This window comes from Brachypodium distachyon, chromosome 2 (genome assembly GCF_000005505.3).
Source record: "Brachypodium distachyon strain Bd21 chromosome 2, Brachypodium_distachyon_v3.0, whole genome shotgun sequence".
Classification (NCBI taxonomy): Eukaryota; Viridiplantae; Streptophyta; class Magnoliopsida; order Poales; family Poaceae; genus Brachypodium; species Brachypodium distachyon.
In genome coordinates, this window is record NC_016132.3 from 7,898,328 (window position 1) to 8,023,192 (window position 124,865).

A 124,865-nucleotide genomic window follows, 5' to 3' on the forward strand; every position below is an offset into this window, starting at 1 on the left:
GACCAAATATTTGGCTAGCCAATGTTCCATAGCTTAGTTTAGTTCAAGTTTTTGGTTAAAGTTGACTAACTTATGGGCTAGCATAACCATCATCAATTATTTGACTTGTCAAATTTTTGATAGGACAACTTTGGGATTAAACCAAACAGCCACTACGGTTGTTTGTGGCCGAGGGGCTGGAGGATAACCGATGTGTGGAGCTAATCAACCCCAATCTTTCCCCGGATGGAATTCAACAGTTTCTTGCGCTCCGGGAGCTTATCGATCAAACTATTCTCTCTGTGGGAGAAGACATGTTCACCTGGAACTGGCCGCGCTCCCTTCAGTACACTGCCAAATAGGTGAATTCTAGAAAAATAGGAAAGGATACTGAACCTGAACGACCTAAGCCTGGAAGATGGAAACTACTTTGAAGAGACTTGATTTTGTGCAGGTTATTTCACCATCTTCAGCACCAAGTTATTTTGCATTTTTGTTCCATTTTGTGCGTGTAATTGTCAGACACTAGATCCTGTCCTTTCCAGTTAGCAAGCCTGTCCTTTCTCATGGGTAATGGTAATGAAGAAGGCCGGCATGCGGCCGGGGAGGGAGGGGGGCAAATTATGCTGATCCTGTTCCTGGTTGTTCTGTTATGTTCGTTATCGTCTTTTTTGTTTCTACAGTCTTGACATGACATAGCATTGTCTACACGTCCATGCTTACTGTAAGTCGTTGTAACAAATGTACAATTTTACCCATCTTTTCAAGCCTGGCTGTTGTGTTCCTGTGAAATCATATGTGATGTGTAACATTGGCAAGTGTTTTAGATGAAACATTGATGTGGATACTTTGAATAATATGGATATTTAAGTGATGACATGTATCTTGTTTGGACTTAGTGCTTTGCTAGTGGTGTGCTGATCCATTAGTTTCTTATGTGAAAACATGGCGTGAGTTGTGTGAAACTTACCCTGAGTCAAGTCGTGGACTTGTGCTCGTACTGGTTATTTGTGTGTTCGCTTTCAGGTGTTGCCGGAGCTAGAAGAACGTGGTCGATGACGGGATCGAGAGACGAAGCTTGGGAAGCTGAGGTCGAGGATCAAGGTCATGCGGGACGTTCGTGCGAAGGAACAATGGAAGTGAAGGCTACGATGATCCGGGAGGGCACCGGTTTGTCGTATGTTGTTTATACCGGAGATGTACGGTATTGGAGATATTCGATACGTGATGGTCGAGTTTTGAAGACATCACAAGAAGAGTTGATGGCATGAAGTGACATCGAGGTGAAGATATGTAGGTCCAGCCGTGGCTGGATGAGAGCTGTTTAAAGATTAAACAGTAGCGTCATTAAGATGGCGTCGGATGGAAAAGTGATCAACATGAAAGTTGTGCGCGTCGTCGAGACGAACAACTTTGATTTTGGAGTCATCTCAATCCGAGGTCGTATGCGGGCCCCACGGGCAAAATACTGATCGGGACAGAGGAGTCCGTGTTGGATTCGGATTCGGTTTAGGGTTGCGAATTTTCCCTTATAAATAGAGGGCATCCTAGCTAGGGTTTTAGCAAGGACGTGAGGGAACTCAAAGCTTTGGATCTAGATCAATTCTTGGAGAGTTCTTGGATGCATGGTTGCATCTTTTGTAATCGATCGACATCGTTGCAATAAAGAGATTCGTTGGCGGTGTCATCTCTGTTCTTCTCGGATCTTCGTGAAATCTTCGTGCTAGATCTTTCTAATACTTTGGTGCAGGTTCATCACAAGTTTATAATACTTTGCTGCAGGTTTATCACGAGATCAAGAGAAGATTGCAATTAATTCATCTTTCTTGTTATTCCTCGAAATTGGTTTTAGATTAATCCTCGTAACTTTCTGTCAGCTGTTACTATTTTGATCATATCTTTTGATTGGTAAGTCCGATTGAGGTGATTCTTGTTGCGTTGGTTAGATAATTTTAATACCTTTCTTTTCCATACTCATAAGTATTTTTTGGTTCATCCAATCAAAAGTTACGGCTGTTTTACTATCACGGACAGAAAGGTGATTTAGGGTTTGAACTTTCGGGAAAAGTTTTAATTTGCTTCCGCGCAATCATTCACCCCCCCTCTGATTGCCTATCTCGATCTCACAGTTCCACATTTGAAAGGAAAATAAAAATCCCCGTTGTACCAGTTCCATTTGTTTGCGATTATGAATTTACCAATTACCATTGCTTTTTTTAGACAAGAGAAGCATCCAGAAGTACTTGCCTTGATCACTTTATTTCGACATAATCAACAGCCAGCAGTCCTTGCTACTCATATCTCACTCGATGATCCCACCAAGCCATGAAGCCACTACTAGCTAATAGCTATAGGATATGGCAAAGCAGAGCAGTCTAGCTCGAAAACTCTGTCAGTCAGACTCAGACGGTGCCGGGGTTGCGGACGGAGCAGTTCCTACGGACCTGCCCCCGCGAGCCCGTGAGCACATTGATCTGCCCCATCTTGGCCACAGACACCCCGTACTGCTCGAAGAACTCCCGCTGGCTCCGCGCGAAGCGGGTGACGATGGGCCTGGTGGCCGGGTTGGTGAAGAGGTCCTGGTCGGAGACGAAGAGCCCTTCCCGGTTCACCAGGTTGACGTAGTACCTGTTGTCGAAGGCGTTGGGCGTGGACACATCCAGCACGGTGCTCCGGTTCACCCCCTTGGCCGGGCAGATCTGCCTGAGCCGGGCCGCGAACGGCGGGTTCATGTTGGGGTCCTGCCGCGGGTAGAGCCGGTCCTCGAAGGAGCTGCAGGGGGACAGCCCCACGGTGTGCGCGCCGGAGATGGCGACGAGGTCGGTGGCGTCCAGGTTGATCTTGTTCAGCACGGCCAGGAGCGCCGGCACGGTGGAGGACGGCGCGGGCAGGCCCGCGATGACGTCCTGCATCGTGGCGAACCGCGGGCTGTCGCGCCGGCCCAGGGGGACTTCGTAGTCCGGCCCGCCTGAGACCACCACGGAGTCGCGGGCCGCCAGGGCCAGGATGTCGGAGCAGGAGACCACGGCGCCCCTGCACTCTCGCTCGAGACGGTCACGGATGTCGCTGATGGCCCTGATGGCGGAGGGCCGGAGCCTGAGGTTGGGCGGCGCCCTCTGCTCCCCCATCTGGTCCTGTGGGCCCGTCGCCGAGCCCACCAGCAGCACAGACGCGTCGCACCCCTGCATTGTGTGCATCAATTAATACCCCGTGCATGCATGCGCAAATCGACCACCGGTTATAATGTACCTGGACGAAGCAGTCGTGGAAGTGGAGGCGGAGGAGTCCGGCGGCGAGGCCGATGTCCTTGCGGACGGCGTCCTTGATGAAGTCCCGCACGATGGACTCGGCCCGCGGGCAGCTCTGCCTGTAGAAGTCCAGCGACAGGCCCCGCGCCAGTATCGGCGGCTGCCGCTTCTGCCGATGTGCAAGTGACACTGCAGGGCAGCTCGAAGCCACTAACGCCAAGATTGCCGCTAAGGCGAGCACAGCACGAGCCATCTCGGTCACAACTCTGTATCGATCTGCCCTGCTAGCTGCCTACCGCTGTCCCCGTATATATATGCGCTATGCACGCATGTTTGTATGCAAGTGCGTGCCGCGCGTGATTAATTGTGCGTGCCGTCACTCGACTGAGATCGGTTAGCTACGCACCGTCCGGGCCGGTAGAGCCAGGGTTTTATATATGGAAGCCTGCCTTTAACAACGGGCTGGCGTGCACGCATGTACGACGGTGGGTTTTGGACACGATCGATCGATGCATGGCATGCATGCACGGAATGGATCGCGACACGCGAGCTGGACAAGGAGAGATGGGTGTGAGAAACGAACAAAAGAGATTGATCCCTGTCACTTTTATTTCCTTTAGGCCCGTGAGTTTGGTCCGGCACGTATGTGCAGAACTGGAGTGTCGGTGCTTACTTGCAGGGGATAAGATAACATAGGGACGCGTAAAGTGCGTGCACCTATGCGTCAAAAGGTATGCTGATCGATGAGGCCACAGCGTGTTGATCAGTTACGTTCGACGTCCGGAATCGACGGGCGAGTTCAGGGTGCGCTCTAGCTGGGACAAACACGTGAGCACGTACATATATAAACCATGCGCATGCCCTGGCGGGTTTCGTGTAGAGTCCAAGCCTCGAAGTTGCTGGATGTATGTAGATCGACTGACCAGCTAGGCCAGAGCCACTTCTTCGGCTTCCATCCCAGCGACGTCATCAGCTTATCGTGGCGCTAATCAATGGGCCTCTTTTTCGGCAGATGTCGGTAGATCCGCGGCGGGATGCGCAGAACAATGAGGCCGAAATCTGTGTTAAAAAAAAAGCCAATTATCTTTGTCTAAGTTTCAGCCCCGGAGAAGAACGTCTGCACCTGGAAGCCCACCCGGGTCATGCAGGATTTTTTTTAGAGAAAAGGCTTTTCGTACAGGATTTCGACCCACCCAGCTGCCGCGCTTCGTGTTTCTCGCGGCCTACCAGGCCAGCCCGGCCCAGTAGTGTGTGGCCTGTCACTCCCTTCTTTGATGATGGATCGCCTCCCTCCCGTCCAGCCCAGAGACGTCGCGCGCCCTCGCAGGCCGCAGCCTCGCTCCTGGACGATGCCGTGCGCGTCCCATGTGCGCCGGACGAATCAGCAGCGCTCTTCTGGGTTCGATCTCTCCTGCTTCGCAAGCTAGTGCAGATATCGCCTGGTCAATGGTCACCGTCGCCCGACGGCAGCAGCCGGCAAGCAGCTCATCAGCAACAAAACAGAATGTAATGTGCTGGTATGTATATTTGTACTGAATCTGGTGGGATGCGGCCACCAAACGGAAATATTATAGGAGTACTAGCTCAATTAGTTCTTCGGTTCGTCACACTCGCCAACGACCTGAATCTACTCAATTAAATACTCTGATGATTTACAATGAACCCCCCACCCCACCACCATTGTACTCTTACATGTTGCTTCAATTAGCCAACCGTGTGAGGTTTAGCAGAGACACCATTCCATGGGCAGCAAAGTGACCGAAAGGCTTCGGTAATTATTGGGAGACGAAAACCGCAACTACCAGACACTGTTTCTTTACCAAGTTAAGGCAGGCAGGCCGGCTTCCCCCATCAATTCCCCAACAGCCCCCTCCGTCCTCTGAATCTCTCCGCAATGAAACCGCGCAGACCAATATTAATTCGGCATGCTGCAGCTCTGCGCACATGCCAGCCACGCACGCCCCAATTAACAGCTTGCATATACACACATACACTTCGCGTCGTGGACTACCAAACTCGATAAATCAGCCATTGTTTGTTCCTACTCTCTTCTTGCTACGGCCATCTCCGGCGGCCCGATCTTGATTGATATCTGGCCATCTGGGAGCCGGGGGATCGGAATGGATACGGCGACGATGGAGGAGTACTACGGCGTGGCGAGCTGGGTGGTGTCCGGGGTGGCGTTGTGGTCGACGGCGTTCCTGGCGCTGCGGGCGCTGCTGCCCAAGCGCTCCTACGACTTCTGCAACCGCGCCGTCTCCACCATGCACGCCGTCGCCGGCGTCGGACTCGGCTGCCTCTCCGTGCAGGACTGGGCTTCCCCCGTCTCCCCAGTAGCATCCCCCTCCTCACCGCGCCAGGTATGTGTACTCATATACGCATCCCATTTGCATCTCTTTCCTTGATTCCTTCCAAGTTCAGCGACGGCTAGCACGCACAAGCCGTTGACGCGCGGCAGAGGGATCAGGGACTTGCTTTCTATGCAATGGACTACTTCCATATGTAAAAACAAGGGCAAGGGGACTAGCTGTCAAAAAAAAAAAAGCAAGGGGACTAATTACTGTAATACTACTACATTGATCAGCTCTACTGTAGAGTAATTTGATCAAGTAATCTCGCATCTCTGAAACTTTCACGTCGGGGAATAGGAACATGCTAGTACGAGTAGGAGTAACAAGGCTTTTGGGCCCCCACGAATTGATGAAATAGGTGCAGAAAGTTATGGACGCACATTTCTGTTCGGATAAAGTCATCATCAAGCTTCCCGATCTACTGACGCCTTTCGAACCCTCTCATCCAAGAGAATGCAACATATATACTTGCACGAAAATGTAGGAGTAGCAGTATTTCGGTAGTCCCCTGGCTATTTCCCCGTCGATGGCCTGTTGCATCACTGCTAGAAATCGCGGTTTTTTCTAATGCCAAATACTCTAGGTGAAAGCATTAAAAACGTTAGGTAAAGGCTTCACCTAGGGACGCTCTCTAGGGAAATAATCCTAGGTATAGTATGGTATGATGGTTAAAGAGGACTTTACCTAGGGACATTTTGACAACTCTAGGAGAACATTTCTTTACCCAGGGTTAGAACTCTAGGAAAAGATATCACATGGGTGTTGCATATGCCACATCATCATCTTCCCCTAGAGGACATTACCCACTAGAATCTGAAATACACCCTAGGGAACCATATTGAAATTTGTATTGACCATACATGAATTCATATTGACCGTATTTGAATTCATAATGACAATAATTCAAACGGAGCCAGAAATAATAACCGGTAGACATTGCACAGAACACAAATTGTTTCGATCAATCTCACTCTTCATTCAAATAACACGTTTGTGATGTACAACCATAACAAATCAGTGAATGGCTAGAGTTTGCTATGCAAAAAAACATGACTCAACATGTCAACTGTTGTCACGATGAGAAAGCAAGTGCTCCTATTCTAGACTTGTTGAAGAAACCTTCAAGCAACCCATTCTTGATTTGCAACAAGCTAGTGGACAAACATTTGAGCTCACATTGTGTTCCTGAAAATAAGATCAAAATCATTTTAGTAGTTGGATGAATATATGTGGTAGCGTCAATATATATAAATTGATGGTAATAAACAATATCTCATCAGCAAACCAGTAAGTGTGTACTGTTAAGCTAAAAGAAAATCTACATGTACTCCCTCTGTTCATATATGAAATATGCACGGAATGATAATTACAGTTAGCTCTCCATGATTTAATTAGGCTGATAAGATAAACTCATCAAGACTTTGCATATGACAACCAGATTAAACTCCCAGTGGCTTTATTTCTAATTTTACAATGAACATACAGAGAAACACCATGGAATAAAAAATGAAGCTAGAGAGTTCAAACATGTGGCATGCTGCATGACTTCAGAAAGGAAGCTAGGCAGTTCAAAAATTTATAAAAAGAGAAACTAGCAGTCGGTTCATCTTAAAAGAATTGGCTGCATCCATGTACATTTACGAGTATGGATAGGGATGTACAGAGTTGGTGAGGTGGTCAACATACAATGGAATAGATTATCAGACTAAGACTGTCATTAATTATCACCACACACGCGCACGCACGCATACACCTTGCATACACCTCTCATTACAGTAGTAGAAATATTGCTACAATATATAGCTGTCCATGGATTCAACCACAACATTGTTTTCATAATGTAGAGTATTGCAGTGCATACTAAGACACAAATACAAATGAGTATAGACTAATGAGACTCACAGGGAATCGACAAATTTAAGCATGGGATGAAGCTCAATAGTCGTTTTGAATTCCTCCCCTGAAACCTGAGATGATTATCACCAAGGGTAAGGACAAGCATAGAGATAGAATTATGCTCTAATAGATCACGTCAGACTACAGATTCTAAGCGGGGCTGTCGAATGACCTACAGAATACTTGTTTTTTCTCCAAGAAAATAATCAGAGTACTTATTCATATACAATATACCGAACGTAATTGTGCTTGCGCAGGTAAAGCTCCAATCGCCTCAATTAAACATCTAGAAACCTGATCAAGCCAATATAAACCTCCTTCCCTGTTTCATTTTATGCCTCATTAGCGACCTCCATGGAGCGCATGCTTGGGCACCTTGTCATCGACTTCTGCAAGTGCAGACATGGATAAACACATTTTCAGAACTTACATCTATCTAGACAATGAAGCTACATGGGTTGCTATACAACTCACGTCTACCTTGAAATATATAAAAAGATAGAGATTTGATATTACAGAAATAGGTGTGGTAATACTTCAAAGAATTGATTCATGTTATGGAATGACAAAACTAACTACCTCTAATATAACAGGTATAGGTAATCCCATCAGTAAATGATGACATAATTAGAGACAACAAATAATGCTACCTGTAATATTAGTTATCTGAATATACCCAAAAAAAGAACCAAAAATTAGCGCAAACAGTAGCCAATAGTTTCACTTCAGAACTTGGAATAAAATATCTAATCAAAATGATGAAGGCAGTTGATGATAATATATCACTTACACTAGCTCAATTAGAGGCCTCACAACACATAACTCAGCTAAGCACTCATCCATTTCTCCCAATTAATTTCACCTAGAGCGCTAATTTCTCTTCCTGCTCCATGTTATATTTGAAGTTTGCTATAAACATGATTCTGCCTCAGCTCAATACACCCTCTCTATCATGATACTACCGAGACATCTTGATGAACATGCTAAGGATGGCAACCATGCAACAGAATCAAGTAATAAATCCGCTGCATGCAGAGAAGTGTTGTTTGATTACTAAGGGGGATTTCAGGTGCTGCAGCAGAGAAGGGGGGAAAGGGAGATGGGCTCACCACATTTGAATGCCGGGATGGGTGATGGCACGACGTACGCACTGCAGTGGCGGTGCCCGTGATTGTTGGTGTTGCTCTTGCTCTTGCGGAAGGAGGTGAATTGCGGGTGGCGGCCTTCGGAGTAGTGGATGTTGGACCGTGACCACAACCGCTTTGGAGCAGGAGAACGGCCAGATCCATCGGCGCCTTGCGTCCGGCCTCCTCGAGCAGCAGGGGAAGGCGGGGCCACGGCCCGCCTCCCTTGCCGCCCTGTCCGCTGAATCCGGACCCGGGATGGCCGGATCTGGAGGAGAGGAAGGGGGTTGGATCCCCCGTACCGCTGATCTAGGGATGACGGCAGCACGAGCAGGCCGGGGAGCGGTAGGAGGAAGAAGAGAAGGGGGAGAGAAGGGAGAGGTGCAGTGATACGGAGAAAAAACGAGGAGAGAAGGGAGCTCGGTAGGGTGGAGATCCTTGTGGGATAGGTAGCGGTGGCGGTGGGCACGGCGGGGTGGGGCGGCGTGGAGGCGACTAGAGGAGAAAGAAGACAAGATTTGTTTTTATTAAGATGGGAGGGGAGGATATTTTGTTCTCTCCCGTGAGCCGTGGTGCGTCGCTGCTTCTGTCACTGTCAACTAGGCCCGAGCAAGGAAGCACGCGGAATAAAAGAAAAATCGAGCGCCAGCGAGGCGTTCTTTACCTATGGCTCAAATTAACTCTAGGTATAGTTTACTTCACATTTATTTTTGGATGCAAACTTTCTTTGCCTAGAGTTACACTGTTTGCAACTTTACTTTACCTAGGAAAGAGAAATGAACTCTAGGTAAAGTTTTTTGCCCTAGGAAGAATTGTGATTTCTAATAGTGCATGCCAATTTTGTTGATACTTATACAATTCAACTGTTTGAAATGAATAAACCATACACCGCCAACCAAGCTCCTTAAAGAAATCGCCTGGTGCTCGGCCCGATCTCATCCCCTTGCCGCCGGCGAGGCCGGTCTGGAAGGGGATGGGAGAGGAGTCCAGAGCCCCATTGTAGCTAGGGTTCCCTTAGAGGGTTTCGGCCTAGTGCCGGGTCATGGCGTGATGCCGTTAGGGAGGTGGCCGTGGCCATGGTCGAGCAAAGTCCGGCGGCGACTGGCAGCGGGGATCCCCGTGGTGGCCGGAGGTTGGCTACTGCGAAGATGCTTGCCGGCGACTCCATTAATAAGCTCGAAGTCTCGGATTTCCAGGGGATTTGGTGGCTTTCTTCTTGTTGTTGACACCACCATGGAGGTGGCTCTTCGGCGAGGAGAAGGCAACGGGGTGGATCATCTGCTTCGCGGTCGAGCACATCACCGTCGACTACCTTGGAGGAGCTGCGGCGCCGGCAGACGGCAGCCAACTCCCACCATGTCGCGGCATCTTCAGGCCGAAGGGCGGCCACTTCTTTTCCTCCTGGCCATGGGGCAGTATAGGAGGCAGTGCTTCTTCCAACTGGTGACCATCACGACTCCAGAAAACCCATCCAGTGGCGGTCAAAAAATGGTGTTGGTGGCGGATAACATACCCGCCAACTCTACGCTACTGGAGGTTTTAGCAGCGGTGGCGGATAACATACCCGCCACTGCTACACCGAGATCACCAATGGCAGGTAAACTGCCCGCTACCGAAGACCTATAGACCGCCACTGTAAATCCCTCCGGCACCATCCGAAAAGTGCGTGGAGTACAGCAGTGGCGCGCTCTTGGGCAACTTGTTGCCAAGAGAAAGTACCGTATGTAGGTAACTCAGAATCTCCGTGAATCCCGAGTCCACGATGTTGTATTTTGCCATTATACACAAAAGCTCAAGCGTTACTTCTAGCACACTGTTATCCACACCTGCATTTTCATATAACGGTGTCTCGGCATCCTTCCTCAGCTTCTCAAACTTACGGGACACCCTCTCATCCTCGTGGTCATCCAACTGATTCTACAGATGCTGATAGTCCAGCATTTCAACCATCCTACCGGGTGGAACGTCCTGTGGATCCTCGCCACAGTATGATTCTTCACCAGGCTGGTCGTCAGACTCCATGTTTTCCATCCCAATGCCGTCATCGACTTCAATGCCATCCTCCCCGTGAGAAGTCCACCGTGAATAACCAGGCAAAAATTTCCCACATGAGCAAGTGCTTCTCGACATCCTCTAGCTCGTACAGCTTGCTGTTCCGACATCTCACACAGGGATAACACATCTTATCACCCCTTTTCCTATGCATATCTTCCACACCGGCATCGACAAAAGTCTTCAGCCGCTCTATCCACTCAACACATAACCTGTCCTCGTACATCCAAGCACGGCCCATCGAGCTAGAACACAATTAAAAAAAATAAACGAATCAACTTGATTGACGAAAATGGAAATTTTCGGCATGACCTACGCTAAAAAATAGCATTTTGCACTACGAAATTCGATGCCTGCATCAAAACAAATTACCCCCACCCACATCGGCATGACGGCCGGTATCACATCACATAAGAAATACACGGCACGAAGGCCGGTGTCAACACACATTTAATATGCTTGGAACATGCACGTACACCGGTCCCGAGGTTAAGCTTAACCCTATGGCTAACCCCCAGGGGCTAAGCTACCTCATAAGCAGCAGCAGCCATGGACTCCAGAGAGAGAGAGAGAGAGCTCATGTGAGAAAATTAAAGCCAAAGAGAGGGCAATCCGAGGGGGGGGGGGCAGAGCTATGCTGTGGGGGAGCCACAGATAGAGCGGGGGCAGACCGGGGGAGCCGCTATAGAGAGATCAGGGCCGAATTTCCTGCCGGCAGCCACGGCGCCATTAATGGCGATTTTGCCAAATTGAAGAAGATTAGGAAGCGGGGGAGAGCTACCTGTCGGCCGCCGCCATCAATTTTGACAGGGCTTCGCCAGCGCCAGTGAGGAGAGAGCCGCAGCTGGTCCAGACAGACGCGCGAGCTCGACCAGCTGGGGCTCGCACAGCAGTTATATATAGGAAGGTCATCAGTGGCGGGTGTAAAGATAAACCGCCACTGGTGACTTTCAGCGGCGGGCAGAAAAATAAACCGCCACTAGAGACCTCAGCAGTGGCGGGTAACGTGAGACCCGCCACTGGAGCTCTCCCACCAGTTTCCCCGCTTTAGTCCCACCTCGCTAGTTTACATGAGTTCCGACCAGCATAAAAAGGATTCCGCCACCCCACTTACCGGTGGTTACTATTCAGTCTCAGTGCGTTCCCCGTTCCGGTTGAGTACTAAACTAATGATCGGGCAGTGCTCAATGGGTTCAGGGAAGGTCACTGAGACTGAGTAGTACCATCATGATATCGGGTGGTCTAGCAGTGGCGGTTCTTTTTTACGGCCGCCACTGGTGGTTGTTAGGATTTCCATGGGCATTTCTAGTGGCGGTGACTTGTTTCGGGACAATATTCACCGCCACTGGTGGTGTGACAACAATGGCCACTGGTAAAGCTCGTGGATGCGTCGAGAGGCCTTCAGTTGCGGTGTGTTTTTTGGTCCGTTTTAATTGCCACTGGAGGGGGATCATGGATAGAGTTTTTTGTAGTAGTGCATGGAAGCTTTCCGTGATAGCTTCGTCCTCCCAAGTGGCGTTGTCCCCGGTGATGGCGAGGTGATCGTTGGTTGGGAAAGAAGGACCTGATTGCGTTCTTCCATCCATGTTTCGGATCTTTTCTGCAAAGTTTAGGGACCTGTCTGTAACTTTAGATCTTTAGTGGGTCTGGTTGTAAGCTGTGCTACTGCTATTAAATAAACTCTGGATCTTCCGGATCCCACTTTAAAAAAAAAAGTACAATAGATGAACTTTAAACAACTTCCCACCAGTGGCGGAGCTAACGTTGTAGAACTGGTGTAACTTGACACCAGTGATTTGATGCAAATCCCTTGTAAATTAGTGAAGGCTACTATTTATTTGTAAAAATGATACCGATGCAATGTAGATGACACCGTTGGTTCTCCAGCTAGCTTCGCCCCTGCTTCCAACTCTGAAAACACCGTCTTGGTCCGAGAGAAGGGGGAGGGGCGAGCGTTACCAAAGGCTGACTGGCGGATTCTTTTTCCTGCCACGCAATGTAAGACAGGCGCTGAGCGAATCGAACATACATTTTCGCAAATTAAGTTCAGTCCATTTTCTGCCACAGATGAGGGCGTTGGCGGTGACGCTGTCGTACATGATCTACGACGCGGCGTGCTGCCACCTCAGCGGCGACGCCCGGCTGGACAACGCCCTGCACCACCTCATCAGCATCGTCGGCCTCGCCGCCGGCCTCCTCTACCGGAGGGTACGTCACATAAGCACGGGCACAGCTTAAATTCACTCCGATCGGAACTTATTAACCTGATGGCATGGTGCATTACATGTATACATGTAGTGTGGGACGGAGCTGGTGGCGTGCCTGCTGGTCACGGAGATCTCCGGCCCGCTGCTGCACCTCCGGGAGATGCTCAAGGAGCTCGGCATCAAGGACACCGACCTCAACCTCCTTGTCGATGTACGCACCTCCATCCTCGCTCGCTACCCATTTGACTGTATATGTGTTCAAGGTTGACTGATTAATTTATGCTGTATGTTTTCTCCATGCATGGGTAGATTCTGTTCGCGGTGACCTTCTCGGTGGCACGAATGGTTGGTGGCACCTACGTCACGTACCGCACCGTCACGGCAGACAACCCGATCCTCATCAAGGTACGTAAAGATATGCTATCATCTCTAATTACGTACTCGCTCAGTTTTATAATTTTTGTCGAAATCCATTTTCTGACAAATTTGAGACAAGAATTATGAAACTGAGAGAGTACTATCCTTGCATGCTACTCCAAGAATTTCAATCCGCACATATAATGTAACATTTTTTTTCATTCTTTTTATCCTACGTGGATTAAAGACGATGGCAACGAGCTTGCTGCTGGTAAGCGCCTACTGGTTCTTGAGGATCCTCAGGATGGTCAGGCACAAGCTCGGGAAGAAGAGGCCGGCGAAACTGGCCGCCAAGGCCAAGTGACGCGCGTGGCAAGAATTAATCGATGAGGACCTCTTAGCTTCTGCAGGGATGCTACTGTAGCAATGCCACTAATTTCTTGGTTTGGCTTAAGACCACCTTCCTCAGACAATTAATGGATGTGTGTACTGTAGCAAATTAATCTTATTGGTGTGTGTACCAATGGTTACCTTGCCTCGATCCTGAGTTATGATTGCCATGGGGAATTCCAAACAGTATAGAGATCTTGTGCTTAGAGATACATGGAATTACCCTCGGTATAAACCTCATCAAACCAGAGAACAGCCACAGGCCCCGCAGGCTGCCATAATGTCATTTACGTGCATATTTCCATGGTGCCGATCCTACCAGCCAAGTAAAGCAAAGGAAAGCGAGAATCACAACAACAGACAACAGATGGCAATGGAGCAGAGTAGCAATCTACAGTTGGTCCCAAGTTCGCCTTTGTGAATCCTAGATCTACATGTTAGCGCAAGAAATCAACAATGCGACTGGACACTTGCAGCGGCGAAGCTCAAGAATGAGAATGCTGCCGCGATTTCTGCAGAACCTCCTTCAACACCACCGCGATCCGGTCGGCCATGTGGTGTTCCATGAACCTCTCCTTCACCCTGGCGTAGCCCCTGTTCCCCATGGAGATCCTCTGTTCGACGTGGCTCGCGAGCCTGACAATGTTCTTTGCGAGAGGCATGACGCCTTCCTTTCCAGCAGGGTGCAGAAGGCCAGTTGTACCATCCAAGATAATTTCTGTGGTCCCTCCTGCAGCGGTGCCCTGACATTGCAGTATCAAACTACGTTAATAGATTGTCAAATTGGCATTCGGAAGTCTCAAGTGTGCAACAGAAAATGCAGACTAAGAAACAGAGGATGGAGGGCACCCAAGGCGTGGGGACTTGATTATCTACAGTAAACATCAACTCCAGAATCAGACTGCCTGTTGATAGATTGATGGTAGATATAGAAAACATTGTGTAACAGAAGTGTTTGCACAACGATGGCTCCACTCCAATGCACAATGCACAATGCACAATGCACAATGCACATGCGGAGATAGAGAGAAAAATATTACCAACACTGGCAACTTGAACGCCATTGCTTCGATCGTTATCCTTCCAAAGCATTCTCCACGGGCCTAGGTAGGAGAACATGTTACTAAGCCAGCAACAGAAACATGTGTTATGAATGGAATTTTCGATACTAGCAGTATACAGTGGTACCCATTTGATAAATAATGTACAGGTATAGCAGGGTTTGGTGCCAAAAGAACCTTTTGAAATTGGAATACTGATCTGTAGTTAGAACCAAAGCTAGTCTGAACTAAATGGGGCCTCCTCCCATCTGTAACAATTTCCAACTCTAACGGGCCCAAACCAGGGGAGAGAAAAACCTGAAACGACGGTCCAAGTGTTGTTCTGGCCCTGGCTGAAATATTTTCCAGCTGGTAATGGGCCGGGAGACAAGAATCCAAGCATGGCCTAAAGGAAAAGTTCCTTTAGACACCATTATTGCATTAGGAATGCCCATAAATATTTATGTGTTCTGTGCCTGGATAGTTAAGCTTCTCCATGTAAAAACAACTTATCTTGTGAAGGAACTTAAGCATAATGTGAGAATTAACATAGGCTACCTAGTTCTATAGCAAATTTAAGTAACAGACTAAACTAAGGAACCTCCTTAACTCGGTTATCCTATGCCCCCCTTGAGACTGTTAGACGTGTATATAGTTGTATGTGTTAGCCATGTAATATCCTCATTGTATAAGTTTTTTTTTTTTGTTGCATATGTACCGTACTTGCATATATATTGGTCATATTTCCTCATGTAATATCCTTGTATATAGTTGTATGGTTTCTCTGTTTCGCACGTGCAACTCGTGCCCCCTAATAGATTTCGATTCTTCCCGATTCCTAATCGATCCTGATCGATACCCTGCCCATCGCCCACCCTGTCAATCCCTGTCGCATGGATGGGGTCAACCTAAAAGATCACTGTTCAGATGTTAAGAAAAATGCTGATGAGAGGTGTTTTAATTTTCTTCCCAAGTGAAGAACACAAATAGCCGAGCAGAAGAAACAGTGATATAAAATATATAAAAGGCATGAGGTTGGGTTGTAACACGTCATTGAAATGGGGAGACACGAGGAAAATTATCCATAAATGACACTGACTCACCTGAGAGTTCTGAACAAGCACATCAATTGCAGCCAAATAAGGAGGCACTACCAACGTCCTGTTTACGAAGTGAACATGGTCATGAATCCCATTCTTTGCCACAAATTCACGTAATTGTGTCTCAAACTTCGTCTGAGCGTTCATATCACTTCCCACAACTACAGCGTGCATTTTGGGCACTTTTAACTTCTGATGTTGGATAAGTTTTAGACTCTGATAAAATGCTTGAAGAAATAAATCCTGTCCTTTTCCTCGTGAAACACCTGGATTAAAGGATATTACAAAGAACAGTAAATTATAAGAACATCAAGAACTGGCATAAATAGGAAACAATAATTGGTGAACAAGTATATAGCCTGTCTGGAAGTATGACTTTGACAAACAAAACATACTGTTTATTACTGCAAATATGAGATCTTCACTCCTTACTCCAAGGGACTCGCGTATATGTTCACGTAGGACTCTTCTTGCAACATTATCTTCAGCAACTTCCATTAGCTCTTCACTATTCCCGAGGTGAACAACATAAGTTTGTGGCATCTGTATACTTTATGGAGATGAAAGTTAGAACTATAAAATAATGAAGTAGGCATTAGAAAGTTAAGAGCATGCAACAAACAAATTGATCATTGTCTATCATGTACCGTTTATGGAGTAAAAGCTCACATATAGGCATATAGGAGAAAATAACATATAGGTAGTAAAGTTTGGAGCTAAGTCACCATATATGGAAGGGGCCACAGAGAAAAATATCCACTAGACCGTAATTCATATCAAAACACAAGCCAGTCCAACATCACAAAGAGTAGCATTTATTATTAATGTGTATATACAGAAGCAAGCATTCAACATTAATATACCAATGAATACTAGTATTTTTGTGCATACTTCAGGCGGTCATGAGTCCTGGTCTTCCAATATTCAGCTGTTGTATGAGAATCGATCATGGCTCCAGCGACCAGAGGAAGATGTTTCACATATTCAAGCTTAAAGTAATGTCCTCGCATTTCATGGATCCACCACAAAATCTTAGGAAGAACTTGAGGAACATGGTCTTTTAGAACAGCATCAAGCCACTTGCCAGCAACAGCGGTGTTCAAGATAACCAGGTCAGCTTTAAGAGCAGTGTCAATTGCCTCCTGTCCCCTAGCAGGTAAAATCTGTGAAGCAACCAGTACGAACTATTCAATGTGATTTTCTCTAAAATAATAAGTTAGTTCTGCAGCATAAGTAAAATACAGTAAATCACTTTCTTACTCTGGATATGCTTTATGCAACAATGTCAGGGATGGTGTTTCAACTAAGGCTTGTTCCACGACACTTCAAGACAGCAATTTACTACAATCATGTTGAATAAGATGCAACATGAACTCCATCACTTTCTTATTTTGGGCGTGCTTTATTAAAAAAAAATCAGGGATGGTGCTTCAACTACGATTTATTCCACAACAGTTCAAATACACATATAAGATGATACATGAACATTAGATCGTGTGAAAGATACATTTGACACGGATAAGAGGTAAGACGAGCTTTGCTAAATAGTAGTACACCCATGAAATTATTGCCACCATGAAACATGCGCATATAAGCCGTTGATCTTCAAACAGTGATATCCTTCAAACATTTGGCTTGGTCATGTAAAAATAATGCACAAATTTATCATGAAAATATTTTCACAAGTTACACATTTGTATCTTGTACAAAAACATTGTGGTATTGCTTCCTAGTCACCGTACAAAATCTGAAACATCCAGAATTTGTGACATTAAGGAGTAATAATCTGCAAAAAGAAATGTGGGAGTAGGACCATACCTGCACTCCATGGTTCAACATCTTATGCTCCAAGCTATATGAAGCATCGTTTGTCCCTTCTGGTTGCTGATTTGTTATCCACACCACTTGTGAACCAACCTGCCGCAGAAGAAATGCCAACTCCATCAGTAATAACGGCCCACCTGCATCAAACAGAAGTATTTCCAATAACACCGGCATAAACAAAATGCTGGCAATAACAACAGACAAGGCTTTAGAGATTTCTGCCGAAGAGCATTACGGTAGATCTCCTAAAGATTCAAAAGCTCTAATCCTCCAACTTAAGAACAACTGGACCAAAGAGAAATATTCAGCAACTTCCCTTGTAGTCTTTGACAACCATCACCACTAGGTTTTTTCAGGGATCAAGTTAGCCTATAATATTGCAAGTAGATATTCACTAGCATGTTTCTCATTTTCTCAGTTTATCATATGTAATACACACGACTCCTAGTATCCCGAATCTCTCAGGCACCTAAGTGAGCCCAAATGCACTTACCAAGCACGGGATGCTCAAGCTAACACAACAAGGGAGAAGTGAAGCACACCGCGATTTACTTACCGGAGAGGGAGAGTTCGTGGGAGACAAGCAGCACGATCTTGGACCTCATGAAACCAAGGGGGCTCGCGGGGGCGGCGAGGACGACAGGATCCCTTTGGGCATCGCATGGGGGGACCAGGGCGCCGCGGAGGAGATAACCCGCGGTGGAAGCGGAGGCAGCCACGGCGACAAGGAGGAGGAGGAGGAGTCGAGTCCGGTGGGGGCCCTGGCCCCGGACGCCGGCGGCCGACGCCGCCGCGGACGGCGGGGGTTTCGCCATCGCCGGAGAGGAACGAGGTGGCGTTGCGATTATATCGAATGAACGGTCTGGATTCGGTGATCGGTTTAATGGAGCGTCGTTGGAATTGTTTTCTTCAGAAAACGAGAAAATAATGCCTCGTTTGGTTGGAGGGAATAATAAAGAGCAAAAGTCGAAGGCAGGGTCATTTGGTCGGTCGATGAGAATATAAATTTAGGACGAATTCTCGAATTGTTCATCGTAACTTAATTTCTTGTAAATTCTTATCAGCGAGTAGAATGAAATAATTTTTTCATGAACTATGGCATTCCCCTTATGTAATCTCGCCAAACACGCCGGAAGGGATAAAAAAGGTGTGCATGACGAATATAAAATCGACAGTTGATAGTTCTTTTAACCATTTCGTCAATTCTGTTTGGAATTGTTTCCATTTTCCACATGTCACTTTTCAATTTTAGTGTAACATAAATGGGTGACATGGTTTTAAGTCGAACAATTTTTTTTAATTGCATCCGAGGGCCGCTGCACAGTGATGGGATTTAGTTTCTCATCATGTAGTTCGAGACTGAGATCAATAGTGATGGGATTTAGTTTCTCAACTGAGGGCCGTTGCACCACCGAGAAGAGCTGTTTCCACTATCACATTCGCATAGCATGTGTGATGTGTTTTGTCAGTGCTACAGCCATAGATAGTGATTTTAGTACGGATGGAGTCTACTTTAAGGAAGAGCGTAGTACTACCCGAAAAGAGTGTAACAACTAGATGTGCATGAACGGAGGTTGCTAGAGGAAGATTGCGACATTTAGTTGTGGTGGACACCGACGGAGCGAGCCTTGGTGATGATGTGAACCGTGTGGAAAGAAGAGCACAAAGAGGACACATGACTCCACGAGGGATGCAAAGTAGAAAACAACGCGACAAATGAGAAGAAGGACATGCGCTTAGAGAGGAATCTTCGGGATATAAGATCGATACCAGTTAATTTGGCTCAAGGCCGCAAATAAGAGTTCTATTATCTCTCTTCTTAATAGTGCTCCATATAATGTTGCACTTTTAGATACAATCCATGGTATAGCATTGAGAATTTGGAACTGCACTCACAATGAAAAAGTGTCGCGCGAGGGAAAGAAACAAAGAACCGGAGCTGAAAGGTGGTGATACTACATTGGGACTTCAATACACGTCTATCTATCATTTTTTTTCTTTTAAGAATTCAAGCATAGGATTTATTAAATTTCGGATAGGCATGCACTTACGACGAAATGTGAAGAGTCATTGTTCCATATTCGAGTCGTTGTTTGTGTGAACGTGTCGGCTAATAAGTACGCGATCATGTTTGCCTGGCTTGGACCGTGGTCAAAAGTCATTTTCAAAAGTCATTTCCTTTTCTCTTTAGCAAGCATTTTGATTGTTCCATGTTATGCTGAACATTGTCAATTTAATCCACGCTATCAAGGCCTTGTTTGGTTAGGTTAAAATGTGACTTTCGACTTTCAAAGCTCGTCTTACCTTTTTTACAAGGAGCAAAAGTACTCCCCCGAAATCGAGAACCCTTTCATCCCTCGGAACAAATTCACCGACCCCCCTTCTCCCTGCTCCAGCCTCCAGCGCCGCCTAGTCCAGACCAGTCATCCCACCGAAGCCGCGCCGCCTCGACGGATCCCATCCCCTTCTGCAGTGAGCAGGACCAGGAACAGATACATCGAAGCTCATGAATTCTACTGGTACGGAAACCCTAACTGACATAGCTTGCTTTGGAATTTTTACTAACACTGTTTCGTTCTTCCTCCAAATCTTCCCTTCCTTCTTCTTGGCACGATTCTCTAAAGCATCAAGTTAGTTGCGAATCCGATCTGATTTTTCTTACACATCAGATCGTCCACCCCAGAATTTTGGGGGTTTAACTGAACCCTGAGATGATTTCGCTTTCGTGTAGTCTGTTCCCGACTTATATTTCTGGGAGCAATCGAATCCAGATCCGCACATCTCCGCTATTTCTCATCCGTCCAGTCTTAAATTCGTGATGGTGCGTCCATTGTTGTACTGGAAAGCGCAGTAGCCGATTTTGTGGTGTTAACCAACGTATTCCATGGTTTCCATCCATCGGTACATGGTTCGGTTATTGCACTTTCTTCAGCAGCAATACTGATCTCCGTGGGATAGTGACCAATGCGCACACCTCCTGGCCAGAATCCATTGAAATCTAGTGTACTATGGGCGAGGGTGCGGGTGATCTGGTTAGCACAAGTTCTTTTGTCAATTAGGAAGGGATTAGGACAGCGGAAAGTTGGGAATGCTGCTGCTGCTGCTGCTGCAGTGAACTTTAGTAGCCATCATAATGCTGCTGTTATAACTTATGGCATAGGTGCCAAAACATGCATCTAATCAGCATGCATAATTTTATCTCAGTTATCATGCAAATCCATGCATCCGGCTCTTTATAGAACTAATGCAGTACACCTTTTTCATGTGCTTGCTTGTTATGATGATGGAACGATTAAGAGATGTGTGGAGAATTTGCTTGTTCTCTTTTTACCTGATAATATTACTGAACTGAGTTGACAAATCTGAAGTTATACCTTGCAGAGACGGATAATGCATGCCCGGCAGCAATCGTCAATGGAGAGATGTTGAAGATGTTTATTGGGCAAAGAGTGTGCACAGTACTTAAGGTCCAACACAGTGAAGGGGGAGTACTTGTTGGCCAATCCACTGATGGGCATCAGTTGACAATCAGAGGTGCCCCAGAAGTCCCTGAATCACATTATATGCATGTTATTGGGATTGCTGACAACAACCAGTCCATTCATGCTGAAGTTTGCAAAGACTTTGGTGAAAACTTTGGTGAGATTTTGATGCACATGTAGTGTTTTTATTTGCATCTTTGACCATTACTAGTTTACTAGTGTGAACTGTTGGTGTGTTCGGCTAAGTTCCATGGGTTTTAACCTTGAAGGTTTCTATGTTTTACATTATTCCATATACACAAGAGGAGATGCACCTATTCTGATGTTCGATCACCACCCTTTAAAGTTGCCATTACTCAATGCTATGAGTTTGCTTTGTTTCTGAATCTGTTAGCCAGTAATTGGTGGTTTACATCAGCAAATATTCACATTTGACATTTCTCATCCAAATCTCACATTCTTTGAAAGCATCAGAGAAACCCAAGGTGATTGCTCGTGTTTAGATCCAAATATCATGGACTAGCAGTGCAATTTACATCTTGAAACTATGTTATTCCCTTTTTTTAACAACCATTAAGTGTTAGATTTGACAAAATATAAAGCCGGAACTGACTTGAGAGTAGTTTGTTATACAGAATCAGATATCTGCCTAGTACTGTTTCTCAGATGCTCGAACTACCTTTATAAGGTTTAGTCTCATCCCGCAAATGGGGGTAATTCAAAGGTGCACCTGGGAGCACTATTTTCTGGATGTCAAAAATTTCTGATTACAAAAATAATTGTTGGAAGTTCTTTATGCTTGCTGTGTTCCTGTAAAAGCTGTTGTTTTGGACAAGGATATAACCAACTTTTGAAATTTTGACTATCAATAACTTCACAAATATTTAGGTTAGATTCTTAAAAATCATGTGTGAATTTGTCTCGAAAAGTCCTTTCCCAATATAGCATTTCTTTTTATATTCTATAAATATATAAATATATTGTAATAAAAATGGATGGTCAAAATAGTATGCTAAAGACCGTGGCAATTTTCAAATGACAACCTTTACTGGACCACAGAAAGTATGATACTCCCTCCGGCCGGAATTACTTGTTGAAATATTACATGTATCTAGACGCTTTTTAAATATAGATACATCCATATTTGGGCAAATTTGAGACAAGGAATATGGGTCGGAGGGAGTAGTAATTTTCATGGAAAAGGGACCTTTTCTGGTGCTGTGTAAAATTTCACTGCATTTGTCTTTTCCCCAAGCTGTAAAGGTGCAAACATGGTTATTTTTGCATGAAATTCATACAGGTATAAAGAACTCACGTTTACTTGTGTATATGTCCCGATTTATTTAACATTTTGAAGTTATTTCTCGATTTATTGTTCATCAAGGCTGGAGCCATTCCCCCCCGCCCATTGTCAGTTTAATTTTTTCATCATGTTAGAAGAGATCAAGAGACAAGGATAACACATTATTTAGCTTGGTAAGAAATATGATTCTTGTAGCTCATAAGGTACCATACTGGAGAAGTGTGGATGGTTATTGGAGCCCAACGTTTTCAGCATTCCATTTGCAACAAGTTGCAAATGAATCTTCATTTGGCGAAGCTTATGTTGCCTTTAATTTTTTATCATTACGAGTAGATATCTTTTTTATGTTCTTGTGCAAAGCAGAACCAGTGCAGCAGCAGCAGCTTTCTGTAGCGTTTTCATTTTTGTTAGATATTGTTTTGAGTGTTTTTTATGTTCTTGTGCAAAACAGAATCCTCTTAGGTCAACATTGTCAGTCCTCCCCCGGTCTGATCCTCTATCATGTTTATGTTGCAGATGCTATGTCATTCAATGGGCTCTGCAAGTTGGCCGTGCACGGCAAGGTGAAGGACCTTAAGATGTTCTTGTAGAGTCAGCATCTCGTAGAAGGCATTTAGCAAATGAAGCATGCTTCAGAGTCCATGACATGTCTCTCACTTTAAGATGTGTTCAAATGTTCCCTCCCGTCACCTCAGTGATTACTTAGGCCTTGGGCACTCATTAGGACCAATTAGAGGGATCTACTGATCCCATATGAAGACAATTGTATATGTTTCATGTACCTGAGGCAGGAGTAATATTGCCTTTCGAGTCTGATGCTTGAGCCCTGCCATGCACCTTTTTATATGATGATGAGTGTCGCAAACTAGTCCAAACTACCGTAGGGTTGGATATCCGGGTGGGGATTTCTTTTTTCTTTTTCTTTTTTTTTTTGCCTTTGATCGCAGGCCAAACAGGTGAACTGCCCTACAGACTACAGTATAAGCTTCTGCAGTTCTGCTGCATCAGATATTTTTGTTCAGCAAGAAAGCCCTGTTTCCGTGTTTCCCTGGAAAAAAGAAGCAAGAAAGCCCTATCTGTTTGTGTCGCAGGGTCTAAGGAATTTTACGGGAACTGTAAAACATGATCTGCTTTGGCTGGGCCGTTTATAAGTTTCTAATTCTCGTGCTAAGTTGGATACTTGGATTCCACATTCGATATTGCCGTACAGGTAGAGGTGATAGCCAGCATGTTACGGCCAAAAAAACAAACAAAATCCAACTGTGCGTGGAGCCGTGGATCCATCGACAAGGCCACAGACCTCGTCCATTTCACTGGACACGACGAATACGAACACGCCGCTTTCAGACTACCTAATGAAAGAGTTAAAGCATCTCGAAGTTGTAAAAACAAAATGTGCATATCAACAAGAAATTGGTTTCACGGAAGCTTGCTGGACGAAGCTAAATTAACAATCTTATACAGTAAAATAAATAATAAACAAAACTAAATCTGCAGTCCGAACTAGACGTCCGTTGACTCTGTTCCCATTTCTTGGCCTATGACTATGAGGCTGAGCTTCGGCTACCTGCGTAGCGGTTGGAACACTCCCCTTCTCCACTCTCGGTTCCCCTGTCGCTGAGGCCAGCGCCGCCGAGCACGCTCTCTTCGGCAGCGTCGGAGGAGGAGCGACCGGGACAGGCAGGTAACCCCTTCCACCGCTGCCGCGACACCTGCGAGGCTTCCGCTCCCCTCTGGAGTGGACTGGAGGAGGTACATTCGGGCTGCCTGATTTCTTCTCGTTGGTACGGAAACAGCCCTAACCTGGCTTCCTTAATTGCTTGGATTGTTTATAAGATTGCAGTGAGGGTCAAATCAAAACACTTGCTTTTTTGCCGAGGTGCTCCAATCCATCCAGCTAGACAAGGATTTTATTTGATTGTTGTCGCTGCAGCCTGTTTCTCCACAGATATCTGGGGGTTCGGCTGTTGGCCAACTTATTTTTCTAAAAAAATATCCACGGCCAACTTTAGCCTTGCCTCTGCATACAGTAGCAGAGAAAGTAAAGAAGGGAAACCTTGCTTTTGTGATTTATATTTTGGCTAGGCAGGGCCATTGTGTTTACTGGCATGCACACTCGATGTTGAGGTTTGAAGGATCCACCGCATGCAGTTAGTTGGAGTCCGGGTGGTAGGTTTGAGCTTTGATTATGTACTCCCTCTGATCCATAACAATTTGTACTAACTTAGTATAAAATAGGCGACACTTTCTATGGATCGGAGGAAGTACTTTGTATGGTCGAGGCAGACACAGTGTCTAGCTAGCTCGTGCTGCTATGCAACCCAGGAAAATACCGTATTGAACATCTACCTGTTCTGCCTGTTAGAAGCATAGACAATTAGACATAATCACATAATGGTTGAAAGAGAGCTCATCTGAAGAACACAAAAACAAACTATGATTGAATTCCAAGTTCCAACCATCATGAAAGATGTTCCAAGAGTCCCGCAGAAAAATGGCCGGCCTGCCATTTCATGTTATAACTTTAGTACTTGACCTTTGAAATTCGTGTAGTTTTGTCTTTTAAACCAAGAAAATGATTTTCTCTAGCGTTACAGTTAATGCCTGTCAAGTCTTATAAAGATTCTTTGTTGTGTTATGCCTGGTAAAAATAATATCGTAGGCTTGGAGGATAAATTGATACTGACATACCTTGCCATAAAATTTGGACAGTGCATCGTGCATTTCTAACAGGGCTTCTTATTTCGACCAGAATAGGCATGTTGCTTGAATGGAAGGCCTTCGCTTCCTGTTCCGCCGGTGCTATTCATCTGTTCATCATAGGTACTTATGTGCACATTCTTCATGAGAACATCATTTTAGGACTTCAAATCGTTTCCAACTTATAGTAGAGCAGAGATACTGTGCTTTTGCGTTAAAGCATGAGGTCATTTGGAGACCAAAAAAAGCATGGACTGGTATTCACAACTTTTGTTATTTAGCAACTGGTTAAAATAAAATATATTTATTGAGTTGTGTATTGCATCTGGTGTTCTGAGCAATTATTATGCAATGAAAAGCTTTCTTGGATACATATTGCTATTCAGTGATGAACAAACTCACGAGGTTCCACGTTGCTATTATTGCTTATAGTAGGCTCTAAATTTCTAATACTCCAATTCTTGTTTGATAATTTAGAGTAGTATATTTTAGTTTCATACGACATAAAGTAACTATTAACTTCGGTTCTGCCAGGGTCCTCTGCTTTCTTATTTCCACACTGGTTTACAAATATGGTTCTAATTTCTAACATGGAGTTCGTTTGTAATCCTGTATGTGCAGTATGTTAAACCAACATAGTTATGTTTGTGTAAATCCATTTGAAGTTTGACATTAGTTATCGGCAGGCAGTTACTTACAGTTTCCATTACTTGCTGCAGTGCTGTTGACACTTGAGTACATGCATGTACCAGCCACTGCTATTGTTGCTGTTCCAAGTTCTAATTGTTATACCTTTGACAATGATAACCACCTTGTGGACTTTGTATCCTTATAATCCTGCTACCCACTAGGCATACTTTGAAACATTATCGGATTCTTTCATGTTGTTATCTCCTAAGCTATTGCTAGACATACTTGGTTGGGCAGAATTTCGAATATAATGAAGAGGTAATTATCTTATATTCATTGTAAGTTATCCTGAAAATTCCTACAGTTCGCTTGCATGGACCTTGTTTCACCAGAACTGTATCCAGATGGACTCACTTTCTCACAATACATTGTCATTATCAGGGCTCGGTACCTTCCGATTTGGTTGTCCAGTTATGCAAAGATGTGCAGAGAAGATCTCAAGCGGTATGAGTATGACAATACTACATGTCATTTTGTTATTTCTTTGTTGATGATTTGTAGTGTAATCTCCATCTTCTTTTATGTTTATCAAGGTAAACTCATTGCATTTGTTAAAGGTGACACAGTAGTGTGGCGGCGGTTAACATTAGCTAAACATTTACCGCAGCAATGTGCAGGCACGGTTATAGTTGTACCCGTGTTCTAAGATCCAATAGCATAATAAGTGTTTCTGGGGTGTAGAGAAGGTAGAGAGTATGCTGCGATATGTTATATTTAAAGAATATAAACCATTAGAAGATGTAGCCATGTGAGTTATGTGATGCCAATGCAATATTTGAACTTTGTTCATAGGTACTTGCTTTAGTAGGTTTGAGCAACTAATCATAGCGCACCCACTTTCACTGAGAAAGAAATGGTCATTATATAATTATTTCCCGAGTTAAGAATGCAAAGGTATAGAAACAAGATAAAGAGAAACATAGTCTTCTTATGTATGTGGGTGAATACTGAGCAGCAGCCAACAGCCCCATAGTTCCAACACCAATCATCTGTCAGTTCCAACAATATCCGTCATCACTCATCTGCTTATAGTTATATGTGCCTTTTCTTTTAGCTGTACTGTTCTAAATGCTTGTCGTATGTAATATTTCTATTTCGAATTAAATATTGGCAGCATACATTTTATGCTTCTGTCCATTGCTATTTGATTATGTTCATATATACATTGCTCTCAGTTGATATCTAATGCTTTTGTCTTGGTCATTATCTGAATAATTCATCTCTCTCAGGGTTACATTAGCTTTGGCCGCTTTATCAGTTCTCACTCTTTTCTAACTGGTTCAGAGCCTATTGACTACATTCAGGTAATAGTAACACTTACCGAATTATGTTAACTTTGTCTATAATGAAATAGTGCCTGACATATCTTATTGCCACATAGTCAAAGACAGGGTTGCATCTTGAATAGATCAAGTTCAGTGATTTTCCTTGAACGGTTAGGTCATAGATGTGAGGATTGGCCAGGATCTGGTGATACCTAACTTCCAAGAAATATCTCGTCTGACCTATTTTTTGATAAGAGGCATTTTATAGATTAGTTCTATGGGAGTATGGGTAATAATGTTCTGATATACTAGTGTGCCTCCTGATATGCAGAGGCCGGGTGCTTGAACTCGTGAGTTGTATTTGTTTGATGTGACTATGAGAATCAATAAAATGCCTCTTATAAAAAAAACAGACCAATAGTTTAGTCCACATGGTTAAAAGCTTTCTTATGTGTTCACATTGGCCATATTTTCTTGTAGTAGCACTAGTTCATTGACAAAAGGGAATGGGTACATGGAATTCGCCCACCTGGGTATATTTGCTAAACACAATCACAATATTAGAGCAGTGCATTGATGGAACAAAGCATAAATGGAAAATAGTCATAGCTTCAGTGGCTTCTTCAAAATATACTAATCAGCTAGTGGTGACTTTATATCTGAAGTTCTCAGCCAGGATATTGCTTTGTCGAGTTGCTGCGTCAACAAATTTTAAAAGTCTGCACCAGGGTCCACGGTACACTATCAAGTTCAAGATAATGTTTTGAACTTGCTATAGTTTATCTAGACCAAAAGTACTTCAGATATAAGTTTGGCCAATCCATTGTTATGCCTACTGTGCAACAATATTTTTAGCACAGTATTTCTGTGCTTTCTCAGTAAACAATCACTAACCAATATATTGGGTTAAGCATTTCGTTATGTGCATCATTTCATGTGATGATTTTTGAACTCAACTGGTGAGGACTCTCGAGTTATTATTGTTTATCAAATAGATCCGTTCACTGTCATTTGTTCTCGCAGTAATGTTCTCAACTTTTCATTGTGTTAACTTAATCGGCTCATTCTTTAATATGTCACAATTCAGAGGTTCCACAATGGAGATTTAGTGAACTGCGAAACTACCTTTAAAAAGATGGGCCGCACTGCACAGGTTGGTTCTAATTTCAGTGAGATCCTTTACTGTTTTCACTTGAATTGAATTTTTCGATTTTTTTTATCAAGTTCCAATTTGGATATGTGGAATAACATTAACAAGCATATTTGATATTTCAGGTAAATATCATATGTGGACAATGCTCAAATAAAGTATGCAAAGGTCTGTTTATTTTCTAATCTATGTTCATATTATTTCGTTGATAATCTTCCACCAACTACTTGTAAAGTTGTAATCTTGCAAGATCAATTAATTTCCTCCGTTACAAAAAAAGTAAAATTGGCATTTGCGTTAGTGTTAAAGCTGCTTGGCTACACATTTATGCTCATTTGCGTTGCTGTTACAGCTGCTTGGTTACACATTTGTTTTGAATTATAGATTATCTTATTCTTGGGGACAACTTTTTATGTTTAGAATTTTTTGGGTAGCGAATTGTCTTTGTATCTCAAAGAAGTGTTGTCTTGACTTTGGTTCAGCCTCCAATACACAATTTACACGATTGATTGCATAACAAATGTTACTACAGCTATTTCAATTATTAAGTTTTTTCATGCGGACAGTCTAATGTTTTTGCATATGTTACTGATTAAAGCCTCTTTTGATAATGGAATAAGATGTACAGTTGTGGATAGCCATTTGATTTTCTCTCTATCCAACACCTGCTACCTTGGTGTAATTCATAGTCATGCTTGAACCAATACTAGCTTACTTTTCTGGTTGCATGCGAATTTGCTATGCGTGCCCTTATGCTCATGTTATGAATAGAAATTATATTCCTATTCTCTCCATTGCAAGCAACACATATAGTTTTTGTTATTTGTTGAACACCACAATGCAAATATATATTCTGTGCATGCAGAATTATGATGTTCTGTTATTTTATATACAAGCACAAACTCTAAACATTCTCTGCCCCATTTCACAAGACATTTTAGAGGTGCAATCCAGTCGCTTGACCATTGTACCCACTTCAATTTAAATGACACTTCCTTAATCCATATACATGGTTAAAATATAATGTTTAAACCTGTCAATTCCTTGTTGACCATCAACTCAAAGACCTATGTGTGTATTCTTTTTGGGTGGATACTTCTTGAAAATGCAGAACTAACATTGATAAGTTATTTGCAGATGAGCATGGATGCATTTGCAGTGTATCTTATGATGAAAGGATGTGCAGGTAATCATGAAGACTTTTTTTTTTTTGCTGAATCAATATTTTCTATCGATGTCAAAAAAGTTAACTGTGAAGGTTTCCAATTCTGCACAGTTAATTATCAAATCGATTTTTTTTTCATCCATGCTACTGTGTTAGTAGACACATTTGCTATCCACGTGTTAATATTCTCATGATAGTTCTGTCCATCTTGTACAAGTGGGAGGAAGAAATTTAGGTCAAACACGTGTCTGCGTTCTTAGAACAACATTTTCAGAATAGAGGAATGGGTGGACAACGTAATTCTTACCATGCACCCTGGTAATATTCTGAAAAGTTGGAAATAGAAACTTTGGTGCAAAAATATATATTAGAAGGCAGAAACCATGTACTCAAGTGGTAACCAGTTCATTACCCATTTTGGATGCAAATTTCTTTTGACTTTTTGAATAGCTAATCAACATTCTATAAAAATTATGGTTCCTCAGTGACATGTATTGTGTGATTGTGTCATTGTTGGTATGTAGCTGTATAACGAGGTTAGATAAATTAAGATTCCCACTTGATGATGACTATCAGCACTTCACACACCACATTCTTTTATTCAATGCTGCCTCATCCCAGTCTTGTGTTTCATCTTAGGGAGCTTTATAATCACTGCATTTTTTGTTGCCTGGTTTCCCTGTATTCTAGGTAGAAGGAAAAGGGAAATGAAAAGTAGTCTAACCTTTCAACAAGCCCCTCATGCCATAACTCCTGTAATTTGGCTTGCTTTCGTGCTTATGAAAAGATGTGCAAAGCTTTTGCACGTTCTCTGAAAAATCCTGAACTTCGAAGTTTCAACACAGTATTACTTTCAAGTGTGCGTTTACTGCTTGATGTCAATGTTTCAGTGCCTGCTTTCAGATCTGCTTATGGCATCAACTTTTTCTAGTGTGCTCTGCAGCTAAGCATGTTTCCTTTTTGTCAGGGTGGTTGCTGAACTTGCTATTCCTTGTGCACAAAGTGGTCCAAGAGTATTTAAGGGTTTCACAGTGGGCTTCCATCCCCGATCATCAGAAGTGGTATGCTTAGTGCGTTCTCTGTGTATTGACCAGTGATTAAGGCCATTGTTACTAGTCAGCTTGGTTTTTAGGTTTACAATGGATTGACTCAGCTGGGATTTGAACAACTCCATCATGAATTTAGGTATGGTCCTATCAAAGTATACTTAGATTAAGGTATTTGTTTGTCCTAGTTAGAAATTCAGCTTATGTAAATAAGCCTAGGTAAATGCCAACTGCTAAAGTTTAATTGCTTTCATGTGAAGAATGCAATGTACTAAATAAGGTACATTGACCGGCAAGGCTGTGCTACAATCCCTTCACCGTTATATACCGCTGGCAGAGCCCCCTCTTCCGTAATGGTGCGCTAATGTTGGAGGAGGGACCACAAAATTAGAAGACAAAACTTTTGCGGAGTTTTGCGCAAAATATTATCTATGTGGCAGTGGTTAACCTGCCACGCATGCAGGTCAAAGTTGATCGAGGCTGCATAGGACTTGTGATGAATGACTTAAATACTTTTAGGACCTAGATATGCAGTTTTGAAGAATTGGGACTAACTTGACACCATCGAAAAGGAATTAGGATATCCAATGCATTTTACTCTTTCCAAAAACATACTATTATTTGTTTTTGCATTAGAGAAAAATACGAAAGTACTCTTACAATTTTCTAACCCACCAGATTAAATTCCTCCTACTCGTAATTTGCAATAATCTCTTTTTTTTTTCTCGAACACGCCGAGCGGCGTGTCTTTTCCATTAAGAAGAAAGCGCAAGAAGCGCGAGTACAAGCAGGCAACAAAGGAGCCCCAAAGGGCTCAAAAAAGAAAAGAAAAAGAAAGAAAAAAGAAAGAAGAAGAAAAATAAAGAGATTTGCAATAATCTCTTGGTGTACCACATGAACATAATTCTCATGGAGTTCTATTTTCCGTGCAGCTTCCAAAGTGAGCAGATTCACACATCTTTATACCTTAGTGCCATGTCTTCCCTCTCAGGGCTTGTTGGAAAACCTACCTTCAAGGTAAGGAAGACTTAGGTCTTTTATAATTTATAACTACAAATTCCAAGTCCTTATGGTTTTGTGCATCTAGTTAGTTTCTCTCCTCATTGAAAGATGTTGAAATAACAAGTTGTGTTCCTTGACGTTCTTGTCTGTATTGGTGAATAGATGCATCGTTGTTGTTGAAATCAGAAGCTAAAAATATCATATAAGACTAAGAGATTACCATTATCGTTAGTGCTAACCTAACAAATTAGTGCACGGTTGTTGAAACCAACAGCTAAGAAAATGAGGTCAGTCTGAGAGACTGCCCTTGTCATTTATCCTAACCAAAGGCTCGTATTTGTGTTAAACTCTACATTTATTTTCTTTTTGCCTATTTCATTCCACAGGTTAATCCGCTGAAAGGGCTTGATGTTATGCTTACAGGATCTGGGGCGAATGGTGCCATGCCTACTACCCTGTCTCCTACAGTTCTGACTGTGAATTGGAGATGTTGGTGACTTTCTTGTCTCCCTATACTGACGCTGTTTTGTAACTATCAACAAATGAGTTTGATTTTCTACATTTTGTAGGTGAAATCATTCGAAGCAGTCCTTATGAGGTCAATGTTTCAATCCCAGTGTCAGGCTATGATCCAATAGAATTCACACTGACCAAAAAATGTGGTTGGTTCTATCTAGACAATCATCAGCTTTGCATATATATTTTGATGCATCAGAAATTGTTCAGGGGCTCCGCTAGATCTTGGTTTATATTGTAGAACTATTGGAGAAGATGGTTTTTTGCAAATCTCAGTTGGCATAATTTCACCCTTCAAGAGATGCCATTGGTTTAATGTTGGATGCTATGTGCAAATAATTCAAAAGATTTATATATCATCAGCATTGTCTGAAGATTTAAATTGTGGGTTGGATAAACATGTTGCAATGTCAACTCAAGTCTAAGAAATTTTGCATGGCGAATGTTAAAAATATTTATGACAAAAGGCTGCTGTATTTTCATTAATTTAGATGTGGTTAAGCAACTTTGTAAATCGGGATTATGGATTTTTGGTACGACAGCATGCCAGGTTAATAATACACACTGTAATTTATATTACTGATCAAACATGAATAACTAGTGTAAGTACGTACTGTTATATGAGGAAAAGGTCCATATTTCAGAACAGTTGTACAGTATTTAATTATTCATCATTTTTACACTTTTATAAATGAGTGTCGATTTTGATATATAATCTTTTCAACAGATTTGATGGGCATTTAAATTTTGTCCTATTTATAAGCAGTTTTTTTTAATGTCTGTTGTTTGTGTAGATTACACACAAGAAAGAGAGAGTGTTCCTATGAGAGGATGGGCGACATTTGGAATTATTTCTTGCATGTAATGTCTCTTGAACTTTAGAAATTCTTTTTGTTTTCGTCTCGATGCATTGATCGGAAGAAAGAATGGGCGAACACCCCAGATCTGCAATGCAAGAAGTTAGTTCATTGTAACTGCCATCATGGTTTCTACCGTCTGTTTGCTGAAGTTAGATTTCCCCAATATCACTACCGTCATTGCTGTGTTGTTGGTAAATGGTCATCTCTTCCTTGTTGTTGTTTTTACTATTCTGAATACTGTGTTGTCTGTGTAGATTCATTGTCATGTCCAGTCTACTTTGTTGTGGGGGATTCATCTACAAAACTCGTGTGGAGCATCAGGTTTTCTTTTCTAACTTGAACAATGATATTGAACAATGATATTGAAAGTTCTCTTGAAAACATGACATGTACACCAATTTCAGTATGGTCTAGATGCACTTCCTGGGATGACTATCATGTCTGCCTTTCTGGATGCTGTAAGTATCTGAATTCTGAACCCCTTTATTATTGCCAGATAAAATCATTGACGGTCATGCTTGCTGATACCTAGTAGTTCCTACTAGTTAAGTAGTTATGACCTAAATAATCATCAGGTTGGAAGGCCAAGAGGATACTTGCAGGCAGGTGATCCTAACGGAAATCATGCAAGCCAAGCATCATGGGTAAACACTTCTGGTCCCACACCTGCAGCACAGAGGACAAATGATAGGCGATATGGGACAATATGAGCTATGCTTAGTTTTGGGAATTTTCTCCTGTAGGTTTGCATTCTGTAATCAACTAGAGATTATTTAAAGTAATTTATATATAATGTTGTCTGACATCAGCTCTCCAAGTTTCTTCTTTGTATCTTCTATTGAAAGAAAGTCATCACAACATTTTCATTGGAAGGAACAAAATTACATTTCTGAGTGAGAAAGTAAATTGAGGTTACATCACAAATATGCCACCAAACATTAGCATGATGACACTTAAATTACATCACAAGCAAAGGAACCCATATTCAGATTGAAGTTTTCTGTTGCCTAGAGGACTTGATTAACCCTCCGACAGTTCTTGCGTATTTCTCCATCATGACCCAAGAGGGGATTTCTGTTCCCCATTTTGATTATTGAGTTCACATAGTGTTCAAAGAACAATGATTCATTTTCTGCATAACTTCTGACCAGATCTGCTATTTTTTGGTCTTTTCCGGTCCACAAAACCTGATCTGAATTAAGAAGACCTTTTCCTTCCAATATCAACTTGTAGTAGCTGTTGTCAAATTTCGAAGGGCTGACGAAGTCTAGTGGGCTTATGTTGTTATCACCTCCAGTGCGTGGACAGACTGATGCCAGCGTGTAGTAAAACCTTTTCTCCAGTGTCATGTCCGGTTTGTTATCTCTGTGCTGATTGTAGAGTCGTTGTTTGAAACTCACACATCTAGCCATTCCAATGGTGTGGCTACCTGTTGAAAGGCAAGATAGATGTATCGTTGAGATGAACAATATGCCGATCCAATATATTTGTCGAAATGCATTTGAAACTGCACTGTCAAATTTCAAAAACTACAATGATGATCTGACTAGAACATCCAATATGATTATGATCTGAATATTGTTGTTTTATGTTGTTGCAATCATCTTTTTCTAGCAGATATTATTTTTACTGACAACTTTAATGCCTTTTCTTGATCCACTATATGTTTCTCTTGGTATCTGTTCAAGCCCAAGCTTATGACAAGAAAGCCGGTGTAGAGAATACGAGCAACCAAGCCACTTCTAGGCTATTTAACATTCCTATCAAACCTTTTTACCTCAATGTGTACTTTGAACATTTGATGAGGTGCCATACCTGATAGTGCTACAAGGTCCACTTTATCCAGTCCTTGCCTTTCAAAGAATTTTATGAGACGATGCAGTGTTGCATTTGGTGGAGGAAGGTTCTTATTAGCAAGCTTCATATATGCTGTCTTTGAATCCCTCCTACCTAGCGGAAGTTCCCAATATGGGCCACCACTCTGTCATGAGATGCCATGGTCAGGTATGTGTAAACCAATAGCAGATATTTACTTACGGACACCAGTAGTTTTTAGTCCTCTAAATAAGATAAAACAAAGCAATTCGAGAAAATTTCTATTTTGCCCTACAACTAACAGTCTAACACATGTTTATGAACATGAAGAGCAGATATTTACCAATACTGTTGAACCTCTGGCAGCTAGGGCAACAGTGTCAGCACAGGAGACTGTGTGTGGACATGCTTCTTCAAGTGCAGCTTTGATCTCATCTATGACTTCAAATCCCCTGAGAGAATTCTTGTTGGGAATAGCGTTTTTCTCGCTTGCGTCTGCCTTGCTGTCATCCAGCAGAACTGATGCATCGCACCCCTGCAATTTGAGCGAAACCAGTTCTGATATATAGCACTAACGCATAAGTAGGCGATCTAGATTATGAGTGGTGAGCCTGAAATCATGGTGTTCCAGTTCTTAAGAACATGCAGTATTTTCGACTGGTGGTGAACTATGTGGCTATAGGAACTTTGTTTACTTCATGCCCAAAAACATATGCAATGTGCATACCTGAACAAAGCAGTCATGAAAAAGGAGCCTGAGAAGGGAGGCAGCTATCCGCTGTTCCTTGGCGATCGCCTTCTTCAAGACGGAGACCACAATCTCATCAGCTTGTGGGCATGTGGATATATAGAAATCTGGAGAAAGACCTAGCTTTGGCTTTGGACTGTGTCCAACTGGATGAGCGCCCTCATGGTGAGCAGGGAATGCAATAGAGGCTGGGAAGTAGAAAGAGGCAATGAAGATTGCACCAAGCAATGCCTTGGATGAAGCCATGAGAGCTGTGATTAAGATCTTGCATTTTGCTTCCAATTTATAGAACTATGTGATTCAGCTGCACCATTAGAGTTCCATCCACTCCACTTGTGGTAAGAACCAAAGCTAGAACCATGTATGTGCTTCAGGTGCACCTGATCTTGATGCAGCTCTTGTCAATTTGTTTGAGGACTCAGTGTTTATTTTTTTCAATTGAAGACCAATGGGGAATTGCATAGTATGGATATGCCATGTGTGCATGGCGTTGTTACATAATTGAAGTTCCCAAGTTTGTACTACCTTTAAAAGAATTTGCTTTTTCAGTGCAAATCTTCTCCAACTTGGAGAAAGTGTTGGCATAATCTTTTAAAGGAACTCCAAATCTCCAAGTAGGTGTAGCTCTTGGAACAGATTTGGAGAGATTTGGAGTAGCTAATACCAAATCTCTCCAACTTGATGCAGCTCTTGGAACAGAAAGTGTAGGCATAATCTGCTCGACCTAGCGATGGTATTAGCTACACCCACTCCAAATCTCCAAGTACACCCTAGAAGCAAATTGCATGGCATAGGACAGACTACAGGCCAAAAGAAACCCATTGTTATTATTATCATGAAAAATGTCGGTTCTATCTGGATGAGGCTGGGCTGGGCTAGGCCTTAGATAGGTTAGGCTCGGGCTTGTAAAAAAATAGGGGTGTCTATTTTTAAGTCGTCTGTTTAAAAAAAAAAATGAACCTTAAATATCAATTGACATTTCTGAGAGTCATTTTCATTCTTTCATTTCTCACTTGTTTTCGTTGGATTAATATCCGATGGCTAACATGTCGATTGATTTCTAACTAAAAACAAACAACTTATCAATATCAAAACCGGTTGTTTGCACATGGTAGAAACCGGTCATGTCTGGCAATAAAAGCGCGCCGGCAAATCTTGGTGCCCGGCTCTCTTTTTTTTACCTTGATCTTGATCTTAGTATTTTGACCATGATCCATCACTATCGCTGTCAAAAGAAAAGCGGTTACATGCATCAATTAATGCATGGCCGAAGCAGGTCACTCACTCTACCGGTCAAGCTGATCACAAGGATACGTGCCTAACTTTTGTTGTCGTCACCGGACTAAGTAGCCAGGCTAGCTCTCTAGGTCAATGAGGCATCTACAATAGTCAATACTCAATAGAGATATATAGAAAGGGATATGTGATGTATGGATATAGAAATGGTTTTTAAAGATAACAGAGGAGTTTGCTTTCCTGGTCTCCGCGCCATGAATTGAAAAAGGTTGCTCTTATGCAAGCATTTATTGCTATGTAGCTAAAACTTTGATCCATGTCGTCATAAATTGTTTGTCACATATCGTTTTCCAAAAAATCCCCTTGGGTTGAGGGGGATGATTGGGAGGGATTAAAGGGAAAATGAACCAGGCCTGGTTTTGTGGGGTTTGGGCACAACCGAAGTAGGCCTAAATAGTTCCGGTGGTGGGTTGCCATGCCCAATCAAATCCCGGAGGAGATCATGACGGTTTCTAGCCGATGCTCGGGTGATGTAGGAAGGCAGTTGGTTCCTCATTAATTGAGGATCAGACACCAATATTTCAGTGCCTTAGTCATGGCTTCCTGCTCATTTGGAGCTAAAATCCATGAGTCATTCTTCACTGGTCAGATCCCGTAATGACGACACATGTACACCATCTTGTCGAAGGCATCATCTTCAGATTTGACGATCTAAGCTTTATTGGTTGAACTCGTGTTCAAGGATGTAAACCCACGATATGAAAATTGCCTTTGTTGGTTAGGTCTGAAAATGTTGACGTATGTGCATCTCACTTGTTGAAGACGTTGCTGTGGGTTCCGCCCCACCTAGTGTGGTGGAGGTGGTTCTCCAAGATGTAATGCCTTGATCTATTAATATATCCCTTTTTACCGAAAAAAAAGACGTTGCTGTGGAAAATGAAGATGACTTTACTGGTTGGCACGACCTCACTCTTGGATAGTTTGAGTAAATTTCATCGCATTTCTTGGGGCTAGAGTTTCATCGGGCAACAGTTGTCACTAATAGTCTTATAAAACCACAATATTTAGGAAGACAGTCTCACCGAATCTAAATCGGCTATAGATTATGATGTTTTAGGGTATTTTCTGACATGTGAGACCCACCTGTCATATGCCACGTTGGACGGGCCGGCCCGTTTCGTTTCCACGTCAGTTCTGACAAGTAAGACCCACCTATATTCGTTTAGTTGCCACGTCAGCTTTCGGACCCAACCCGCCCTGGTCCGAAAGCTGACGTGGCAACTAAACGAATATAGGTGGGTCTTACTTGTCAGAAATATCATGAAACGCCCTAATTAACCTGATTTGAGTTCTATGAGACAGCTTGCATCAGAAACTGTGAATCTGTGAAACTATTATTGATAATTGTGACCCGGTGTAAATCTAGTCCCAAAAGTGTGTTTTTTATGAGATTTACCGGGATAATTTCATATATAGCTGTTAAATTTTTGGCAGTGTGCATCATCTAGATGCAAAGAGCATGTGAGATAACAAAATTCTTCATTTACCAAAAAAAATATCCAACCACGTTCAAAGCAAACTGGTCGCTACAAATTCGAACGCGACGTGCCACAGACTTTCCCCATTACATTGAACAAATATCTTTGTGAATTCGAAAACAAAACACCATCTGGGCCTCCCAGATTACAACCACGTACGCTTTGCTTATTTAAACAAAACCCGGCACCACCAACCACTCCACACACGAGTACACTTGAACATATAAATAACTCATCAGTGGAAGTTGTTGAGCCTCCTGCAATTCTTCCTGATCTCCCCCTGCGCCCCGACCAGCGGCGAGATGTTGCCCATGTTCACCATGGACTGCGCAAAGTGCTGGAAGAAGAGGCCCACATCATCCGCGTACGCCTTCACGAGCGCCGCCGTCTCGGCGCTCTTGGTGAGCAGGACCTCGTCCGAGCTGAGAAGCCCCTTGCCGGCCAAAATGTTCTTGAAGTAGAGGTTGTCGAACTTTGCCGGGGTAACAAAGTCCAGAGGGAAGAGGTTGTCGTCGCCGCCTGAGCGAGGGCACCCTTGCCTCAGCTGTGCCGCGTAGGACACGTCCAGGGTGTTGTCTGCCATGCCGTTGCCGGACTGGTTGTACAGCCTCTGCCTGAAGCTTGTGCACCGGGAGAGCCCGATGGTGTGCGCGCCTGAGAGTGCCACGACGTCCACGATGTTGAGCCCCAGGCGCTTGAACTTGGTGATGATTGTGGGGAGGGTGTTGTTGGGCGCCGGGATGTCGTTGTTGGAGCCCTGGATGCTGGCGCCCAGAGAGTCCCTGCGCCCGAGCGGCACTTCCCAGAACGGGCCGCCAACCTGCACGTTAATTCGGGCCGGGTCCCAAGTTAAGAACTGGACATATATAAGCTGGCCGCATCCATTTTCTTTTGGTACCATTTGTTCTTTCTCGCGGTTTAGCGGAATTAACTTACGAGGATGGTGGAGTCGCGGGCGGCGAGGGCGAGGATGTCGGCGCAGGAGACGACGCCGGGGCAGGCGGTCTCGAGAGCGACCTTGATCTGGTCGACGACCTCGAACCCTCTGATGGAGTTGCGGTTGGGGTTGGACCCTTTCTCGCTCACGATGCTGCTGCTGTTGTCTAGCAGCACCGACGCGTCGCACCCCTGCAATCATAGTGAAAAGATGTCGTCAGAAGAGAGATATATTATTATTTTGTGTCATGAACTTTTTTGCATGGACAGGACCGCAGCATCATTGTGCATTTGGATTATGAAATCCACCCTCTCTTTGAAAGAGAGAAGAAGAGTTAAGCAAGCAGAAAAGAAGTATAGCACTCTGCTCACATGCATGGACAATGTAGGTTACACTGTCTTATCGCTACTAGTAGTAAACAGTCACTAGCCTTTAAACTATAGATTCTTCCATGCCCCAGAGGATAATTTTTCCATCACCAAAAGGTGCAAAGTTAGTTATTTTCCTTTGGTGCAAAACTACAAATATATGTAAACTGTAATTTTTTCATTACGAAGCAAAAAACGGAACACCAGAGCACGAGAGAGGAAAAGCAGAGTGGACCTTGACGAAGCAGTCATGGAAATGCAGCCTGACCAAGGACGCGGCCATCCTTGTCTCCTGCGCGACGGCCTGCGCCACGATGGAATGCACGATCTCCTTGGCCTTGGGGCACGAGTGGTCGTAGAACTGCGGGAACAGGCCGCCGCCGCCGTACCACGGGTTGCCGTGGACCGCGCCGGCCAGGAGCAAAGGAGAAACAAGAGACAGCACCAGCAGGCAACCCATGGAAGTCGCCATGGACTCTGCCTCTGCTAGCTTTGCACTACGTTGAGAAGAGAAGTGCTCGAGCTAGTACTGCTTGTTTGCTTATGCGCTTCTCTTGTTGTGGGTGGCGAGATGAAGTGAACATGGGAGCGGTTTATATAGTAGGAGGACGGGGCACACGCAGGAAGGGGGAGAGAAGGGTGGTTTCGAGAAGAAGGATGGGCAGCTGGTTTGTTAATTGGGCAGTTTGTATAGTAAGTGAGCTTAGGTACGCACTGATATCAACTGCTTCGGCAATAATACTACCACGCATATGAAGCAAAATCCGAAGTTTCAAACTCTTGCCCCCAAGCCAAGGCCTAAAGTGTCGGTGAATGCTTCATGGAGATCACTAGTACGATCGAGTAGGTAATTGTCATGTTTGGGTCCACCATTCTTAATTAAAGAGCGATTTTATGGTACTCCGGAATAAATATGAGCCATCCATTTGTTTCGATCTAATGGCCAATCTTAGGTAGTACTTCAATAGAAACATTACGGAGCACCACCTTCAAAAACTATGGAGTACTATGGATTTAGGGGTAAAATGGTAACCAAAAGGATTATTACCCCGTCAACTTGAAATTACAAAAATAAAAATGTTTATCCGTTCCGTTTCCATTACCTCGTGAAGGAATTAATGGCGACCATGGCGGCTTGGCCCGCCGGCGAGGAGGCGCAACTAGCGAGCCATCGTGGTGCTTGTTCGAAGAGCAGATAGAATAAAACAGATAAGCCCTCAGGTGCGGTTATGACCATACCGCCGGCTAGCCGGCTCGAGAACGAATTCGTCTCCGACATCATTAATAATGGAAATACGACAAACTAGCCTCAAGAACTAGGATCAAATATTTTTTATTGTATTAGGCATCCAGACGTTGCAATCACTGCATAGCAATTTTCTTGTATAAAATTCTGGAATTCATGGAGATGAATAGTCTCCATCGTCTTCTTGGCAGTAACATCACGTTCACATGGATCCTGGGTAGCACGCCGCCGTTGGCAACGGTGATGATTACACCTAATTTGGAAACTCAATGGCAGCGGCAGGATCCGCTCGATCTGGTCCGGTCGATGATGGAAAGTTTAGATTACATATATTTGAATTAGCAGGACGAAATGACTAATATATCCTATTAAATCAACGGTTAGAAATGATTGGCACTCCCATCTCTGCTCGTGGACTAACTGGGTACCGTAAAAATGCTCTAATTAAAACATGTTTCTGATCAGCTTCATGGAGCCATTGCTAAACACCAGTCATGTTTCGATTTTCATGGGGATTTGTGTCGGTGTGCGTATTAGATTTTTTTTGAAGGGATGAAGTATTATAATCATGATCATGGTGTGTTATCTTTATCTCTACTACTTATAAAGGCACCAACATATTCATCCCAACGTCCACCCCACTAAACGTACACGGAATACTAATAGTCCCACAATCAGACTCACTAAACACGGATTACTTGCTAAGTGTGTGCGCTTAGTGATTACCTGTTGAGGCTGAAATTCCACCCCGCAGGAGAATCTTTCAACCCCCCACCCGAACCGTTTTTTCTTCCTTTTCTCCTCACCCCAGCCATCCTCCAACGCGGCCTCCTCCTCCTCCCTCCCCCTGCGGCTGCCGACTCCTCCACACCCCCGCCTCCTCCTCCTCCTTCCTTCCCCTGCGGCCGGCCTCCTCCTTCTCCTCCCTTCCCCTGCCGCCGCCTCCACCCCCACGGCCCGCCTCTGACCCCGCCATACAGCCCGCCCCCACAACTCCTCCTCCTTCCCTTCCCCTGAAGCCGCTGCCGCCTCCTTCCTTTCCCCTGCGCCCGCCGCGGCCTCGTACCCCCGCGGCCCGCCTCTGCCCAACCCCCCTCGCGCACGCCCCCTCCGCACCAAGCACCAGGGTCCAGGTATAATTCCGTCCCTGCACACTATGTGCTCGTTGAAATGTATGTGTAAATTTTCTTACTGTCTCTACATGAGACGTGACTAATTATGTAAGTAGCTGATGCTGTCCTCCCAGAATCGTGCCGCCGCCGATCGCCAGACAAGATGAGATGAAGCAGGGACAAGGAGAGACAATCCCAGGGGTACTCTTTGGAGAATTTCTGCTGAATGCTTCAATCGTGTTGTGACAGATGAGGTGAAGCAAGAAATGGCTGAATGTAAAAGTGACATGAATTCATATAGACTTTCTAGAGCTCGTTTCTGGAAGGAGGTTGAGGATTTGTATGAAACATTCCTTGTTGGATCTTGTGGCCATGTGTTGTCATCAGATGTTCCTTCAGCTTGACTCTGTTACAGCAGATGAGAGCCTCGAGATGACTATCCTCACTGTTTGTGGAGACAGTGTTCTAGAACTGCAGAAGGATGCTTGTGTTGAGGTTCGCTCATAAAAAAGATGTATTTTCTTAGCTTTTGGTTGGCTTGGATGAGTTTTAAAAGAAAAATATGTCCTTTTAAATGCACAACTGTATTCATCTCACAGGTAGTCAAAATGTTTGTTCTCTTTCGGATATTGCAAAGACTTGTGAACTCTCTTGATCGATGTGCATTACGGACAGGATCCCTTCCTATTCAAACTGTTGGTCTTCTATCATTGCACTGCAGCAGATTTTCACTGGGCTGTTTGCAGATGATGTTTTCTCTATGCAGGTACACAACAATTTATCTTATTCATTCGCTTGCATGCATTGTTTGCAATTGTGCTCCACAGTCCTTGCTTACGCCAGTTACCAAAGTGATTGTACATATAGAACTGCCCTGCTTCCAGGACTGCTACTCTACTTACATGGTTGAACAATATCATATTTGTAGATTATCATTTGCAGCTTTACTTTACACCACAATGCTTCAATTAAGGTTGTGCTTGAGTGACAATTGCTCTAGATAGGTGCTATACTGCTATTTCAATGTTCAACATAGGCCTTCTAATTCTATGCATCATGGAGCTCATGCCCGAGGACCTGGCCCCGCTGCTCAACCTCCACGATGACGACTTGAGAATAGAGATGGACCAGGTGGCCACATATTTTTGGGAGTGCTGTCAGCACGGAGAAAAGGTGTATGTAACTCATGTAAGTTTGCTACTGAAGAATCAATAGAGATCTAAGCTCTGACTATATGCAGCCTTAAATCACCATTAGAAATGCTTTAGGATTTCTAAAAAAAAAACGGGTGGAACCGATTAATATTATGAATGGGGTATGCTACGAAATCATACAATGAAACTCTACCAGCACTTGTATTAAAATAGCATATAAAGGAGAAAATGGTTTGTTTCATTTCTTCTTATCTATCTGTGATTCACTTATTCTTATTTTGGGACAAAATTATTTTATTTGTTTTGATGGTGGTTTCGTATTGATAATTATGCAACTATAAGACAAGAATGACAACTATAAAACAACAAGCACATCACTCTGGATCGCTGAAAAAGATGAATTACATATAGGTAACTACAATATATATTGCCATATTGGAATGCACTTGGAGTTGAATTCCTTGTCATTTCAGTTACTTGATTGTTGACACTTTGCTGACAGAAAGTTATGCATGTCAGCTATAAATGCAAGACTGTTTTTAAACTACCTAATTCCACAGTTGCTTTGTTCGCTCAAAATGTTATTCTGTGTCATCTCAATTGATCCTCTTATTCTTGACCATCAGGTCACTCATTTTGGAAGCAGAGAAAGCTACAGATGCTCTTGAGACTGTTGCTGCAACAAACCCTTTTGCTCAAGCATCACTTATCGAAGCTAGAAAGCTTGTTACACAAGCAAGAATGCCGCTCTAGTGTGTTGGTGATGAACGGCCACCAGAAAATTGTGGTGAGCATACATCAGAGGACTCAGCTGTATCAGAACCGCACAACTATGACTCTGGGTTGTTTTGTGCCACAGAAATTCAATTAGCTCGGCCGTAGCATTGTGAAATCATGTGTTGATTTTGCTATGTATCTGCCGCAGAATTATTATTTTTAGTTTTGCTGGATGAGACGATAGATGACCAGTATGGTTGTTGTTTTTTATCCTGGAAATCAATCCATACAAAATGTTTTTGGAACTCATGCTATTAAGTACACTTTTGGTGTTTAGAGTTGGTGTAAAATGTTTCTGGCTCACATTGGCATATTTCTTTGCAGGAATATGGATGGGTTAAACAAGGGATGACATAGGTGTTTGTTTCTGGTACTGATATAAATGGTTAGGAGATTTAGACATCTGATAACTGGAAATATCGTTGTACTAGGATATGTTATTGGCAATGGTGGGTTGGGAATTTGAAATGCTTGTCATTGTTTTCCATCCTGAGTCAAGCAGGGCAGACTACTTGCTTTTAAAATGTGGTCCTACTGGAGTACAATCGTAGTTTGAGCGGAGCGTAATTCAGGGTTTGGGTTCAGGTTATGCAACTTCTTGAAAATTCGGCTGTAAACCTTAACCATGTATCCTTGTTGGTTCAGATTTGATGATTTTGAATATTGTTTATGTTCGAATGTGATTGATTCGACTCAAGTATGTTAGGGTATATGTTAGTCATGATGGTTAAGATTTGATGATATTATCAAGAAAATGTGGGCATTTTTGGAGGCCCAACTTTAGCATCTTGGCTTAAAAATAAGATCGACAAATTCTTTTGTAGAAAGACAAGTCATCGTATAAAAAAAAGGTACTCCCTCCGATCCATATGTGTTGTAGATTTTATACTAACTTAAGCAAAAATTTGTACTAAATCTGAGATACTTTGAATCGGAGGGAGTAGAAATCAAGTTGTCACGTATCGTGGAGACGTATGTTACACGTGCAAACTCACCAGTGCATACTAAACAAATTGTTGGTTTCAATCATATACATGGCCATGAGAAAGGTAAAGCATATGTATAAATACATCTAAAAGCTAGTAGTAGTACTGAAGTCTCGATGATTAACTGTCGCGAATGCAGGTCAATCTTGCAAGATCAGTGCATAAGCGATAGTATATGCATGTCTCACGCTTAATCACTTTAACCTCGACAGTATTCAGCCTCGTGCAACACGTGGCAACACGGCGTAGTATGATACAAGCTAATTTAATTAGCAAAAACGTAAAGGACTTTTGCTTCCGAATTAATACTGATACTTTTGTTATACTCCACAAAGTATATACATATGGTTAGTTACATACAGGTGGGACGCACGGTATGTTGATTAATGCAGCTAGCTAGCATTGTGTATGCGCGCATGGCGGCAATGTTTTTCTATTGTTGGTGATCGATCGATCATTCTACACTATAGCTAGCTAGGGATTCAATTCCAATGTTATTACTAGAAACAATACTTTCTCTGATTCATAATAAATGTATCAGATTTATTAGGCTATTTTTTGGTCATGAGTCTCCGGCTCTTCCTAGCTACTGCCTGCATATATGCATGCGGCGACCAGGTCAAAAGGGACGCGCAATGGGACGATGTACCAACTCCGTAGGATACATGATCGATCGATGCATGAGTAGTGGAGTAGGTATAGGTCGCCAGCTATAGCTACAGGTTCCCGGAACCGGAACGATTTGTTTCAACTGTTCTTGAGCTTCGGCACCGGTGGAGCAGGGCATGCATGCTTGCATATCTGCGGCCGTTTGCCGTTTCTCGAAGGAGTAATATGCAGTGCTAGAAAGTGAACACAAAATGGTTTTTTTCTGAAGAAACCGAGGAGACATGCATACTAGTAAATGAGATCGACCGAGTACCTGTTCATTTGACTTCTGCAGTGTTGCGAGGATCGATCCTTTTGATTCTTCCTGTTCACCTCCTTCACCATTTCCTTCCTTATAGAAACCAAAAGCTTACTGTAGAGGAAAATGTGTCAAACGCTTGAATAGGTCTTATGCATTTCTTGCAAGTTAACCAACACAATTTTTCTCCAATTCAGACAATTGAAAAAAAAAGATGACAATGATTACTCACAGCTCTTTTTGAGAAAATGATTACTCACAGCTTTTTCCATGAATACAGGACTTATTAAAGAACTAAATTATCTACTAGGAGGAGTAGAAAGTGACTTTGGTGTGGCAATCTTTTTCTCGACATACGTTATTCAAAATCGTACTAGTACTAGAAAGTTCTTTAAAATAACTATGGGCTTTCCAGAAATTTGGCGTCGCTGTGTAAATTTCTGACATTCCGAATTTTAACAAAGGGTTATGGAATCTAAAGATTCTTCTAAAGATTAAATTTTTTCTTTGGTTCTTGCGGCGGGGCGTCACTTTAACTAAATACAACTTGTTAAACGCAATTGGAATGGGAGCTCAAAGTGTTATTTCTGTCATGAAGATGAGAATATAACACATCTTTTTTTTCGGGTGTCGTGTCTCCCGTTTTGTGTGGCTAATAGTCCAAATAGCTTCTAATCTTTTTTCACCTCGCGATGTCCCTCATATGTTTGGGTCATGGTTAGGGGGGTAATAAAAGGTTGAAGACGCTTCTTATGGTTGGAGTTGCCACTTTATGTTGGACAATTTGGTTATGCAGAAATGATATTACATTTAATAGAAAATACTTAACTTTTTCTTTGTGGGTCTTGTATTTTTGCACTCTTTGGCTCCGTACTTGGTCTATCCTCAAGTTGATGGCGTGCAACAAGTTGGAACAAGTGACCAAAGACTTTTTTACCCACAATGGGTGACGGTTTAGCCTGCGGATTGAGTCTGCTTAGAGATGTTACTTTTCTTTCGATGTAATAATTTATTTTTGTCTCTTACTTGGTTGCCTGTGTGCGTTTTCGGCGCAGAGGCCGGGTGTGTGATACTCTGTGTGTGTCGATCGATATGCCGTTGAGATCAATAAAAGCTTCCATTTTCGAAAAAACATATACGAGCAGAACATATATCAAATTTTTGAATTGTTTCGGAGAATGAAAAAAAGACAAGTATAATTATGCCACCAAGATCGAGCGCACTTCGGTCGGATGCTGACGTCCTCCGATAGAGGGTAGAACGTTGACGTGTTAGCTAGCTGGTTAGAATTGAAGATGGAGTCGCTTCTGGAGAGCATATTCAAGCCAAAATAAGCTCGATCTGTTCGATAAATCGCGTCCAGTACGTTGTGAAGGAATCGATCGAACGGTTGTGTCACGGGGTAAGACCATCTTCCGAGCAAAGGTCGACTGTGGCCGGGTACTTGCTTATTTGACCGAGTACCTGTAACATTTGAGGGTGTCCATATATATACTATCATTTCCATTCTTTATTGTCCTTCGTTAAACTTTTTTTTTATTTTCCTTGACTTTAACAAAATTCTCTATCATATATAAACAGGCATGAAAATAAACTAGCCATTTTCTTGAATGACTATAAGCTCATTATCATGCATGATGAACAAGATGAAAGGAAAAAAAAACAGACTTCTTTCATGACAAAGAAAAAAACTCGAATAAAAAAAGTTATGCATATTAATACTGCATTTCAGATGATTTAAAGGTTGGTTATTGTTTCTAGAATGGCCAACATTAATTTCTACAGACAGGGAGTATACAATGAGATCAACCTCGAAGGTGGCCTTGGTTAGAATGGAAGGAGCCGGAGCATGCTTGGGCAGGCTCTGGCAACCGATGCAATGACACATAAATGGACATTTTCTATGCGGCTGCGTCTATCACCCTTGGCAATGGCCAAAAGCCAAGCTTCTTTTCACTCGCCATGGCTCGAAGGTAAGAAGCCAAAAGATTAAAGATATCACACAAAAAACTTCTCGGTCTCAAAGAAGAGATGCACACATGCAGGACCATGCCTGGTTCTCAAGTATCAATATTCAGGCTCTGCATCCGGCCCTTGCAAGATTTTCCAAAACTTTGGACCTTGATCTCTAACAATTATCTCATCGACTGTTGGAATATTAATACTATTCATGTATCATATACCAATGAAAAATACCATTCACATACCACATTTCATTGATGATACCATATACCAATGAGGTAGGTTCGGCCTATTGCCACGTGGCAGCCTCAGCATGCACCGGTACATGACGGAGCCGGTAGAAGCAAAGTAGTCCAAGCTAACTGTAGGTTGGATGTCTAGATGGGGATTTTTTTTCCTTCTTTAATTTTTTGCCTTTGATGCCAGGCCAAACATGTGAACTGCCCTACGGGCGGGCCGTTTATAAGCTTCTGCAGTTCTGCGGCAATAAATATCTGTCACGCCCAGCAGGCCCATGGCAAGGATGGCCCACTAGGTGACCAAGAAGCCCAACCAAGGAGGGGGACTCGACTACACAAGCATGTCAATCGGGATTGAGTGCCAAAGGGGATCGTCTATTTAGCTGTCTTCTTCCTCGATGAGAAGGCGTCGAATATCAGAACTCTCAAGCACAGAAGTGCTCTCCTGTAATCTCTCCCTCTATCCTCGAATTCACCCTTCATCTGAGTGAATTTGTGATCTGGATCTGCATTACCATCTAGTGTGCCGCTAGAGGATGTCATTCGCGTGACATTTTGGTATCAGAGACATCTCCCCCAAAAAAATTCCGCTGCTGCTCAAATTCTCTCGAGCGATTTGTGAAATCCTTGGCGACGGGTGTTGTTTCTCTTTGAGATTCGACGCAAAACACCTCCGGTGTACCCTAGCTTAGTTGAATCGCTTTGGAGCAAGCCGCCACGGCGAAATCAAGCAAGCCCACGCTGACGGTGAGGATGACGACTGCCGAGCTCTCGCTTCAGAAGATCCATCAATTGGTCGCCTCGGCGGTGACGGTGGCGCACGACAACGCTACGATAGCACAGGAGCACACCAAGCAGATCGATCTCCTTGCCGGTAAGATCGATTCTATGCTCACCACTCAATCGACGCTGCTGACAGAGGTGCGTTAGACCAATTCCACGGTGACGCGGTTGGTCAACTCCACCAATTCGCTTCACACGGAGTTTGCGGAGCTGGTGCATCGGGTGGACAGGCTGGAGGCCATTCCATCGGCTTCACCCATCCACATCGATGATGACCAGCGGGCCACGGCGATGAACAACAATCCTAGGGGCATCCCAATCGAACTCACCAAGTTCGTGGGTGTCCAGTGGAACAAGGTGAGCGTGCTAGTGCTCAATTTGCCCCACATGTTACATTTCATGATGATGTTGATGCTCATGGAGAGAGTTCCTATACTGGGAGTAGATTTGGCAATGCTAAGATGCCTAGGATCCAAAGTGGTGGAAGGATTGTTGTGAGAAATACTTTCACATGTTTTCTGTTCATCATCACAATTGAGCTAGTACGCCACTTTACACTTTCAGGGTCTAGCAAAATCTTGGTTACAAAGTCATGAATCTTTACATAAGAGATGCTTGAATTATACTCCACAGAATGTGGTATTCATGTAAGGGGCGTAACGACATAGGCCATTGGGAAAAAGAAATGAGTTTAGCGAATTCGGTTTTATGGGCGGTGGATACTGCTCATGATCTTTGGACTTCTTCAACCAAACTGAAAAAAATCAAATTCTTTGCAATCCTGAATCTTGGAAACCATCGGACACTGGTATTATCAAACTGAATGTTGATGGAGCTTTCAGTGCTAGCTCTCATAATGGACCAAGAGGGGTTGTAGCTAGAGCATCGTATGTTAGTTTTGTTATGGCTCAAAACACGTGAAATCCTTACACATCTAGTGCTTTAGCTATTGAGGCGACCCCAGCAATAGATGACCTCCTCGTGGCTCAAGAACATGGTCTTCATCGAATTCAGATCAAAAGTGAAGCCCAAGTGTTGTTTAATACGTGGATGGAAGACTCGTTTCGTTAGTCAGAATTTGCTGCCATCTTGTATGAAATCAAGGAGCGTTTTTTTTAAAAGGAGGGCAACCCTGGGAGCTTGGTAGGGGTTTTAATTCCTTTTCTTTTATTTATGTTCATAAAAGTTAGAACTGCTAATATGGTTGCACATTTGTGTGCCAAACATGGAATGGATGCTAGGCAGGGGAACTCTTGGTTGGATTTGCCCTCGAGCTGTATTTGTATCTTCCTACAGCTGGATTGTAACCCATCTTTCGAGCAATGAAATGGCTCCTTGAATCATAAAAAGAAAAAAGAAAAAAAAGAACAAGTATTTTTGATAGGGTTTTCCGTTTATATTGGTCTAGATACCATAAATCAAGGACATAGAACAATACGGTTGGTAGGGTTTACACATTACAAGAGAGATGGGGATCCCCGCTCAAGAATCCTGGCTTTATAGCCTTACAAATAGTGAAAGTAAAAGGGTAACAGGTAAAATACAAAGAACAATAAAGTAGATTTGTCTCAAAAGGAATAGACTTCTCAGGTACCTTGGGCCGTTGGATAGATGATGGACGGCTGATGAAGTAAGGATGTGCGTACTTGGGAACATTCTAGAATATTTTGGATAATTGGAGGAGTAAGATATTTACAAGAAGCTTTTGTAGTGAACATAAGAAAATTGGAATATTCCAGAAGACTTGAGAGGTAATATAAAAAACAAAAACATTTATCGTGGAAGATACTAGAACAACTCATTTTGGTAAAATTAGGAATTCTCCGGAAAAAAAATTATGTAGAGTATTTTAGAATAAAGATATTTATATGTGTAGTGTTTGGATGGCTGCCACTTGCAGGAATTTAATGGTCTTGTACAAGTATAAATAGTGGTGCTCCCCCACCCCCATTAGGCATACCATAATAAAAAACACACCAGAAGAGAGTGAGCTACCGTGATGGAGTAGTATGGTTGTGCAGTAATATGTAATATGGTAGCCACGAGTGTTGTACCAAAATTGTGATAGTGAATAAAGTGTTGAATTTTCCTCTTACAAGTGTGATACCACAAGGTGTGCATAGGTCCTCAATAGTGGGTGTTATGGTCCCGTCGAAATATCTACACGAGATGGTCGTAAGATGTACTTTCTTCGGTCCAAAATAAGTGTCGTGGTTTTGAACTAGTATTAGTTCAACCCTAGTATAAAATTGAGACACTTATTATGGATAGGAGGGAGTACTTTTAAAAAAATTAATATTATACATAATGTGTGAAACCACCATTGAAAACATTTATACATTTTAGATTGGAAACCGATAACCGTACGCGTGATGAAAAAAATAAAAGGTTCAAACAGATTTAAGTTAGTTAAAGAGCTCTTCTACAGTACCCCAGAATTAATTTGGGTCATCCATTTTTTAATCCAAAGGCTCAGATTTGTTGATACTCCCTAATACTCCAATTGATGTGTGCGGAGTAATAGTGTGGAGTATTGAAAGTAGAGACCTGGAGTAATCTAACTCCTGCCCTAAAAATACTCCAAACCAGACGTGACCGACAGTTCTCCCACCCCCGCGCCCCCCATCACACCCATCTCCCCCATTCACAACAGCCACCGCCGGAGACCGCCGCTGCCGCCCGCTGCAGGAGAGATGAGCAACCTCCGCTGGCTCCTCTGCCCCTGCCCCGAAGGTCTCCCCTGACTCCTCCGCATCATCAGAAGACGGCCTGCTCCTCCGCCCCTGTTCCAACAACCTCATCTTCTCCGTAGTAAGAGAGGGGAGCAAGCTCCACCGACGCCCCTGGCTCCCCAGCAACTGGTACGCCAGCGTCATAACTTGGAATCTCGTGAGCTCCCGTTCGTTTTATAAAATCTATGTATGCTTATGGTCCATTTCCTTGTGTGGAATTTCTAATAGCTGAAACATGTTATCAGTTTGTCACAACGTAAGAATAAACTGAGAATTGTTTGATGTTTGTAGCTTATTTTGTCGATGTAACTTCAAATTCTTGGTGTGCTGCCCTCTTAACAAGTTTAATTAGATTTGTGACTGAATGGCATTGTGAACAATGATGAATTTTCTTCTCGCTTTTCAATCAACTCAATCCTTAGGCTACGATCTTCTGCAATAAGTGCTCTTTCAGATAACTCTCCAGCTGATGCAGCAATGATACAAAAACTTGCTCGCAGAATTTTAAATATGAACAAGTATCAGGGTAATGCTCCTTACAGCGACATCATTGAGGACTACCTTGAAAGTCATGGGAGGCCAGCAAGTAGCCGCACTCAGCACTTCTGAAGGAAATTCTCTTACCTTCCTCTTTTGCCTCTTTTGACTAACATATGAGAAGACCACTTGAATAAATCTTGTATACTCTTTTTATTTTGCTATGCACAATAGGCTTTTTCATGAATTGTCTTTCTGAATTTATTTTTCTTGTTATAGGGAGGGCGGTGCCTAATGAAAGACGATTTCCACACTCCCGCTGGCATCTCTCCAGGTACGTAGGCGCCATGCTCTCCCATTGGCATCTCTCCTTCTCAGCTCATGATCGATCGCTATGTCTTGAGCTCTCCACACTCAAGGATCCTTCTTTGTCAGATTTACGGCAAGAATAAAATGTGGTGCAAATCGGAACTATGGCTCCTATCCAATCTCTAAATGTGGCGCAAACTTTCATCTCGTGACAAATAGATGGTACAAATTGGAATTAACTCTAAATGCATCAAAGGTTTCAAAAGGACCGCATTCAGAAGAGATAGCACCAGGCACAAGGGCTAAGTTTGGATGATCCTGTGTAAATGATCCAATCTCTAAATAACTGTATTCCTAATCTCATTAATAAAACTTGCGTAATGTTGGAGTATAATTTAGCTTTTACCATACATTTCGTTTCTACTCTTTTTAGAGACCTTTGTGCTTACTTTCATGCACTACATTAATTTTCCCCTACGATAGCTTGTGACGCCGGAAGAAACGGTCTCCATAGTCCGTACAATATATATTATCGAGTTCTTTTACGGTAGGGATCAACAAATATGATCCGTCCGTGAGATCAATCTAAGGGCCTGTATTCATCAATACTTGGAAGCAAAACGAGTACAGAACTCTTTTTGCCAAAAGGACAAAATAGGAATAAGAAAATATCAAATCTCGTACCGGGAAAAAAAAATCAGCAGACGACGCCCCGACCCAATCGTGCTTGCTAGCGCCAAGCAAGGCATCGATGAGCTTCATGTGCTGCACAAGCCTCCTGTGAGGGAGGAGGAGCAGCGTTGGCAGTGCGGGGGAATCTGCGGGAAAAAAGGAGCAGGGAGATGAGGAAGTCAGGCGTGACGTGGCGCCGCCACTACGTCACGGAGTATATTCGAAGGCACCGTATATTGCCTGAAAAAACTCTGAAAGTGCCTTAAAATATATTTTAAGGCTAATAAAAAGGTGTTAGAACTAATGGTGAAGGGAAAGAACTTTTGAGGCATTTTTAAAAACAAGCCTTCAAAATCAGGATTTAAGGCAATTCAAGTAAAGCCATGAATTCAAATTTCAGGCATTTTTGAACAATGCCACCAAATAAATTTTCAGGCACATTATGAAATTGCCTCAAAGTTAAATTTCGGCACTTCTGAAAAATGCCACAATATAATTTTTCAAGCACTATACAAAATTGCCTTGAAATTCCAACCGAGGCTCATTTCGAAAAAGCTTCAACAATCAGGTTGTTAGTAGTACAATCTGATTATACTATACAGTAGTACCAATTTTATAGAATTCAATTGACAAAAAGCATTCAGTTCAATACTAATGTCGTAATTCTACAGTTCATCAAGACAAGTATTCACAGATGTAGCATTGGAACTCTGTTCTTCTTTCTTGTCTTCTCAAGAGTAGTTTGTGACTGTGAGCCATCGGTAGCCAGGTTGTGAATTTCCAATGTCTGTAGCCACCTTCCCTCGGTGGTTAGCACATTCCTATGACGGTGCAAAATTGTTGGTTTAGTTATCAAGCTAGAGTAGAAATTGGATGGCAAGGGAAAATTTGAGCTAGAATAAAACAACAAGTTTCAGAAGCCATAGTTAATGAGATACACAGGCCACGTGTCCTTGATTACACAGGCCAATGAGCTACTGTACTGTTATTTCAAATTTTGTTGCAATCAGTCCTAACCAAATTCCTCGCTACTGTGTACTGCATTTTCTGTATACAAATTGAGCATGCAGCCATTATGAACAGGAGCATGTCGTGAAGAATAAATGGGACAAGCACGTGCAGTTTTTTCTAATCCATAATCAACTATAACGACATGCAAATATTTTTTTTGAAGGTTAATAGCAGCCAGCCCTGGACCATAGATTATACATCTACATGCACCATAAGAAACAATTTAAATTCGTTAAATTAACTATTGAAAACTTTGAACCTTAGAAACTTAGGAAAATCATTTGTATCATCACTTTCAAAATCTGCAATGGGACCCTGAAAATGCAACAGGAAAAACTATTTAAAAAAAGGAAGTACATGACTGCTCTAATTAGGTTGTGAACTTGGCATGGTAGAAACCTTGGAACCTTTTTTTTTCTGGACAATGCTTAAGCTAGCATGGTACTCACAATTTGAGACAAGTTCCCACAGAAGTATGGAGAAAATATGCAGCCCAATGATTCAATAGAGAGATCCCTTGGAATACAAATGTAACTGGATCGTGGAATCTATCGTTGAAAGTAAGAATATGCATCCAAGTTACCTGCAAACTTGCACCATGGAAGTTGAATTTCAGGAAAGGAGCCACCACAAGTAGAACACGTGTACAATTGTGGACAAAAAAAAGGCAGCCTGATTTCCACGACCATCCACGAAAGATAGAATATAATATATTTTACTAAACATTTAAAACTAAAAGAGCATGTAATTTAAGGATATCACAGACCTCCTGCAGAAGTGGGGCACTCTCTGCAGATAGCACTAAAAAGCTTTCATCAACCAAGAAACAACATAAGACATTTGTGCAGTAGAGAAGCTTCAGCACACATCCCTGCAGAGGGTGATAATAAAATGTGGCGCGTTGCTCAGAAGTGAGAAGCAGATTGAGGTGACGACCTGCAGGGCGTTGCTCCTGAACTCGTCATCCCTGAGGACCTAGCACGCACATAAGTGAGAACTAAAGGGAACTAGATGGATTTGCTATTTGAATCCGTAGTGTAGGCTTCATAATATAACTAGCCGATATCCAAGGTGTATCTAGAAAATCACATAGGCAATCTAACAAACACCTGGGGTGCAATCTCAACGCAAAGTACACAGTGTTGCGAATTCAGCATCACACACAAGCAAATCACATGATTCAGAGAGATAGGAAGTGGTTAGAGATGGAGGATGAAGCTCTCACCATTGGGATTTCCAGTGAGGGGCTAGGTTGGCGACGAAAAGCCCACGAATCCAATCCAGCAATGGTGGTTGTCTGCGAGGGGTCCGAAGGCCACTGGTGGGACACCGCAACAACGAGAGGACGCGGCTGAGAGCACACACGGTCAGCGGAAGCGATCCCGATGTCGGTGGAGGTTGGCTGGCCTCGCTGCCGAGGAGCAACACAACTCCGTCTCCATCGAGGCAAGCGACGCGCGGGGTGGCGGGAGCAGGAGGCACATGCGGTGGAGGGCAGGTGAAGCTCGATGGCAAGGGATGGTAGGCGGCGTGCGGGGTGGCGGAGGAGGAGGCACGCGTGGTGGAGGGAGCGGGCAGCGGCGTGAGCTCTCGCGAGCCATGCCTGTTCTGACGACCGGTTCTGGTGGGAGGAGGACAGGACTCAGAAGGGTGCAAGGAGAAAGAGGAACCTGATGGGAGGGTGATTCTGTACGAAAAATATAACACGAGGGCCTTTTTGCAAAATGTACAAATATTTGAAGGACCTGACTACGTACCGGCGTGCCCCGCCTAAGCGTCCGCAGCGGCGCGGACCCGCGTGCTCGCCGCCTCGGACTTGGATCCCCTGACAACAAAGTCAGTGACTCAGCGACTGTAAAGTCACTGAGTGAAGGGATCCCTCTCCCGCCAGCTCGTCCCGTGACCCGCAGGGGCCAGGTCCTATTTCCACCACGTGCTAGCTCCGCTCGAAGCCCATGCGCCAGCTCGCAGCTCCAAGCCCGCAACGCGCAGCCTCGTCTAGTCCCCTAGCAATGAAGCCAGTCTAGCAGAGCCTAAGAACCATCTTCCTTAATTTAGCATTTTTTTTCTTTAAAAATTGCACCTATTTTTTACCGTGCATAAAATTTTGATGTATTCTACGCATGCATGATTCTACGGGTTCATTGTGTGTCTGTCTCACTTGATATGTATATTAAGAATTCATACTTATCAGTTTATCCATACGTCTATCCGTTTATCCACGTCTAGTTGCCGGCCTAACTACTTGTTAGATTCATTGTGTCTACTTGTTGGTTAACTATGCCTACCTGTCGATTTATTCACGTCTACTTACCGGCCATAGCTACTTGCCAAATTAATTGTGTCTACTTGTCTGATTAAGTGTGCCCACTTGTCAGGCTAATTGTGACTACTTCAAGTTTATTCAGACCTACTTGTCGGGTTAAATTTGTCTACTTGCGCCAGGTAAAGTTTGTGTACTCGCCAGATTGATTAAGTGTGCCTACATGTCACGTTAAGTGTGCGTATTTGCCGGTTTATTAACATCTACTTACCGGACGTAGCTATTTGTCAGGTTAATTATGTCTACTTAACAGATTAGTTGTGTCTACTTGCCGGGTTAACTCTTCATACTTGCCAGATTAACTATGTCTACTTGTCGGGTTAATTGCACCTAATTGCCAGATTAACCGTACCTACTGGTCAGGTAACGTGTGCCTATTTGCCGGATTAACTCTCCATACTTGCCAGATTAAATATGTCTACTTGCCGGTTAATCGTGCCCAATTGCCAGATTAACCGTACCTACTAGCAAGATTACGTGTGCCTACTTACCGGATTAACTATGTCTACTTGCCGGGTTAATTGTGCCTAATTGCCAGATTAACCATACATACTTGCCAAATTAACTCTTCATACTTGCCGGATTAATTATGTCTACCTGCCGGGGTAATTGTGCCTAATTAACGATTAATTGTGCCTAATTTTCAGATTAACGGTACCTACTTGTCAGGTTACGTGTGCCTACTTGCCTACTTGCTGAATTAATTCTTCATACTTGCCGTATTAACTATGTCGACTTGCCGAGTTAATTGTGTCTAATTGCCAGATTAACCGTACCTACTTGCCAAATTAACTCTTCATACTTCCCGGATTAAATATGTCTACCTGCCGGGTTAATTGTGCCTAATTGCCAGATTCGGTATCTACTTGCCAGGTTACGTGTGCCTACTGCTGAGTTAACTCTTCATAGTTGCCGGATTAACTATGCCTACTTGCGCGTTAATTTTGTCTAATTAACAGATCAACAATACCTACTTGACATGTTACGTGTGGCTACATGCCCGGTGTATGCTTGTCGGTATATTAAGACATAATAAAATCATCTCACTGTCTAAACTCTAAACTCTAAAGTATGTTAGTCCGGTTAATTATACATGAGATCAGCACATCGTACAAACTGTACGTTCTGAGAAAACTCGAATGCATCGTGGCACTGCTCAAGCATGTGCTGCTTGCTGACTTTGAGAAGGTACAATTTGTACAAAACATGACATAGCGCTTGGAGACATTATGGAAAACACTTGGTGTGCACAGCAAACAAGTTTAGAGGATTCTACTGCAAGCACCATTCGCAGAAGGTGGCCGTGGGAGGAGAGATCCCAGTCCACCGAGCGAAGGTCTGCGAGCCCGTTCTGCCGCAGACTTCGCCGTCGTTCGCGCCTTCGAGCCCGTCACCGTCGTCGTCTGCTCGTCCGTCCTTGCACGCGATGCCGTTTCGGAGATACGCAAAGGGGGCTGAGCACGACTGCTCCGTGCATGGCCAGCTGGAGGCACTGCTCGCCGGTGCGTGGCTCCGGCAGCGCACGGCAGCATCGAGCGTTGCGGCGACGGCAGCACGACGCATGGTGGGGGGGCGCACGGCAGCAGCAAGGCTTTGCAGTGGCGGCAACACGACGCGTGGCGGCAGCGCGCGGCAGTACGAGGCTACGCATAGCAAGGGAGAGGAGATGAGATGAGAGAGAGAGAGCAAGGAGAGGAAGGGAGGTGGGAGAGAGGTCAGGAGGAGGAAGAGAAGAGGAGATAGAAGGAGAAAGAAGCCGCCGCCCCGTAAGACTATGTGGGGGCACGTGCCCCACAATGTGGGGGCACGCGCCCCACATAGATTGTCCGATATTGGAAGGCATTTTTATCAAAGTTGCCTTTATAAAAATTAGTGTGGACAATTTGCCCTGCAAGTTTAGATAGAGGCTTTTCTTATAATGACTTTGATGCTTAAAGCTTTTGAGGCATTTTTTTTCATGTATGCCTTCGATACTGAAAAGTTTTTGAGGCAATTTTTCTAATAAGCCTTTAGTGTTAAAAATTTTGAGGCATTTTTATAAAATAGCATTCGTAGCCTTTTTCTTTGGAGGCATTTTATGAAATTACCTCCTATAATAAATAATCGAGGCAAATTTAAAAAATGCCTTAACCAAAGTGCCTCCGAATATGCACTGTGACGTAGTGCGCGGTGCGACCCTGCCCTGCCTCGTCGCAACCCAAAGACGAGCCGGCGGCGGATGGATAAACGGCACCAGGTAGGCTTTCCTCCCTCATTAGAGCATGTCTAGCAGAGCCCCTATCCTGATTTGGGGGCTTGAGGCCAAAAAACCTGATCCAACAGGACCCCTAAACAAGCCCCTAAATTTTGCGAAGCCCCTGAATCGGCCCGAGAGCCCCCATTCCCACGGGTAGGACAGGGGCCCCCTATCCCTGAGATTCCCCCGATCTTCATGTCTCCCTCCTCTCGTCCGCCTCTCCCTCGCTGGCTCCTTCGGATGCCGCCGCCTCTCCTTCTCCGGCCACCACCGCCTCACCCTCCCCGTCGCCGGCCGCCACCTCCCCCGCGCCGGTGCCCACCGCCACCTCCAGCGAGACCGCCGGCCGCCATGACCTTCTCCTCTTCCTCCCCCTGCGACGGCCCCCGCCGCCACCTCCCGCGAGAGCGCCGGCCGCTCCGACCTCCTCCTCTTACTCCCCCTGCGACGCCCCCCACCTCTTCCTCCCCCCCCCCCCCCCCCCCCCGCCACATCCCGCGAGAGCGTCGGCCGCCCCGACCTCCTCCTCTTCCTCCTCCTGCTCCTCCCCCCCCCCCCCCCACGGCAGCGGCCGCCCCCATCTCCTGCTCCTCCCCCCACGACGGCGCCCGTCGCCTGCTCCTCCTCCAGCGATTGTGCAAGCTGCCTCCACTATGTATTGAAATGGTTTTTTTTGTTCAAATTGTATGTACAAATTGGTAAATTGGATGATGGGTGTTGAGGTTTAATGAAGAGGAAATTGCATGGCGGGTCCTACAACTTGGCACCGATGTACAGTTTAGTCCTACAACTTGCGAATTGAAAAAGCGCATACCTAAACTTGGCACCGCATATCATGCTTGGTCCAAATCTCGTCCGCGCTCAAATTTTCGGCCACGTAGGCTGCTGACCTGGACAATGCAGGTTTTTTTTTTGCAATTTCGCCTTCAGAATTTTTGCACTTAACCCCCTGCCTCCATTTCCCTTCGCACCCGCGGCCTCGCTTTGGCTGTAGCTTAAATCCCCAATTCTACCTCCATTTGGGCGAAATCCCTAGCCCAGTCTTGTTCCTCCGTCACCGGTTCGGCCCCATGTCCGGTCCGCCCCCTTCGCCGGTCAGCCCCCTTCGTCGGTCCTCCTCCGTCGCCCGTCCGCCTCTGTCTTCGCCGGCCCTTGGTCCCCCGCAGCTGGACCGGCTACGGAGGAGGACTGGTGAAGGGGGCGGACTGGACATGGGGCCGGACCGGCGACGGAGGAACAAGACTGGGCTAGGGATTTCGCCCAAATGGAGGTAGAATTGGGAATTTAAGCTACAGGCAAAGCGAGGCCGCGGGTGCGGGGGTTAAGTGCGAAAATTCTGAAGGCAAAATTGCAAAAAAAAACCTACGCGGCCGAAAATTTGAGTGCGGACGAGATTTGGACCAAGCGTGATATGCGGTGCCAAGTTTAGGTATGCGTTTTTTCAATTCGCAAGTTGTAGGACTAAACTGTACATCGGTGCCAAGTTGTAGGACCCGCCATGCAATTTCCTCTTTAATGAATAGAGGTTGAATTTGACTATTTTGATTTGAAATAGGATGAATTTAGGTTGAAATCGGATGAATTTTATTTGAAATATGAGATACGAATGAAATAAGGGTTGTGATTTAGGGGGTCCTGCTGGAGACATTTGCAATTTTTGGGTCCCTACTTATGAAGGCTGGCCCCTACTTGCAAATTTAGGAGCCTTGTTTGGGGGCTACGCTGGACATGCTCTTAGTGTGTCACCATTGTCCATTAATGCTACACGACTACACGACTCCTGAGGTTTGGTTGAATTGACTTGGTGGTATCTAGGTCTATGTTTTCTGAAGTGATTTTTGTTGGATCGATTGAGTAGCTGATGGACCTATAGAGCATCTTCTGATCGGGACAATATGTCAATATGCTCTAAATAAATAAATAAAATAGCATAATGTGAAATGACCAAAATACCCACGCCCGCCAATACTACTCCTCACACGTGCTAGTAAATTGTACGGTAAAGGCCTCTTACTATCAAACGCGTAGTCGCATAAAACCATCAATACCGGCAGTTTCCTAAGATACATGGATGGTCACCGTGCGTATACAGTACTCCATCCGTTCCATAAAAATGAAGGCGCCTTGAAACTAGATATAATATAAAACCGTGTCAATCCTTATGAAAAATAAGAAGTACGTGGTACGCCTACGCATGCAGAAGTGCACGACCAGCTTCCTGCCTCTCGGGATATATAGTTGAAGAAGTATTTCCTTCGCTCCTTCCTTCCGGGAAATGAAACCTGCTCCGCGATCACGCGCGACATCGATGGATGGATGTAGGCCATATGCATGCAACTGTAACGTATCCCCACCACCGGCCAGCCTAACGCCCAAATCATCACCTACGCACTCAAACACACAAAGTGTACAGGTATACAGAACTGGTACACATCATCACGCAGTGCACGCGCGCTCGTATATCCCCATAGCTTTGACCTCATATCGCCGGTATATATATGTTAGCTAGAGACCGATCATGAGGCCCAGTGACCAGTGTTGAATGATGATAAATCCATTATACATATACTAGTAGATACATTATGTATGCATACGAATCCAAGTGTTGAATTGATAACGCAACCATACCAAATCTCGCCGTCTCAACGTTTTACTAGTCTTCTGAATCTTCTTTTTTAATCAGCGTTCTAGAAAGAAAAAAATGCATGCGCGGCCGGCGTTGCGCTGATCAATCGATACCGTCCGATGGACCTGCTGTAAGCCTGTAATAACACGCGCGCACCGTGTCCATGCGTACGTACGCCTCGTTTTTGGCTACTTTTCCAGCTTGATTTCACAAATACGTATGATGATGTTGTGTAAGCGGTATTGTCATCGATTGATCACGTGTTGCTCGATGCTTAAATATGGTTGGGCCAGCAGGGTTAAAGTTAGACTGTGAGACATTAATTAGTACTCCCTCCGTTCATAAATATTTGTCCCAAGTTTCTACTCCATTCATAAATGCTTGTCGCTGTTTTATTGCAAGTTTGTACTAAAACGGCGACAAGTATTTAGGAACGAAGTAAGTAGCATAGGATTGATTTGCAGGATCTGGAGATCGATCGACTTGCAAGCTTACGAAAGCTTAATGCGGAGCCCAAAGCAACGTGACATTAGCACATCACTAATATGTTCACCCGCGCGCGCCGGGACGAACTTGTTTGAACCTTGTGGACTTTTGCTTGGTGGAAGGAGAATCATTGCCGAGAAGCAGTTGAAAATGTTCTGTTGCTAGCTAACAACCCAGCCAGGCCAGGCCAGCTGCTGCAATATGCATCCTTCCCACCGTCCCTCTGCTCGAAACCACCTTTCTTTTCCCGTTCCCTACACGCGCACGCGCCCCATTCCCGCTCTCCTATATAAACGACTCCCATGCCCGCTTCTCATCTCATCCCCACATAAACAAGAGAAATACAGATCCATCTCTTCTCTGATCACACCCAGCATCATAAGTACTGCAGGGGGACAGTGTAGCTTTTCTTTCCTAGCTACTAGCTAGCTCGATCCATGGCGGCTTCCATGGGTTGCCTCCTGGTGCTCTGCCTTGTTTCTCCTTTGCTCCTCGCCGGCGCCGCCCACGGCAACCCGTGGTACGGCGGCGGCGGCCTGTTCCCGCAGTTCTACGACCACTCGTGCCCCAAGGCCAAGGAGATCGTGCAATCCATCGTGGCGCAGGCCGTCGCGCAGGAGACCAGGATGGCCGCGTCCTTGGTCAGACTGCATTTCCATGACTGCTTCGTCAAGGTCCACTCTGCTTCCTCTCTGCTACTTTGCTTACTCATGTTTTCATAGATATATGACGTGCATATATTTTGTTTGGTAACTTTAGCTGTCCGGACTTTCGAACGTAATTGAGCGCGCAAAGTTTGGACCTTTAAACGTTTCCAATATTTGCGCCTTGCTATCTGAAAAAGGTGTCGCTAGGAGCATGGGAGAATCTCTAGTTTTTTAGGCTAACTGTTTAGCCGTGACGAGATAGCCTACCTACGTTGCCCGGCCATGTGAGCACTGCGCTTTTTGTGTCCATGACAAGATCGAACCCGTACCATGAATCCATGATTGCTTAATTCCTTTTTTTTTTCAAAGAGAGGGTGATTGCCTATAATTCATCTTTTTTTCCAAAGAGAGCTATAAAGGGTGATAGCCAGATTCATTTTTTTTTCAAAGAGAGGGTGATTGCTTCATTCAGATCAATGTTCAGTTAATAATTGGTCCTTTCGATCCGTCAAAAAGATAATAATTGGTCCTGTCTCTTCAATGTTAAACTGAACTGCATGTGCCCCTAATCTATCCGCTATTGCAATGCGGCTAATCTAACCACCGACCCTTTTTCCTGATCTTTTCTTCTTGGTGAATACGTGCAGGGTTGTGACGCGTCCGTGCTGCTGGACAACAGCAGCAGCATAGTGAGCGAGAAGGGGTCCAACCCAAACCGCAACTCTCTGAGGGGATTCGAGGTCGTGGACCAGATCAAGGCCACCCTCGAGGCCGCCTGCCCCGGCACCGTCTCCTGCGCCGACATCCTCGCCCTCGCTGCCCGCGACTCCACCATCCTCGTAAGTAGAACCACCCGTAATTCTAGCTGTTCCTACCAGCTAAACAATGTACCATCTGGGAACTGGGAACTCTGGTTTCTTATTTGGGACTCAAAAATAACGTGCAGGTTGGTGGCCCGTTCTGGGACGTGCCGCTGGGCCGGAGGGACTCTCTGGGCGCCAGCATCCAGGGCTCCAACAACGGCATCCCGGCGCCCAACAACACACTCCCCACAATCATCACCAAGTTCAAGCGCCTGGGGCTCCATGTCGTGGACGTCGTGGCACTCTCAGGCGCGCACACCATCGGCCTGTCCCGGTGCACCAGCTTCAGGCAGAGGCTGTACAACCAGTCCGGCAACGGCATGGCCGACAACACCCTGGACGTCTCCTACGCGGCACAGCTGAGGCAAGGGTGCCCTCGCTCAGGCGGCGACAACAACCTCTTCCCGCTGGACGTCGTCACCCCGGCAAAGTTCGACAACCTCTACTTCAAGAACATTTTGGCCGGCAAGGGGCTTCTCAGCTCAGACGAAGTCCTGCTCACCAAGAGCGCCGAGACGGCGGCGCTGGTGAAGGCGTACGCGGATGATGTGGGTCTCTTCTTCCAGCACTTTGCGCAGTCGATGGTGAACATGGGCAACATCATGCCACTGACAGGGTCGCAAGGGGAGGTCAGGAAGAACTGCAGGAGGCTCAACAACTATCACTGAGCAGCCCGTTACTGAAAAGCTCCATGCTTTAATTTGTGTGCTGAATTGTACTGCGTGGAGTTGGTGGCTTCTTTATTTTATTTTGGAATAAACAATGTGTGTGCTTGTGTTATTTATTCATATTGGTTCAGTGAGCTCCAACTTCCAAATCGTGCACTGGTCGGTCCTTCAGAAGAAGAAGAAAAAAATGACACTTTAAAACTTTGAGAAACAAATAGTATTACAAAAATGTTACTAAATGATTCTGCAATAAAATGCAAACTTACAATTTTTTGGATCAAATGATTCACACTTTATCCCGCAATATACATTGTTATGATTTCTTTAAGAAAAATTGAAGTATGGTTTTCGAATTGTTATTTTCCAAATTGGTTGCAGCTGTTGTAAAACTCCTGAGTTATAATTGAGGAAGAGAAAAGTTTCATCTGAAAAAGTAGTACTCCCTCTTTTCCGGTTTATGGGCCCTTACACATCCATAGGTTGAAGATTTAACTAGTATAACACGGGTCTTATATCACAAAAATTATACCATTAGAAACTTCGGATGTTTTATTTTCTAATGATATAATTTTTCTGATATAAAATTCATATTACATTAGTTAAGTTTTTAACCTAAAAATGCGTGAGCCCCCCTTAAATCGGAATGGAGTTAGTAGTACTTACTTTATTAAAGGTCACTTCCGTTTGACCTTTCCTTCTTTTTGGGAAGTCGAAGCTTATAAGAATCCAGATCAATATCAATTTCTAGGTTCCGTTAGACCTGTCTTCGGCCGACCATTTCTTTAGTCACTGCTTTCTCTTTTTACAAAAAGAATTCATGACCCGTATAGCTTCCATTGTTTGATGCACACAAATATAATTTTATTATTATCATGTCTTACAAGTGAGTTGGAACAAAAAGTCGAGCAGTTGCACCCCAATAGCCAAAAAGTCGTCTTGCACCTCTGACACTTGGTGATAACCAAGCACAAATTCAGCGTGACGTTAGATGGATAACCTGCAAAAAAAAAAAACTTGCGATACCAACACATATACAACATTCTCTGAATAAGCGCTTGTAATGACCTACTTAACCCCATTAGCCACTTCCTAAACAAATTAGAAATACTGTTGGAGGCAAATCCGGATGTTACCACAACAGTTTACCGAAAATTCTTGTAGTTGCGGGATCTTATTATATGATAACCATATATCAACTAGTACGTAATGCAGGCGCAAATTTGTATTTCCTAGTACTAAAATGATTTATTTTTGTTTTGAGGACAAGATGGAAAATGGTCATTCGATTAGAGAGCTAAAGGGTAAAAACATATAGGGTATAGCCATTCTACTCCCAAATAGACAGTGCAAAGGAGTTTACTGATAAAACTATCACGAACTGTCTGGATGAGGCCGGACGAGTGAGCCGTCATCAAGGCTTGGTTCACTGGCAACAATTTTCACGTCCGTGTAGCAGTTATTGACGCGACTGAGGAGACGACAATAATGTTCAAATATGGGTATGGCTTTGTCCACTCTACGCCTGAAATAGGAAAGTACTTACCTATGATCATCATAAGTTTGGCTATGCAACAGAAAAAATAATCTCGTTACATGCACCACCTAACAAAGGGAAAGGGGTTCGTAGCTAATAAATCAATCAAGCGACCACTCAGGCAAAATCATTAGACATGCTATCCAATCCATAGCTTGGTTGAACCCCTCACCAGAAAAGGAAGAATGAAAACCGACTCAACATGCATTTGAACATCAGCTAGATTAGATAGAAGAACCAACAGCCAGCCAGCAGATGGGGATTATGAGCCTTGACCTAAAAAGAGAAGAGAACATGACTATGGTTTTAAATTTCATGGCTAGCTAGGTCCAATATGATTGACGGGCACCCATCGAACTCAAAGTCAAAGTGGTTATCCAGATTCCATTGCACAGTGATAAGTTGCCGGCTGCAGGACAGGGGGCAGGTGAAAAGGCCGTACAGCCAGATGGATGCAGACGAATCGAGAACGGCCGGTAAGGAGTAGTTAGCATTGTGTTCTTTTGTTCTTGGATGTACTTGTATTTCGTTCAGTTATACTAACGAACACTAGTTCCAGCTCTATTGGCTTACATGATTAGGATTTTAATTTGTATGTACTTTGCATTCTTGAGAATCTGAGTTATGGGCAATTTCATTGATAGAGTAGATAGATAAATGTAGGTGGGAGTACTTGTTTATTATGGTAAGATGATTATATGTGTGTGGGTGTCCTCGGGTCCTTTCTTTCCTAGCTTTTCAAGTTTTATCATAATCAAGGTATTAAATAAACATAGGTGGCTAGCTGTTGCAAAAACAAGAAAGATGATTGAGCAACATATTGCATATTTGCATACATCATACATGCATGGGCGACCTTTTATTTTAATTATTTTACTGGCATGAGCCTTGATCCCGTTTCTGATTATTATTTTCAGGCCACCATGAAGTGCTTTTGAGAATACTGATTAACACAACACTGCATTGTAAATGTGCCATAGATAAACAGAAAAAGAAATCATGCAACCACCGAAGGAAAAGATAAAGACTCCCAAGCTCTTCATTTTGGTTTATGAGTTTCGTTGCTATATCTCTCTGATGTTGCATATACCGGAATGTTCTAAAAGCTAGTAGTGGCAATAATCACCTGGATTGGATCGGATACTGCTCTTATAAAATCAGTGCGTCACTGTTTCAGCCATCATCGGCAGACTATAGTTTATCAAGTTGTGACCAAGTTCTGTTCTTAGCTGCAAAAGAACCATGCCCTCTTACATATCGTCATGGTGCAAATATATTTTTCTCCAGGATGTAACTAACTTTTCTGTTTTGTGCACTGTAACATAGCATGGATGGCAAGCTTGGAACTGGGGTGACACCTGTTGAGACGCATCGCATTGCGTAAAGGGCTACATTTCCAGAAGCATAGAGAAACATGCGCATCACTCCCTTCTCATTCGATCAACAACACTTCACAAAGGGGCAAAACACAAAGATAAAGAAAAATTAACCATCTCTTGGAAGCTAAGGGCCTTCTCTAATAGTCAGCAAAGCTGTGATCAAGTTGGCTTCTTCTGGAATCTATGTATTACTTATCATAACGATGATCTGAGACAATGTTAGTAGTACAAAATTTGTAGCCTTAAATAGCAATACATCTCATTAAATACTTGCCCTTTTTCACAACACAGGTCAAAAGTCTTCTATGCTTTATTGGGTATGTGTATAACATCAAGAAGAAAAAGGTAGGACTTTAGCTACTAAAATTGTGAAGCAACATTGGGAAGCTAAATAAAATACTGAGGACAACATAGTAGTTTAAAAAAGCTTTGCTTAGTAACGTTTTAAAAAGACAAAAGCTTTGCTTAGTAATGTTTTATGAAGGCAAAAGCTTGCTTAAGCAGATTGGGGTTGTTAAAGTGCAGATCAGTGCAATACATTAAGCACTCCCTAATCAATCATCTAGCTGTGAAGTCCTGTATTTAGGGGACAAGTTGTAAGAAATCATTGGCGGATTATTCTCAATTCTCTTGGAAAATTTATGTTGGTTAACTTCTAAGAAATGTGCAAGACCTATTCAAGATTTTTCTTCCACAGTAAGCATGATTGGTGCGCTATTAAGAGTTGATTGTAGGAGCACATTTGGGAGGGGGGGGGGGGGGGGGGGGGGGACAGGAAACAATTATGAATCAGGATCCTCCTAACACAGCAGAAGTGAAACGAGCAAGTACTCTTGCCTAAAGTCCACTTTATAGTCTCCCCCACTCGGATTTTAGCAGAGGGTATGCACGCCAAGCCTAGGAATGACTATGCTCTCTTTGTGAGGCATGCGACAGGATCTTGCTCTTTGCTCTTCCTAGTTTAGCCAAATATTTGAACCAAGTGTACAGTCGAAGCATACATGGAAAAATTAAATACTCCCTCCGTCCCGAATTAACTAACTGACGTGGATTTGTATAAAAATCTATACATATCCACGTCAATTAATTTGGGACGGAGGTAGTAAAACACATTGATTCTACAAAAAGTGCCATCAAAATAACAAAGGCTGTTCAATTTCCGCTGAGATATGGAAAATCTCACGGTTTGAAACGGAGGTGCATGTAATGCGCTGTTCAATACAAGCTCACTTTTCTATAAATGTGGCTTATGTTCACCAAGTAGTTACGTCAGCATTGCAGCAATCTCCAGAATTTCTTAAGAAACGTTGTAATACATTTATTTATTTCTCTTTCTACACCAGAAAACGTTTTCCACTCATACACGTAGCGTACACATACCTGCAAGTGTCTGAGTCTCTGACAGTAACAACCAAGGTGCTGTTTTCTTCAAGAAACGGACACCGATAAGAGCTGCACAGAAGAACAAGGATGCTGGGCCCGTGGCAAAGCTTAGGAACAGTTGAAAGCACTTCCAGGAACCTGGTCCGACATGAATGTAGGCCATGCAAGCACCTAACGCATAATCATCACGCATTCCTGTGTCCTCCAAAGTTGGTACAATATCGCACATCTCCTTTGACCTGATAGACATGCACGCGTGTGTGTTAGCTAGGGAGATAAGCCCCACATTGTACAGAAGACACCATGTTACACACGTTGTCTGGCCATCTCATGATTCATCGAAAACTTCAGTAACTTAGGAAAAGTAAACCTAATTTGGTATGATTCTAAGACAAGATACAACAATAATGTCGTAGAGATCATATAGACTACCCTTCATACAAAGCATATACTCCTTCCGATCCATATTAGTTGTCAAAATATTACATGTATCTAGATGCTTTTTATGCATAGATACATCCATATTTGCGCAAATTTGAGACAATTAATATGGATCAGAGGGAGTATCTTATTTATTTTTAAATGGTGCGGTGCTGTAGCTTGGTACTTTGATCCCCAAAGGTGTGGGATACGAATCCCTGTTCCCATAATCAGAAATAAAAAGAAAACCTCCCTACACACCGTGCCAACGTTAATCAATATCTTCCGACCTGTAACAACACTTGTGTATAACAAAAGTAGCAATATTAACTAGGAAGCAAACCTTTCACTTTTGGCTACGCCTTTTTTTGTACTTTGGCAGCTTGGTTTCACGTAAGATAATATGATGTATTCCCATGTGTAGGGTGAGGTTCAATATGGCTAGACTTCTGACTTGTTAGGGGTGGGCCTACTGTGATGAGAAAGGTTAAAGTGAGACTTGTGACTGATCTAATGTAAGATATAGTGCACCTGCCTTATGTAGTTCAAACAATAACATTCCGATTCACGAGGGGGGGGGGGCTTACATTATCACAATCTTATGTGATCAACTCAAAAAATTGTTCATTGTAGTGTGCATGTGGACACAAAAAAAATTCAGCATTTCATGCTCGCAGTTTTATTTGCAGAAATGTTACAGGAATCGTTCTTCAAATGTTGCAATAGCGTTACAGAGAAAACTTGTATTTTAGCTTCTCAGTGAAATTGTGTACTTACATTAAACTTGTCTGAGAAATCCCTTCATCTACATTTGTTTACGAAAGTTGAACCTTTGAGAAACTCCCAATAAAAATGAAGACCGAAATAAGACAATGATACTTAGCAGGTTTAGACCTTGGAAGCAAGTTTAAAACTTTACGGAAAAAAAAGGTAGACAATTCAAACCTTTGGAATTACTTGATGGAAGAATTATTGCTGAAGCAGTTGAAAACAGTGGCTAGCAGCTCGCTTATTCTATACGCACTCCAGCTGCCCTGTTGCATCTCGCAGTCCTCTCTGACCAGGAAACCACCCTTCTCTCCCTTCCCTACATGCATCCCAGCGTCCTACTATATAAAGCACCCCATCCCCACATCATTTGATCACCCACAAGAAGAGAAGTAGAAGCAAACAAGTAGCAAGTTGGCAACTCTCTTATATCACTTGTAACGAAGTGCAGCAAAGGAATTACTTACATGGCGATTTCCATGGGTTGCTTGGTGGTGCTCTGTGTTGTCTGTCCTCTCCTCCTTGCAGGTGCTGTCCGTGCCAATCCATGGTACGGCTTGTTCCCACAGTTCTACGACCAATCGTGCCCAAAGGCAAAGGAGATTGTGCAATCCATCGTGGCACAGGCTGTTGCCCAAGAGACCAGGATGGCAGCATCCTTGGTCAGGCTGCATTTCCATGACTGCTTTGTCAAGGTCTCTGCTTCCTCTTTACTGCAGTATCCCTTACTTGTTTCTACAATGATATAATGATGCTTGCTGAACATAGTTCCTGTAATTTAGTACAGAAACATACATGCTTTAATGTTAGTGTATGAATAATACAATCAGCTAAACAATTTATTAGTTAAGTTCAGCAGTTTGAATCCTTAACGTGCAAAGTGTTCAGTTATAACTTAAGCTTTTGCTATAAATTTGTCCTTGCATTTGAAACCGTGTCCGGAGGACCAGAAAAGAATCTCTAGTTTTTAGGCTAACTTTTTAGTATTTACCAATGATAAGATAAGATAGCCTACCTACACAGCTACATTGCCCATGATGAGCACTACCTTATGTCTTCTTGACATGATCGAGTCTGTACGATGAATGCTTTTCCCCAACAAAAACAGATGGTGATTACTCAAATCAAATGCACAATAATTGGAGGTCTATGCAATGGTCGTCCTTCACTTAATGCATGTACCAATGTACCTGATCAATCGACACTATTTTGTTGCATGTGCCCAATCTATGTACTACCCACATGCCTGATTTATCCACCAACATTTTCTGACATCTTTTCTTCTTGTGAGTATAGGGGTGTGATGCATCCGTGCTGCTGGACAATAGCAGCAGCATAGTCAGCGAGAAGGGTTCCAATCCCAATCTAAACTCCCTCCGGGGGTTCGAGGTCGTCGACCAAATCAAGGTCGCCCTTGAGATGGCCTGCCCCGGCACCGTCTCCTGTGCTGACATCCTTGCCCTCGCCGCCCGTGACTCCACTGTCCTCGTATGTGAACAACACAAGTAACTCTGTTCCTAGTTAGCAAGAACTAAACAATTCAGTATGTTTGATTTTTCGGGACCCAAATTGACCTACAGGTTGGTGGCCCATACTGGGACGTGCCACTCGGCCGGAGGGACTCTCTTGGCGCGAGCATCCAGGGCTCCAACAATGACCTCCCTGCCCCCAACAATACCCTCCCCACCATCATCACCAAGTTCAAGCGCCTTGGCCTCAACATCGTGGATGTCGTCGCCCTCTCAGGTGGCCACACCATCGGCATGTCCCGATGCACCAGCTTTCGGCAGAGGCTGTACAACCAGTCGGGCAACGGCAGGGCCGACGGCACACTGGATGTGTCCTACGCGGCACAACTGAGGCAGGGGTGCCCCCGCTCTGGCGGCGACAACAACCTCTTCCCACTGGACGTCGTCAGCCCAGCCAAGTTTGACAACCTGTACTTCAAGAACATCCTGGCTGGCAAGGGCCTCCTCAGCTCTGACGAGGTCCTGCTCACCAAGAGCGCCGAGACAGCGGCGCTCGTCAAGGCATACGCAGATGATGTGCACCTCTTCTTCCAGCACTTTGCACAGTCGATGGTGAACATGGGCAACATCACGCCACTGACTGGGTCACAGGGTGAGATCAGGAAGAACTGCAGGAGGCTCAACAACTATCATTGAATTACTGAAGCTGCTGTGTGTGCTAAATTCTGTGTGGAGTTGGTGCCATATTTTGTTTGAATAAGCAAGTGTGGTTGTAATTTTCAAAATTACTCAATCATTTGTGTTATGTCATTGCGAAATGTGTATGTAATAATAATTCAATATGTAAGATGAGTCGTTACTTTACTTGGTTGCTTACTCCCTCCGATCCTAAATTCTTGTCGTTGTTTTAGTCCAAATTTGCACTAAAACAATGACAAGAATGAACTAAAACAACGACAAGAATTTAGGATCGAAGGTAGTATTTGTTTGACGTAACGCACCAAGTTCTGACTTTGACATTTATTGGCTGTCAAATAAAATAGACCAAGAGTTAGTTTTTTACAAGATTCTTGCTCCTTCTCATAATATATGGCAAGGTTTCATTAAGACAAGGCTTTAACCAAAAATTACTTTGTCAATATGTTCTTTTTAAGACATGAAATTTTATGTCACTAGCTTCGTCTTAAAAAATAATTGTAGTTTTGTACTGTAATACTGTATCATATAAATCACTTATTAGTGAAGTAATCCTTGTTCAAAGCCTTGTCCTAACAAACCTAATATGTCATTTATTAAGAAAAGGAGGGGGAAAGTGCAAGTGACTCGTCCTATCTATCTTGTTGTGCCTCCAGGAAATCTCTCGGGCAGTCATGGACTCATGGAACCATTCAAACTATATGACTCACCAAGTTAGTGCTGACAACCACTATGGTAGGACGATATCGATTGTATCGACTAATATGTCAGTCATTTCTGCTGCAATATCGGTCCTATCGGCCAATATTTTGGTCATATCGCTATTTTCAGGCAAAACAGATATGAGACTGATATCCGACATTTTGAACCTTGGATACACCACATCGTATTGCTCTAGCACAGTAGGTTCATAAACAAGTTGTCGGCTCTGGGAATACCAGGGTATCCCAAGACCAAGGAGTGTGGGCCGTGGGTGCCAATCCATAGGCCCGCCTCGGAGCTTGGGGTTGGCTTTACCCCGGCAACCGCTTCCCGGGAACGGGAGGCCTACGTCCGTGTCCGTCCCATGCCATGGAGGAGGGGGCTTCGCAAAGGCATCTGTCCCGTGCCCGGGAAGGAATCCATCAGCTATGACGCCAGCCAATCACGGGTGAACTCTTTCGCGCCCCGCGGCCGGTCCAGTTCGCGCCTACAAACCCATCGACCTCAGCAGGCCACACCGACTGTGGAAATGACGAGCACCACGCAGGGCTACATGCTGGATGCAGCAAGCCCATCCCTTACATTTGACCAGGTATAGTGCTCGTGTAGAGTTTCACCTAACCGGCCCTAACAAGGCTTGAAGACCCCCTGCGCCACGGACGTGGCACGGTACCCACATACAGAACCACAGAGAGCAGGCGACCAGCTTTGGATTTGTCTTGTAGCATGGAAATCCCCTATAGCAACACGCATGTCGCGTGACCCTAGCCGCCACTGTTGTAGCCCACTAGCCCCTTAACACTATAAAAGGAGAATCATGTCTTCCTTAGCAAGGATCGGATCGAACCCCAGCCATTCAAACCACTCATACAGAAACTCGAGCAGAGAGCTCGAGTTCGCCATTGTAAGCAGATATTACTTATCCGAGCAATACAAGCAAAGCAGGACGTAGGGTTTTACACCTTTGGGTGGCCTGGACCTGGGTAAGATCCTGGTGTCCCAAGATCGACGAAGATACCTGTCGCACTCTCGCGCGCCAACACCGAACTACAAAGGGGGTGTCCTCAGTCCCGTTGTCCGTGCTCCCACACACGACACAAGTAAATCTCCCAATTTCTGAATGAAGAAAAACATGTACATGTAATCCTTTTCCGAATAGGTATTTTAATGATAGCAGCAGTGTTACCCTTAGATGACGGCAGCAGAAAGCAGAACACCAAGAAACTGGAATAATAGCAAGAGAGGAGAAGCGCCCGACATTAGATTTGGCATAGGGCTGGAAAGCAAAAATAACAAGGCATAAAGAAAGAAACACCATATAGTCAAACTTACCTGCAGGTCCATTACTCTCACAGGCCTCATGTTTTATCACACGGCCTGATAGCTGTTCTAGTAGTTTACTACCCTCAATTGATCCAACTATCGTTCAGTATATTTCCTGGACGATGAAGACACTGGTTTCCTCTTTTCTCATGCCCTGCCCAGTCTACAAGATGTATCCTGGTATTCAGAATCTTGAACCATATTGCAAAAACATATGCACAACCAAGTGACCAATATGGATGGGGAAAGAGAAGATGGGTACCATGTGATCGGCCCTCTCTAACTTTTGGAACCTGCAGACAGTCAGGGTGCTCAATTCACTTGGTGTGCATTGCTGGGGTGAATGAAACAAAGAACAGTCACATCATCATGTTTGTTACCGAGTGTGTTTGTGTAATGGGTGAAATGGGTAGTTGAGATTTGCTACAAGAGAGAGATGGCATTACATGTCACGGTTAATTTCGACCTTTGGGGACCCTTCTGTTGCTGAATGCTGACTGCCAAGATGGGCAATGATGTTGACAGTTGTTAACTTCACCTAGAAAATGCAGAATAGATATAACATAGTAATTCTTAAGTGCTCACCAAGCATCAGTTATATATAAACAAGAACATGGTGTACTTACGAGAGTTTTTTTGTTTACAGATAATGATACCATGGGCCCGAAAAACTTCCCTAACAGAATGCACTGGTTACCAAACTTAACCAGAATTCTGAATCATTGCTTCAATTGCGTTATTGGCCTTAAGAAACTCTCCTTTTGAACAAAGTGAAGCAATAGCAGGATAATACGTGTCAAAGTCATCATAGAAAGACTTCCCTAGCAAATTACCATTCTCAATATCAGTATCATCACTTGTTGTGGATATATTATCAGCTCTCTCTATCATGGTTTGCAATCTGCCTTTGTAACTTCCATTAAAGCAATCGCTAGAAACATCAAAAGAGACTGAACTCAAAACTTGTCCTGAATCTGTTCCAGGATCAGAAGCATTGTCGATTCTCTGCAGCTTCTTGAGCTGAGCAAGTGTATTACAATTACTAGAATCTGAAGAGGATACAGACATGAGTCCCACTTCATTTAGGATTGTCACAACCTCATCAATCCTCCCTTCCTCACATGCAGAAGACAGAAGAGCAACAAGAGACTCTGTTTGGACCTCATTCCCAACACTGTTTATTAGATCCACAATTTCTTTGCACTGAAACATCTCCCTCAAGATGCCTCTGGATTCTTCCATCCTTCCTTTTGCATAGAGTCCTTTGACCAGGCTCATGAAACCAACAAAATCCGGGACCATCTCCTTACAATGGTATTCATTAAAGAACCCTAATGCAGCTTCGGTGTTACCTTTCAGACAGTGACCATTAATAACTGAGCCAAGTGTAAAAGCATCTGGAAGTAGAAAATGTTCCTCAAAATGAGACATAAGCCCAAGTGCCTTTTCAGTTAAACCATAGTTACAGTAACCACTTATCAGCAAGTTGTAAACACGGGTAGTGGGCCTGATACCTTTGTTGGACATTTTCTGAATTAATTGATATGCATCATCCAAGAAACCTTCTCTACACAAAGCACCTATAAGTATGGCATAAGTGATTATTGTTGGAAGAATGTTGCTACTTTCTAAGTAATCAAAGAGCCTGAATGCTTCAGTGAAGCATCCATGCTGGCACAAACCACTGAGAACTGAGTTATGGACGATAATGGTTGGATGAATTCCTTCTTTTTGCATTGTCTCACACAGGTCTAATGCCTTTTCAAGATAACCACCTCTACAGAGGCCTTCCACTACTATGGAGTACATGGCTAGATCTACAGAAAAACCACTTTGTTCGGCTTGCTCCAGAAAGTTATATGCATCCAGAATTTCACCTTCTTTCTTTAGTGCATACACAGCTCCTCTTAGAACACTGACAGGAACACTGCAATTGTCCATGTAACTTGAAAACCGAATAGCTGCGCCAACATTTTTCTTGCTGAGGTGACAAGACAGCATATTAATCATTCTAGGTTCATTTAGGCCATGAATCTTAGTGAACTCACTTAACAATGGTTGTATGACCTGGTCATATCCATTTCGGAGTAAGCTCTTAAGTAGCTTGTAGAATGTTTTGCTAGTTACAGGAAAGGCTTGCACTCTGAGCATCTTGTACACATGCAACGCTGCTTCACAACAATCCTTGGTGCTTAAAAAGGTAGAAGCATAATTGCAAATAGATGAAAGCAAGTTCATTTCTAATCCCTCCAACTTGCGAATGAAATTCAGCACACCTTGTTCACCACCTTCTTTAAAGTTTGCATGAATCAACTTCCTGTAAGTACAGGAATCAGGCCTTAGCTTTTTATGAATAAGATCATAAAAGATTTGCTCAGCAATGTTGACCTTTCCTCCATTGCATAGTGCTCCAATCAGGACATTGTGAACAGCTGTACCGGAGAGTGATTTATCTTTCTTGTACTCATCAAACAACTCCACTGCCCTTCCAATGTCTCCAAGTTTACACATCATGTTTATGATTGTATGATAGGTCACGGTATTAGGACTTAAGCCCATATCACGCATTCTATGAAACAAGCTGCAGGCATCATCCATCTTGTTGACCATAAATAATGCTTTGATAAGTATGTTGCATGTGACAACATCAACTGCAATCCCACTACTCTCAAGCCTACTCTTTATTGCCATAATACCGGTTGAATCCTCTCCCTTAATGCAACCATGTAACAGCATGCTATATGTGAAATTATCAGCAGCAACACCTTGAGAGATTTCAATAGCATTGTTAGTGTCACCAGCCTTGCATAAACCATCTATTACTGTATTATATGTCACGGTCCCAGCTTTTATCCCCTTGCCCTCCATCTCTCCAAGCAAACAGAAAGCCTTATCCAAATCCCCCATTTTGCACAGACTATCGATTAAAATTGAATACACATACTCATCCACCACTACACCTTTTTGTTCCAGTTTTCTCACTACAGAGAAGGCATCTTCCAACCTATTTCTCTTGCAGAAACCACCAACAAGTGATGTATAAGTGATCAAATTCGGCTTAGCACCACTTCTCTCCATCTCATCCAAAAACCCCATCACTTTATCCACACTACCTTCTCTACACATCCCATCTATAACAGTAGTGTAATTAACCACATCGGCTGCAATGCCCTTGTCTAACATCAGCCGATGCTCCCGGAGCCCTTCCATCAACAGACCACCAGTCATATATCCATGAACCAAGCTGCTGTAGAATACCGCGTCACCGATCATACCCTTTTGCTCCATCTCACTTACCAGCTCTGCCACCTCACCAATTTTTCCCTCCCTCCCAAGCAAATTGACAACCGCAGTCAGTGTCATCAGGCCTGGCTCAAACCCGCAGACCTCCTTCCTCACCCTATCATAGAATTCCAACCCAGCCTTATCATTCCCGGCCTTGGAGAATCCAGAAACGATCGCGCTACAAACACGGTCGTCCACCTGACACCCCCTTTCGGTCATTATACCGAACACCTTGAGCGCCCCGGCCATGTCCCCACGGTCAGACAACACAGACACCATCGCATGATACGTAGAAGGGGAAAGGACAGCTCCGTGATCCTCGACGCCAGCGGAGAGAAGCTCCAGCGCGTGGCGCGGATCGCCATGCTCAGCGCAGGTCCAGCGGAGCAGCGCGTCCCAGAGGCAACGGGTTGAGGACGCCGGCCCAGCGAGCGCGAGGCGCCGAGCGGCGTCGCGGGGGCGGGCGGAGGCGAGAAGCGCGGAGGCAGCAAGGAGGTGGGTGCGCGGGGTGGGGCGCAGGGAGTTGAAGAGCGCCTGCGAGACGAGGGCGCCGACGAGGCGGTGCCTATGGCAGCGGAGGAGCGCGGCGAGGAGTTGGTCCACGTGGCGCGCGCTGATCGCATGGCCGAGCTTGATGAGCGACGGCAGCGGCGGCGTAGGGGGTTTGCCGCCAGGGAAACCCATGGCCGGCGGCGGTTGGTTGCTGCCGCCGCCGTGCAGCGTTACGAGTGTGAGTGGAACGTTCGAAGCGCGGCGGTGAAGAGCTTTCGCCTTGCTGGAGCCTGGAAGCTCTTTTCTTTGTTCGAGGTTATTCGGCTTTTTTGTTCCTTTTTTTAGTGGAATTCGCCTTTTTTTTGCGTTAGGGCAGGTCGTATGCGAGCTCAGTTGCTTTTTGATCGTCTAGTCCAGGCCCGATCCAGTTTTGGGCAAGGCCCATACTCTATAGTTCATTCTCCGACATGGGCTAGGCTTATAGTCCAGATCTCTTTGGGCCTGATGGCCGCAAGGTTAAGCAAACCGTCTACCGACGACGACTCCCCACAGTCCCGCATCTCCGCGAGAAGAGGGCACGGTATGATGCAGCAGCAGGCGCAGGCGCAGTCGGCCGTGGCGGTGGCCGCACCGCCGCCGCCGGCGCGCGCGCACGAGGCGGCGGGCGGGGACGCGCCGCCGAAGCAGGTGGCGCAGGCGATGGAGCGGCTGGGGCGCGCGGGTAGGATCATCGCGGATATCCGGCTCGGCGCGGACCGCCTCCTCGAGGCGCTCTTCACCGCCGCCAGCGCCCCCCCGCACAGCACCCAGCAGCACATCGAGAAGAACGAGCGCGTTGTCGCCCAGGAGGAGGTCGTCATGCAGCGCCACTTCGACGACCTTCGCTCCCTCGGCAGGTACCCATCTCGGGCGCCCAGTTCGTCCATCTTGATCCGGGAGGTTCTTGATGGCTCCCTTGGGGTAGTTTCATGATTGTCGATTTAGTTTTGGGGAAATGAGAGCAGCTGGGATTATTTAGGAAGGGTGAGGTAATCAACCACACCCCCATCTTCTACCGGTCTACCCTAAATCTAAATCAGGACATCATTGAGATGGTGGAAATTAGTGACTGTCTAGATTATGTTCGGGAAATTGATACATGTATCAATGTGCAGCGAGCCCTATCATTGTTTATTGAAGAGGAAATTTTGCACAGTTGGAAAGTCTGCTTTATGACACTGTCTTCATAGCGCATGAACCTTTGTGCCAATATAGCGTACTTATCCTCCTGTAGATCTATGACTTCTTCTTTTTTTCCCTGGGGTTTCCCCCTTTCCATTACTTAAAACGGAAATACACAAGTTCACAGCAGTCTTAGAGGATTAGAACAGCGGACGGACTACAACTACTACTTGGGCAGGAAACCCGCTGACCAACAACCTGCAATCAGAATTCAGATCTATGACTTCTAAGTTGTCAGTCTTGATGAACCCCTGAAGTTAATAGTTAATTGTAAATTACATTTAAGAATTATGTTTTAAGAAAACCTTGAAGCTAATAGGCAGGCTAACAAGACACGTCATGTCACGTGATATGAGATATGAAAGCCATAAAGGTAACTGGAACCAACTTGGATAATAACTTTGAGGTGAATACTTAAAAGTGCCCTGAATTCTGGTTGCTTCTTTTGTGATTTATTTATATTGTTCTGAGCTGAATTAAGAAATTAATGCATAGCAGCATAAGGACATCATTTTCACTTTTTGATGGGTCAAGAGTCATCATTGACACAACTCTACTGGTAGATAATGCGTATACTTGCCAAAATTACTTTTACAATTTTGAACTCCTCGTTTGGAATATCTCATTTTCTTCTTCTTCATCAGTTTTTAGGGATTGTTCTTCTTTAGCCCTGAAAGCTCTGCTTCTTCAACTGCAGCCTAAGAAGTATCTTGTTCCTTTTAGATTTATTTTGTGGTTAATAGTTTATTTTATTTTATTGCTGCTAGCTAGGCAATTGGAAGAGTCTGGGGTTCTAAACGGGGCTCTTAAAGCTCGCGGCAATTCGTGGGGCTTGCACATGCCACTTGTGTGTCCTGATGGTGCTGTTGTGGCATATGCTTGGAAGCGTCAATTGGCAGGCCAAGCTGGTGCATCAGCTGTTGACAGAACTAGGTAAAATTCATTACTCCAATGGTTGTTTACTTACTCTTTACCTGCTACTGATGTCCGTCAACCGTCAATTTTTCTTCTTAAACAAACATAAAAAACTTTGTATCTCGATGCATTGATAGATTAAAGAAAGTGTATGTACAAACCTTTAAGGCCTCCCGAGGGGAGCGCGACACCTACAAGTTAAGAATGAGGCAACAGCATCCCTAGCTTGGTGCCTTGGTGGTGCCTACAGTTACCCAGTCCTCAGGGCTAGACAACTGCGGTCTTCCAGTAGTTGGCGAAGATCAGAGGTGATGCCCTGCATGTTATCCTGGAGAGAGATATGTGACATTTTCACCAACCATGGTATTCTAAAATGGCAGTCGACTAGCCTGGTGATGCTCTATGCAGGCGCCTAGCCCTGCGTAGGCCTGCCTAGCCGGTGATCAGGTGTTAGGCACTGTTTTATAGTCCAACTAGCACCGAGCTCCTTATTCAAAACGCCAACCATGCACTTAATAAAATGAATACTGAATGCCTTTCTGTATTGTTACTCCCTACAATAAAATGTTAATTTATTGGATCTCTCCCTCCCTTCCTCTCTGTGTGGGTGTGAGTGGGTGTCTGTTTGTGCCCATGTGCAGAAATTACTCTTCCTATTTCATTTCTTAATTTCTCATGCATGCCATGGATAAGTCCTAACTACGTAAAAACTTGGCAGGGAACTTTCAATTTTGGATTTATGCTGATTCAATGATGTTTTCAGGTTAGCTCTCAAGGCCTTCACGGACCAGAAAAGAAGATTCTTTCCTCACCTAGAAGATGAAGTTCTTAGCAATCTCCATGATGGCGAATCTGTTATTGCTAAAAGACCAAGGTTAACTGCAGGCAATGGAGAGCCAGAAGAAAAAACTTTGTCTGAAGTTCTTAAGAATCTAGAAAATGAAGTGCCCAACCTTAAAATATTCACATATCGACGCTTGGATTGGTCAAAAAGAGCTTCATCATTAGTATGTCTGATGGATGATGACTTTGTGGATCCATCTAAGGAGCTGAACCTGCAAAATATGAGGAAATCGAGATCTGGTTCTGCGACAACCCCTGCTGATCAGGTTGCAGTAATTGAGTTGCTGGTTCCTTCAATATTTAGAGCTGTAGTGTCATTGCATCCTGCAGGATCTGTTGATCCTGCTGCTGTGGCATTCTTCTCTCCCACTGAGGTATGTATATCTTCAAAAAACTGACTGCGTTCACCTCAGTTATGAACTTACTGCTTAATTGCATGTAGTTACTTGCGTAGCAAGATCACTTTTTTGTGTTAGCATGCACACTTATTGAGAAAACTTCAGTATTCTTGTTGATAAAATCTGACAGATGAAATGAATTTTCAATCAGGGTGGAGATTACCTTCATGCAAGAGGCCTGTCGGTCCATCACGTTTTTAAGCATGTAACGGTAAATGCTTCTTCTATGTTCTTTTAGTAGATTATTTGTTCCAGTGTGAGGTATTGGAAGTGCAACATGGGGATCCTGAATACTATGTTTTTCCTTCAAAAAATATTATGTTTACATTATGTAGGAGCATGCTGAAAAGGCGTTGCAGTACTTTGTCAGTGTGGAGCCCGATAAAGCACTTTCTCAATTATTGGTGAGTTGTAGCAAGTACTTGTTGTTGGGATAAATATACTTCAGAACAGTACCTAGACATTGCTAAACTTGATTAACACTATAAAATTCGTTGTCATTGTTTCGTTTATTGAAGGGGAGCCTTGGCGCAGCGGTACAGCTGTTGCCTTGTGACCATGAGGTCACGGGTTCGAGTCCTGGAAACAGCCTCTTGCAGAAATGCAGGGAAAGGCTGCGTACAAAAGACCCAAAGTGGTCGGACCCTTCCCCGGACCCTGCGCAAGCGGGAGCTACATGCACCGGGCTGCCCTTTTTTTTTTATTATTGTTTCGTTTATTCTGGATACTCCTATTGCAACGATAGCACCTTACACCTTGTTACGGAGTAGTACTTAACAAGATGTTACACCTCTTGCAGCGATGGATTGCTGATTATCAGACTCTATTTACGAAAGTTTGCAGGTAACTGCTGTAGATATTTAACTCAATTTGCGGGTATTATTATCAACATTTCTGCTATACAGATAAGTAACACTGGGTTTTATTCTGCTTGCAGTAAATGCCGACGGCTTCTTCTCATGGACAAGTCTTTGGCTCTGCTTTTACCCCCTGTCCACCGCCCCTACCACCAGACTTCAAACGGTAGTTCGGATCAGCAGGAGGCCTATCACATTGGATGTTCTTCCTATGACGCCTGACGCTTCTAACTCCCTCTGGACTTTAGCTAGGATGTTTCTAATACTGTTGCCTGATCTGTACAACAGTGAATTTTCGAATAGCGCAGCAGTCCAATTAATTCCTAAGAACAAAAGGCTTGGTGATTTGAGTTGTTTTGGTTTTCACCTCACTCCTGTAAAACATTTGTATCTCATGATCAAGCATTACATATCGTGCAGAACCTGAGTGTGTTAAATTTCTTGTGCACTTCGATTGTTCCAAATCACTGAACTTAACTGAGCTATGGTACTATTCTGGCATACATACTGTTGATTCGTTTATCTCTGCAGGAGAACCGTTAAAGTTTCTTGGGGAGAGCATACATACTGTTGATTCGTTTATTCTGCACGACAACTATTTATCCTGGACGACAAGTCGACAACTATCAATAACAGTCTTGTGGGGGGAGTGTATTTCAAACGGTTATCTGGAGAACAGCAACTGTGCTGGACATTTCAAACGGTTTATTTGATACTATAAATAGTTGTCATCAGTAGCAATGTTTGTCCAGACTTAAAGTCGTACATAACCAGTTTTTCAAGTATTTACAAATACATACACATCTCTAGGAAGTTCCCATGAAAGCTCTTTGCAAGCTCCACTGCCGGTTAGTGGCTATTCAAAAGCTCTCCTTTGATCTTTTAGCATACCGTAAAACTATAGCACATGTACAGTTTACTACAGTACAAATTGTGTTGGCCAAAATATAAGACAAGCAAACAGGAGTGAGCTTAAGAGCTCTCCTGGAACGACTGTGACCGAGAAAACGCTGCAGGATTTGCCTGTAGAACACAAGCAGGACGCACATCTGTTGTCTGGCCCTTGTTCTCGCTCTTGAATTGGAAAGGCTTGAAGACGCCAGGGTCCCCAGGTTTGATGCCAAGCGTTGCCCATATCGAACTCTTTGCTGCCTCGTCAGGGTCATCGATGCGGAGCGTTTTGGGAACCCACAATGATTTCTCCTCTTTGTCGTCTTTCAATGGATTGGAGTCCCTAGAATGCTTTCCCAAAGTAGGAGATCCATTGCCAGAACAGCTGCTGTTGCTTGATGTAGATGGTGATATGCAACCGTTAGTTCCAATCCATGGTGCATTCCATGCCGTGGCTGGCCAGCTTGGTAAGCACCCCCAAAGGGTTGGTGGCACAAGAGGATATGGAAATGCTGGTGCAGGCAGCCTTGAGCCTGGCATCATTGGGGAGTTCATCCATGGAGCTGAACTTGTACTGCAGCTTTCTGACGGAGAAGCAGACTCGGACATACTTCCACCCGGCACCATTACAGGAAGGTTGTTCCATCCTATGCTCCAAGGGTACATGAAAGGAGCTCCAAGGTAATACGGAGGCATCGGGCCAACTCCACCACAGTAAACTGGTGCTCCGTTCTTATCAACGTGGACTGCGTTTTCAGGTAACCCATTGTGTGATGTCATAGAAGAGGCACAGGAGTTAACTTCCCTAGCTTCACCTATTGGTACTGATCCAGCATTGATTACATTCTGCTCTTCGATGTTCAGCACTGATGCCATGGATTCACAAAGTGGTACCTCAGGCCCAAATTTGAGAACTGTTTCATTTCTACTGGTTGATTTTGTCGGGGTAGTAGGCAGAGATGCAAGGACTTCTGGGTTCACTGTGTTAGAGATGTCAACCCTGGACCCCATCATACAATCAGGGGCCATCAACAACTGACGGTAGTGCAATGATGAATTCTTGCTTTTGCGCCTCCCAGCACCGACAGGTACATTCCTCATAGTGCCCCCTGCAGTCCAATACCTTTGGCAATTTTTACAAAAGTGCCTAGGCTGATTAATGTTGTAGTTGTTGTAATAACAGAACTTTGTATCCATACTGTTACACCGAGGGCAAGGTATAATCTTATCTGGCTTCTTAAGCACCTTATCCTGGTCTGATTCTTCGTTTGCTGTCTTCTCATTCAACTCCTTTGGGTCTGCTTTATCTTCAGCACTATTTATCTGGTCCTGGGTATCTTTCTTATGGTCCAATGTAGATGAACTGTCTGGTTCTGCATTTTCATTCACTTGTGGTGCATCAACTTCCATTTCATTACCTTCTTTCTCTCGTGGTGCATCACCCTCGATTCCTCTGTTTTCTTTCTCTGGTGGCACATCAACCTTCATTTCACTATCTTCTTTGTCTTCTGTTTCTTTGTGTTGATCCTGTAAAATTGCAACATGAGATATTGTCAAAAGAGTACCTGGCTTCAACAAAACTGAAGTTGGAGAATTACATCTAATTGAGGGAGAACATTATGTTTATCAAGATGCACCAACGGGTCTAAAACAGCTTAAGCGGAGATCAGATCAACTATAGCCTTCCTAGGAGAAAGGAAATACTAACAAACAAAAGATGATTCCACAAAAAGAGAGAAAGATAACTGGCACACTGGTTATGTACTTCTGTTAGCACTCCACACATAGAAAGCCAGGAAGCATTAAGTCCTTCGTACTAGCGCTATAACATAGCATGCAAGTTCAACCACGGTAATCCAGAGTTAAGAGATCCGCAGAGATCAATCACAAAATTCAAGTCCGGTTGCTTGAATCCAAATTCGATCAGTGCCTCCTCCGTACACGATTACACAGTACGTGCAAGAACAACTTGGAAGTTGGATCAGGAAAGGATGAACAAAACCCAATCATCAACGACGCATTATATGGTTTGCCACACCAATTTACCCTGCCCCATTTTAACAAGATCAAGGCATCCTGGACCTGGTCAAAGCCCCTAAATGACCACTTTTGGACAAATGAAGATGAAAAGGTCATTGAAGGACCACCACATGCTCAAAAAACAGCTATAATTTCGCATGGATTGCTTATTTTGTACTCCTAACTGGTAACTACTTCTGAGGACGCAGCGTGACAACACCCTACCAAGTACCAACCTATCTTGTCTCCTCACTCCTTAGTCATCTATAGGTAATCAACATATGCAGTCACCCATTGTGCCGCACTCCTGTAAATCTGATATCATCTTCTGTTTGTCAATCAAATTAAAACGAAAAATCTCCCAAAATATTATGGATTTATTTCTCAATTTACTATACCTATATATATAGACTTTCCAGTTCAAAATTCATTTCATCTTAACAATTAGAAGAAGAAAAATCCGGTCAATGATACAAGGAGTATAAGAAATGAAAGACAATCCCTAATCCCCGTTAATCAGCATCATGGCATGGTAAAATTATTGCCCTCCACGAACCCCACAGCTAGTTCCGGCACACAAAAAAGGACCCCACAGGACACAGCTAGGAAACCTTTTGTAGCAGCTCTTCTGGACTCAAAGATAGAGCCCAAATTAGAGAAACCGACGTCTAACGGTGTACAGCCAAAGAGATTATTCCTGTACTTTCGGAGCTCTCCGGTCTTGAGATCCAAACCCAATTTATTTTTTCTCGCCGGCCTTCTGATCAGCATGCACAGTCTTTCAATTTATCTAAAACCTCGAATCCATCCCCTTTTTAATTTCAACTGCTAAAATAGGATTACTCCGTGACAAACAAACAAAAATTGGCGAGATACTAAATTAAGCATGATAGATTGAGCTGCGCTTCTTTAATTTTAGTGAATTTATTACATGGCAAATTGAGGAACACATGCATATTGAATTTCCAACCAAAAAAGCCTCTCGTGAAGCAGCAGCTAACCTTATGAGCCTCTTCCTCAGCCTCCTCCGCCGGCGCTGCTGTCTGCAACTCAGGAGGCGGCGGCGGCGGCGGCGGCGGCGGCGGCGGGTGGTCGGAGCCGGCCGCTGCATCCGCTTCCGGCGGCCCAGACGCTGCCTCGGGGGCCAACGGGATCACGCGCCCGAAGAGCTTTATACCGGAATCCATCTGATCCGACATCATCAAATCCCGTACGCGAACGCAGCGAGATCGCGAACTGCCGCTGCTCCTGCTGCCGCTTGAAACGCGGGCGATGCAGCGAGGGAGAAACCGAGCTGGAGACCCAAGAGAGGAAGAGGAGATGAGCTAATGGATATAGCTCCTACTCTACATGGGTAGTACAAGGCAACAAGCATATGGGTTTGGGTAGTACAAGGCAACAAGCATATGGGATTGAAGTACTATGAAACAGAATGGGCAAAAAGGTAAGGGGAATTTGAGAGTGGGACTTCTTTTTAAGAGATGGCTTAATGCGTGCGTGTCCTCCGGAGCCGTAGTAACTGCACATGCATCCCCGAAGGACAAAGTTTCAAACAACAGCAGCAGTGGGTGCTCACTGCAGTTTTATACTACTAGTACTCCTACAATACAGTCCTAATTTATCTTTTTAAATATTGATGTATTTTTATTTCGTTAGGAACAACTTTTGAAAAAAAAATACTATTCCCTCCGTCTCAAAATAAGAGACTCGGATTTGTATAGGCTCTTATACAAATTCAAGTCACTTATTTTGAAACGCAGAGAGTACATTAATATGTGTTTGATGAAATTTATATCATTAGATTCATCTTCAAAATTCTTACTGGTAATTGTGATTTCATATCATATAAATTACATTTTTATAAATTTACTATTGGGTAAAAATCTTGTCTTAATAAAATCAAATACGTCAACCTCTTTGAAAAGGAGGGAGTATTATCGAAAATGTATACCAACATATTAATACTACCTCGACCCGCCATCAACTCTCTTTTAATAATAAAAACAGGCAGATATTTTTTTAAAATATGCTAAATTCTGTGAGGCAACTTGTAACATCTCTTGTAGCTTAGTCTGAAGTATATAAGAGATGTGACTTGTGAGCTAACTACAACTAGTTATACCTTGCATTCTCTTGTATTACGAGTTTAGTACGGAGTATAAAATTGTACTTGATAAAAACACTTACTCTCTCCGTCTTATATTAAGTGACGTTCTATTACATGTATCTAGACGTTTTTTAGGCATAAATATTGTTGTTGTTCTCGACAACAATTAGAGTAAAGGGTGCCAATGCTCGATGGCACAAGTGCGGGTATAAATGTAGGGCGTGTACGTCGGTCTTATAGCGAAGGTCGCCGTACACTTGACAAGTTGACACGTCGATATTTTTTTAATAGGTCCGGTCGACCCTGCGGGTACAACTTAATCCTATGTTAAGAAAAACTTCGAGGGAGTTGTTAGCCGAGGGCTTGGGCCGAGCGGATCTTCCCAAGACACATTTTGGTGAGAGATTCGTCGGGGCCGCCTCGTACTTGGACCAAACGCGTCTTTCCAAGTATCGAGGTTAGGATACCCTCGAAACTCTAATCCAACCCCTTCTCCTTCGAGTCCGGGCCGAACACGTCTTCCCGGATCTCGAAACTAGAGCTCTTTGCAACAGGCTCTAGCCCTCTCCACTTGAGTTTATTCAAGTGAGAGTGAATGATACATGCCCCCATGGGGGGATATTTATAGCCTAGGGGTCCATGACAAATGACCATGGCTACCTTTGAGGGAGAGAGAAAAGTGGGGGCAAAATGATAAAACTAGCTCCTTTGGTCCATAGCTTTTGTGTGCGCCATGTGAGAAAAGTAGGGCTTGGTCCATGGTCCACCATGGACCAAGGGCCTCCTCCTCTCACTTTTCTTGCCCCCCACTCTAACTCATTTGACCATTTGACCATGGCATGAGAGGTTTGACTCGTTGACTAGTCTTCCTCTGTCACGCAGGATTGACCGCGCCACGTAGGTGTCTTTGACTCGTGCTTGCGGAATGTTGACTTGGTCGTCGCCACGTAGGATTTACGGCCCGGCCCATTTAAAGATTTTATTTTACTACAACAAATACAATCATATTTGGACAAATTGGAGTCACTTAATATGGGACAGAGGGAGTATTATTTATTACTTAATACACTTATTACAGAGTAGCCAACAACTACTGGAGATAAATATGCCTTTAGAAGAAATAAAGATCGATAATCCGTTCAAAGGATGTGGATTTTTCGTCTCTGCGAGAGCGAGTGCATGCACATGATTAATTTAATTTGAACCGCGGGTGCGATATGCCGATGTATCGCGGAGGCAAAAAAAATTTAGAAAAAGGAGCCTTGCTCCCGATTTCATTCAAGAAACCGCATCGTTCATGTCCACAGTTCAACAGTCAAGCAACAGAAAATAAACCACAGCCGGGACACATGCCCGAGCTATGAACCGCTAGAGCATAACCAAACTGAAAAACAAAACTTCAGGAGCAACTCCCAGGTTCAGTAACAAGCTAACACAATAGAAGAAGCTAGATATCGATGTTCCAGGCGCCTCAACGCCCCCCATCCATGAGTCTTGTTCATAGCGCCAGCCATCACAGTCTTGAGGATCATCGCAATATACAGCAAAAGGCGCCGGATCTTATGCTTCTGCAATCCAGCCCAAAATTCCAACCAGTGACAAAGAGAAAACACCAAGTTAGCAGGATCTTTAAGAACAATTTCTTGAAAGTAGGTAGCATTTCTAGCTTTCCATATTGACCAGCAGAGAGCAGCCATACCAATAGTTACACTAGTTCGAATAGAAAGAGGAAATCCACAAACCCAAGTATGTAATTGTTGCATAGAACTAGGTCGCTGCCTAATACCAAAAGCACAGCTTATGGTAGTCCAAACAAATGTAGTAACTTGGCATTCAAGGAAAGATGATCAATGCTTTCTACCTGACCACAGAAAACACATTCCTTAGGACCTTTCCACCCCCTATGCAGTAGAACATCTCTAGTTAAGATACCCTTTCGATGAATCAACCACATGAATACTTTAATCTTCAGTGACATTTTAAGTTTCCAAAACTGTCTAAAAGGAAATCTAATCCTACGGGTAACTAATGCATTATAGAAAGAGCGAACAGAAAACACACCATTTTTCTCTAGAATCCAATGACATTTATCCTCTCCACTAGTAAGCCTTACTACAGAACAATAATTATGTAAATCTTGCCACATCATATAGGTATCAGTAGTAAAATTTCTTCTAAAAGAGAGGATCTGCAAGTTACTACTAATAGCATCAAATACATTAATGTCCTGATTCATAGAAATGCAATAAAGCCTGGGATATCTGTCCTGTAAACTAGAGGGTCCTAGCCATTGATCTTTCCAAAACCTGGTCATTTTATCATTTCCTATTTTCTTAGTACAGAACTGAGAAAATAAATCTTTAACCTGCATCAAACCATTCCAGAATTGAGATTGCCCAGTTTTTCTATCACATTGACCAAGCGTGCCATTCTTCACATATATATTTCTTAACAGACGTTGCTAAAGACCATCCTCGTGTTCTAATCTCCAAATCCATTTACCCAAATAACTAATATTTTTAGCAGTTAAGTTAACAACAGCCAAACCACTTTACTGTTTGGGTTGGCATACAATCTGCCGACTCGCGACGGAGGCAATTATTAGTATGGGACTTACAAGCGAAAACGTTCACGTCGCTGTAGATCACAGCATTTGGCACAGTAGCACAGATGCAAGGCGCGCGCATGGTATGCCCCCCCTCGATCGTGAGTACGTTTTGTTGCCTAGCTAGCTGATGGAAAACATCATCGATCACCGCGCATGGATTGGAAACTTGACTAGGTGCACATCATCTCCAGTTAAAAGATGGTCCTCCTCTTCCCTAGCGACGTAGCGCACGCATCTCCGCAGCAATCATCGTGCTGTCACGTGGAAATCCAGCAGTTAAATTATCTCGTTCTCGTGTTCGTGTAGTCGCTACGCGAGGGCCAACGACCCGACGAGGGGTGTATGCACGAATTCATAGTGTCGCGAGGGCACGCGCGCAAGAGGGCCAACCTCGGTGCGGGTCGGCCGCCCACGGGGAGGCGCCTGAATAGCGGACAGCTGGCGTCCAGGTCAGCGGCGCGCGGGCTCGTCAGCCACGAGAACTCGTGGCTGGGAGCGCACGGGGGCCGACGTCAGCGCGCCGGAGGTGCGAATCTCGCGGAAAGCGGAGCCAAAAGGGGACGGCTACCAGCCACACTTTTTCTATTCCCTTTTTCTGCGTCCGCCTTTTCCTCGGCTCAAAAGCATATCTCTTCCCCCGGCTCCTCTTTTTCGTCCTTGTTTTCTTCCCCCCCACGCAGTGATATTCACGCTACTGTACTGCTGCTGTGCTGGGGATAGATAGAACACTTGGACTGCTACGGCGTTCGGCTTTCGTTTTCTGGTCGGGTCTGATCCGCTGGCAGGTAAGGATACCGACGAGCAACCAGAGAACTTATATGTGCAGTCAGTTTTTAACAAATACTATCTCCGTTTCATAATACTTGTCGAATTATTATATGTATATACATGTTTTTTAGAAATAGATACATCCATTTTTGAGTAAATTTGAGACGGAAATTATGAAACGGAGGGAGTACATAAACGTGCGCTAAGTTGATTTTGTGCATACTTGTGCGTAGACTTTGCCGGTTGTTCACTTGCATATATCTCTACGGAGATCAGTCAGCAATGGAGCCTGTGTAAACGTGTAACTGATTATCTTTGGTTTCTGTTCAAAATTATGGTATTGTTTTTTTTACTACTCCATATGACTGAAAAATCTATTCTCTTTTCAATGGTAAAGAATCTTTTTTAAACAACTTTACATTTTTTTCGAGAATTGGAGTGATTTGGTTTCTTATCAACTAAAATGACCGTACAACCACGGAAGTTCACCCGGCCTTTAATTCTTCTTCTCTTTTTTCCAATGTGAAAGCAAGCATTATCTTGAAACTTTTAGCTAGTCACAAAGTTTGACAAAGTAGTCATGACTACAAAACAAATGCAACTTTGTTTTACTTGGCCACACGTACATCAAGGGTACAACTGAGTGGTTGTTTTGTTCGCACAATCATGCGATACACATATTCGGAAAGTACAACATGTTTGACAACATCTGGGGAGGAAAATGAGATCTAGAGGAGAGAGTTTCATGCTTTAGACTAGACATGAACAATTGTTTTTATACATGATCCTTCGTTTTGTGTTACGAAATACACATAGGAATTGGTGACAGAGAATCTCTTCTTGTATTTGATCGGTGGAAACTCATGAAGAAACGGAATAGAGGTAATAACACAAGTTATAATGAATTCCCGAGATCTTCTCTATGAAACAATTTTCTCCTTTCTCTCATGTCCAATCACTCCTAAGCTCTTATTCCCATAAACAAAGACTTTATAGTAGCCTAGGCCCATCAAACTCCCATTCCCTTACCCTAATCACATCAAACCGAACAACTGAGTGTCGTAAAGTTTTGTTTCGAGATATTTTGACCTTTTAGAATGTATGGAAATGCGCGCGCGCATGGCGAGGGGTGGGGAGGGCGCATATATTTACTCCTATAAATATTTTTCAACTCTTGGTGGCGGTATGCTACTTTTGGCCCTAATCGTTCATCATATCTTACATAAATGGTTGAGATTTGAGGTGACAAAGATCATTTTAGCCAACGTTAATTTATTTTAACCTTCGAGGATTAGTAGCAAAGCACACGTATTGTGCTAGTTGGAAGAAATAAAATGACGTTGATTCTTACGTGTCTCGTACATGCATGTGAAACAACTCAGCTAATAGGGAAAGAATCCCAACATTCCAAATACACCTTGATGGTTGATAAATCACGATAAAGTGAAATTTAGGCTTAGAAGTTTGTCCCACTTGGGCCATGTGCATGTTTTATAAGTAATTCAACATTTTAAAACATGTTAGCTCTTATTCCCTTCTGTGGAAAAACAAAACCATGCTAAGAAAACAATCATTCTTCGTTTCACTGTGCCTTCAACCTAAGGTTACGTAAGGTGTGAGGCGATTCGTTGGTTACTTGGTTTGCAACTGATTAACACATATTCTCACGTGTGACAGAAAGGCAAACATGACAAAACCATTCCAACCACGGGCACAGTGAAACGAAGATTTTAAGGGTTGTTTCATGTGAGGCATGATCCCGATCCAGAACGAGTTGATGAATCATGGAACGGGCATGGGGTAATTCCAAAGTGAAATTGGTTGTGTGCGTGTGTGAACCTAACTATATTTTCTATCTTCTTTACATGTTTTAAAAAGGTTTTGTTTTAAAAAAAAGTATGTGCATTCATTGAGACGGTCTAATTTCCTCGTGGGAAAACAAAATTATGTTGTGAAAAACCATTCCAGCTGTGAACCTGTGTATTTGAGACTCGAATTAAGATTTCACAAAAGTGAAATTGGTGTGCAGACCAATGCTGTCTCTGTTCTTTGCCCATTTGAAAAAGTTATATTTTTAAAGAATTGTCGAACGTTCTCTTGGTTCTATTTGGATGAGATTGCTCCGTGTGTTCAGTTGGTTTGATAAATAGAATGTTCTTCTCTCTACTTAATTTGGAAAAATATTTCTTGGTTGTTTGAGTGGTCTTTGGCTATTTTTGCAACTTAGTACGTAGTACAATTGTACACTATGCTTACCGGTGTCTCTTGCACCTGTAGATCGAGATGACCTTGAAAGCCAAACTTGACCACAAATGTGCTAGGCAGGTTCATCCAAATACGGTCAGTGTTTCTCCAAAGAGGCACATTTGCTCCGACACATTTTCTTTGTCATGATGGACCACCAAAAGTCCAAACCAGATGCAGCACACCACACTTTGCCCCCGTCGTCCGTCGTCCTGTAGCAAAGCACTGAGCATGGTTTGCAGACCACAAACACGGCTGCAGGACAGATTAGCCACATACGCCTGGCCACATGATTAAAATTCCACCAGATTTCCGCGTATCAAAATCCAGTTCGCTCAGGGGCTAGGGCCCACCACCATGACCGTCGTGCTCTGCCCACGTGAGGGTTGGCCGGTGACATGGCAATGGCGCACCGGCTCCTCCGTCCTCCCAAGACAATTCACGCCACACGTTTTGTTTCCTTGCAAAAAGAAAAAAAGGAAATTAACAATTCGCCCGCGTTTCTGTGGATCAGGGCGAAGCTGAAAAAGGGTGTCGCTGCTTTTCTCCGTTCTCTATCGTTTGTTTGATGTTTCCCGTTTCCACCTTATATAGAAAAGGGTTGAATGCCGGAAAGCAGAGACGCTGGTGCTGCTGTCAACTTGCAAATACTCAGAGTAGGTAATCAACGAGTGCTCGTGCAGGGTGCTCCTGCGCAGCAACGCCTTCGCGCGCCAACTTTTTTCCGGGGATAGGAACGATACCACCAGTCCAGCACCACCACCGGCGACAAAAGTGAGCCGGCCGGTCCACTTGTCACGTCCGCCGTCGCCACACGGAAGCCGCTGCCAGGCGGCCAGCGCGCTCGAGGGGTTTCTGTCAGTACGTGATGCCGACGGGGCCACGGGCCGGGCCTACGCTTCGGTGAGCGCGTGTGCCAGCGTGGGGTCCGGAGGCACACATAGATCGACAGTGTTCCCGGTTCCCCTCCCCGTCCTGTGCTTCCGAAGGACCAACCGCACCCGTGAGAGCTCCTTTGTCGTGTTGCACGGTGCGCAGCACGCGGCCGGGGCCCAGTGGCGAACTGTGCGATATGCGGCTCCGTGCTATTGCCTCACACTAGTCGCATCGCAGTTCGCAGGCAAGGCGCTTTGCTTCTTCAGTTTACTCTGTTTTCTACAGGAACTGCAAGGCTTGTTTAGCTTGTTTGATCTATTGTATTTTCTTCTTCTACGAATCAATAAAGCTGTTCTAAAAAAAACTAGTCCGTAAAAATTTCATTGGACTTAGGGGATTGGTGTTTCATTTGGACGGAGACATAAAGTACAGTATAGAGGCTCTGTCACGTCTGTTCCATAAAAATTGGCACTATTTTGAACTAGTGAGGATAAAATAAAAACTCACGCTTGCCCATATTTTTAGGCGAATGCAAGGCTGCATGCCATTTCTCTGCATAAAAATGGGCCGTGTCTCCGGAACGACATGGGCTGATTGTTCACCGAACATGGGCGGGCTTATAACAAATGGGCCGAAATAGCGTTCTATCCTGCAAATTTGCAGGTTGATCACCTCGTTGGGTGTAGCACAGCAGCGGTTGTTCTAAAAAAAACTAGTCCGTGCACCGTACTTGTATTACGCAGCCCAAAGCTGGTTACAGTGCAGATGAAGCAAAGGAGAATCATGTGTGTGTGTGTGAGTGTGAGGGGCCAAAGCATGTGTTTGACCTGCAGCAGCGATATATTCTACCTTTTCAGCGCTAGTTGCGCAGCTGCTGCATGCACCGCCACCGATGACAGCAACTTGGCATAAAGATAAACTTAATTCGGTGTGCGCAGACGGATTAGCTCATACATACACGTTCACATCATGATTAGCGACTACCAACAACCTCTGGAGGGTTAAGCTTAGCTCTGATCGGAATGAGCTTTTGTCGCTGCGAGATTGTGAGGTTTTGCACTTTTGCTCGGCCGGACCCGCAGTGAGACGTGTAGTAGTACGACCAGAGCGCCTGTGACAGGCATTGCATATTTGCATGCACCGACCAGACAACTCAAGCCCAAAGCATGGGACGAATCTCGAATCATGAGCAAACCACCTGCCCTGACAAAAGTACAATTTGTTTCTCTCTGTCTGACTTGCCATCTGCGAGACCGCACCGCTTATTGTTTTTTTTTTCTCTCTCTCTCTCCCTATGTTCGATCGGTGGCCAAGTGGGGAAGATGCTAATAACTAAGCTGGTTAACTCATAGCTCGGGTAACCATGATTCAAACGCTAGAATAATGCGCGGTTGGCGATCACCGATCAACTTTTGTGAGAGTCGAGAGAAGAGAAGGTTAGAAAATTGATCTCGGAAGCCGGAATCTCGGCAGATGCGAACAAAAGTCCAACCCGACAGCGCGGCAGAGCGAAAGAGGCGTTCCCGCTGATAAACAACCGGGGCGGTTGACCCCTTGGCCTTGGGTGTGACCGTGTGACCCTGTACGCGTGGATGGGCACTGTGCTGTATACTCCAACCGCTTGCCGCTGCAGCCAGCCACTCGCCGTTTGTCGCACGCGCCGCACAGGACACGCGCAGGCCGAGGATTTTTCTCTATAAAGCGGTCCCTGCCGTACTCAGGTCAATCGGTCCATCGATCAGCCGAGCAAAGAAGAAGAAGAAAGGTGTTTGTCCTCACGCCGGCCGTCACGCGCGGCAGCCAGCACACAAGATTAGAAAAGAGGGAGGGAGATCAAAGAGGCAGAGGAGGTTTGGAGGTCGTGGTCGGCAATGCATCTGATGGCGCAGCAGCGACGACAACGGAGCAGCGGGCACTTGGGTGGCCTGCGCCTCTTCGCGGCGCTCATGGTGCTGATCTCCCTCTGCTGCCTTGCTCGCCTCCACGCCGCGGCGGCCTCTCCAGGTACACGCGAGCTATGGCCAAATCTGTTCTTGGAATCTTGGTATGAGCATGCGCTGTAGGCTTAGTGCTCCGGCTGCTTCCTTGTAGCGAGTACCGATCGGAAGGCTGGAGCAGCGGCTGCGCTGGAGAAGAAGGCTGCAGGAGCAGGACAGGTTCGCCCCTCTCTTCCTTCCTTCCCCTCTATTTTGGCTTTACCAAAACCGTCCGCAGTCCGCAAATAAAAGCGTTTTCCGTTTGATCCGTGGTGTCCAGGACCAGGAGGCGGCGGCGCGCGGGTTGACGGCGACGGCCGCGGGGGAGGAGGAATGGCCGGCGGCGAGGCGGGTGGAGATGGAGGTCACCACCGATGACTACCCGCCCAGCGGCGCCAACGCCCGGCACAACCCGCAGGCCCCGCACCCGTGACCAGCTGTTCTGTTCGTCACCAGATTTGTACTGGTTCCAGCATTTCCTGCTTGTGGCTTAGTAGCGTGGTGGAGTAGTAGATTTTTGCCTTCCGATGTTAATCTTGTCTCCCGCTACAGCTCTGATCCAATAAATGCTTCGCCTTTTCTTTCCGCTTTTCGCTGTGCCCACCGATAACATTGCGAGCGTGCGATCGTTTCGTCAAGTTTACGGGAGGAGTGTTTGTTCGGCGCTTTTGCTGTCGGAGATCGCGGCCTAAACTGGGATTTCTTCCTTCAGAATGGTGAAGAGGCTACTCGTTCTCTCGAGCCGCTCCAAGCCGGCCGCGCCCGCGCCCATGGCGGCATGGCGACAATGCTCGCCCCCCTTGCTCGGCATTTCCTACCTAAGCTACCTTCAGTAACTAACTGTGTTATAGACTTATAGTCTTCACTGTGAGAATAACCACTATTGCATTTCCTACCTTCAGTCTGCTGCTTGTTCAAGTATCGGTGTGCTATCCTCTGGAGAGCCGCTGTGTCGCCCTGGCCTGGCCATTTATCCCAAACTTGTGTGCGCGTGTGTGTGTTTGCAGTTTCCGCGAAAGAGCAGCAACACATTGTATGGCAGCCAATGGGGCTTATGAAATGTCCTCATCAGTGGCTATTGTGCAATGGAGAAACAACAACATGATCCCCAAGTATTTTCAGAAGCACCACATAAATTTAATTGATCTCAAGTGCTTAGGTGTCGTCGTATTCTCAATTGTATCTGTTGGGTTCGACAGCTTCCAGCCAAATACCTTTAATCCATCAAAAGGCCTTTGAAGATTTCGCTTCTGTATTTACAGTATAATCGTTTGCTCTTCCTTCAAGCCAGTCTTATCTTTTGCCTTTTGACCTGTACCAACAAACGGTATCCGAGATTCATAATACCACCATGCCCAAGTATACCTCTGGTGCGTGGTATACCAGAGTCAGACTACCAGTAGGAGGAATATTCACAATAATTTCCTTGCCTGTTACAGAATTTTTTTTATTAAAAGAAGGCAATTTCTATACTGCGCCCGCGTCGCTTCCTGGGCCTGACGGTTACTCCCGCTTCAGTATGGGCCTAGCTAGCCATCGGCCCATGCACAAAGCCTTGGAGACAAAGAAAGAGGCAATCGGACGGCTGCGGTCGGGCGGCTCGAGCGGTGGCCACATCGAGGCCGCTCCAAAACCGCAGGGTTTTAACGAAAAGAGAAGAAGGGCTCGTTCGTTCGTTTTGTTTCCTGCGGCTGCGGCGTCGGGTCACAGGGAGCCAGCTCATCCAGACGCTCCCCTTCCTCCCGCGAGCAAAGCACGGGGACGGATCGAATCCACCCGTCGACCACCTTGCGCGCGGAGCGCGGAAAGCGCCATGGCGGGACACGCCGCCCCGGAGCTCCCCAAGAGGTGCCACCACTGCGCAGGCCCGCTCTCCAAGGACATGGTATGGTCATGAATCGACCCAGATCGCCTTCTCCTCCTCCAACTCCTCGGACGGGCCGCGTCTGCCGCCGCCGCCGCCGCTTTTGTGTTGCTTTGCCTTGCGTTCGTTTGACACGCTGCTGCCTATCTCTTTCGTTGGTTGGTCGTTGTCCTGGGCTTACCTCCTGCCACGGATCATGCTCGTGGTGAATTCGTTGCTAGTTTTGCCTCCTTCTGTTGGATTCCGTCGGGATCTGTGTGTCATTCTGATGTGTCGTTCTTACTCTGTAGATGTTCAATTTTTGCAAAGCGGTTGCTGTTTACATATGCTTGTGTTTGCTGAATCAAATGTGGCGTTCCAAGTTGTTATCGACTAATTTATCTGATCCAATTCGTTGGGAATTTTCTTTTAATGAAAGTTGATTAATACAAGTTTCGGGATTGTTTGAAGGAAACAAGCAGCTGGACGGTGACTCCGTTGGTTCGAGATAGCTTCTCTATGGTCTGTTCTCGCCCTTTACTGCAAGTTATTCGTTTCTTTAGTACAGTACAGTACATTTATCTTCCAAATATTGGCTTTTGTTCTGGTTTTTCTCTCATGCTCTAATATGTATTATCAAATTGTAACAGATTGGTTCCGCTGTTGGGGGCACTGCAGGTGCATTTTATGCTTTTAATCATGGTAAGGCCGCTACCTTTTGTTGAGACTGGTTGAGACATTTAGTTGCTCTAAACCTTCAGCTACTTAGCACACGCTGGTGTATTTGTCAGACAAATGATTTATAATGTGAAGAATAGTCTCGTTGATGTATTCGCGGGACAAATTATTTACTCCCTCCGTTCCTTTGTATAAGATGTTCCATCTCTGTCCTAAGTCAAACTTGTTTAAGTTTGACCAAGTTTATAGAAAAATCTACCAATTTCTACAACTCTAAATTAGTTTTATTAAATTCTTCATGATATATATCTTCATAGTATACATATTTGGTATTGTAGATATTGATTTTTTCTATAAACTTGGTCAAACTTATAATAAATCTATTTTCCTTTACCATGTTTATAATGAATCTTTGACATTTAGTTGCTCTAAATTTTCAGTTACTCCCTCCGATCCATAAAAAGTGTCGCCCATTTTGTACTAAGTTAGTACAAATTTTATACTAAGTGGGCGACACTTTGTGGATCGGAGGGAGTAGTTAGCACTTGCTGGTGTATTTGCAGGACAACTGTTATATGTATGCATGTGAGTTTTGGTTCCTTCCCCATGTTCCTAATGAACTGTAATGTAGTTAGCAGCAGTTATGTTACCTCATTTGCTAATTGGCGTGGTAATCCCTATCATTCACCTTATAGTGATCCTCAACAGTATTTCAGATCTTGAGACAATATTCATAGATTCATACATGCATGCAGTATTTTGCTATGTCCAAAACGCTTTCTTTATGTTCTTGTAAATCCCATCCCTGTACATGTCTACGTGCACTGAAGTTTCTTTTCCCTTCATTACACACCATGTTTGCTCAGCTTCATTTACATTAAGTAGATGATCCTGCTTTTTATTTTTGCCCCAAATGAATCTAGAATATAGTATTGATTCATTTATGCTTGATCTACTTTTGCTGCTATACAAATACAATTAAATAATTAATAATATCTTTCTATTAACATATATTTTGGATTTTTTATGTAGCTATGCCTGTTGTTCGGCGTTACATAAAAGGGCCAATGTGGATACATTTTCTCATTGGTGTAAGTACATTGTTGTTTTTTACAATGTTGATAGTATCTTATCGTTGTCCTGTTTAGCATGATTTTTTTCCAGTGATGCAGTTCCAAGTTGTTTTTTCACTTGATGCTCTAATAGTCAGATACCACACAAACAGTTATCAATAACACTGAATCTAGCGAAAACGATGGTTCCTTTTGTGGACTTGTCATCAAGCTCTCTAGTTTCCTTGTAAAAACTGTTCTAAACACCCATAAGTCATGTTGTGGTGTCTGGACAGAGCGCTGAATAATCTATAGTTCCCCTGTGATTAATTTCACACCATCATTTTCAATTCATTTACACCAGCAAGTTCTGTTACTGTAACCACTAACAAGCTCCCTGGATGGTTATAATTGCTTTATTGCTTACTGTATAGCCATAGTTGCACCCTGATAGAAATTTGTTCCAAATGTTCTGCACCAGTGTTATTGTTCTTTGTTTTTCCTTCCGAGAATTAAAATAAAGATGCTTGATGTTGATTGCAAAGATCGCACGAGGATGCTATTGTTTAATTGAATCTGGGTCTTTGTTTTGTCTGCAGGCTCCTCCGGTTATTGTATTCTCTTCTGCATGTGCTGGATTAGCAGGTCAAGCAATACTCTTCTATGTTTACTTTATTTTGACAGTTTGTATTTTTACCTATTTTGTGCTCACAGATCCATTTTGCTTAAAATTCATATATATTTTCTTTTCTTGATATCATGTTTGGCAGATTAATTTTCCATTCAATTTAGAGTTGTCTATCGGAACAATTTTGTTTCGTGGCTTCGCTTGACAGTTCTTATTACTAGTAACATTTCACCTAGTCCGTGCGGCAAACACACTTTTGCCAGATGCCCTATGGCAAGTTACTTTTACTATTCTGCCATTAGAGCAACAATGTTTCTTGAGTTCTTGCTCAAACAATTCTCTTGTAGTTATCTTGACTTAGATATGCTCTTGTGGGTAGTTATAATTTATTTGCACAGTTTCAATCCCATTTGATCAAGAACTATTTAGTATCATTGAAGCAATTTTCCACAACCAATAGGTGGACACCACAATTCGCACATAGCTGACATGCATCTAGCTAACATGTGCATATCATGGCTGTCTTAAACGCCATGTTATATTGACATGAAATGAATGATCTCGAACAAAGCATGGGCAGCCAAATAACTTAGATGGAACCAAAAATTTGTTCTCCCCTAGTAGCATCTCACAAGGTGACTTCATGGCAATAACTCTTGAGGGAGTATGATTGATTTAATAAGTTGCTGTCATTACAGCTTCACTCCACAAAAACTTTTGAACATTCATTGTATACATTAAGGAGCGAGCAACTTCCAGAATATGGCGATTCTTTCTCTTCGCAACTCCATTCCATGGTGGGGTATCTGGGCAAGAAGTCTGATGCAGTATGCCTTTCATTGACAAAGAATATACCTAAGTTCTTGTTCACATATTTTGTCGCATTATCAGTCTGGATCGCCTACACATGCACATGAAATTGAGTGTTCACATAGGAGTAGAAATCCTGGAAGCGTTGGAATACCTCATATTTATGTTGTATGAGATAAATCCATGTCATACGAGTATTGCAGTCAATGAATGTCACAAAATATTTCATCCCACTGACAGAAACAACTGGACATGTCCACACATCAGAATGGATTAACATAAATGGAGAGATACTTCTAAGACCCTTGCTAACATAAGTGGTTCTTGTGTGTTTTGCATATTCACATGCATCACACTTGAGTTTGTTCTTATCAACCCCACTCATTACATCAGGAAACACTACTCATTTTCTCAAAAGACATGTGACCCATTCGACAATGATGGATAATTGCCATTGTCTCCCTTTCTCCCAGCATAGCTGCAAGCACCGAGCTTCTGGATGCCCCTCGGTTCACATACCACAGCCCATTATGCCTGGTTCCTGTCCCAAGCTTCCTGCAAGTCTGCCTCCCCTGAATCAAACACATGTATTTGTCAAGTGTTATCCGGCAGTCCAACTGGTCAATTAATGAGCTTAATGACACTAGATTAACAGGAAAAGCTGGAATATGTAGTACATAAGACAATTTTATGCATGGTGTACACTGAACTGTTCCGACTCCCTTTATTGGTTGTGGGGTGCCATCAGCAGTTTGAATTGTTTCGTTATGTTCGGGTGGATACTGGATATATGATCAAATCTTCTATATCTAAGTAGAAGCAATCCACTACTTGATTTCTCTAAACATGCAGCATGCCACATCATCACATAATTAATTTGTTCACACCTATTTAGTGGAAAACTCATACTTTTGCACATGCATGCATGTTACTTCCATCAAGTTATTCCCACTAAGTGAAAAATGTACAATTTTATTATATGTTTCAACTTTGAATACTCTTTATGTTAACTAAAAATTTCTGCAACAACGTGCGGGGCATCATCTAGTTCATTGAGAGTTCCCGCAACATGTTTTGAAGCTCCAGAATCGAGTATCCATTCTGAGAAGGATTTATGGGGAAATATAGACGCATTTGCAGAGTTACCTTCTTTTGTGTAGACAACATGATCAAAGTTTCCGAAGTTGTTGTCCACCTGACCTTTATTCTTCAACTCCCATTGCGATGCACTTGCGGTTTTCCATTCTGCAGCTGCCACATGTGCCCTCGAAGGTCCAGAGTTGTGGCCACCTCTACCTCTTCCACCTCGGTACCTTCCCTTGTTATAGCCTCTTCCTCTTCCACGCTTTGGAGCTGTGCATTCATAACTCAGATGGCCTGTTATCCCACAATTAAAACAGTCCCGTATCTCTTTTCTTTCAGTTGCAACAAATGCTGAATGTCCCTGAACAGCCCTTCACTCGTCGTCATCTTTAGTCTCACCTCCTCCTGAGCCATTGCTGCGATGGCCTCCTTGAGTGAAGGACGAGTGGGTTGATGAAACAGTCCAGCACGCCTCCCTCAAATTCAAGGTTCAGCCCTTTGAGAAATTTCATTACCTGCCTACGCTCAATCCATTTCTGAGCAGCCAACACACATTCAGCATGTGACAACAACAATGGATCGTAGTGATCTAAATCAGTCCAAAGATGCTGCAGATCTGCCACATATTCCAGTACCGACCTCTCTCCTTGCTTCATATCATGCACCATATCCTCCACTTGAGCTATCACCATCACATTTCCTTTGCCTGAATACATTGTTTCCAGGGTCATCCACATCTCTGCTGCACTGGATAATGACTCCACAGAAGTAGCAATAGTTGGAGTTAAAGAGTTCAGCATCCATGCCCGCACCATTGAATCAATAATACTCCACTTCTTCCATTCTTCCCAGCTTATCTGCTGGCTCTCTCACTTCACCCTTCCTGTCAGCCCTTTTGTCCACAAAATCTGCAGCTTCTCCAACACCTTCGTCAATCCCTGAGCATCTCCCATCTCTTCCGCCTGAGATGCACCTCCTGTTGCTTGCTCCAGCCTCTCTCTCCTTCACCCCTGCTTCTCCTATCCTAAGCAGATCTAGGAGTGGGATTCTCTCCCTCTCAGCCTGCCTATCCCAGCTGTGAACCTTGCTCTGATACCATGAAGTAACCAGGGGCAGGAGCTCACCTCTCAGGTTTCACAATGGTGGCTAGGGTTAGAGAGCAGGGACAACACATGTATAATGTCTAGTTAGGTGGGCCTAATGGGCCATACCAATAGCTGTCCAGGATACCTCTTCAGTCCAACACTACGAGCACAACTCAATCACATTTTTCCCTCGCCCTGATGACAAGCAGTGGCGCATCATCGATCTGATAGAAATAGGAAAGAACCTTAGGAGAAAACTCATTATTTCAGTCTTACAATTATTCTCGTAATCTTTGACCCTCTTTGCTAAATCCTCATCCTTTCAAAGCTGTAGATGGAATGATACTCCTGGACTAAAGCTGATGACTACCAAGGCGATCTATTTTTGTTTAGCAAGTACCTCATCAGGCTAACTGACGTGCTAGACCTGCTCGTGCCTGCAATCAAGGCGTGGCGTGAGACCGAGGGGCACAACAACTGGAAGGCCAAGATCCACATCCTTGGATGACTGAAGAAACCCAAGACAAAGGACATCACCATTGGCAAGATCCACAACGGCTAGCAAGAGTAATGAACGACATCGTGCTTGATGCGATAGCCCGCCTATGTGGACATCATTGCAAGGAGCTGGACTAATTTTATTTCGGTCGTTTGGGATGGCATAAACCCAATGGTCTGCCATTGGGACTCACAACCGGCTACAGGAGGAAGTACTCACCCATGCTGGGCTACAACCAGGACTTGGAGCAATATATCAAAAACCTCTAGGCAGACCACTGCAGGACTCGAGAGACAATGGTGACCTGCGCTAGAAGCTGAAGACCTCGAAGAGGAGTATGAGATATGAGAACATGAGATCGAGGCCTTGCGCTCGGATCTAGACAACAAAAGTGGAAGATCGAGAAGCTCAAGGCTCAACTGGTGGAGCAAGTCCAGAACAGGAAATTGTGCACAGAGAACCTCTCCTTGAAAGCCTGTCTAGACAAGCTAGATAGTAGTCCAGAGGTTCTCGGTGCACAGCTCAACACTAACTATCTAGCTTGTCTAGACGGGCCTTCAAAGAGAGGTTCTCAGTGCACAATTTCTTGTTCTGGGTTTGCTTCTTCTCTAGCTGAGCCTTCAGCTTCCAGATTTTCCGCTCACTGTTGTCCAGATCTGAGCGTAAGGCCTCGATCTCATACTCTTCACGGGTCTTCAGCTTCTCCAAGTCCTGGTAGTGGTCCGCCTGAAGGTTCTTGATATACTGCTCCAAGTCCTTATTGTACCCCAACATGGGCGAGTACTTCCTCTTGTAGTTATTCGTGAGGTCAACTGGCAGACCATTGGGCTTCTCCTATCCCAAATGGCTGGAACAGTAGCTGTCCAGCTCCTTGCGATGACGTCCACAGAGGCGCGCTATCGCATCATGCATGATGTCGCTCACTACTCCTAGCCATCTTGCTGATGGTGGTGATGTCCTCCGTCTTGGGTTCCCTCTAGCGTCCAAAGATGCGAGTCTTGTCTAGTTGTTGTGTCCCTCGGTCTCGTGCCACGCCTTAGTCACGGGTAGGTCCAACACTTTGATCAGCCTCATGAGGTACTTGCCAAATAGAAATAGATCTCCTTGGTAGTCTTCAGCTTCAGTACCGGGGAAGTGTTCCATCTTTAGCAAAGAGGGTCAAAGATTATGTGATAATCGTGAGACTAAAATTATGAGTTTTGTCCTATGGATCTTTCATTTTCCTATCCAAAACTTGGGGTCATGACCTACAGTCAACATATGCTCTGTTACCCACAAATGACAAGTTTTGGTGCTGGGGCTCCCGATTCCCCCCTGGTTCTCTGTCGCCGAACCATCACAAGCGCTCGAACAACTCCGCGCCACAACAGCAGCAACCACCGTTTCCACCACTAGCTCCTTCCTTGCCTTGGACAGGTATGGTGTATACACCTACCACTTGCCTCTGTGGCGTGGCAAATGGCGTCGCCACATCCCATGTCACACAGCATCCTCGATCAGCGCCCGTCCTGCCCATACCCGCATGTGCGCACCGTGCCTTCGCTCCTCTCCGGTACCAGCAGTTCCTGCATGTACACCTGAGAGTGTGCAAAGCTGGTCTGCGCCTGTGGGTATGGGACGGACGGATGTTGACTGAGGATGCTAGGTGACATGCGACGTGGCAGCACCATGACCTGGGCTCTGGCAGAGGCACGTGGTATGTGTGCACAAAACTTGTCCAGGGCGAGGAAGGAGCCTTTTGCGTGCAGTTATTCGAGCATTTGCGCTTTTGCTTGCCTTGGTTCGGCAACAACAGAGACTTGCCTTGAGAAACTTTCTCATAGTATGCTATGATTTTCTTGTAGTGTGAGGTGTTAGTACTTTTATTAGTAAATAAAGTCTTATGCTAGTGAGTATCGTATCTTCCAAAGAATATTTTATTCTATCGTCAAGAAAATATGAAAGTATGTTGTCATATCTTACGTTTTCTCTGCTAATGTGAACGAAAAAATTCTGACATGCATTCTAGACTGACTTATAAAGTGATGTCTGTTGAAGGATAAATGTTTCTCCTTAAACATTTATTTTTGAACCGCTGATTTAATGTGAGGATCATGGGGTGGAATTACTTTACTTGAGTTGTAGTACATTGGAGTAATAACAGCGGTATTGCAGTAATACGGTACATCTGATATGTACTGTGCAGGCAGCGGTAGATAGGATGTGGTTTCTTAGCCGCTATCTTTTTAGAAATAAGAAATGGTTAGCAGGATTAGTGTTTTCACATATAAGTTTCTGTTTAAGTGTTATGCTAGATTTTGCTTTATCTGTAGATTAAATTGTTTGGTATTCTGTCACAATTAAGCAAAGAAGGAACTGGGTTTTCTGCAAACTCACATATTACAGCATGTAAAATGGTTTATGTGAATTTTTTAAATATTATTTGATGAGCTAAAGATTCATTTCTATCTGTAGGTGGTACAATACCAGCCCTTGCACAGCTTGTTTCTTCATCCTGTCATGCGGCTATGTCATCGCCCTCCTTTGCCCGCTCCACTTCTCACGACAACATGCACAAGAGCAGAGGCTCCACGCCGCTGTAACTTACCGGCGGAACAGACCCGCCACAAGTGTACCGCTCTACAAAATCTATGTTGGTACTTACCACCTGGTAATAGGTGATGCTTTTGTAAATGCCAAGACATTCCCGTGGAATGACGTTATTATAACTTAGATATGCTGTATTCTAGAGAAAAAAAACATAGATATGCTCCATTCACATTCTTTTGGTGTATAGGTTGGGCTGATCTATCTTGGGTTAATAATTTGTTGTAAAACATAGTTCATACTTCAGATTGTTGGCAACATAAGTTATGAAGTTTAAACTCATCGAGTCTCTTCTTGTCATGTTTAAAATTGAGAAAATCACACCAGAGATCCACAAACTTGGCAGGTGGGAACATTTTAGTCCACCAACTTGTAAATCATGCATTCAGCACATTAAACTTGGCACTCGTGAACACTTTCAGTCCAAATTTTATTTTAGAGCTCAAAAGTGCCACGTGGTGTATACGTGGCTGTTATGAAAATTCGGAGGTGAATTTCTAACGAACTTGCATCTTTGCAACTTTTACTATAGTCCCTAAAGCTTTTCCAATCTTTGCTACTACATCACTATCCTGAGTCCTCATGCTTGTCGTCTGTAATGTTAGAATGAAATCCGTGTACTGTTACATTGATTGATGATTATACTTATACAAGGGGAAGAGACACCACTACATGCATTGGTGTCCCCAGACACGAACAGTTACAACACTAACTGTCTAATTAACTATTAATTAACTAACAATTAATCCTAATTGATCATAAATAATTATTCTCAACACTCCCCCTTAATCAATTTGCTCCATTGATTTGTATATTCTTAAATCATCATGGAATCTTTTAATCTTGTAATTTCCTCCAAAAACCCTGTGGGAAAAATATTGAGGAAATAATAATAATATCGATATGTTATGAAAACTCCTTTTAAAAACCCAATGGGAAAAATAAGAAGAAAATGGTATAACATATTTTGAATATTGTCTCTTGATAATTCACATTGAATTATGTGAACAATAAACATGTCTTGTATATTATCCACAAAAACCCCGGTGAGGAAAATAGAAAATATGACATATAATCTTATGTTAATATTGTCTCATTAAAAACCTTTTATGAGAAACTAGTGGGTAAAACTCATAATAGTAAAAGAGTGCAATATGATGTTATGAACAGGGTTAAAATCAGGTGAATACTCCCCCTGATGCTTGCAAAGTTTTTAGTCATCGCATACCAATCACATATACACATTTCTGAAATGTGCAGTTGGATAAGGACTTACTGAACAAATCTGCGAGGTTATCACATGATTTGGTTTGCAAGATATTTATCTCCCCATTTTGTTGTAATTTATGAGGATAGAATAATTTAGGTGCAATATGTTTAGTTATATTGCTTTTTATATAACCTGTTTGCATCTGAGTAACACAAGCAGAATTATCCTCATAGATAATTGTTGGTGATTCAATCGAACCAGTACCACATGGTTGTTGTATGTGGTTAATTATTCTGCGTAGCCATACACTTTCACGAGATGTTTCGTATAAGGCTATTATTTCCGAATGATTTGTGGATGTAGCCACTAGGGTCTGTTTAGAAGACTTCCACGATATGGCTGTCCCACCGTGTAGGAACACGAAATCGGTCTGGGATCTAGCATTGTGGGGATCAGATAAATAGCCAGCATCAGTGTATCCGATTAATTCAGAATCTTGGTTTTCCTTTTGGAAATATAGACCTAGATCTTTAGTGCCTTGTAGGTAGCGAAAAACTTGCTTGACTCCTGCCCAATGGCGTTTTGTTAGAGCTGCGCTGTGTCTAGCTAGTAAATTTACCGCAAATGAAATATCCGGCCGAGTGCAATTTGCTAAGTACATTAATGCTCCAATGGAACTAAGATATGGGAATTCAGATCCCAAAATTTCCTCTCCATCACCTTTTGGTCTGAATGGATCTTTCTCTACGCCTAGAGATCGAACTACCATAGGTGTTTTGCATGGATAGGATTTGTCCATGTTAAATTTCTTCAAGATTTTCTGGATATATGTAGCTTGGTGAACCAATATTTCCGAAGGAAGGTGCTCACGTTATAAACCTAAGCAGAACTTGGTTTTACCCAAATCTTTCATTTCAAATTCCGTCATTAGATAATTACGAGCTTCATCAATATCCTGTTTATTGCCAATGATGTTTAAATCATCAACATATACAGAGATAATGCAAAATCTTGTTTTGGATTTCTTGATGAATACACATGGGCAGTCATCATTGTTAGAGTAACCCTTTTTAATGAGAAACTCACTTAGTCGGTTGTACCACATTCTACCCGACTGCTTTAAACCATATAAAGATTTATTCAACTTTACACAGTACATGTTGCGTCTTGCGTTAGTATTCGGAATTTGGATTGCATCGGGAACCTTCATGTAAATGTCCGAATCTAATGACCCATAAAGATATGCAGTCACGACGTCCATCAACTGCATAGATAGACGATTTTGAACAGACAATGAGATTAAATATCGGAAAGTAATTCCACTCATAACCGGAGAATATGTTTCATTGAAATGAATGCCGGGTCTCTGCGTGAACCCTTGTGCTATTAGTCTCGCTTTGTATCTCACCACCTCATTGTTTCCGTTCCTTTTGTGGACAAAAACCCATTTGAATCCCACTGGGAAAACATTTGAAGGTGTAGGTATTACTTTTATAAATACCTTCCTTTTATTGAGCGAGGCTATTTCTGTTTCAATTGCATCCTTCCATTTAGGCCAGTCGGAGCGTTTTTCACACTCAGCTATGGTCTTTGGATCATGATCATTTAAAAGGTTGTTTGCAATCTTAGTTGAGAAATAAGTGTCAACAAACGTAGTCTTTCTATTGTATAGTTCTCCAGTGTCAAATTAATTTGTGGAAATTTCATTTACCTTTTGTGATTGTTCGCGATTTCCCTTTGGGGTTAAGTCCAGGTTTTCCGATGTCCCAGCATCAGTAATTGAGTGCACTATTGAGCTGGGTTGTGGATGTTGTTTATCCACTGGGTGTATATTACCCAATTGATCTCGGTCAATCAAATGTTGACTCACATTTGTTGTTGTTGAAAGAGGTTCAGAAGGCTTATTCTTCTGTTTTCTTTGCCGCGGCTTCTTCGTTTGTTCCTTTTGTTGCTTGCTTAAAGCTAGATCCTTTTTAGTTATCGTACCTCTCCCCCTCTTCCTTTGAACGGTAGGTGCAGGAGGTTGGGTATTTTTTATATGTACCTCCACTCTTTCGGGTATGTTCTGTGCAGGATTATATGATTTAGTTAAACATTTGTATCAACAAATGCGTCTGGTAGATTGTTCGCAATATGTTGCAAATTTATAATTTTCTGAACCTGTTGTTCAGTTTCTTGAGTACGTGGATCTGAGGCGGAAATGCCTTCGACATTCCAATTGATTTCCTGGCATTCTTGTTTTTGGTACTTTAATTCTCCCCCTAATGCCGGGAAATAATCCTCATTAAAAATACAATCAGCGTACCGGACAGTGAATAGATCCCCTGTGAGAGGTTCTAGGTACTTGATAATTGACGGTGATTTGTACCCCACATAGATCCCCAATTTTCTATGTGGTCCCATTGATGTACGTTGTGGTGGTGAGATCGGTACGTATGTAGCGCAACTGAATTTTCGCAGATGGGAAATACTTGGTGGATTTCCATGTACAAATTGAAGGGGAGAAGTAGTATGATATGCAGTTGGTCGCAATTGAATTAAATTAGCGGCATGTATAACCGCATGACCCCAACAAGTTGTTGGTAAATTACAATTCTGTAATAAATGTCTTGCAATAAATTTAATTCTCTTAATAAAAGATTCATTCAAACCATTTTGTGTGTGGACATATGGGACTGAGTGTTGAACTTCGATTCCTAATGCCATGCAATAATCATTGAAGGCGCGTGAGGAGAATTCAGCGGCATTGTCCATTCGAATTGTTTTAATTCGATGTTCTGGATAATGAGCTTTTAGTTTAATTACTTGGCTCATTATGTTTGCGAATGCATGGTTACGTGTGGAAAGTAGACACACATTAGACCATCTTGTAGATGCGTCAATTAAGACCATGAAATATCTAAATGGTCCAGACAATGGTTGGATAGGACCACAAATATCTCCTTGAATTCGTTCGAGGAACTGGAGTGGTTCCGCTTGTATTTTAAGATAAGAAGGTCTTAAAATGAGCTTGCCTTGTGCACATGCTGTGCATACAAAATCCTGAGATTTTGGGAATTTTGCTTTATTAAGATTATGACCAACAGAATTATTAATAATTTTCCGTATCATCCCGATACCGGGGTGACCAAGGGGATCATGCCAAGTCTGGAATATATTGACATTCTGAAAAATTATTTTATACACAACATGGGCTATAGGTTTTATGTATGTATAGTACAATCCGGACGATAAAAAAGGAATTTTTTCAAGAATTTGTTTGCCATATCCGTTTCTTTTTGTAAATAGGAGAAATTCCTCATTGTTGTCATCGTGGGTTTCAATATGAATCCCATTTTGACGGATATCCCTATAACTTATTAGGGTACAAGTTGAATCGGGATACAATAAAGCGTCCTCGATTATTACTTGTGTACCCATAGGAAGTGTGATGATGGCACGTCCAGAGCCAACAATTAATGTATCGCGTCCAGCGATTGTCAAAATATTCCCTTGCGTTTTAGTAAGGGTTTTAAAATATTTTGTTTTCCTAAGTATAGTGTTTGTAGTGGCGCTGTCCACAAGGCAAAGTTTTTCGTCCATTTTGGATTGACTCCCGTATAAAACTATATATGGAAAAGGAAGAATTTTAATATCGTTCTTAATAGATATATAGAATACATACAAATGTATTTATGTATTAAATTGATGATACAATATCGTAATTTACAATACATATGTTAAATATGTAGGTACCAAAGTGCTGATACAATAATGTAATATTACAATATAGTTGACAACGGTCATTATAATTTATTTACAACAATACTTAGGAACGTAAATATAGATAAAATCTATTTCGGAGATAGGTGAACTAATTTAGCAAACATATCATTTGAAGTGAATTCAATGATCATGTTCTCCGTGCTCATTAGATCCTCAGACGACCGGATTCTCGGGTTGTTGCTTGGTTCCTCCTTGATATCATGCGAACAACCAGCTTCCTTGGAATTGTTGGATTGGAAATTGAAGTGTGATTCAAATCTTGGTCCTTGATGAGTAGGTCGCTCGCGTCCTACGGATTGGAGGTACAGATCTACCAAATGGTGAGGGGTACGGCATTTCTTTGTAATATGCTAGTAGCACCCACAATTTTTACAAACTTTAGATTTGTCGTATTGTGGTTTGAAAGTGTCTTTCCCCTTTTCCTGTACACGTGGCTTGTTTTTCTTGTTGCCCTTTTTCTTGCCTTTGAATTAATAGATCCATTGAACTTGTTGTTTTTCTGAAAATTAGCATGTACTTCAGGCAAAAGTGCAGCGCCTACAGGACGCTGATGATGGTTCCTCATTAGAAGTTCGTCATGCTTTTCGTCTTAAAGTAAAACATGGATAAGATCAGAATATCTAGTAAATTGGCGTGCACGATACTGTTGCTGGAGGATCCTATCGACCGGAAGCATAGTGGATAAGGTCTTTTCAATCTTTTCTGCTTCAGAAGGTTCCTTCTCGCAAAATTGCAACTTTGAACAAATTTTATGAACGGCATGATTGAACTCTCCAATAGATTTAAAATCTTGTAGGCGTAGTTGAGTCCATTCATGTGTGGCTTCAGGCAAAATCACGGCCTTCTGCTGTTCATATCTAGTTTGAAGGGCAAGCCATAGTGTGTATAGATCTTCTTCCATGAGATACTCTAATTTGAGATCAGCATGGATGTGGTTCCTTATAGTATATAAGGCATTATATTTGTATAAATCTGCGATGGGCGGTTGTCCCTCTTGAGGAGGTTGTATGGTCGCTGAAAGACCACGTGACGCAAGGCTCACTTTTACGTCCATTGCCAAAGTTGGATAGTTTCGACCGTCGCGGGCGAGTTCCTCAAACTCTTTCCCGGTCATTTTGTCCTACATGGGGTTGAAAAACCATGAATTTTGTCAATTACTAGTAAGTAAAGCCAAAATATTGTGGTCATTGTTGTAATTAAATTGCAATAAAATGCATGTAATTTAATCAATGTGAAATTCATTTAGTGTAGACCTCAAATAACACTTTGAAGATAATCACCGGTTATTGGTGTAGATCTCTCAGCTCTACGCGAAAAATTCGCTGCTTTCAATAAGGTGTATGTTCCCACGGAACATTCAACGCCATTTTCCGTGTTATTTTTTAATTTAATATTGGAAGAGCACGTTGAAGGTAGTCATTGTGTGTATTCGACAAAATGTAGACCTCTCAGCACTACGTGAAATAATTCGCTGCTTTCAATAAGGTGTATGTTCTCACGGAACATTCAACGCCATTTAGCATTTTACCGTTATTGAAAGTCTATAGTACCTTGTGTTTCACATATATTAAATTGAGGTAGTCACATGGTGATAACTTTTCTTATCACTAATGGAGATTTTTCTTGAATCAAGTCTAATTTGGGCATTTTTTGAATGCCATTTTGGGACTTAATCGTTGAAGCAAAACTCTCAAATATGCAAGAAATAAAGATCTCAATTGCAAGGTGTAAATATCACATGTAATAGGGGATGTATATTATACAAACACATTGAACACGACAATATTTACATTGACATTTACATAGGAATATGTCTTTTAATAGGAATCTATCCTAAAACCACTGGAATCTAAATAAATATAAGTGCAGGGACCTATAAGTATGTAAAATACTACTGTTAAATAGATACACGGACCAAATCGCAATTAGCCGAAAACTTTGGGCTTTTCTGTAGGAGGCGCCAGGCTTCCGGGTGCACCTCGTCTAGCACTTCACCAGAGTCATCGTCGTCGTTGGCCGGTGGGGCGAGGTCGGCGGCCGGAGGCGCGGGGGCTTCGGCGGCCGGTGCGGGCGGAGTAGGCGACGGAGGTGGCGGCGCCGTGCCGTCCCTCGCCGGGCACGGCCTGAATCCGTGGATGGGGCAGTACAACGGGGGTGGAGGCGGTGCAAGTGCGAGCACGAAGTCATCCTCATCTCCGAGCATGGGCGGCGCCGGTCCGGCCATCATCCACTCCATGGAAGGAGTGTATTCCGGGGAGGCCGGCGGCGCGGTTGTTGACGGTGCGGAGGCCGACGGTGCAGTCGCACTCGGGCCGTCGCCGATTGCCGCAGCAGTAGCCCTACGGCCTGGGCGTGGGCGGCGGCCACCCACGTGGGGTCGGCGGCGTGGTGGCCAGTGGCGGCGAGGAGCCCACCGGCAACGAGTCAGGCGGCGCCGGCGTCCACGGTAAGCACCCCGACGGTATCCTCCATGGCCGAAGAACTCAAGAAGAGCAACAAAAAACAAGAGGCAGAGCGTAGATCGCCATGTTCCTCACGTTCTTCTCTTCTCTGTGATTGTAAAACTAACGTGGCTGATAACGTGTTAGAATGAAATCTGTGTACTGTTTCATTGATTGATGATTATATTTATAAAAGAAGAAGGGACATCAATACATGCATTGGCGTCCCAAGTTTTGGGCATTCGCGTCCCAATTTTCCCAAAATTGAGACACGAACCGTTACAACACTAACTGGATAATTAACTATTAATTAATCCGAATTGATCATAAATAATTATTCTCAACATGATAAGTTCGAATAGTCCCGATCAAAATGATTTTGACAAGAAAAATACGCCTTCAAACGTATAAAAGAACGCAGCTTGATCCACCATGACACATGCCCTTAGTTCAGCCATTGCTAGTTGAGAGAGAACACTGGGACGGATGCGGGAGTTCTGCCGCTCTGCGGTTGACTGGTTGAGGCGCGCGCCACGTGTGATCCTAGCCTCCTGGACGTGTTCCGGTGAGTACATTGCATGCAGCTAGACCCATCTCTTGTATCGTGCTTTGGATCGCCGCGCGCGGAGAGTACACTGCATACTATCGTGCATTTGGATCGTCGCGCTTCGTTTTGGAAATGGCGTGGAACTCAACATCCATGTGGAGACAAAACGCGATCTTTCTCTCGATCATGCAGCGCACTTGACGAGAATGAGCGGCCTACATGCTTGATCCTTGCAATGTAGGTGGGCCTCAGGCACGTTACTTCGTTGGATGCATATGGGTAGCCATGTACGTCTGCAAACGCAGGGAGTCATGTCTGGATGGACCGTGTCTTAAGCCAGCTCTATATATACAATTGTTAGCATCAAAACGGATGGCGTGGATGGTAACGAGGTTGACACTGCTGCTCTAAAAAATCACATCCGTGGAGGTTGTCAGCAGAGAGTATCACCGATCGCCCCATCTTAAGGTCAAATCGCGGATATGTGCTTTTGATCAAAGCAATCAGGCCATCACGAACGAGGCGTGGGTAAATCGGTACGCGAAAACGAAAAGACTCTTGGCAGAGTCCGGGCGTCCACACTTGGGCGTTGGGGCCCTCCCGGCTCGCACACATGTCGTAGCGCAACGCGAGCCACACACATTTTTAAAACAGGATCGGAGAACTCCAATTCGCGCTCGCGAGTCACGCCCTACACTTACACCTCGCCGCAGGGTAGAGCGTCCCGGTAGCCGGTACGTACACAGATCCGCCTCTCTTCTCTCCCGTGCCGTCCCGTTCCAACAGCCTGTCCCGTCTTTGGCTCCACCCGCTCTCCCGTTCCTACAAATCCTCCTCCCTCTCCCCTCACTGACACACGCACTCTGAAAACCAGAGAACAACACCCCGACACACGAGGAGAGATACAGAGAAGCGAAGCGTCTTATCTTCCCTACATGGACAGGTACAGAGTGGCGCCGGCGCGGCCAGTCTTCCTCTCCTCCGGCGCCACCCACCACCACGTCCAGGCGCCGCCGCCGCCGCGCCGCTCCGACGGGGCCGAGCTCGACATCTTCACCGCCGAGCGCTACTTCAACGCCGCCGACGCCACCAAGTACAGGGCTGCCTCCGCGGCCACCCCCGTTCCCGTGGACTCGCCGACCGCGCCGCACCTTGCCATGGATTCCGCCGCAAGCCAGAGCGGCCGCACGGCCGCGTCTTCTGAGGCCAGCTGGAACAGCCGCTCTGGGCTACTCGCCAGCAACAACAACAACAACCAGTCGGCCTCGGCCAGGCAGCAGCATGACGGCAAGGGAGGCTATGGTGGTGTTGGTGTTGGCAATGGTGGCGTGGTGGACGGTACCAGGGACGAGCGGTACCACCGTGCCAAGAAGCCGGCCGGGCAGCGGTGGGGGCTGTTCAGCCGCGTCGACTGCCCGTGCGTCGGCCGGAAGGCGGTCACCGTCGGCGTCGCCTCCGAGCCTCCCAGCCCGAGGACGCAGCACGCCACCAGCTCCGCCGCCACGGATCAGGAGATCAGCGCGATTTTTAAGGCCAACAGGCTGCTGCTAGCTCCTCCATCTCCAACCCACGAACCAGAGCCTAGCACGGCGAAGATTATTAGCACAACGGGGAGCTGCACGTTTCTGCTACGCGCAAACAACAACAGCGGCATGCTCGCTCCGCCGGGGCCCAACAAGGTCGCCGCGTTCCGGGCGCCCGACATTGGCCGCCGCGTCGTGGTGAGCAGCTCAGGCGCCGTGGGGTTCACGTTCCCGGTGATCGGCCCGGCGACAAATGTCGTCATCGACGAGCCGCCGCGCGAGTCGCTGGAGGTGTTCCGTCCTATCGACGAGGACTCGGTGCTGCTCGCGGACGAACCTCCTCCGCGGCCGCCCTCGCTGTCCGCTCCCGGCGCCTTTCTGCGCGCGCCAGTGTTGGCGACGGCGGAGGAGGACGCGATGAGCGACGCGAGCTCGGACCTGTTCGACCTGGAGAGCTTCGCGGCGTCGTCCTCGTACCCGACCACGTGCCGCGGCGGGCGCGGAAGCAGCCGCCGCAACTCGCGGGAGGAGGACGACAACCTGCCCCCGTACGCGGAAGCCATGGCAGCCATGGCCGCGGAGCCGGCGCTGAGCGAGTGCATGTACGCGCCGAGCGAGGCGAGCGTGGTGTGGAGCGTGGCCACGGCAGAGGGCTTCGCGCCCTACGACGCCGCGCCCAGCGTCGCCAACTTCTCCAGCGCCGCCTCCGCGTGCGGCGCCGACGACTTCGCCCGCTTCGTCGTCCAGCCGCCGGCCGCGGGCGGCGGCGGCTTCACGGCCGCGATGTCCCGCAGCGCCGCTGGCCGCAAGAAAGGCGGCGGCGGGTTCTTGAACAGCTGCCGGTGCGAGAAGGCGGTGAGCGTGGGGCCGACCCCGGTCCGCGTGGCCCGCCCACGGCCGCCGGTCCCCGAGGCCAAGACGGCAATGGCGTTCGAAAGCGGCGGCGCCGCGCGGTACCACCACGGCCGCGTCCACATGCCGGTCCGGACCTGATCGATCCATCCATCGGTTGGCGCTTATGCTCGAGTACATATGCATATTACAGAATTTAATCCCCGTCTTTTGTCTTCCACGAAACAGAGGAAGGATTCTCTTGTTTTCTCACGTGCGTGTACAAGCTGTCGCCGTTGGCGAACGTTGTCAGCTACTTGTTGTAACATAAACGTGATTCTGTAAATCTGTAAAAGTGCAAGCAAGTCTGTAATATACTCCGTGATACTCACTCCGTCCAACAAAAAATGTCTCAGCTTTAACTAAATTTGAATGCTCATATATATAAATCACATTATATACATACAAATTTTTACAAACTTGAGACATCTTTTGTTAAGTCTGTTGCATGCTTGTATGCATGGCATACATGTCCCATGTGTCGTCGATCGTTTTCCTTCCGGAACCAAGATGAGGATTCCATGGGCTCTGATGATCAGAGACTCGAACGATGCCAAGCTGGCGCCCATGTTGGCTGTTGAGTTGTGCGTGGAGGCGAGTTTGCTGTAGCACCAGCCTGACACTGCTTTCGGGTCTGGAACTTTTCCCTACACATTATGTCCCATGCCCATGTCCAAGTATATGCTGCGCATTATGTGCTCGTATAATCGCAATGTGATGCGCGACTGGACGATAACGACAGGATAGGAGGGCGCCCTTTTGGGGTTGTATACTTGTATTGCGCCTCTAGCTACTTCTGGATGGGGACAACGATACCTAAGTTTTCCTTGGGAGAACAATTAGGTGTACATGAAAGCGTTTTCCTTGGGAGAACAATTAGGTGTGCATGAAAGCAGAGTAATATGATCGAGTGCACCGTTGAGTGTCCGCGGAGAATGCTGGCATTCATCTCATTCCAAAAGTCACATAACACAAACGTTGTGAAGGAAGCCAAACATTTTGATTACCTGCTTATTTCATCCACCAACTTTTTACCGATGTCTCCATAACCCACTGCAAGGGGGCGACAGAGGTTAGCAAGCCAATTCAATATCATGCCCCAAAGCCGGATGAAGAATCTGCATTTAAGAAGAATGTGAGTCGCAGACTCTTAGAATTGCTTACAAAGCGGGTAGGAGGCCACAATTTGGACATCCACGCCGCTCTAAATGGTCGGTCGTCCAGGCTCTATTTTGGATCGCAATCCACACAAAAGTTTGTGATACTACAACCGTTCCAATCTATAAAGCAGTATTCCGTTTTCTTTGACCAACAATTAGCCCACTGGGACATAAAATTGACATTGATGTATTCGTATTAAAAAAATTGACATCGATTTTATCATATAAGCCACGTGTTAAAGAAGTAGTTGTTACGTTCTGCCAAAGAAAACTAAATACACCTTACATTTTGGAATGGAGGGAGACTGCATCACAACAACTACCACCTCCTTTCAATTTAGTGAAACTTTGACAACTACCCCTTCTAGTGGAATTAAATTTGACGATTGGAGCATTGGACACTTGGCGCGCACACACAGGGTCCGCATCAAGGGCCAATATAAAAATTGAATTACACTTCTTCCGTTTCATAATTCTTGTCGAAATATTACATGTATCTAGAAACTTTTTAGGAATAGATAATACATCCATTTTTAGTTAAATTTGAGACAAGAATTATGAAACGGAAGGAGTATTAGCACTCAGGACATGCGTCATGTGTGTTCCATTCCAGGCTTCCAGTTCCAGCACAGGGCAAGTGTCATGTGCGTTCCATTCCAGGCTTCCAGCACAGGATAAGGTGACGGCCAAGTGGCAGGACCCGTGCGTCCCAGGTATGGCCGCGGTCGACAACAATCAGAAATCTCAGAATCAGTTGCTGTTCTTGCTGCTCACCGCCGGATGGCACCAAAAACGCGAGCATACACAGCCTCCACGCAAACAGTGGCGACCTACGTGGCCGCGCGGAGGGCCGCAGCCTCGGCGGTCAGCAGCTGCCCGGAATCTAACATCCTCGACGCAAACAGAGATCCGATCCATCCTCTCTCGGCTCTCGGCTGTGTGTGTTGTGTTCCAGCCGGTTGCTGTTCCTTGAAAGGCAACACAGGGATGGGTCGCCCCATGGGCATTGGCGACGCCATTGCGTTATGAAGAGTAAAAGGCTGCGTGCCGTTCGTGCCATCACCTGGAATTGAAGTTGAGGCCGGCGGAACACTGAACAGCCGGCGCCGTCTCGCGTGGATGATTGTTCTTCTTCCGACTTCCGAGGCTTCAAATGGGTATTTTGGTGCTGCCGTTAAGTTGGGGAATGTGGGTGAAGCAGATGAAAGGGAAAGGTGCCCGATCTTTCGATGAGACGGTAGCTACCGATTTTTGGGTGGATGTCGACGTTGACGAACCGGCTACAAACGTGCGAGACGTTGCGCCTTAGCGATCGCTACACCAACTTCTGAGGTTATTGATCACGTCGGAGCTAGATCAACCTGATCACGAAGGATTAATCCCTGCATGCAACCGAAAAACAAGCAAGAATTATAGATGCAATCAAGATATTGTGAATAAAGGTGAAGCTTTATTGATGGGATTCTGCAAGCGCGTAGTACAGAAGGTCGATTTGACACTTGTGCCTATGGCGAAGAGTAGCGAATAGTTAAGTCTCAAACTAAATAAAATTCGAGTCTAAATGAAGACCTAACGGGGGTATATATGGAGGAGTAGAGGGGTATGTGGCCAGTCTTGGGAAAGGAGGCCGAAACCCACTCTAGGTTGGTTTCCTTCACCTATACGGACTCCAAAAGTTCAGCCCATGTATGTGGACGAAAATTACATGGGCCTAACCCAAACTTAAAAGGTGACGCAGAACCATATAATTATGTGGACGAAAATATGAAGGGAAAAGCTCTATATTTCGTCCACGTCTTCATCTCTCATTATGGTGGCTTCAACGTTCTGAAATCTCCCGTTGCAGCGCCATCGTCAGTCCTCACACGCTTGCTGCCTTCATCTCCATGCGTGATCATGCTCCAATGCTTGTCCCTCTCATCCATGCTAGGTCCATCATTCCTAAGTGTGAAAAACACATTTGATTTAGGCAGCATCATATTCTCATGTATGTGAAAAATCGTTCCAAGAAACAAAAGTACCTGATAATTAAGTTGGCGTGCGCAAACTCTTGTGATAGGTCCTTGTAATGTGACTGTAGGTGCTGTGGGTGTATCAACATGTGGGATGTCCTCATCATCCCCCCCTTCTTGAAATGAAATCGTCCCCGACGCAATGTCATCTTCTTCTCCCAAATGTGGCTTCAAATCTGCAATGTTAAATGTCGGACTTACCGTACCAAAATTTGTAAGAAGCTCAAGTTCATATGCATTATCATTAATTCGTTCTAACGCCTTAAAAGGACCAGCAGCCCGTGGCATCAATTTTGATTTGTGCAAATCAGGAGAACGATCTTTGTGCAAGTGCAACCAAACGAGATCGCCAACATCAAACACAACATGCTTTCGGCCCTTATCTCCAACAGTTTTAAATTTAGCATTCATGTGTTCTATATTTTCCTTAGTAGTAGCATGCAACTTCAAGATTAATTCATCACGTTGTGAAGCGTCTAGATTATTTTTCACCGAAGATGGAGCGTGGCTAGAATAGAATCAATAGATGCCATAAATTTTCAGGTTGGTTCCAGGAGTTCAACGACGCGTTCCGTCGGACCGTCACCGCCTTCTCATGTCATGTGCCACCTATGTATTCTCGTGTTCCTCTTGTTCCATGGTCATTTTGAGTTACAGGAGTCCTAAAACACAATAACAGAAATGCGGGAACAGAACAGGAAACCCGTGATACAGTGACAAGCATACAGAAATTGAAAACACAGAAATCGGCAGTATGAATCGATTGGCTGCGCTATAAAAAAAATACAGAAATTTTACATAAAAAATATGTACGCCATTTTCTTTACCACGACAAGTATTTAGGAACGGAGGGAGTACCTCTTTAGGAATCACTATAGTTCGTATAGGATTGAGGTATAAGAAAAAAAATCCATGATAATTTTTTAGAATCATTTCCTCTGAACAAAATAGCATCTAGGAAAAATTCTATGGAAAATTCTATGGACTAAAAAATTCTACAAAAATCCTCTGGAATTCATTCAATCCAAAGAGGCTCGGTAATCATGCAAACAAAGACCAATCTTTTGTTCATGATAAAAAAATTGGCACGGTCTATTTTGACACCAATACAAACATGAACATACCCTAAAATTCTAAGATTTTTTATGGGATTCCTGTAATCCAAACAGGCCTCACGGAATTCCTTCCATCAAAAGAGAGCCTTACTTTTACGTTTTTAGGTTTTGCTTAAAGATGTTACTAGCCTCTGAATGAAGCTAAAAGTCTCTAGATAGACCGGTCCTACATATAAACGCCTAAAGAGTGATGTGGTATGAGGTAATTTCCGTACTTACCAGAGAACCCCACACCACCCCTACACAAACATAAATCAGACCAATGCTCAAATACGAGTACTCAAATAAAACCGATAGTCTGAAGTGACTGATGCTGTCATGCAACACATGAGCAGAGCATCAAATTATTTCGTATAAAAGCCTGCGGCAGGACTTCAGTTCTCATTTATATGTTGCTCGGTAGATGTCAATGCATCACAAGTTCTGGTCCAAACTTTCCCCTCCAAATCTTCTACAATACCACGCATTGAGAAGATTCCATGTCTTCAACCCAATAACGTGATCAACAGAAGGATCCTAACCAGCTTGTAAACCGGCGCAACAGGTCTAGTTAGATAATTGTGGGTTTTTTACCTACCCCTTTCAGATATAGTACCAAATACTAACATTTAAACAAATCAGCCGTTCTTCGCTGCAACTTGCTCTGCACTTCCGTGCTTTGGGGAATCCGATCCGCTGTAGAAGGAAGCCTCACTTGAAGCGTCAGAGCCCGCATCTGTAGATTGCATCTTCTTGTCATCCTGTTTCATTTGTTCCGCGTAGCTGTTGTATTCGAAGGTGGCTGGATTCCTTCCCCCGAATGCTGAATCCAGCTTATCCACGTCAAAGACCTCGGCCATAATCTTCAGGCTCTCCTTATCGTCAGAGTACACAAACTTCACCTTTTTGTAGGTCTCATGGTCCAAGAATGGCTTCACTATCTGCCATGCAAAGTATGTTAGGCCGTTCGATCTAACAACAAGAAAGTAGCTCAATTAAGAATAGCAAATAAAGCAACATTGTGGTTGCGATTCTATCTCCTTTAATGGTTTGGGTACTCAATCATGGAAAACAGAGAAAAAAATATATCAGCACGCAGCGTAATGAAGATATATTCAGGTTATGCGATCACTCACCTTCCAGAAAGACTCAAACAACCTAGGAGGGTTGTAAAGGATCGCTAGGCCCAGTCTCTCAGGATAACAGTCTTGCAAGACGTTCACAGTCTCTCGGGTCACCTTCAGAGGTGTGCTTCCCATTGTCCAGCCCTGGAAGTCTGTCAGCCACACCATCTTCTCCTGATCATCTGTCAGATTCATAATCGCTTTCTCCAAAGAGTAAACAAGATATTTGATCTGTTCCTTTCCTGAGGTGGTGTTCTGTTACATTTCAACATTAAGCACAGAGTTAGGAAGAAAGAAGCTACGATGCTACACATTTGAAGTGTAAACGCTTTTAGACTTTTTTAGTCCTGAGAACGGACTCCGGTTCAAAATAAACATAAATATAAAGAAGCATACAGTAAAGTGTCATCATATGAAGTGTCTAGTTCGGAGATAAATGGTGATACAAGAAACAACCAGAATTGTGCTTCTCAAAATTCATATATTATGAAGAAGAGAAAATGTGGTTTCATTAAAAAAAATGTGAAGTTGTCTTTTGTCTCTACTTACTACACCAATTGAGTATTGAGTTTATTTCTTTTTTACAGGTAGATAGATCACTCTGGAACTTGTACCAGCAGCCAGCAGGGTTAGCATGATAGCTCTATATTCGCGGTTTGCAGCCATTATGACCCTTTCAAGTTTTGACATGGCCATGCAATTCCAATATGATTTCAAAGCATATTATATGATGCGTATACGCATACATAATCATGTTTCTTTATGGAAGCACCAAATACATCTTAAGAACCTTACGATAACAATTGAATTATTTCCAGAAATTTACTCTGCAATGAATGAGCTAACCTCTAAGCCTGGCCTCAGCACAAGAACAGTTCTTCCAAGTTTGTCCTTGTAGTCAGCCCTATATATCTTTCCAGTCTCTGCTTCATGAGCAATGTCTTCCTGAAGGTTGAAAGGATGAAAAGCTTACATTACCTCGTAAACCTGGAAATACAAGTACCTTCTAAAGTATTGAGTACAATCAGCTTTTGCATTATAATGTTTCCACGAGAATTCGCTTATAACAAAGGCATTTAAATATCACAGTGGTGCGTGTCTGAAACAGACAACTCTTATAGTCTTATTCCTCCTTTCCTAAACCTACTTTACATACTTCTCGAATACTACCTGTGGTTCTCACTTATCACAAATGCCGTACTTGCACCGTTCTTTATTTTGTGCAACAAACACACACGTCTTCAATTGAACATGAAGATACGAATTGGTTAAAGTGGACATACCCAGGAAATCATTTCTGGCTTGTATGCTGCCCGCCACTTCACAGCTGCTTTCAGCATTTTACTCGCTTTCTGTACATTCCAGTTTCTTGCTCGAAGAAATCTCAATATCGAGGCATCTGAAAGGAAACCCTGTATTGCTACTGACGAGGGTTCGCCAAGCTGCTTGCGTAACTCATCTATCTGCTCGGTAAACAGCACAACAATTTACTAGTAAAGATTAAGTACTTCCAAGAGTGCCAAGCAAAGATCTAAAGTTGAAGAACATGATCTTACTTTCTGTTGCTGTTCTTCCACGGTCATGGTTTTCTCTGTTGTACCACCATTGCTCGACTTCCATAGAAAGGACATTTTACTAAACTCGGGGGAAGATAACTCTATTAGATATGCAATCGAAACACCTGCAAAAATACAGTCACAGGAATAAATACACATAAATTACCACCTTCTCTGTGTGGGAAAAAGCAACTGGCACAAGGACAGGAGTGAGACTAACAAAGCTTCAGGTAAAAACGTAATACAGAACTTACAACAAATTGCACTCGCTTTTTTTCCCAAATGGAAAGAAATGGTACTCTTTTTATGTTTATGTGTAACATAGGAAACTCAAGAGTGAGAACGCAAAGCTCAGGAGCCATGACATCAAAATTAACAGCCCAGGACAGATTGTTTACGTCCATGACTGAGCGACAAATCATGGGAACCCCCGAAATGGGAGAAACCAAGCAGGGCAAGCCACTAGATTCCACTCTAGCATCGATGATACTGGCGCCTAACCTTCGAGACGCGATAACACAACGGAGCAGCATTAAGGCATGCTTCAGTTGTTCCTTCGTCAAAGTAGAATTGGATCTGCTAACGTTACAGTCAGCTTTACGTGGGCTGAAGAAACAAGTCGAGATCGAGTCAACGCGAACGAACCACCGGCGGTTCCAGTAACATAATCAGCCAAAAACCCGCTGGAATTTCGGGGGGAGGAACAGATCGAAATCTACTAAATTTCCCCGCGCGGAAGAACGCCCATCCAATCAGGCAGCCAAAGGAGCACGCTAGGAATCTACAATCTAACCTGCCTCCCAAAGAGCGCACGCGGCACGGTTGCTGTGCCTGAATCAATCAAAGACGGCAGCCATTACGCACCTCGATCCGGCTTCTCGGGGGCGCCGACGAGGACCGACCAGCGAAACGGGCCGAGTCGACACGCCAAGATCGATCACCGTCACCACTCACGAGCGTAGGCCCTCCGTGCGTGGTCGGAAGGAACCGATGAGGAAGTGAGGAACAGCTGCTGAGCGGTAGTGGCCTAGTGGGGGATGAGGAGGAGGGATAAAGCGGGTGGGAACTGGGCAAGGAGACGAGACGAGTCCTTGACGGCGTGCGCGGGGCGTGCGAGACCGGGCGGGGGGGAAGGAAGGTGGAAGTCGCCTCGCCACCGCACCGTGTGCAGGAGGGTGGCGCGTCGGCCGTCAGGTGTCACCACCACAGCGGCCGTAGGCGTAGGGTGGTCGGCAGGACTCGGGTCGGGACGGGAGATGCCTCCTCCAGATATTTCTTGTACTGTAGCAGAGACTTTTCTTAGCAGCCAGAACCAGAAGGATTCTAAAGTTAGGCACATGCTCCTTGCTCGATACTCCTATTGCGTTCCCTCTTTCTCCGCAAAGATAAAACATCATTCATTTTGAAATGGACTTTGTAGCCATGCAGCATTCTCGTGCAAACTTAGAGTCGCAGATGTTAATAAGTAATTTTTTCTATAACTTTAATCAAAGTTTAAGAATTTTTTTGACTTAGAATAAACCTAGTATTCGTTACATATAGAACGAGTGGAGTATATATTATGTAAAAGGAAAAAACGCATGAAGATCTTCTGTTATGTTAGACGATTTTTAAACAGCTCAACAAGTAGCAAAACATCCAAAAGAATAACTTAACCGGATGTAATTGTCATGACAAACCTAATGTCAACCGCTAGATTACTAAGTTTTGAAGTAGTATGCATATTGTATTGTTGGGCCGTCGATGAGAATAAAACGGCAAGCATATAGTATCACTTTATTTAGGAAAAGCATGTCCCTAGATCACTTCTTAAGGGGGGATGGAAAGGTTCCTTAATCACTTTTGACTTCTGAGTTTCTGGGATCCCTTTATTTTAAATGACAACAAAAGATAAAGCTTTTGACTGAGAAGCTCGTTGCTCCTTCTCATTTTATTATTTTTAAATAAACCAAAAGGTGTATTTGCAGATTAAAGGAAACCCCAAAATCCTAAATGTTTTTTTATGTAGAAAAGAATAGGAGGCGATAACATTTAGTGGGAAAAGCACTTTCATCAGTTTTACCTTTTTCTTTTGAGGAACGATTGAGTGCGGCCTTTTCATCAAGAAGAATGATATAGAGGCTTGTTTTTCAGGGGGGCATGCCGAAACCCTAAAGTACTTTCATCTGTGAACTGCACAAAACAAAACAAAAATGATCGTCTATAGCCAGCTAGAGATTTTATCAAACACAAACAAAAATATATCCATCCATGTGAACTGTTTACCATTATGGACCATCACAGTTTGTGTCTAAATGCATTTCTAACCTTTTCCAATAAGCTTGGGAGTCGAATATCCGTCCTTAGAAAGTTGGACGCCTATTATTGTAAAAAACAGTGCATGATATCTAACTATCCAAGTAACTAAAACCACAGTGAAGCTAACTGTGGATGGGTTGTTTCGACAATTCAAAAACCAATATTTAGGGTATAAAAGTATGAGTGTGGCTATATCTAAAT

The 124,865-nt window shown here is 44.1% G+C and overlaps 16 protein-coding genes, 1 long non-coding RNA gene and 1 other non-coding gene across 29 annotated transcripts; 10 read left to right on the top strand and 8 right to left on the bottom strand.

Annotated features, from left to right (window-relative positions):
* Window positions 1–2,207: 2,207 nt before the first annotated feature.
* On the bottom strand, window positions 2,208–3,617 carry LOC100828076 (cationic peroxidase SPC4). The gene is made up of 2 exons (XM_003566622.3): window positions 3,229–3,617; window positions 2,208–3,161 (listed from the first exon to the last, which is right to left on the bottom strand). The coding sequence occupies exons 1-2, from the start codon at window positions 3,478–3,480 to the stop codon at window positions 2,382–2,384; spliced, it is 1,032 nt and encodes a 343-aa protein (XP_003566670.1). The 5' UTR covers window positions 3,481–3,617; the 3' UTR covers window positions 2,208–2,381.
* A 1,525-nt stretch (window positions 3,618–5,142) lies between these two features.
* Window positions 5,143–13,753, top strand: LOC100845781 (transmembrane protein 136). Its single transcript, XM_003565570.4, has 5 exons — window positions 5,143–5,587; window positions 12,718–12,858; window positions 12,949–13,068; window positions 13,167–13,262; window positions 13,462–13,753. Exons 1-5 carry the CDS (start codon window positions 5,348–5,350, stop codon window positions 13,576–13,578), a joined length of 714 nt encoding a protein of 237 aa, XP_003565618.2. The 5' UTR covers window positions 5,143–5,347; the 3' UTR covers window positions 13,579–13,753.
* An 82-nt stretch (window positions 13,754–13,835) lies between these two features.
* LOC100834487 lies at window positions 13,836–18,428 on the bottom strand. The gene is made up of 7 exons (XM_003566636.4): window positions 18,125–18,428; window positions 17,563–17,705; window positions 16,636–16,907; window positions 16,140–16,294; window positions 15,748–16,010; window positions 14,645–14,707; window positions 13,836–14,347 (listed from the first exon to the last, which is right to left on the bottom strand). The coding sequence occupies exons 1-7, from the start codon at window positions 18,381–18,383 to the stop codon at window positions 14,090–14,092; spliced, it is 1,413 nt and encodes a 470-aa protein (XP_003566684.1). The 5' UTR covers window positions 18,384–18,428; the 3' UTR covers window positions 13,836–14,089.
* A 1,430-nt stretch (window positions 18,429–19,858) lies between these two features.
* On the top strand, window positions 19,859–23,202 carry LOC100836018 (replication protein A 14 kDa subunit). The gene is made up of 3 exons (XM_003566639.4): window positions 19,859–20,087; window positions 20,950–21,207; window positions 22,870–23,202. Exons 1-3 carry the CDS (start codon window positions 20,075–20,077, stop codon window positions 22,941–22,943), a joined length of 345 nt encoding a protein of 114 aa, XP_003566687.1. The 5' UTR covers window positions 19,859–20,074; the 3' UTR covers window positions 22,944–23,202.
* Window positions 23,203–23,876: 674 nt separating this feature from the next.
* LOC100846084 lies at window positions 23,877–33,564 on the top strand. Of its 4 annotated transcripts, none has more exons than XM_010232438.3 (18): window positions 23,877–24,137; window positions 25,106–25,176; window positions 25,773–25,876; window positions 25,963–26,001; window positions 26,125–26,187; window positions 26,973–27,047; window positions 28,096–28,161; window positions 28,284–28,326; window positions 29,296–29,344; window positions 30,291–30,384; window positions 30,456–30,508; window positions 31,302–31,386; window positions 31,758–31,860; window positions 31,941–32,033; window positions 32,682–32,748; window positions 33,002–33,068; window positions 33,152–33,205; window positions 33,323–33,564. In XM_010232438.3, the coding sequence occupies exons 2-18, from the start codon at window positions 25,113–25,115 to the stop codon at window positions 33,455–33,457; spliced, it is 1,254 nt and encodes a 417-aa protein (XP_010230740.1). In that variant the 5' UTR covers window positions 23,877–24,137; window positions 25,106–25,112; the 3' UTR covers window positions 33,458–33,564. The 4 variants fall into 4 exon arrangements, with proteins under 4 accessions (XP_010230740.1, XP_014755344.1, XP_024314998.1 ...); XM_014899858.2 differs by having other exon boundaries at window positions 25,111–25,176; XM_024459230.1 differs by having other exon boundaries at window positions 23,877–24,105.
* A 32-nt stretch (window positions 33,565–33,596) lies between these two features.
* On the bottom strand, window positions 33,597–35,572 carry LOC100841122 (peroxidase 9). The gene is made up of 4 exons (XM_003566650.4): window positions 35,290–35,572; window positions 34,906–35,097; window positions 34,563–34,728; window positions 33,597–34,176 (listed from the first exon to the last, which is right to left on the bottom strand). Exons 1-4 carry the CDS (start codon window positions 35,554–35,556, stop codon window positions 33,755–33,757), a joined length of 1,047 nt encoding a protein of 348 aa, XP_003566698.1. The 5' UTR covers window positions 35,557–35,572; the 3' UTR covers window positions 33,597–33,754.
* Window positions 34,611–35,843, top strand: LOC112270844. The gene is made up of 2 exons (XR_002963349.1): window positions 34,611–34,751; window positions 34,898–35,843. It is a non-coding gene; the product is annotated as an uncharacterized LOC112270844 (long non-coding RNA).
* A 2,241-nt stretch (window positions 35,844–38,084) lies between these two features.
* On the bottom strand, window positions 38,085–39,972 carry LOC100843553 (peroxidase 72). The gene is made up of 3 exons (XM_003566654.4): window positions 39,625–39,972; window positions 39,021–39,212; window positions 38,085–38,904 (listed from the first exon to the last, which is right to left on the bottom strand). The coding sequence occupies exons 1-3, from the start codon at window positions 39,859–39,861 to the stop codon at window positions 38,320–38,322; spliced, it is 1,014 nt and encodes a 337-aa protein (XP_003566702.1). The 5' UTR covers window positions 39,862–39,972; the 3' UTR covers window positions 38,085–38,319.
* Window positions 39,973–53,169: 13,197 nt separating this feature from the next.
* Window positions 53,170–56,077, bottom strand: LOC104582539. Its single transcript, XM_014898511.2, has 4 exons — window positions 56,071–56,077; window positions 54,982–55,397; window positions 54,206–54,339; window positions 53,170–53,566 (listed from the first exon to the last, which is right to left on the bottom strand). The coding sequence occupies exons 1-4, from the start codon at window positions 56,075–56,077 to the stop codon at window positions 53,434–53,436; spliced, it is 690 nt and encodes a 229-aa protein (XP_014753997.1). The 3' UTR covers window positions 53,170–53,433.
* A 5,647-nt stretch (window positions 56,078–61,724) lies between these two features.
* Window positions 61,725–63,746, top strand: LOC100846597 (peroxidase 72). Its single transcript, XM_003566660.4, has 3 exons — window positions 61,725–62,101; window positions 62,722–62,913; window positions 63,021–63,746. The coding sequence occupies exons 1-3, from the start codon at window positions 61,865–61,867 to the stop codon at window positions 63,603–63,605; spliced, it is 1,014 nt and encodes a 337-aa protein (XP_003566708.1). The 5' UTR covers window positions 61,725–61,864; the 3' UTR covers window positions 63,606–63,746.
* Window positions 63,747–67,651: 3,905 nt separating this feature from the next.
* On the bottom strand, window positions 67,652–77,378 carry LOC100846389 (pentatricopeptide repeat-containing protein At5g57250, mitochondrial). Of its 7 annotated transcripts, none has more exons than XM_024458475.1 (9): window positions 73,906–77,378; window positions 73,726–73,817; window positions 73,542–73,613; window positions 73,289–73,442; window positions 73,143–73,180; window positions 69,557–69,860; window positions 69,267–69,430; window positions 69,099–69,126; window positions 67,652–68,140 (listed from the first exon to the last, which is right to left on the bottom strand). In XM_024458475.1, exon 1 carries the CDS (start codon window positions 77,246–77,248, stop codon window positions 73,982–73,984), a length of 3,267 nt encoding a protein of 1,088 aa, XP_024314243.1. In that variant the 5' UTR covers window positions 77,249–77,378; the 3' UTR covers window positions 67,652–68,140; window positions 69,099–69,126; window positions 69,267–69,430; window positions 69,557–69,860; window positions 73,143–73,180; window positions 73,289–73,442; window positions 73,542–73,613; window positions 73,726–73,817; window positions 73,906–73,981. The 7 variants fall into 7 exon arrangements, with proteins under 7 accessions (XP_024314243.1, XP_010230743.2, XP_014754719.1 ...); XM_010232441.3 differs by lacking the exon at window positions 69,099–69,126 and adding an exon at window positions 72,975–73,072; XM_014899233.2 differs by lacking the exon at window positions 69,099–69,126 and adding an exon at window positions 72,919–73,072.
* On the top strand, window positions 69,448–71,425 carry LOC100823251 (peroxidase 72). The gene is made up of 3 exons (XM_003566666.4): window positions 69,448–69,784; window positions 70,386–70,577; window positions 70,670–71,425. Exons 1-3 carry the CDS (start codon window positions 69,557–69,559, stop codon window positions 71,252–71,254), a joined length of 1,005 nt encoding a protein of 334 aa, XP_003566714.1. The 5' UTR covers window positions 69,448–69,556; the 3' UTR covers window positions 71,255–71,425.
* A 167-nt stretch (window positions 77,379–77,545) lies between the features above and the next one.
* Window positions 77,546–81,767, top strand: LOC100846695 (mediator of RNA polymerase II transcription subunit 27). 2 transcript variants are annotated; one of them, XM_003565573.4, is made up of 7 exons: window positions 77,546–77,952; window positions 79,049–79,210; window positions 79,956–80,409; window positions 80,585–80,644; window positions 80,769–80,837; window positions 81,233–81,276; window positions 81,371–81,767. In XM_003565573.4, the coding sequence occupies exons 1-7, from the start codon at window positions 77,561–77,563 to the stop codon at window positions 81,510–81,512; spliced, it is 1,323 nt and encodes a 440-aa protein (XP_003565621.3). In that variant the 5' UTR covers window positions 77,546–77,560; the 3' UTR covers window positions 81,513–81,767. The 2 variants fall into 2 exon arrangements, with proteins under 2 accessions (XP_003565621.3, XP_024314247.1); XM_024458479.1 differs by lacking the exons at window positions 81,233–81,276; window positions 81,371–81,767 and adding an exon at window positions 80,952–81,225.
* Window positions 81,768–81,973: 206 nt separating this feature from the next.
* LOC100820888 (cyclic dof factor 2) lies at window positions 81,974–85,658 on the bottom strand. Its single transcript, XM_003565574.4, has 2 exons — window positions 85,202–85,658; window positions 81,974–83,708 (listed from the first exon to the last, which is right to left on the bottom strand). The coding sequence occupies exons 1-2, from the start codon at window positions 85,400–85,402 to the stop codon at window positions 82,263–82,265; spliced, it is 1,647 nt and encodes a 548-aa protein (XP_003565622.2). The 5' UTR covers window positions 85,403–85,658; the 3' UTR covers window positions 81,974–82,262.
* A 10,795-nt stretch (window positions 85,659–96,453) lies between these two features.
* Window positions 96,454–105,329, top strand: LOC100829694. The gene is made up of 6 exons (XM_003566675.4): window positions 96,454–96,664; window positions 97,094–97,144; window positions 97,273–97,324; window positions 98,333–98,391; window positions 98,952–98,997; window positions 104,912–105,329. The coding sequence occupies exons 1-6, from the start codon at window positions 96,593–96,595 to the stop codon at window positions 105,037–105,039; spliced, it is 408 nt and encodes a 135-aa protein (XP_003566723.1). The 5' UTR covers window positions 96,454–96,592; the 3' UTR covers window positions 105,040–105,329.
* MIR7770 (microRNA MIR7770) lies at window positions 102,910–103,033 on the top strand. The gene has a single exon (NR_127061.1). It is a non-coding gene; the product is annotated as a microRNA MIR7770 (primary transcript).
* Window positions 105,330–113,694: 8,365 nt separating the features above from the next.
* On the top strand, window positions 113,695–115,768 carry LOC100821486 (protein PHYTOCHROME KINASE SUBSTRATE 4). Its single transcript, XM_010232442.3, has one exon. It carries the CDS (start codon window positions 113,942–113,944, stop codon window positions 115,520–115,522), a length of 1,581 nt encoding a protein of 526 aa, XP_010230744.2. The 5' UTR covers window positions 113,695–113,941; the 3' UTR covers window positions 115,523–115,768.
* A 4,233-nt stretch (window positions 115,769–120,001) lies between these two features.
* LOC100834901 (phosphatidylinositol transfer protein 3) lies at window positions 120,002–123,602 on the bottom strand. Of its 2 annotated transcripts, none has more exons than XM_003566691.4 (6): window positions 123,231–123,602; window positions 122,367–122,491; window positions 122,094–122,273; window positions 121,657–121,755; window positions 120,823–121,065; window positions 120,002–120,627 (listed from the first exon to the last, which is right to left on the bottom strand). In XM_003566691.4, the coding sequence occupies exons 2-6, from the start codon at window positions 122,439–122,441 to the stop codon at window positions 120,325–120,327; spliced, it is 900 nt and encodes a 299-aa protein (XP_003566739.1). In that variant the 5' UTR covers window positions 122,442–122,491; window positions 123,231–123,602; the 3' UTR covers window positions 120,002–120,324. The 2 variants fall into 2 exon arrangements, with proteins under 2 accessions (XP_003566739.1, XP_010230745.1); XM_010232443.3 differs by lacking the exon at window positions 123,231–123,602 and adding an exon at window positions 123,160–123,184.
* Window positions 123,603–124,865: the final 1,263 nt, after the last annotated feature.

Excerpts from the sequence above, each read along its gene's own strand:
- LOC100834487 (XM_003566636.4), bottom strand. The coding sequence starts at position 18,383 with ATGGCGAAACCCCCGCCGTCCGCGGCGGCGTCGGCCGCCGGCGTCCGG. Across the intron at positions 16,011-16,139 it reads CATATTTGCAGTAATAAACA|GTGTTTCACGAGGAAAAGGA; the intron begins GTATGTTTTGTT and ends CCTTTAATCCAG. Across the intron at positions 14,348-14,644 it reads CGTTCAAGTTGCCAGTGTTG|GGCACCGCTGCAGGAGGGAC; the intron begins GTAATATTTTTC and ends CTGCAATGTCAG.
- LOC100823251 (XM_003566666.4), top strand. The coding sequence starts at position 69,557 with ATGGCGATTTCCATGGGTTGCTTGGTGGTGCTCTGTGTTGTCTGTCCT. Across the intron at positions 69,785-70,385 it reads TCCATGACTGCTTTGTCAAG|GGGTGTGATGCATCCGTGCT; the intron begins GTCTCTGCTTCC and ends TTGTGAGTATAG. Across the intron at positions 70,578-70,669 it reads CCCGTGACTCCACTGTCCTC|GTTGGTGGCCCATACTGGGA; the intron begins GTATGTGAACAA and ends ATTGACCTACAG.
- LOC100841122 (XM_003566650.4), bottom strand. The coding sequence starts at position 35,556 with ATGGCTTCATCCAAGGCATTGCTTGGTGCAATCTTCATTGCCTCTTTC. Across the intron at positions 35,098-35,289 it reads TTCATGACTGCTTTGTTCAG|GGGTGCGATGCATCAGTTCT; the intron begins GTATGCACATTG and ends CTCAAATTGCAG. Across the intron at positions 34,177-34,562 it reads GGACCTTGTAGCACTATCAG|GTAGCCACACCATTGGAATG; the intron begins GTATGGCACCTC and ends GCCTTTCAACAG.
- LOC100846597 (XM_003566660.4), top strand. The coding sequence starts at position 61,865 with ATGGCGGCTTCCATGGGTTGCCTCCTGGTGCTCTGCCTTGTTTCTCCT. Across the intron at positions 62,102-62,721 it reads TCCATGACTGCTTCGTCAAG|GGTTGTGACGCGTCCGTGCT; the intron begins GTCCACTCTGCT and ends GAATACGTGCAG. Across the intron at positions 62,914-63,020 it reads CCCGCGACTCCACCATCCTC|GTTGGTGGCCCGTTCTGGGA; the intron begins GTAAGTAGAACC and ends AATAACGTGCAG.
- LOC100821486 (XM_010232442.3), top strand. The coding sequence starts at position 113,942 with ATGGACAGGTACAGAGTGGCGCCGGCGCGGCCAGTCTTCCTCTCCTCC.
- LOC100845781 (XM_003565570.4), top strand. The coding sequence starts at position 5,348 with ATGGATACGGCGACGATGGAGGAGTACTACGGCGTGGCGAGCTGGGTG. Across the intron at positions 12,859-12,948 it reads CCGGCCTCCTCTACCGGAGG|TGTGGGACGGAGCTGGTGGC; the intron begins GTACGTCACATA and ends GTATACATGTAG. Across the intron at positions 13,069-13,166 it reads ACCTCAACCTCCTTGTCGAT|ATTCTGTTCGCGGTGACCTT; the intron begins GTACGCACCTCC and ends ATGCATGGGTAG.
- LOC100846695 (XM_024458479.1), top strand. The coding sequence starts at position 77,561 with ATGGCCGCAAGGTTAAGCAAACCGTCTACCGACGACGACTCCCCACAG. Across the intron at positions 77,953-79,048 it reads GACCTTCGCTCCCTCGGCAG|GCAATTGGAAGAGTCTGGGG; the intron begins GTACCCATCTCG and ends GCTGCTAGCTAG. Across the intron at positions 80,645-80,768 it reads ACGTTTTTAAGCATGTAACG|GAGCATGCTGAAAAGGCGTT; the intron begins GTAAATGCTTCT and ends TACATTATGTAG.
- LOC100836018 (XM_003566639.4), top strand. Across the intron at positions 21,208-22,869 it reads AGACTTTGGTGAAAACTTTG|ATGCTATGTCATTCAATGGG; the intron begins GTGAGATTTTGA and ends TTTATGTTGCAG.
- LOC104582539 (XM_014898511.2), bottom strand. Across the intron at positions 54,340-54,981 it reads CCTCACTGGAAATCCCAATG|GTAACTTGGATGCATATTCT; the intron begins GTGAGAGCTTCA and ends GCAAGTTTGCAG. Across the intron at positions 53,567-54,205 it reads GTGGGAACTTGTCTCAAATT|GAATGTGCTAACCACCGAGG; the intron begins GTGAGTACCATG and ends GCACCGTCATAG.
- LOC100843553 (XM_003566654.4), bottom strand. The coding sequence starts at position 39,861 with ATGGCGACTTCCATGGGTTGCCTGCTGGTGCTGTCTCTTGTTTCTCCT. Across the intron at positions 39,213-39,624 it reads TCCATGACTGCTTCGTCAAG|GGGTGCGACGCGTCGGTGCT; the intron begins GTCCACTCTGCT and ends CTATGATTGCAG. Across the intron at positions 38,905-39,020 it reads CCCGCGACTCCACCATCCTC|GTTGGCGGCCCGTTCTGGGA; the intron begins GTAAGTTAATTC and ends ATTAACGTGCAG.
- LOC100846389 (XM_024458478.1), bottom strand. The coding sequence starts at position 77,248 with ATGGGTTTCCCTGGCGGCAAACCCCCTACGCCGCCGCTGCCGTCGCTC.
- LOC100846084 (XM_010232438.3), top strand. The coding sequence starts at position 25,113 with ATGTTGCTTGAATGGAAGGCCTTCGCTTCCTGTTCCGCCGGTGCTATT. Across the intron at positions 25,877-25,962 it reads ATAACCACCTTGTGGACTTT|ACATACTTGGTTGGGCAGAA; the intron begins GTATCCTTATAA and ends AGCTATTGCTAG. Across the intron at positions 33,069-33,151 it reads AAACTCGTGTGGAGCATCAG|TATGGTCTAGATGCACTTCC; the intron begins GTTTTCTTTTCT and ends CACCAATTTCAG.
- LOC100820888 (XM_003565574.4), bottom strand. The coding sequence starts at position 85,402 with ATGATGTCGGATCAGATGGATTCCGGTATAAAGCTCTTCGGGCGCGTG. Across the intron at positions 83,709-85,201 it reads CTGAGGAAGAGGCTCATAAG|GATCAACACAAAGAAACAGA; the intron begins GTTAGCTGCTGC and ends GCAATTTTACAG.
- LOC100828076 (XM_003566622.3), bottom strand. The coding sequence starts at position 3,480 with ATGGCTCGTGCTGTGCTCGCCTTAGCGGCAATCTTGGCGTTAGTGGCT. Across the intron at positions 3,162-3,228 it reads TCCACGACTGCTTCGTCCAG|GGGTGCGACGCGTCTGTGCT; the intron begins GTACATTATAAC and ends CACACAATGCAG.
- LOC100829694 (XM_003566675.4), top strand. The coding sequence starts at position 96,593 with ATGGCGGGACACGCCGCCCCGGAGCTCCCCAAGAGGTGCCACCACTGC. Across the intron at positions 97,145-97,272 it reads TTCGAGATAGCTTCTCTATG|ATTGGTTCCGCTGTTGGGGG; the intron begins GTCTGTTCTCGC and ends AAATTGTAACAG. Across the intron at positions 98,998-104,911 it reads TGCATGTGCTGGATTAGCAG|GTGGTACAATACCAGCCCTT; the intron begins GTCAAGCAATAC and ends TTCTATCTGTAG.
- LOC100834901 (XM_003566691.4), bottom strand. The coding sequence starts at position 122,441 with ATGTCCTTTCTATGGAAGTCGAGCAATGGTGGTACAACAGAGAAAACC. Across the intron at positions 122,274-122,366 it reads TGGAAGAACAGCAACAGAAA|ATAGATGAGTTACGCAAGCA; the intron begins GTAAGATCATGT and ends TTTACCGAGCAG. Across the intron at positions 121,756-122,093 it reads AGCCAGAAATGATTTCCTGG|GAAGACATTGCTCATGAAGC; the intron begins GTATGTCCACTT and ends TTCAACCTTCAG.